Here is a 121,896-nt window from a genome sequence, read left to right as displayed (position 1 = left end):
TTTTTTCGCGTTAAAAAAATATTCATGATCAGATGGAGACATACCCCTCATACTATACTAATAAAATACATAAAATCACGTCTATATCCTTTGCGGGGTAGATAGAAACTCAAATAGTGACAGGTTGCTAGTCCATCGCCCAAAAGAACAATCCCAAGTTTAAAAGCCTAACCCTTAGTCGAATTTACGACTATGAGAAAAAATTCTCTATGAGAAGGAGATGGAGTTATCCTATTATTTATTATTAGTGCCGGGCCCTACACATTTTATTTTTATTACATTTTAAAAATCCATTTATAAATGTAGGCTTAAAATAAAATTTAGTACTTGTTACTTTGTTTACTCGAAAAACTTACCCATTTATTACATAAGTCATTTGCACAAAATCAGTAAACAGTCGCAACAAGAAACACAAAAAGTATGTTTATAAATAACCATGCAAAAACATATTGCATTTTACGCATACCAGCGAATGCACTCAGACATTAGGTACTCTTGCAACAAGATAAATATTCAAGGGAAGTAGTTCACACTGCAATAAAATGAACACTGTTTATTTTGAAATATTTGTAACCATCTCGTATTTTTGTAAAGTTACTCTTAAAATAAGGTGGAACTTCAGTGTTGCAATTTAGTTATAAAAATGTTTGTTACTTTCTTCTGAAAAGCTTTCGCGATCTCGTGTAGCGAATTAAAAAGCAACATCGTTATATAATTTAATTCTTCAATAAACTAACTATTCTATAGTGCCGTGTGGCTCCCAGCTAAAGTTGGAATGGATCATAAGTAACATAAACTTGGGATTCTTCTTACAGGCGATGGGCTAGCAACCTGTCACTATTTGAATCTCAATTCTATCACTAAGCCAAATAGCTGAACATGGCCATTCACTCTTTTCAACACTATTGGCTCTGTCTACCTCGCAAGGGATATAGACGAGGTAGCCTCTGAGTCACAGGTCCCGGGTATAATCCCCGTTCAGTTTATGCATACATACATACATAAACGCCTGTTTCCTGGAGGGATAGACAGGAACTCCTCACAATCTTTTCATACTTCCTTTGCTTCATCCACATTCATAACTGTCTTCATGCAAGCTCGGCGATTTTTCATCAAAGAGGCGTGATTTTATGTATGTACGTTTAACTTAAAAAAAAATCGATTAAAACCTCTAAGACTAACAGAATTCTTACATTACTCAGGGTTTACGACGCGATACATAAATAGGAATAGTGAAAACTTCGAACTCTCGGGATCCAGAAAAACTGCTCTGTCGAATAAAAACTAAGTATCGTAAATCCACAGAAGTGTTATAAACTGAAACTTGGGAATTCTAAAAGTTTTGCAACCGTTTTTTTTTTTACATTTCTTATGCTAAAAAGGTACCTATTGGTTAGTTCGATGTATATACTTTAAGAAATAAAGTCAATTAATTAACTATTAAAAATCCTAATATAATATTGTAAATGCGAAAGTTTGTGAGTATATCAAGATGTCAGTATGGATGTTTGTGAAGTGAAGACTCAGAATAACATATAACTTTTTATCCCGGAGTTCCCGCGAGATTGATAGGGTTTCCATGCGGATGAAGTCGCGGGCTAGTAATTTATAAAACGGTCAATTTCTAATATTCAATATTTTTATTTTTTATATTCAATATTTTTATTATAATTATCGCGAATATATGTATTTCTTTCAACTACCCAACTACCAACGTCACACACTTACCTTTAAACATGGATACCTTTTCATCAAAAAACCCAAACATGACTTAAGTAAAATTCGTTTCACCACTTACTACTTCTATACTTACTTATACTCACCGTTATTGTTAACGATATAGCTAAATTTGATGTAAATCAAGACTAATGAAGTAAAAAATCAAATTTCATACGTTTTTATTCCTCGTAACCTTTATTTCTCGTCTTAACGTATCCAATCCAATGTACGGGTATTCGCAAAATGCAATATCTAAATGTCGCTCCGTCTGTTAACTTGCAAGCCACTGAGCTGGTACAAATCGGCTTTGTTTTGTCTGTCTATAAATAAAGTTATTTATTTTCGTGGCTAAAAATAAATAAAGAGGTTATCGTTTATTAATCTTAACATGTTTTGCAAAAAGTTTATGTGTAAGGAATAAAATGAAAAATCTCTGGACCGATTTCGATGTTACATGCGCGTTTAATGCCTGTTTTATTTATAAATAGTATAAATACAACGCAACACTTGAAAATAAGCTATCATACTGACATATTCACTTTAAAATTATGCAATACTAATATTAAACCCATTTTTAAATCACAACTTGTTTTGTTACAGATTTGGACGCCGTTCAGTGCCGCATCGGAGTTTAGCCAAACAAATATATCGAAGTGTAAATGTCCAAGTGTAAATAATAAATATTAATCAATGATTAGCTAGATAATAAAAACATAATGTATGTCGGGTGTATTGACAAGACATTGGTAGCGTTCTTATTGCTCGCCGTTACCAATTCACCTTCTGCGATGCAGAACAATATTAGTCCAGGTGAGTTTTTTGTTTGATTTTTATAATTAAGGTAATTTTTTATAACAATAGTGCCTTGTGGTTTTCGGCACTAATATAAAAAAGAATAGAATCACTCCATTTCATTTCTGAAAGATGTCGTAAAAGGCGACTAAGGAATGGGCTTATAATGGGCTAGCAACCTGTCACTATTTGAATCTCAATTCTATCACAAAGCCCAACAGCTGAACGTAGCCTATCAGTCTCTTCAAGACTGTTGGTTCTGTCTTATGATTGAATTAATAAATTTATAGCAATATTTAACAAATAAAGGGTTAAGTCAAGAACACTTAGTCTACGTGCTTGTACCTAATTCTTCTTTATATTATTCTTATTTATATAATATTAGAGTTAATATAATACTTCGTCCGCATGGAAACCCTATCAATCCCGCGGTAACTCCGGGATAAAAAGTAGCCTATATGTTATCCTTTTTTTTTACGTGTGGAAAGAGCTTCCTCTACCCGGCCGGCTACGGGAAGCCGGACGGGTTATATGGGGCTTGAACCCACTAAAACCACACGGTGCCATCGCCTACCGCTTGTTGCCAGGAGTGTGAGCTGCCCTCGCTCATATTCCTGACGCGGCGGCCGCTTCCACGGCGGCCTCGGCTCGGCCGCTCTCCACGGAGCGGCCAGAGCCTATATGTTATCCTGGGTCTTCAGCTACCTATATACCTAACTACCCTCATTCTTTCTGTAAGAGAACAAACATACTGCATACAAACATACTTATAACCACGACTATATCCTTTGCGGGGTTGACAGAACATAGAGTCTAGTCTTTAAAAGAGCCTATGATCAGATTACTCAAAGGCCATGACATAATGATGGAATTGAACTTCAGATATGTTCACAAAAAGTAACCACAAGTCTATAAGCCAAAATTGAAATTGTTTCATAACGGTAATTAGGAAGAAATGGTTTATTAAAATTGAATGTTAATAGACATTTATCTTTCAGTTGAGCAAAATTGAAGATAAAAGATGCCACTTCTAGTTAATAAACTTTATGATTAATTATGATTTGTTAAACGTTACGACATTCCAGTTCCGTGCTTCATTTTTCATTCACTCATTCATCTGTTTGTTATTTCTGTTGAGGAAAACTGTCACTTTTTATAGTGTCTTATAGAAAAGATGGCGTATTTCATTTGGTTTTTACTATAAGATACTTCCAATTGGTATTTTTGGGCTTACAACCTGTCACTTACTGAACTTCAATAATCTGAATTAATCATTTACATAAGCGTTGTGTTTACCCCGTAAGCAAAACAGATGTGATATTTAAAAGTCATGCTGTTTATATTTTCAAAGGCTTTTATGACAAAAATATTTCGTCTAGACTAGTTATATCACCTTGAAATGGTAGTGGAACCGTTCTGAAATTGTTAGCAGAGAGCAGTTAATTAAACGGTAAATTTTTGAAGATTTCCATCAGAATATTGATTATTGAAACCCCGTTTAAATTGAGTAATTAATTAAAAAAAAAAAACAAAATTCGAATACGGAATTTCCATGTACAAAGTCGATTAAAAAAAATCTAAAAACTCCTCAGTATTTCATTTCACCCAGACGATATTCTTTTAAAAACTCTTCATTGAAATATACGATTTCAAAGCCGTTAACGTATGCAAATTAATATGAAAACAAACTCGGCGACATTGAAGTTGCGAATCGGGAAAAAACCGGTCAAAGAGATCCCGAGGGTTCAGATTAAATGCGGCTTAGTGGAATCTCCGAGGTCCGTCTTCAAACAAAACAGATAACAAAAAGAAGCTTAGACGATATTACGGTTCATAATATCGTGACGTTATTCATACATTAGCTAGCCTGCGACTTCGTCCGCTGCTAAATAAAATTTAATTTCAATTGGTGCCGTGTGGTTCCCGGGTGACATGTGGTTCCCGAAACCAATAGAAAAAGAATAGGACCACTCCATCTCTTTCCCATGGATGACGTAAAAGGCGACTAAGGGATATTCTTATAAAATTGGAATTCTTTTTTAGGCGATGAGCCAGCGACTTGTCACTATCAGTCATTTCAAGATTGTTGGCTCTGTCTACACCGCAAGGGATATAGACTATATGTATGTATGTATGTTATTCATTCATATATTACTATGCAGCAGAATTCTCCGGTCGTGTCGCGAATACGAAATGTAGTGAAAAATGTTTGACATCACAACGGCTTGGTTATATTAATACGCTGTCATAGAGGATGTATTTGTCCGTTTGTGTAAAGCCTCTGATGCCATTCACAAGCTTTTATTTAACAATGTATGTTATTTAATTTTTATCTGATAAAATAGATGAGAAAAATTTAAAATTGTTTATTGACTGCGATGTTTTATACTCGTAAAACCATCATTGTAATAATAATTTAATTATAATATCTCCATTATAACTGGCATTGTAATACCTTCATAAATGGCCATCTAGTGTACGTACATTGCAGATTATAAATAAATAAATAATTAAATTTTACATTAAAATATTAGCCGTATGGTTCCCGGTACCAATAAAAAAAAAGAATAGGACCACTCAATCTCGTTCCCATGGATGTCGCAAAAGGCGACTAAGGGGTAGGCTTTTAAACTTGGGATTCTTCTTTTAGGCGATTTGGTAGCAACCTGTCACTATCACTAAATTCTATCATCAAGCCAAAAAGCTGAACGTGACCTATCAGTCTTTTTGGGGCTCTGTCTACCCCGCAAGGGATATAGACGTGACTATATGTATGTATGTATGTATGTATATACGTATTAAAATATTATTAATTTACACGCTAACTACCGCCGTACAGCTGAACGCAGCAAGGAATATAGACGTGACTAAATGTATATATATGTATGTCTGTTTCTTAGTAAAAAAGTTAGCGAGTCAGACATTTTCTAAAAGTATAAAGAAGTCCCGGTCAAAAATAAAAAGTATCCTTAGGTATGTTTGCATAACAATTTGATTGACCTTAAACAAAAATTCCAAAACAATACAAAATTATTAATGGAAAATATTTGAGTTCGAAGTAATTGCGTCTGTGGAATTCCGATAAATCTTGGAAATCTAAATTCAGGCCGTCTAAAGTATTCAAGTTGTTATATCAACGACTTCACTAAAGTTTCTTATCCGCTTATACTTAATCGTCGAAATTGTATTATCTTATAGAAAACCTAACTGTATAATATATATAATCACGTCTATATCCCTTGCGGGATAGACAGGGCGAACAGAATTGAAAAGACTGTTAGGCCACGTTCAGCTGTATGGCCTAATGATAGAAATAAGATTCAAATGGTGACAATTTGTTAGCCCATCGTCTAAAAGAAGAATCCAAAGTCATAAGCCTATCCCTTAGATGCCTATCACGACATCTATGGGAATGAGACGGAGTGATCTTATTCTTTTTTTTTATTGGTCTAATAAATATTCTCAGTACGTTATAACGTAACTAGTGTGGCAATATATATTATAATATATATTGCCACACTAGGTATGCGTTTACTGCAGATGACGTAAAAGGCAACTAAAGGAAAGAAATACACTCATCTAGTAAAAACTTATATTCTGGTTTTAAATCGAAAAACATTGTATGTGCTGTTTTTCGTAACAGTCGACCAAGGAAAAGCCATTTAAACTTGATTCTTCTTTTAGACCATGAATTTTAAATCTATCATTTTCTCCGAAACGTAATTCCACCAGCTTCATATGACCAAGTCTTAGGCTTATATTCTACCCCGAAAGCTAGACGTGATGTTTGTGTTAGAAATTTGATATTATAACAATATTGTAGGTATCTGTGCTTTATTCTAGCAAATTCTATTACATTTACCATTACTCAAATTGATTTGAATTCATATAATGTGGTCGCGTATTACGATCTTGTGGTTAGTCCGGTCATGTAGTGGTCAAAATGTAAGCTTTTTTTTAGAAGTTATTTTAATACTAATTGTTGTATCTGTATTTTGATTTATTTGAATACATACATACATTGACGGCCTCTGTGGTGCAGCGGTAGTACGCTTGTCTATAACACCGGAGGTTCCGGGTTCGAATCCCGGTCAAAGCATGATGTGAAAAGAACTTTTTCTGATTGGCCCGGGTCTCGGATGTTTATCTATATAAGTATTTATTATCGTTAATATAGTAATATAGTATCGTTGAGTTAGTATCTCGAAACACAAGTCTCGAACTTACTTCGAGGCTAACTCAATCTGTGTAATTTGTTCCGTACCTATATACAAGGTGACTTTTAATACAACTGCATAAATTTAACTGTTAAGTGTACTCATCTAAAGGACATTTAAAAACGTTAAAAGAAAAATTGCAATCATTCTGGAGCGGTCTCCGAAACTTGTAATCCGTTATCTATCGCGTTATATAAAACGCGAAAATCTAGTGTATAAGATCATCGCTAAGCCGGACAAAAAGTCTCTCCTCAGAATTACAAAGGAAGGAAAATAATGACCATTCAGAGTATTTTTTTCTCTCTCCTAACGTTCTGTCTTGCCCGTTTTGTTTTGCACTAAGAGGGGCCCATTCGTCGGACCCTTATCTGTCGTTGGGAGATTTATTTAGAGACGCCTTCCAACTTTTACATTATAGGGTTTTTCTTAGTTCGACAGTCGGGATTTTAAAGTTAATGTCTGTAGTGAAAGGAATGTTTTAAGTTTAGGGATATTAAGTAATAATGCCGTGTGGTTCTTGGCATGAATAGAAAAATGAGGAGGACTATCACTGTATCATGGATATCTTAAAAGGCGACTAAGGGATAGGCTTATAAACTTGAGATTCTTTCACTATTTGAATCACATTTCTATTATCAAGCCAAAAAGCTGAATGTGGCCTATCATCCTTTTTTTCAAGACTATTGGCTCTATCTACCCCGCAAGGGATACAGACGTACCTATATGTATGTATGTAAAATTATAAATATTTGCTCGTCCGTTTTTGTTATAATAAAGCTGAATAAGGAGGAATAACGGAACTTCTTTGGCTACGACCCGCCAGAAAGAGTGAATCAATCACTCAATTGTTTGTATTTGATTTTGGTACGACATTTATTATTAGCTGCTGGTAATTAATTGGTGTTTTGTTAGTATAGATAGAATAGATTTCTTTTTTCAAAATTGGATACAAGGTATCACTTAGTAGGTTGCTAGCTGGTCGCCTAAAAGAAGAATCCCAAGTTTATAAGCATATCACTTAATCGCCTTTTACGACATCCATGGGAAAGAGAAGGAGTGATCCTATGCTTTTTTATTGGTGCCGAATACCACATGGCACATACTATCTAGGTACTTACTTAATATTAAAGCTATATTGACATTTTAATGAATAAGATCCGGTTTTTTGTAGAAAAATTTAATATATTTTAGTTCTTATATGTAAGAGAGATACATTTTACCTTGCGGGATAGACACATCATCAAAACGTAATTGTAAAAAAACGGCGGAACAAACTACAATGCAACATTTTATCAACGTTCATAAACTTTTAATACCATTCCATATTTGCAATATCACTTACCGAACCGCTTAGTCTAATAGATTTACCATAAAACTCATACTTTATAAGTAGTACCGTATTGTAATCATAATAAGTGTTTCCGGGTAAACATGGGATGGATAAACATACATTATACACTAACAACAAAATCCATAACCTTTTCCCCTTCATTTTTGACATAACGTAAACATAGTAACCCATACAAAACAAAAACTGTACATTCACATTTATCAAATGGCTTTCATAATAATCCATTCCAATAAAATAGTATGTATACGGTATTGATGTTATAAAAGGCGACTAAGGGCTTATGAACTTGGGATTCTTCTTTGAGGCAATGGGCTAGTCATTTATTTGAGTCGCAATTCTATTATAAAGCCAAACAGCTGAACGTGACCTATCAGCCTTTTTAACACTGTTGGCCCTGTCTATCCTGCAAGGGATATAGACGTGTGTGTATGTATGTATCTGTATAAATGTTTTCAAATTTGTCGTCTCAAAAATAACCCATAATGCCGTTTCTTTTCGAGTAGAAGTTTGCACCCGTCTCGAACGAATCACAACGAGACGTTTTTGGTTGAATCGAAGAAAAGCCAATATTGTCTCTATACCATCAAACGGAGATGGAAAAAGACAAGACACAAATTCACTGTATTTACTCAACTACACTATTTATTAACTACATATCATCATGTATATTTCCCTTGCGGAGTAAACAGAGCCAACAGACTTGAAAAGACTGAGAGGCCACATTGAGCTATTTGGCTAAATGATAGAAATGAGATTCAAATAGTGACAGGTTGCCAGCCCGTCGCCTAAAAGAAGAATCCCAAGTTTGTAAGCCTATCCCTTAGTCGTCTTTTACGACATCCATGGGAAAGACATGGAGTGGTCCTATTCTTGTTCACTACAAGGTGCCGGGAACCACACGGCATATCTCCTCGTAAAAGCATAACGTTGAGTTATCAACCGCATTAATAGCCCCAAATATTCTGACCTTCCCGCATGCACTCGACTCGACTCTGATTCTTATTAACGTCAGAACTAACAATTGTTTTATTACTTATAAGTGCATTCCAGTACTCATTGTGTGACTTTGTAACTGAGTATATTGGATTGAATGAATGAAATTCCCTTTAAAGAGAAGAATCATTATAATAATTACGGTAGTCATGGATAACTTGATACCTAAGTGATAATTTTAAATAATAAATTCAAATAAATAAAACAATTGTTAGTTCTAACGTTAATAACAATCAGAGTCGAGCGTTCAAACAAACAAACAAACTCTTCAGATTTATAGTATTAGTATAGATTAGTAAGCTATAGATTTTAAGTATGTCGCATTTCATTTGTTAAAAGAAAGGAAATTCACTTTTTAACCCAAAACCGGTAGAAAAAAAAAACAGATCTTATTCCTTAAGAAATATGAGAACCTGAACTCGTTACCATAACTTTTTATGCAATATCTTCTCAAACAATGTTTTAAGGGCAGTTATAAAACTTAATTGTGAGGGTGTTAATTGTTCACAATTGTAGCTTTCGACCAATCATCCTGACGGTAATAATTCCGAATGACACTGTAAAGGAAACTTCTATGGGTTTAATAGCCTTTTTAGCAACAAACTCCCCGTTAAATTAATTAGGAAATCTCTCAAGTCTTTCGGTTCGCCCTCAGGCTTTCTGATTATCAACTAAGAAAAAAAACGGGAATATTCAAGCCTTCTGTTTTAATTAAAACGACGGTTATTTTGCTTTTTTTTTTTGGAATGTAAACTCGTTCGAGCGTCACTTATATTTTTTATGATAATGATCTGAATTCGTTGAGTTAATGTATGTCAAGGTGAGGAAATTTGAAACTTACGAGTCATCGTTATTTTTTTGTTATAATTTATATGTTCAAGTACTAAATTGAGAAAGTAAAACAATCTGTAAATTACTTTCCTTTCCTTACAAAATAATTAACAAGTGGAATATCTATCAGTCGAAAAATTATTTACCTACACATGACGCATAAAATAAATTTAATTTTTACATAATTTTTTGGCAACACTAATTTGTGTTTATAAGGCTAATACTGACCACAGATGAGGATCATGACCTCTTCATATCAAATCTCTTTCACGGAGGGGAAGGCAGAGATCACATCTTTCCGCTTGCCACGATCCCTGCATATTTCTTTCGCTTCATCCACATTCATATTCCCTTCATGCATCGCTTACGGATACTCTCGACCTGACCTTTCACCAGAACGTTCCCGATATGATCACGATATTTCATTTCAAATTCAGCTTTCTCTTCTAAACTCTTTAAACGAAACTCTCATTAATATTACTATTTGCTCAACGAATATTAAAACTGAAACGTTTTTAATTAAGGTGGCAGATAATTAATATGAAAATTTTATACTCTAGTAATCTCAAGTGATTGAAATTGCACTCCAAAATTATCTGGAATGTGTCCCCAACGTAATCTAGTTAAATGCTGATGACACTATAAGACTTGGAATGTATATTAAGGTGAACAATAACATAACAAACTAACACAAATAAGACAACTTACTCATAGACAAAGCCGCTGGCGAAATTTAGTCACAAAACATGGTATGACAAAGAAACATACTTACAAACATACATACATATTGTCACGTCTATATCCCTTGAGGGGTAAATGGGTGAATATATTGACAGGTTGCTAGCCACTGGCCTAAAAAATAATCTCAAGTTTGTAAGCCTATCCCTTAGTCGCCTTTTACGACATCCATGGGAAACGAACCATGAGAAACGACACGGCAACAACACACACAGAGAAATTATAAATTTCACAAAATTCTGCTATCATACCTACAGTATGAAAATCGCCGTTTAGACACCACCACAGAATAGGACAAGGAAAATCTCAACAAATATATTTTTTGTTACCTTCTCACCGCCAAAACTCTAAGCGCATTGTCTACCAAAGAGTATAAATCGGACCGATCTTTCTGTGCTCAAGATATAAATCTGACCTTATGTCAAACACAGGGTCCAATGGTGTGCGATGGGCTTCCACGAGTAAAAAGGAACTATTTATTTGAAAACACAAAACTCTCGACTCGAGAGTAATCTTTTAACGACTGTCCACATAGACTGTTACGATATTAGTATAAATAAATCTTATGTTTTTTTTTTGTTTGTGCCGTGTGGTTCCCGGCATCAATACAAAAAAGAATAGGACCACTCCATCTCTTTCCCATGGATGTCGTAAAAGGCGACTAAGGGATAGGCTTACAAACTTGGGATTCTTTTTTAGGCGATGGGCCAGCAACCTGTCACTGGTTGAATCTCAATTCTATCAATGAGCCGAATGGCTGAACGTGGCCATTCAGTCTTTCAAGACTGTTGGCTCTGTCTACTCCGCAAGGGATATAGACGTGACCATATGTATGTATGTATGTTTTTTTTTAATCAAATTGAGTACAAAGTGAGTTTATAAGTTTTTCTAATGAAAAGATTAATTCTAGGATAGACATAACATCTTAACTAGAAATTAAATTGATTAAAATTAGTTAGAATTTTACCTTAGAAACAGTAAAAAAAGTTGTTGGCAAAGAAATAGCATATCTTGGTGGTTAACATAAATAAAGTAGTGAACGAATCGAGTGCTGCTTAGTAGAGATATTGACCATATTAAAGATGATATCTGTCCACGCCGTATATAAACCCTTAGTCATCTTTTACTACATCCATGGGAAAAAGATGGAGTGGTCCAATTGTTTTATTTATGGTACCAGCAACCACACGGCCAAAAAAAAAATAACATTCAAACAAAACTAGTCTATTTCCATTGCAAGTCAATGTAACTAGCCAGGGACCCTCACTGGAACCTATGAATAAAATAAATCCAGGAGCTTATCGGATACTCGCATGTTTCCTTTAACCCCTAAATAAACGTCCATGATCATTGCAGACTTACAGTTTAAATTATGTTTTAACCCATGTTAAACTACCGGCTTTCTGATAGTTTAAAAATTGAAAAAGCGTATAACGGTTAGGCTTATAAACTTGTGATTCCTTTTGTAGGCGATGGGCTAGCAACCACTATTTGAATCTCAATTGTATTCTTAAGCCAAACAGCTGAACGTGGCCTTTCAGAGTTTTGCAAGAATGTTGTCTTTGTCTACTCTGCAAGTGCCGTGACAAAAATATATACGGACTTAATGCTAGGAGCATTATCTACCGGCCAACCATATAACTATATGTATGTTCGTACGTATTAAATCATCAGAAAGAAAAAATCTGTAAAACTGAACGGGAGAATTTATACGCCTTTCTTTTTCACTAATAAACATCCTGCTGACTAAGTACCAGACGAAACTAACTTGAAAACATCAAAATTAATTAGTCACTTGTACCAATCTTAAAAATTAAATAACGAACATTTCTAGAAACGCTAAAAGCAGTTCCAAATTAAACGTTACGAACGAAACGGCTGCCGTACACGGAACTAACTTGACCTACAAAAAACCGCCTTTTTAATGTTCCGTCGTTGATCATAGGATTTAATTCGTGGTAATTTGTAGACGTAATTACACTTATTCTCCTTTAAAGGATTTAGGGCGGGAAGATAAAGTTGCAAGTCGTTTATAAGACTAACATTTTCAGTGTCTCTGTTACGGAATGGAATGGCAAAGGGTTTGTTCTTATTCCCTTTAAGGCCCGTTACACACAGTGTTAGCTACTTTGTCGCACTTTTTATGAGACCTGCCGGATAAATGGAGTAAGGAAAATACCAATGATTGAAATACTTTGGAAGCGGCAGTAAACTTAGTTTTAAGTAATTTATTTGACGCCAACCGATGTTGTGAAAAAACCAAAAGTATGACAATTATTAAGTGATGTTGAAATGTCCCAAAATAATTAATAAAAATTTAGATTTTTTTAAATTTTAATCTGACTCACGTACTTAGTGTACAAGTAGGTACGTTTCAATATAAACCAAAGTCATTGCGGTCATAGAAAACATCGTGAGAATATTTTGACAACTGAATGCATATTTTTTAAATCATCCTAAATTACGGTTCAAGCAAGCATAGTAGCGTTAACGTTCAGGAGTTAAATGGCGGTCGCTTTCCTGTAATAACCTGAACTTCGATTCCTGACTGATGACCACAGGCGAGCTCAATGATACACTGCACCATTTGAATCTCAATTCGATCATTAAGCCAAACAGCTGAACGTAGCCTACTGGTCTTTTTTCGAGACTCTATCTACCCCGCAAGGGATATAGACGTAACGATATGTATGTATGTATATATCAATATGATAGGATTGGATGGAATAATATATGAGCGATATTTCAATAAGAGACTATATGGATTTAAATCATTTTTTGTGTCTGATGTCGCCGCACCTTTAAACGCACCTTGACTCCCGATATCCCTTTAAATAATCAAGGCACCCGACTCCACGTGACCAGTACTTTATCTATCTCTGTAAGATTTATAACCAAGGCGTAACCGCATTTTATCTTAATCTCAGTCAGGCTTTATGTTTCTATCAGCGGAATTGAGATTTCAACGTGAATCCGCTTTTTGTACTGGGATTTTGTCCAGGTTTTAACTTCGGACTACAGTTTGATATTTCAACAGAAATGAAAAGTTGGATTGGAAAAAGTTTGCAGGTTTTGTACTATTTTCGCGTAGAATTCGAAACAGTTTTTTTTTTTTTGTAATATAAGTAAGTTTATATACATACATATTATACGTATGTATGTACGTATATATCACGTCTGTATCCCTTACGGAGCCAACAGTCTTATAAAGACTGAAGGTCCATGTTCAGCTGTGTGGCTTATAATGGAATTGATATTAAAATAGTAACAGATTTCTAGCAAATCGCCCAAAAGAATAATCCCAAGTTTACAAGCCTATCCCTTAGTAGCTTTTACCATGGGAAAGGGAAGAAGTGGTCTTTTTCTTATAACTTTAAGTATTACTTTCCCAAAGATACTTTTATCCGTAATCCCTTTCCAGGTCAGTCGTTAAAAAAGTTCAATTGAAACAATTGGATTGTTCTCGAAGATATTCCGGGTGTAAATTTAATTGGATTAACTATAAATAATTAGGGGTCCGAGCCACCGTAACAGGATTAGCGTTTCAGTGCGCAAACACGCGGCTAATTGGAATACCATTTAATTAATATACGTGTTATAATACTATGTGCTAGGTATTGTATTGTTAGTACTTTATGATACAATGTTGGTAGTCACTTGACTGATAGACGGGAACGACCGTCAGGCTTTTTGGTCTTTTTCCATAACAATATGAAATAAGTATATTTTCCAAAAAAAAAAAAAACTTAAAATATAATAAAAAATTAAATGTCAAATATTTCCAGCCAGTAAGACTATTTTGAACACAAATAATAGGTTGTTCTCACCGGCAAAGCTAGCATATAATTTTTTTTATCTGTGAAAAAAAAAACAAAAGAATATCAACATTTTTAAATTTATACCCCGCCCACAACGGACGAGGTAAAAATAAAAAGGCGAGTAAAATATATCGGCTGTCCTTTTCACGGACTGCTTGTCAATAATTTCTAGTTCAGTTGGCGGGATCAATCTGTTTGCCAGAGTGAAAACACCAGACCCGCAAGTTGAAACTTGATTCATTTTTTAACCAGATAAATAACTAGTTACATACATACATACATAAAATCACGCCTTTTCCCGGACGGGTAAGCAGGGACTACATCTTTCCACTTGCCACGATCTCTGCATACTTCCTTCGCTTCATCCACATTCATAGTTCAAAATAAGTAGTTATTCTTATTAAACCTGTTAAAGTTAAAAACGACTCATGTCACAACAGATGAAGACGCCATTAAACAATTTGTTAAACATGAATTCAAATTCAAAACTTTTATTCTTTATTATGGGACACTTCATATCACTTAACAATTTTTATGTCTTTTGATTTCTTAACATTCACTGACGTCAAATAGATTACTTAAAACTAAGTTAACTGCCGCTTCCATAGAGGTAACAAACTGCACTGCAGCATTTTCTTCAACAACGTCAACTTTAACTATACAAACTTTGAATAGAAATGTAGCAGAGAGAATACATTGTTGTAATTAGTTTAAGTAAGTACATGAAATTTTAATAATAAAGAAAATATATTTTTACATGGATTGGCAATATATGTACCGTTTATTTTACAAGCGCTTTTTACATGTAGAATGTAGAATGAAATATTTAGTATCCCCTATCTTTTCTGCCAGAAACCACATGGCGCTTATCTCACATAATCTCTTTTGAAATAAACAAATAGCGTTATGCCTAAAATAAATTTTCCGAAGCGGTAACTCGATTACAGAGTTGGCTGAAGTGTTTGTCGTTTTAATCAGCTTCAAAACTTTGGGAACAAGTGCCTACGTCAAGTTTTAAAGTAATGATAAGCGATGTACTGGATTCGATAAGTTGTCTTGTATTTTTTATGTTTGTTTATAAATTCTTTTTCGCGCATAAAAAGAAATATTCAAAATTACATAACAGTTGTTGTATTTAGAAGAATCCCAAGTTTAAAAGCCTATCCCTTACTCGCAGTTTACGACATCCATGGGAAAGAGAAGGATTTTAGTCTTATTCGTTTTTAATTGGTGCCTCCACGGCACAAACAACTATAAATTTGCTATTTAAATCAGTTTTACTCACGTAATATGTCGTACTAACCGATTACTTGTTCGGAACGAAAAATAGTTACAGTTCTCCTTTGAAAGTTGCGCACGACCACAATTTCAACATCAAACGGCCAACAAAAACAAGATTTCAGAAGAAACAAAACACATTCTCGAACTGCAATATAAAAAGTTACTCTGAAACATTTACGACTCTTCCTACGTGGTCACATTACAATGGGTAATGGAAGGTTGGAGTGGAGTTGGAGGAAGGATCATACATACATAATTATCACGTTTTCCCTTGCGGGGTAGACAGAGCCGACATTCTTGGAAAGTGTATCTACCTGTATTAGCTGTATGGTTCTAGGCACAATATAATAGGACTTCATTTCCTATAGATATCACAAAAAACGTCTAAGGGATGAGTTTATTAAAATTGTGGATGAGTCTATGACGTGATGGGCTGTCAACCTGTCAGTATTGGAATCTTAATTCCATCATTAAGCTGTACAGCTAAAAGTGGCCTTTCATTATTTGCGAGACCATTGGCTCTGTCAACCCTTGAAGAGATAAAGACGTGATTGTTTGTCTGTATGTACTTATCTTTTACCTGAAATAAAATATATACGGGACAAATTACACAGATTGAGTTAGCCTCGAAGTAAGTTCGAGACTTGTGTTATGAGATACTAACTCAACGATACTATATTTTATAATAAACATTTATATAGATATACATCTAAGACCCAGGCCAATTAGAAAAAGTTCTTTTCTCATCATGCCCTGGCCGGAACCCGGGACCTCCGGTGTCACAGACAAGCGTACTACCACTACGCCATAAAGGCCTAACCTTAACATAGTTATATAACCTTTTATATTCGTGTGAACATCCTCCTGGCGTCTTTATATCATTCTATTCATGATTTCGTGTTTCCTCATCCCATCTAATGTAATAAATGCGAAAGTATGTTTATTTGTTTGTTTGTTGACTCTTCTCGCGATATCTACTAAACCAATGTTCTTGAAATTTTGCGTAGGTATTCATAATTTTGAGTCTTGGGAAGAACGGAAGGAAAAATACCCTAAATATTTTTTATCCTGTTAAAAACTAAAGTTCCCGTGGAATTTGCGAGAAACCTGTAATTTTTAAAGGTAGCGCTAAATTCGCGCGTGTAGTTGGGTCCAAATTCGCGGAAGCCAATCTAAAAGTAAAAAAAGAAAATCGGCTATAATTTTTTTGCCTTGTGTAAAATCTCAGTTTAATTATGTTTTTGTATTTACAATATAGAGTAAAAGTGTATGTTAGGACTATGTCTCCCATACATACATACATTAATCACGCCTCTTTCTATGAGGGGTAGGCAGAGACCACATCTGTCCACTTGCCACGATCCCTGTATACATTTTTTGCTTCAGCCACATTTATAACTCTCTTCATGCAAGCTCGTCGGTTTCGGGTACTCTTGACCTGACCCTTTGCCAGGACGTCCTTAATTTGATCAAGATATGTTCGTCTAGGTCTTCCCACTCCGACCGAGAATTAATTTAGTTATATTAAATCTGATTTCATACTAATTTTGGTTGTCAAGTCGGTGATTTTAGTCATTTTTGCTAGAACGTTTCCGATTAGATCAAGGTACGTTCGTCTAGGCCTTCCCACTCCAACAGTCCCATTCACACTTCCTTTGTTTATTTGCTTAGTCAATCTGCTTTCATTCCTCTCGACATGACCATCTAAGCATTTCTTTTCTTTTCCTGTTGATATATCTTTTTTCACATCACAACATTCCCTTATCACGCTGTTCCTTATCCTGTCACTCAATTTTAAACCTATCATACTCCTAAACACTCTCATTTCAACCACCGAGAACCACACGACAATATACAATATTTTATGTTTTACTCACTACGTTAACCATCTTTACTTTTTTCTCAGAAAAAAAAACGTAAGAGGAATCAAAAGCCGTGAAAATATTTTTCTCATATAAAGCGTGGAAATGAATTGTGTGTGAAGACATTCTTATTATTCGTTCACGGAAAGGTTTAAGATAAAATTTGAACACACAATGCTTTAATGGTTTATTATAGGAATGTGGTGATTTATTTCTTTATCTTTCACTAGCGATCCAACGAATTATTTATAGAAAAAGCAATAACTTCATCATCATAAATCTGTTGCGAGGTTTAAAAAAAAGCTGTCAGAAACAGACAGAGACACATAGTGATTCACACAAAATTCATCATGAATTGATGTTAATCATTGACCAAGCAAGAGAAGCGAGTGATGTGGTGTGATTCTGATGAAGTTTATACTGTGTGTAGGATCTGTTCATGGAATTTTCATGTTCGTAGGGTATCAAAATCGGTTAAGTACTTTTTGAGTTAAAAATTAAAGTGATCGCGAGGTCTAAGTTTACGAAAGACTAGTTACTTTAATTACAAATACATATCGCTTCAAAGGCTTAAATGTAAAAGAAGCTGTGAAACAAACTACATAACAGCGTTTGAATGAGCGAAATCGAATAACAAAATCGAACATTTTTTTATTTGAAAAAGTATTTTTTTTTTAAATATACAAAATAATATTATAACAATATTGATAATAATTTTAAATAAAACATAAATACAAAAATTTTACCTTTTTAATTCATTTTGTTTTGTGATCTAGATTTCAATTAGACTAAGACTAACGGGCCAGTCTGAATTTTTGAGGATTCAATTACTTACATTGTATACATCTGGTGAGCTGTACGTCTATTTATTCCGCATTCGTTTCCTTATAAATAAATAATTCAGAGCTAAACGCGGAATAGCGCCATAGCAAAAAGTGTCGATCAGTATGCAAACGTAGGTACCTTGATCAAATCGGAGACGTTCTAGCAAAAGGTAAGGACAAGAGTACCTACCCGAAATCGACCGTAAGAGAGTGGGTGAATTACGAGAGAAGTCTCTGCCTACCCCTCCTCTAATATACTCTTACTAGTATAGTATCTATTGCCATACAGCTATACATGGACTCACAGTCTTTGTGAGACTGCTGGCTCTGTATACCCCGTAAGGCATAAAGATGTGATTATATATAAGTATGTTAACTATCTTTGGGCATTATAAGAAAAATAATAGAAAGATACAATATCGGTCTTAAACGCTTGTTAATATAAAGTTTGATATACATAATTATGTGACAACATATTTTTACCCCCCTGCTCTGCTTGTGTTGAGTTTAAATAACCGTTTTTCATAGTTTCCAGAATCTAAGTTTTCTAGTCTACCTCAAATTAATTCTAAATCGAAGATTTAATCAAAATCGGTCCAGCGGTTTGGCAATCAAAGTAAAAGACCGACAAAATTTTGTATTTATTATATAAATTAGTATCTTAGTATAATAATCATAGATAAACAATTATGTTGAGTCACCCTTTCATCATGTCTTCTATCTCGGGTCTGCTCTGCAGTGTACATAAATTCGTAAATAAATAAATAAAACGCAATTGAAATGCAATAAAGATAAAAGTATTGCAGGAAAATATTAAACTGTAGCGGGAGCGATGATTCGGCTCGACCACCACCAAAGGGAAGATCTTCAGCCAGGCTGGGTGTTATGCCTGGGGCATCGCTGCTCCAACGATGTTGTGTCGGAGGTTGTATATATGCTCCAATCCGTGAAATCTTTGCTTGCGCGATTGAGGTTATTTGCTTTTTTTGACTGATAGGGTCGCGTGATTTTATATTCTATTGTTGTGACTTGTGACAAAACAATATGTTATAAAAAAGGTCGCATTCTGTTTATTATTTACTACGTCTAAACATTGTCTTTTAAGTTACTTATTGTAACAGTAACTTTCATTTCGGAGAAATCTGTAATGGCGTAAGCCCTTTTGATTTTGTTAAGAATGTTGTCGGTATCAAGAATTTACAAGTTGAGTGAATTTATGAATAGATCCAACAGGATTATAAGACGTCAGGAATGTTTTTATGAATTAAAATTGTTTTGAATTTACTTCTTACTTGTAAAATCCTTACATACCTTTCGTACCATTGTACACTTTTATTATTGATATGGGGTATCTACAAAAAAAAATGTTACATATAAATTTTACTTTGTATTTATATAAATATAGGTATATCTTGAAAAAGTAAATAAGTTTGAGGTTCTACCTCGCATCGTCATGACTGATGGTCCTGATCACAATAAACTGACTTTCATGAAGGCGCTTCGGACAACATGGTCTTTTGCCTGTTTCAAATCCGTGATTGTTACATCTGATATTTCTGATCATGTCCGTCCATATTTTCAGGTCGTTTTTGACCTCTTTGTCTTGGGTCATGACCCAACAGAAAAAGTCTTTAAAGATATATATATATATCTTTAAAGACTATATCTATATCTGTATCACCTGCGAGGTAGACAGAGCCAACAGTCTTGAAAATACTGGTAGGCCACGTTTAGCTGTTAGGCTCAATGATAGAATCGAGATTCAAACAGAGCCGGGTTGCTAGTTCATTGCTTAAATTTTAAATAATCGTTTTTTGTAGATAGAACTAAATTCACGCGGGCGAATGTGTGGGTAAAACCTAGTACGTACATAAAATCATGCCTCTTTCCCTTTGAGAAAGGCAGAGACAACATATCCCTATTTACCACAATCTCTATATCTTCTTCTTCATCCACATACATTACTTTCTTCACGTTCAGTTTAAGGAATATTCTGCGCCAATACTATGAATCTAACGTATTTTGTGGTTATGAGTATTAAATACTCGGCAGTACGAGTATCCGCTAAGAAATATATTTGCGTGTTACTAGTGGTTTCTTGGTAACACCGAAAGTGATACTTCATTCATATTTACACCGATTTACTCACGCAAAATCGAGCAATATCGTATAATACAGCCGTTTTGATCGCGTGCGAAGACCGCGTAAAGCTATGAGCGCACTTACGACCCGACTAGACGGGACGCGACGCGATTTTGTAACTTTGTATGGAAAACATATGAAGCGACTCAAAGTGGCTACGACATGTCTTGACTTAAAAAAAGTTTACGCGCTAATAAATTTATAACAGAACATGTAATAATCTATACCAATATTATAAAGCTGAAGAGTTTGTTTGTTTGTTTGAACGCGCTAATCTCGGGAACTACTGGTTCGAATTGAAAAAATATTTTTGTATTTAATATACTATTTATGGAGGAAGGCTTAAGGCTATATAACATCATGCTGCAACTTTAGGAGTGAAAATAAAAACGGGGAAAATTATTCATCCTTGAGGGCTTCAATGATGCCCAAAATAACTATTCCACGCGGATGAAGTCACGGGCATAGCTAGTAAATCATATAAAATCAGTATCATCTGATTAGTTATCTTGGTGATAGCAATGACGTTTCCTGCCATATTAATCGGTGGTGGAACAGTTAAGGTGCTCAGAATAGGCAAGTAATGCGTGTGGGTACATAAGTACAAATCGTTGCTTGGTCATTTATTAATGACTCTTTTCTAAATTATGTATATTAATTTGATTGCTAACTGATGCTCTAACGCTGACGGAAATATCGTGAGAAAACCTGCACATTCAGACAACTGGATGTGTAACCATGATCCAATAACGGTTAGGTTCCCCTGCAAAGGTTGCGAAGTTTCGAACTTCGCAACTGGAGTCGTTTCATGTAAAACCTTGTCTCACACAATCCAGAATCATAGTCAAAAGACGCACCTCGGATTCCTCTGCAGAGAGGTGAGGATGTAACCGGAACTAATGCTAAGAAAAAAGAAGATAATTTTGGTAAGACCAAAATCGCAAATGCGCTCAAAATCTAAGCGTGCGTGTGATGCCTCGCTACGTAACTTGAGTACTTATGCTACGTAATCGATATGAACTTGATTGCGGTCACAGAGCACAGCACCACCCCACGACGGGACACGCTCGTTCTTTGCTTTGTGATTGCGGCAATAACAGTCACTTTAATTGTACGGTAGATATTATCTGTTCGCTAAAAAATAATTATGTTTCATACTTTTCTGCTAGTAATTTGTCGCATGGTTATTTATACTTCCTGGGGATTTTCTTTTTTTGTGAATATTATATATAGTTATAGTATAGTCACGTCTTTATCGCTTGCGTGGTAGACAGGGCCATCAGTCTTGAAAAGACTAATTGGCCACGTTCAGCTTTTTAGCTTAATGATACCTAGAATTGAGATTCAAATAGGTAATGACAGATTGCTAGTTCATTGCCTAAAAGAAGAATCTCTTATTCATAAGCCTATGCCTTAGTCGCCTTTTACGACATACATGGGAGTGGCCTTATTCTTTGTTTTTTATATGTGCTGGCAACCACACGGCACATTTTTTCAATACACTTCTTGTTAAACAAAAGAAAAATGTCTACCTTGCCTTAGTTAAAGGAAAATCCCTTAATAACATCTCGCGAAATTTAATCTCATATCACACCCGATAACACCCTTGCACTTGTTTTTACACCAAACAAGTATAAAGCTAAATTATTTATTAGATCGTCTGCGAAACGTCTCCCCACACAACCACTGACGAAATAAGCTCGGTATTGTAATTAGGGTTGTCAATTTTTCTCACAAGTAATAGATAACTTGTGAGATTTTTTGTATTGATGCCGTGTGGTTCCCGGCATCAATACAAAAAAGAATAGGATCACTCCATCTCTTTCCCATGGATGTCGTAAAAGGCGACTAAGGGATAGGCTTACAAACTTGAGATTCTTTTTTAGGCGATGGACTAGCAACCTGTCACTATTTGAATCTCAATTCTATCATTAAGCCAAATAGCTGAATGTGGCCATTCAATCTTTTCAAGACTGTTGGCTCTGTCTACCCCGCAAGGGATATAGACGTGACCATATGTATGTATGTATGTATGAGATTGACAACCCTAGTTACAATAACGAAAAATGCCATAGTAATTTGAAGGCTTAGCGGTGTGAATTCAGTGCTATCTACAAAAAGCGACGAGTTTAGAACCTACAAAAGAATACTCGCAAATTCACAGGAATTTAAATATTTTTTCCGGGATGAAACTTACCATATGTGCTTCTCCAGCCTCTTAATTATAGTACACAAGTATAAGTAACCCGTGTAGAAGTAACAAACAAATAAAAAACTTTCGAATTTAAAATATAAGTTGGGATAATTGGGAACCCTAACTATATAACGCCGAAAAACAATGCCATCTTACTGCTATTCATTTAAGGTTCGTTGTACCTGGCAATATGTTGTTATTAGACGTGACGAACATACATTCGTTCCAACATGACAATCAATTGTATGTGTGTGTAGAACGATGTGATTGGAAAACCTCAGTATACGAGAGATTACCCACACAAACAAACAGTTTATATTCTTATTCTAGTTTAGACGTAGCCACAGGTATAAATCTAGATAGACACCGCATGTTCACGCGTCTGTATGAAAACTGAGCAAGTCAAGTACTTCTTCTCAGTCGTATTGTTATAAGAGGAGTGATATAGACTAATGTTTGGTTTTAGATCATTGAGGTAGTAGAGGTTTTTTGCGAATTTTTTTCAATTGCCGTGTGGTTCCCAGCACCAATACAAAAAATAATAGGACCACTCCATCTCTTTCCCATTGATGTCGTAAAAGGCGACTAAGGGAAAGGCTTAAAACTTGGGTTTCTTCTTTTAGGCGATGGGCTTAGCAACCTGTCACTATTTGAATCTCAATTCTATCATTAAGCCAAATAGCTGAACGTGGCTATTCAGTCTTTTCAAAACTGTTGGCTCTGTCTGCCCCGCAAGGGATATAGACGTGACCATATGTATGTATCTTTTCAGTTCATGGCACCAATTGTGCCCTACATTTGGGAAAATTTCGTGATTACTCGATGAGATCTGTTCATCATAACAGGGATCGAACTCCAGAGAGTCGAACTTCTCGTGATGAAGACGTGATTATTATTATGTTTATACACACGCAGGGTCTATCTATAACTACATCTATGCATTAAATTTCAATGTGCTTGTCTTATATCTGGTGGAATCCCACAGGCTTTATACACGGTGTTGCCTGTGCTAAATTATATTTGTAATACTTATTAGACCAGATTGATGATACGTACGTGTTACGCGCCTTATTGGTTAAGATTAAGACGGTGTATTTTTGGTTCAGTCAACGCTATCTATTTTATTTGACCTTATGTGACTTAAGTCAATATCAGTGTTGAAGCAGCTAAATTTATTTTTAAATTATCTTTAACTGAATATTTGAAAATATTTGCTAGAAGAACTAATAAGTACATTAAATATGAATCTGAAGTCATAGTTAATATTACTCAAAGCGTCTTGCATTTGACCTTCGTGACCCAAATAGGTCCAACCCACAACTTAAAACTTTAGGTATTTTTTTTTATTCACAGCTGCCAAATGCCATGAGATGAAGATTAACTACAAATCTTTTTAAAACTGACACTATTTGAATCTCAATTCCATTATAAAGCTACACAGCTGAACGTGGCCTTTCAGTCTTTTCAACACAGGCTTTTTCTATCCCGCAAGGAATATAGAGTAAATAAAATGTACGTATGATAAAGTAACCAAAAATTTTAAAATTGAATATCTAAGAACAAAACAAGGCGGAAAATATTCGCTGAAATTTTCTAAGCTAAAAATAAAATCTCTTTGAAATTTAACTCGCGAAAATATCGCATGCCCTGACCTGACAGACATAAATACTCGTAAGCATGACTCGCTTTTACGGCAATACCTAGTTTCAGTATCTCCTAACTTCGCCTTGGATGGTACATCTAGATTATTACCTCGAAACACTGACGTTATTTATAATAGACACCAGAAAAAAAGTTTATTATTAACATAAAAAAGGAATGATTTTCAAAATTGGATACAAGGGATTACTTATTGATTCAACAAAGAGTGGCCAAGAATATGCTCGTAATAAGTACATTGACCAGTTGACTAGTTATTTTTATTTAATCAAGTTTTGGTGATTTGGAACGTATATTTTTATTGTACGTATGTCTTTATTTTAACGTAAACTACTTTTTTACTAAGACAATGTTTCCATAAGCAGTTGTGGTTTTTGCAGCTCAATCTCAAAGATAATTTGTGGAAATTAACATAAAAAGTAATGAATTTATATTTAAAAAATAAACAAAGCTTAGGATAACCCGTACTTGATTAAAAAAATATTGATAACATCGTCATGGTAGATAGGTACATACCCTATACAAGTCACAATATCTATGGAGTTTAACTGTCAATGTTTCTAAACGTGCTCTCTAATATCGTAAAACAAAGTGCGCTCATCTTTGCGCTTAAATACTTTTATATTCAGCCCTTAGGTACTATACAGACCAGGCTTTCAACGTTATACCTTAATAAACCCGGAAAATTCCCTGCGTTTACACTTTATGTATTGCAGTCTTACATTTTTATTTTTCACCTTTTAGCAGCCACTTTACTCTCACTTTACGAATGTAGGGCGTTTAAAATAAACTGTTTACTGCTGTTACGTAATCCATGTTAAGGTTAGTAGAACCTTTCTTAATTGAAATATTTCTTATAGGTACCGATATAGTACCTATAATAAACTTAAAATTAAAGGTTCATTGACACGTAAACAATATGAGGGTAATGTTACGCGTTTCCAGCTAAAATACGAAAAATATAACGAGGTTTTATTAAAAACTAGCTTTACCCGCGTAAATTTAGAATATTGAGTTACCTACAAAATAATACAGGGTTTTCGCAAATCTCACGAGAACTATAATTTTTACCGGTATGAAAGGTACACTATCTCTCTCACTAGGTCTCAAGACTTTTAATTATATATACGCAAAATTTCAAGAATATAGAAGAACGTATCTTGATCATTATTAATGACGTCCTGGTAAAGGGTCAGGTCAGAAGTACCCGAAACCGCCGAGCTTGCATGAAGAGAGTTATGAATGCGGATGAAGCGAAGAAAGTATGCAGAGATCGTGGCAAGTGGAAAGATGTAGTCTCTGCCTAACCCTCCGGGAAAGAGGCGTGATTTTATGTTTCAAGAATATTAGTTGAGTACATAACGCGTGAAGAGGTAACAAACAAACAAATAAACCTATATCAGTTGCGATTGGTATTATAATATAGGTTATTTATAAAGCATTGCCTCTAGACATAACAGTTCGGCACATCGGAACATGAACTGCGACTGCATTACGTCCACTAGCACTGATTTATGTGGTCAGCTTGGCAGGTGGCGTGCCTATCGTCCTCAGAGCACGATTAATGACCCCGGGGTACTAAACAAATGCTCGTTAGCCATTTCTCGGATTCTATGGAGTGCTGAGTCGGCGGGAGTCTTGGAATTTTTAGCATCGCACTTCGGCGCGAAGAGGAATCGGGAATTTTGTTTTTTTTTTTTTTTCGTTTTCGATCCAGCCAGCGAATTTTATCTGCTTAAATATTTTTTTAAGCCAAAACCTAGTCTTAGCACGTTTTCATAAAAATATCGTTATGATCTTTTAAAGATTAGTACAATCACCAGTTCAATCAATTTTTGAGTTCCGTAATAATGATAAGATCTTCATTAAAAAAAAAAATTCAATCATTTTTCTAAAATCTCAATTGCCGGTTACATTTATCGAAACACTTTCTTTAAAAGGGAATTAGTTTGAACCGCTCAAATATCATTTTACGATACTAATATTTATGATAGCTGCACGTTTTATCGCGTAGAAACATACGTGCAAGTTTTATTGGAGTACTCTTCAGCGAACGGCATTTACGAGTATAAAGTCACTTTGAAAATATTCGTTTACTGCAGGGCGTTTAGAGAAAATTTACATTTTACTGTGTGCTTTTTTTATATTGTAAGAGTTTTTTGTTTCTTTCGTAGTTATAAACATGTGTGATGTAAAAGGAGAATGATTGCAATTTAAAAAAATTATAAGAAAATAATGTCCTATTCCTGCTGGTAAGTTTGTCTTAGTTTTCTCCTTCCATCATTTCTATTTTTATTCATATAATCACGTCTAAATCCCATGCAGAGTAGACAAGGCCAATAGTTTTGAAACGCCTGAAAAGCCACGTTAAGCTGTATGGCGAGATTCAAATAGTGTAAGGTTGCTGGTCCATTGCCTATAAGAATAATGCCAATATTATCAGCCATTCCTTCAGTCGCCTTTACGACATACGCGTGAAAGATATGGAATAACCTATTCTAAAGTGCAGGAAACCACAAGACTCTAATTAAACTAAAATTATATCGATTGCTTTTAAAGAAACCGTACAAATTACCTTGAGTCTATTACTAAATTTCTCTATGTAATAAATACTAAAGCTGAAATCAGTACCAAGAAATATGATTCCCGCAACAAAAGCAATCAAAATTACGATTCGTTCACCAAACCGTAAACGTCAAAAGTGATAGCAGAAACCATCGTTAGTACATTGCTGTACCTCTGGAAATGTGACAAATTCACGTCAAAACAGAGCACGCGATGTATAACGTCGAGAGGGGGATACCTCGTAAATTGTATTTCGGCACGGATACTCCTGTAACAAGCTGTCAGACGGGCCTTTTGGATCATTAGCCGATTCAGGTGCCTATCTTTTTGTCAGGTTACGATTTTTGTTAGAAAAAGTATTTGATTCTTTATTTAACTTTAATTCATACAAAAGTCTTCAGAGAGATTCAAATAGTGACAGGTTGCTAGCCCATCGCCTAAAAGAAGAATCACAAGTTTATAAGCCAATCCCTTAGTCGTTTATTTTTATATCAAATCAAAGCCATATTACTTCCAAAGATAATACTAGAAACATCAAAACGACAGTTTCCAACAACTAAGTTTCAGACAAGAATATCTTTAGCACGTAGCCAAAACTTTACCTGAGCAAAGCCCTAGTTCCAGGAATACAGCCTATTGAGCCAAGTTAATAAGTCTAGTAAATGGTTTAGTTTGTCCACTCATACAAATATTATAGTGTTCTGGTTGATCTGATACTCCTTCTTCCTCCTGGCTTTAGTCCCGGCTGCATCCGTACCAATCTGGAGAGGAGTCCAGGGTATGTCTAAGACCATAGATCCTTTATTGGGTGAGTCAGGTTTTTACTGACCATCGCAACCTTTGCAGGAGAACCTAACCCATATGAGATCGGTCATGGTAACACATCCAGTTTCCCTCGCCGTAAGAGCATTGGTTTGTATTCAAACTTATATCTTCGAAAAAAGTCATTGGTACATCGCCGAGGTAGGATTCAAACCTGTGCCTTTCACCCATCTCTTGCATGTCCATACCCAATTGTGATACACCAATCTCTTCGTCTCGACGCGGCCATCTATCCTGCACATTCGTTGTCTCCATTCCCGTTTGTTTTTGGTACTTTTTCGGCGTTTTTCTTTTCTAACGGTTTTTTCGCTATTTCTATACCTACTTCCCTCCCAAAACTTCATTTTTCCCTCCGAACTCCCTCTTTTTACTTCCGAATATCATTCCTGCTGCCTATCCCTTCATTTTGCGCCATTCCCCGTTAAAATCCGTCCCAATTTCGCTTAGTTATTCTGTTTTTAGTCGTTTCAGCCTTCGAAATTCACACTTTTTTCCGTCTAATTTAATTTTTTTCTATCAAACCGTGTCTAAGTAGTTTCTGCCTATCATCCCGGTCGTTATTCCCCGTATTTTGACATATCAATCTTTAAAATCTGTTCAGTAGTTTTTCAGTTATTAATTATTTTCGCCGACGTAATTTCAAACGTGCCGTGTGGTTCCCGGCACCAATTAAAAAAAAAAAAGAATAGGACCACTCCATCTCGTTCCCATGGATGTCGTAAAAGGCGACTAAGGGATAGGCTTATAAACTTGGGATTCTTCTTCTAGGCGATGGGCTAGCAACCCGTCACTATTTGAATCTCAATTCTATCATTAAGCCAAACAGCTGAACGTGGCCTATCAGTCTTTTCAAGACTGTTGGCTCTGTCTACCCCGTAAGGGATAAAGACGTGATCATATGTATGTATGTATGTAATTTCAAACCGTAAATCGACTTTTTTCTTCTGATATTTTTCTTTCTTCCGACTATTGTATTTTGTTTGTCTGGTCCTAAAATTAGTTTCTGAATTGCTTTCATCCTTCCAGAAGCCATAGTTTTAATTTTACAGCTTGTCTTAGTTTCTCATATTTCGGCAAATCTTTAGTCCCTTACTGACGAGACCATGGTGCTCACCCGGTCTCCCACCCGGAAGGAGGCGACTAATCGCCCCCCTCCTCCACCCCCCATACCACCTCCACCTTCTTCTCCACCGGTACCTAGCCATCGCCCAAATTTTGACTTTCCATACAGCGAGCCATCGGCCAGTGACGTTGACGATCTTCTACGCCTTTTCCATGACGACGACTCTCAGGTGGTCTCCGATACATGTCCGACTCCGAGATAACCAATGATACTCCTAGCAGCCCCGTAAGGCAACCTGACTACCCCGCTATTGTGACAGTGGCTGATGTGCACAGTCAGCCCGATAAGGGCCATCCCCGTCCTTTGCCCACCACCTCAGCCTCAACCACCAACTCCATCAATATACCAGCTGATCCCACTGTGTCTCGCACTCTAGATCCTGTCGAGGGACACAAAGCGAGCATTCAGCGCGATTCTCGCGTTCAGGAGGCAATCGGCTTACTGTGCGCATCAAAAAGTGTCACAAAAAAGCAACGTTAGGAGGTCACCCAAATACTCACTGACATTGGCGTGCAAACCAGCGCCTTCGTGGGCACCATCAACAGGTGCTGCACATGCGTCCCCAATCTCAAGGTCACAAAAGAGACTCAAACCGACCGAGTTCGCTCTCTCCCGTCTGAGGCATCCAACACACCCACTGACCACTCCCTCTCCGAGGCAACTGTCAACCTCATCAGAGGAACTATTCAGGAAGAAATGGAAAAGCTTAGGGCGGCCCAACTATCAACACCGATTGGCTACGCCGGCGTTGCGTCAATGGGTGTTGCTAGAGGAACCGCCCCCGCAGTCTCCACTTCTACCACCACCACTTCCACTCGCGTCGCAGCTGGCAAAAGCCACCCCCCAATCACCAAACCGGCCATGATTGTCACTCCGATGACCGAAACTACATCCAGACAGCAAACTATAGAGGCTCTCAGAGAGGGGATCAACTTCAGACAGGCTAAATACGCCCCAACCAACATCAAGGCTGTCTCAAACAACAAATTCCGCGTCGAATTTGACTGCGATCGTGACAGGGACGACGCCATCCAGCGCCTGTCGACCTCAAACAAAATCGCAGCGGAGCCGGCGCGGAAACTGTCACCTATGCTCATTCTGAAGGGTGTCCCGAAGGAAATTCCTTCCGATCAATTAAGGGACATAATCGCCGAGCAAAACAGCGACCTCACTCCCCTCATTGAAAGCCCCCAGGATTTGCGTCTACGCTTCTTGCGAAATAACCGCAACCCGAAATTGTACAATGCAGTGTTCATAGCAAGCCCCAGGGTGTGGCGAGCGGCCACCGCAGCCGGAAGGGTCTGCATTGACTACCTTAGGGTTCACATTAGTGACTTCTCCCCGTTCCTGCAATGTTTCAAGTGCCTGCAATTTGGACACACCCAAGCGAAATGCACCGCAACCGAACCAGCCCCATGCGCCTATTGCGCCCTAATCGGTCACACGGTCAAGGACTGCCCCTCGGCGGCCAAAAAAGGAGAACCCAGATGCACCAATTGTGTCTCCCATAACAACAAGTTTAAAGCAAACGTGTCGGTAACGCACCAAGCGATTTCAGCGGAATGCCCGAGGCTGCGAGCCATGAGGGATAGAATCCTGGACCGTGTTGACTACGGATAGTGTGGATATCAATTATAGGGATATAATTTAATATAGTATAATATTATATAATATAATGTGTAATAAATAAACAGTATATATATACAAATAAATATAATAAACAAATTGTGACTTCTAAACAAAATAAGGAAAGCATTGGCCAACTGGTTTGATTTGTATCAAATGGCAAACAAACCAGGAGGCTGCCTAACATGTTTCATAAAATAAATTCAATTTCATTTATTACCATAATATAAATAATATAATATAAACATATCTGAATAAATAAAAAATTTATTTGTAACTTCTAACAAGCAAAGCACTGGCCAACTGGTTTGATTTGTATCAAATGGCAAACAAACCAGGAGGCTGTCTCAATAATTTAAAATAGATGTGTCATTGAAATCAAGTTAATTTATTATTGTAATATATATAATATTATATAAATATGTATAAATATTTCAAAAACCATTTGTGTCTGAATAAGTAAAACAAGGGCCAACTAGTTTGATTCGTATCAAATCGCGAACAAACTAGAAGGCCTTTTAAAGACTTAAAAACAAATGTGACACAACAGCCTAAAGTCTAAACAAATAAAATTAATAAAAAAAAAAAAAACCTGTGCCTTTCTGCGTCTCACGAATAACCTTACCCATTCAACCACCGACGTTTTGGTTGATCTGGTGACTTACTGACTTAAGGTCCTATGTCCCCTAGCTGGGGCAGAGGGCATCCACAGTGCGTCGCCATCCCGCTCGGTCTTGAGCTTCGCGTTTTATTTCGCTCCAAGTCTTCCCTAGATTCTTCACCTCTGCGATGATTGTCCGCCGCCAGGTCTGTTTAGGGCGGCCACGTTTACGCTTTCCTTGCGGATTCCAGTCTAGGGCTTGCCTCGGTATGTGTTCCGGGTCCCTTCGGAGCGTGTGGTTGACCTGGTACCTTAAATCAAATCGAAGTGTTTTATTTGCATTAAACATGGTAGGTAAATGGAAGTGATTACTGTGAGTGAAGAACCTCCTATAAATATTAGACTAAAAAACATACAAGAAGAGTGTGAATGAAAGCGTTGAAAGGGAGATGCAAGAAGAACATACCTTGTTTGAATAAGGTACGTCGGGGACGGTCAGGTCAAGATTGGGACGGTCAGGACGAGTATCTATACTGACTACTAGTCTACTGAAAGCATTCTTGGACTGTACTCGTTTATTACGAAACTTTAAGATAAGCAAATATACAATCCTACTTTATGATTAAAATATTTGTTTAAAAGTTAACATTCGAATTGTATTATCAGTGTAATCCTTCAAGGAATTCCAACTATTTAACCCCCGTTTGCTCTAGAAATTACAGTACAAAACGCCTTTGACTAACCAATTGACTAACTGAATACCGAACTGAAGAGTTCAAACTGTGACTAACTACGTCACTTAGAAAGATAAACTTGGACCATCCATTATGAAGGAGCACCTGTATCGAATAACCCATTTACAACTAGAATCCTTGTTCAAATTTAACAGGAGTATAATATCAGAAGGTATTATAAATTTTGGTGGTCGAGTCCAAACTAACTTATTCACATTATACTATCATATCCCATAAAATAAATGGGATTTATCGGTGTGTCCTCTTCTTCTTTAACAAAAAATCTCTGTGGCGTGTGGTTCCTGGAATTAAATACCTAATTGAACCACTACATCTACTTCCCATGGATGTCGTGAAAGGCGACTTAAAGATAGGCTTATTAACATGGGATCAATGTTTTAGGCGATAGGCTAGTTAGTATCCAGTCACTATTTGAATCTTTGTGTGTGTGTTGAGTGGCCTTTCGGTGTTTTAAAGATTCTTGGCTCATTCTACCTCTTCTAAAAAAACTCTGAATGCTAGAGCAGTTTTGATAAAATTCGGCATAAAATACAAGGTACATAAAGCATTTTGGTTTCTGAAAATACCCACGGGAGCAAAGATGTGGGTCAGACTCTAGTGATAAATATTTCGAGTCATAAATAAATTCATTTATTTTGGCGTGAGGAATCTCTCCTACTAATTTAACGGAATACTAATTTCTCACTCTAATTCATCTCGGATTCCCGTTGCGAAATCGTATAAATTCACAAACGTTTACATAGCTCAAATTTACAAACGTTTAGCTCAAAATAATATTACTTATCTGATATTCTCAGAAGTCTGTCTACGTAATGTTATTTCGAATATGTCTAACACAGAAACGAAGTCTAATAGCATTGCCTTTTCAAAACTTGTTTATTTTTACATAAATTGGAGTAAAAGTGTATTAGAAAATTCATAGTCAGGTATAGAGTGCTTGTCTATGATTAAGAACAAATATGCTGTGTGGTTTCCGATACATTAAAATAGGACCAATTCAAATCTTTCCCATGTCGTAAAAGGCGACTAAATAAGGTAAAGGCTAATAAACTTGGGATTCTCTTGTAGGCCCCTTGGTCTACAAGAGAATATAAAATTCAAATAGTAAGAACTTGTTACTTTTAGAATTTTATATTTCCAAAATATTGGGAATTAGTTTTGTTGAAGAGATAATGTATGTATGTGATTAAACAATGGAGTACATTTAAATGCTTGAGAATTTACAAAAAATATTTTTATGAATTTCATGCCTAATGTTCAGCCTTTATATAGTTGATCATAATAACATATAACATAATAACACATTAAATCTCTAATAAAATGTTTTAAACAATTAATAACTATAGCAACACCGAGATAAAATACATAAATCTAAACAAATAATATCACATAATAATTTTCCTCAAACGCCCAACATTTTTCCAATCTAAAAGCTATTATTCGCGCGAACTTTCTCATCCATTTTAAAATGCTTATAAATTTATTTGAGCGGAAGGAACTATCCATAATTGGATACACATTACGTTGGTGGTTTCATGAAAAGATTTCACTGTTCGTTGAATTTCTACAATACACGCGGTCATAACGCGAACGAAATTATGGGATTATTTGAACTTTGATATGAGGATGGGATTAAGATGTTCACGCATATATCCTCATTTACCTTAGTTTTCGTTATCTTATTAACCCTCCTGAGTAGGCAGAACAAGCAACATCCACATCTGCCTATAAGGTAACTAGACATCTACACATTCAGTTTTCTCAATGGATTCATCATACTATATCCTAATCGCCTGCATTGCAACGCCAAGACAAAAGGATTTTTGATATTTACACCTCGATTTAAGACAGCGTTTAAAAAAAGAATTGAAATATTGTTTTTTTTTTTTTAGTTTTATTACCTTTCTACGACATTCATATACGTATCTACATCAAAAGACAGTATTATATTTCTGTGCCGAGTGATTTCCTGTACTTAAGAATAGAACCACTGCACATCTTTTCCATGGATATCGTAAAAGGCGACTTTTAATATTGGGATTTCTCTTGTAGGCGAGCTGCAACCTATAACAATTTGAATCTCAATTCCATCATAAAGCCATACAGCTGAACTTGTCCTTTGAGTCTTTGTCTTGTTGGCTCTGTCTACCCCGCAAAGAATAAAGACGAGACTAAATATATGTACGTATATTTCTATCCGGTTACATCACTCCTACACTTTCCAGTGTTCAACATCTTCTGTTTAATTTTATTACATCGGCCAACGTCAACCAGCATTTTTTTTCGAAGAACTTGGTACAGTATAAAAATGTTTTGGTTAATATTAAACTACAGTTATACCTAACTTTATTCAAAAAGGGACGGTGCCCAGGTGTTGGTGGAGAATTTTCGCGTCGGCGATCAAGTCCTGTCCCTTTTGAACTTTTTTATATCTTCTTTGTTCTCGACAGTTACAGATAATAGAATGTCGTCGAGTTGTACTGTCGACAAAATAGTTTAATCGATAATAACATTATGTAAATTTGGTCCTTTTTTTTTTGTTCTAGGTATGTAAAACGTGATTTTATTTAATATTCGAAGTAACGCTGTGATCAGATGGGCGGAGGAGTTATTGTGAACTTTTCTTTATTAATCTGTTACATATTTGCTTAAGTATGAAACAAATATACTATTGAGATGTGTATTTAAAACATACTTCTGAGATTTCTACATACATACATACATTTAGTCACGTCTATATCCATAGCGGGGGAGACAGACCTAACAGCCTTGAGAATACTTATAGGCCACGTTTATCTATTTGGATTGATCATAGAATTGAGATTCAGATAGTCACAGATTGCTAGCCCGTCGCCTAAAAGAAGAATCCAAAGTTTATAAGACTATTATTTACTATGGATCCTTCTTTTATGCGATGGGCTAGCAACCTCTTTTAACAGGATAGTCCTATTAAAGAGATAGCTCTTAGTCGCCTTTTACGACATCCATGGGAAAGAGAAGGAGTGGTCCTATTCTAATTTTTTCTTGGTGCCAGGAACCACACGGAACTTTTTTTTAATATGTGTAATCATGTGATCAAAAAAGAAAATCTAAATAACATTTATTTAAACACACTTCCAAGATTAATTTTTTGCTCTTAGATAGATGAAATATTGGTACCTACTAGTGGTACTTTGCGATAATAATAAATATCCTATACGGTAAACGACCAACATTTGTACACCCACCCATCCAGTTATTTTAATTGGTTAAACAAACAATGACAGACAAAGTTTCTATACTATCAAGTCGTGACAGATATGATTTAATTAACTTTATAAATGTAACAATAAATTTGAATTGTGTTCTTGAACATATCCGATTTGATTAAGTTTATTTTAACTCCTTATTTTAAAAACGTGCTCTGAAAATGACTAGTCATAAAATACCCAATACCTATTCATTATTAATTATTCTTTAACCTTCTAATTCACTTGTAGACATAGACAAAAAAAAACAAAAAAAAATTGAATTAAAACTAATTGTATTAATGATACAAATAAACATGCTGACTGTACACACTTTATTTGTTTAGTCCTTGCCCCAAGCGAATCCCTTAGCTGTTCAGTTAATAAGAAACAGTACTAGGACGTGCTCGTCAAAGTAATGTTCAGCGCTTATTATGCCGGTCATTGTTAGGCATAACGTAAATTATGTTCTTCCTAATATTCGGAAATACTATTGAGAATTAGGTCGAACAATTGGTATGATAAAGAAAAAAATGCTGAACATGTTTTACATTGATACATAAATACATACACATGGTCACGTCCATATCCCTTGCGGGGTAGACAGAGCCAACAGTTTTGAAGACTGAATGGCCACGTTCAGCTATTTGGCTTAATAATAGAATTGAGATTCAAATAGTGACAGGTTGCTTCCCAAGTTTATACGTATAGTTGTATATTATGTACCTATCCCTTAGTCGCCTTTTACGACATCCATGGGAAAGAGATAGATTGGTCCTATTCTTTTTTTGTATTGGTGCCGGGAACCACACGGCATACCATACATTGATATTTATATAAATATGAGCCTTAAATTCAAATTCAAAACTTCTATTCATTATTATGGGACACTTTATATCACTTTAGAATTGTCATATCTATTGATTTCACAACATTGGTTGACGTCAAATAAATTACTTAAAACTAAGTTTGCTTAATGATTTGTATTAAACTGTGTTAATTCCTGTGCGGTTAAGTTATTACATACATACTGTTTTCGATTTTGCAAATGTAAATAACGTCTTTATTTATATAGGTACTAGCTTTTGCCCGCGGCTTCGCCCGCGCAAATGTATTTTAGATTATAAGGATACGACATAAAATTTCACCCATGTTTTAATCCCGTATCGTGCGGGACTGTTTTAAGTTTATATTTGATTTAAATTCATATGGCTTCTCCCGTCTCTTCTCGTTCTGTTCCGTCCCGTCACAACCTGTTGTGTCCCGTCCGGCTCCATCCAGTCCTCCTATCCTGTCCCATCCCATCCTATTTAGTGCCATCCCGCTTTCCGCAACTGACACGTATTTTTTACTAACCAATATATTTTAAATACAAATGAACAAAACACAACGAAACGTCTTCAAGCATGAATACGAAACGACCATCAACTTATTAACTGAGGGTAAAAATGCTTTCAAAATCATAGAAGTCTTATTGATTGTCGAACGACAAACGATAGCGACTTTTACATTACATGGTGACGCCATCTATTGCTACATTATCAAACAAATTATTCATTGAAGGAATAAATTTTCTAATCTTTTGCATATCAAAAATTAACACTTACCTATTAGGGTTCCGTCGTACCTTAAGGGTAAAAATGGGACCCTATTACTCGACTTCGGTGTCCGTCTGTCTGTTAGTTCGTCTGTCCGCTCACCCATCCTCCTGTCACCAGGCGTGTCTCATGATCCGTATTAGCTAGACAGGTGACATTTTCACAGATTATAAATTTCTGTTGACGTTAAAATAAAAATACTAAAACTGTATACATACCAAATTTCATCAAAATCGGCCTAGCGGTTAGGCCGTAAAATCGGAACGTTGATTCACCCCCCCCCCCCTTTAACTGTTTTGGGGGTTGTTTTTTGAAAAAAAAGTAGCCTATGTTTGAACTCGTATCTCAATCTATATGCATTTCAAATTTCATCAAAATCGGTTCAGCGGTTCAGGCGTGAAAGCGGAACGATGATTTTCATACAAACTTTCACCCCCCCATTTGACTATTTTGGGGGTCGATTTTTGAAAAAAATATTGCCTATGTTTGAACGCGTGTTTTTAACTATATACATACCAAATTTCATCAAAATCGGTTCAGCGGGTCAGGCGTGAAAGCGGAACGATGATTTTCATACAAACTTTCAACCCCCCATTTGACTATTTAGGGGGTCGATTTTTGAAAAAAAAATAGCATATGTTTGAACGCGGGTCCTAAACTATATACATACCAAATTTCATCAAAATCGGTTCAGTGGTTCGGCCGTGAAAGAGGAACAGACAGACAGACAGACAGACAGACAGACAGACTTTCGCATTTATAATATTAGTACGGAAGTACGGATAGTATAGTATTTTCATACGAACTTTCACCCCCCCATTTGAGTATTTAGGGGGTCGATTTTTGAAAAAAAACGTAGCCTATGTTTGAACGCGGGTTTTAAACTATATACATACCAAATTTCATTAAAATCGGTTCAGCGGGTCAGGCTTGAAAGCGGAACGATGATTTTCATTCAAACTTTCAACCCCTAATTTGACTATTTTGGGGGGTCGATTTTTGAAAAAAAAAGTAGCCTATTTTTGAACGCGGGTCTTAAATTATATACATATCAAATTTCATTAAAATCGGTTCAGCGGTTCAGGCGTGAAAGCGGAAAGATGATTTTCATACAAACTTTCACCCCCCCATTTGACTATTTTGCGGGTCAATTTTTGAAAAAAATATTGCCTATGTTTGAACGCGTGTTTTAAACTATATACATACCAAATTTCATCAAAATCGGATCAGCGGGTCAGGCGTGAAAGCGGAACGATGATTTTCATACAAACTTTCAACCCCCCATTTGACTATTTAGGGGGTCGATTTTTGAAAAAAAAAATAGCCTATGTTTGAACGCGGGTCTTAAACTATATACATACCAAATTTCATCAAAATCGGTTCAGTGGTTCGGCCGTGAAAGAGGAACAGACAGACAGACAGACAGACGGACAGACAGACTTTCGCATTTATAATATTAGTACGGAAGTACGGATTATAAGGATACGACTTAAAATTTCACCCATGTTTTAATCCCGTATCGTGCGGGACTGTTTTAAGTTTATATTTGATTTAAATTCATATGGCTTCTCCCGTCTCTTCTCGTTCTGTTCCGTCCCGTCACAACCTGTTGTGTCCCGTCCGGCTCCATCCAGTCCTCCTATCCTGTCCCATCCCATCCTATTTAGTGCCATCCCGCTTTCCGCAACTGACACGTATTTTTTACTAACCAATATATTTTAAATACAAATGAACAAAACACAACGAAACGTCTTCAAGCATGAATACGAAACGACCATCAACTTATTAACTGAGGGTAAAAATGCTTTCAAAATCATAGAAGTCTTATTGATTGTCGAACGACAAACGATAGCGACTTTTACATTACATGGTGACGCCATCTATTGCTACATTATCAAACAAATTATTCATTGAAGGAATAAATTTTCTAATCTTTTGCATATCAAAAATTAACACTTACCTATTAGGGTTCCGTCGTACCTTAAGGGTAAAAATGGGACCCTATTACTCGACTTCGGTGTCCGTCTGTCTGTTAGTTCGTCTGTCCGCTCACCCATCCTCCTGTCACCAGGCGTGTCTCATGATCCGTATTAGCTAGACAGGTGACATTTTCACAGATTATAAATTTCTGTTGACGTTAAAATAAAAATACTAAAACTGTATACATACCAAATTTCATCAAAATCGGCCTAGCGGTTAGGCCGTAAAATCGGAACGTTGATTCACCCCCCCCCCCCTTTAACTGTTTTGGGGGTTGTTTTTTGAAAAAAAAGTAGCCTATGTTTGAACTCGTATCTCAATCTATATGCATTTCAAATTTCATCAAAATCGGTTCAGCGGTTCAGGCGTGAAAGCGGAACGATGATTTTCATACAAACTTTCACCCCCCCATTTGACTATTTTGGGGGTCGATTTTTGAAAAAAATATTGCCTATGTTTGAACGCGTGTTTTTAACTATATACATACCAAATTTCATCAAAATCGGTTCAGCGGGTCAGGCGTGAAAGCGGAACGATGATTTTCATACAAACTTTCAACCCCCCATTTGACTATTTAGGGGGTGGATTTTTGAAAAAAAAATAGCATATGTTTGAACGCGGGTCCTAAACTATATACATACCAAATTTCATCAAAATCGGTTCAGTGGTTCGGCCGTGAAAGAGGAACAGACAGACAGACAGACAGACAGACAGACTTTCGCATTTATAATATTAGTACGGAAGTACGGAAGTACGGATAGTATAGTATTTTCATACGAACTTTCACCCCCCCATTTGAGTATTTAGGGGGTCGATTTTTGAAAAAAAACGTAGCCTATGTTTGAACGCGGGTTTTAAACTATATACATACCAAATTTCATTAAAATCGGTTCAGCGGGTCAGGCTTGAAAGCGGAACGATGATTTTCATTCAAACTTTCAACCCCTAATTTGACTATTTTGGGGGGTCGATTTTTGAAAAAAAAAGTAGCCTATTTTTGAACGCGGGTCTTAAATTATATACATATCAAATTTCATTAAAATCGGTTCAGCGGTTCAGGCGTGAAAGCGGAAAGATGATTTTCATACAAACTTTCACCCCCCCATTTGACTATTTTGCGGGTCAATTTTTGAAAAAAATATTGCCTATGTTTGAACGCGTGTTTTAAACTATATACATACCAAATTTCATCAAAATCGGATCAGCGGGTCAGGCGTGAAAGCGGAACGATGATTTTCATACAAACTTTCAACCCCCCATTTGACTATTTAGGGGGTCGATTTTTGAAAAAAAAAATAGCCTATGTTTGAACGCGGGTCTTAAACTATATACATACCAAATTTCATCAAAATCGGTTCAGTGGTTCGGCCGTGAAAGAGGAACAGACAGACAGACAGACAGACAGACTTTCGCATTTATAATATTAGTACGGAAGTACGGATACGGAAGTACGGATTAGTACGGAAGTACGGAAGTACGGATAGTATATAGTATAATAGTATATAGTATAAGTATATAGTAAGTATAATAGTATATAGTATATAGTATTTCATTAAAATCGGTTCAGCGGTTCGGGCGTGAAAGCGGAAAGATGATTTTCATACAAACTTTCACCCCCCCATTTGACTATTTTGCGGGTCGATTTTTGAAAAAAAAATTGCCTATGTTTGAACGCGTGTTTTAAACTATATACATACCAAATTTCATCAAAATCGGTTCAGCGGGTCAGGCGTGAAAGCGGAACGATGATTTTCATACAAACTTTCAACCCCCCATTTGACTATTTAGGGGGTCGATTTTTGAAAAAAATATTGCCTATGTTTGAACGCGGGTTTTAAACTATATACATACCAAATTTCATCAAAATCGGTTCAGCGGGTCAGGCGTGAAAGCGGAACGATGATTTTCATACAAACTTTCAACCCCCCATTTGACTATTTAGGGGGTCGATTTTTGAAAAAAAAATAGCCTATGTTTGAACGCGGGTCTTAAACTATATACATACCAAATTTCATCAAAATCGGTTCAGTGGTTCGGCCGTGAAAGAGGAACAGACAGACAGACAGACAGACAGACAGACAGACTTTCGCATTTATAATATTAGTACGGAAGTACGGAAGTACGGATAGTATAGTATTTTCATACGAACTTTCACCCCCCCATTTGAGTATTTAGGGGGTCGATTTTTGAAAAAAAACGTAGCCTATGTTTGAACGCGGGTTTTAAACTATATACATACCAAATTTCATTAAAATCGGTTCAGCGGGTCAGGCTTGAAAGCGGAACGATGATTTTCATTCAAACTTTCAACCCCTAATTTGACTATTTTGGGGGGTCGATTTTTGAAAAAAAAAGTAGCCTATTTTTGAACGCGGGTCTTAAATTATATACATATCAAATTTCATTAAAATCGGTTCAGCGGTTCAGGCGTGAAAGCGGAAAGATGATTTTCATACAAACTTTCACCCCCCCATTTGACTATTTTGCGGGTCAATTTTTGAAAAAAATATTGCCTATGTTTGAACGCGTGTTTTAAACTATATACATACCAAATTTCATCAAAATCGGATCAGCGGGTCAGGCGTGAAAGCGGAACGATGATTTTCATACAAACTTTCAACCCCCCATTTGACTATTTAGGGGGTCGATTTTTGAAAAAAAAAATAGCCTATGTTTGAACGCGGGTCTTAAACTATATACATACCAAATTTCATCAAAATCGGTTCAGTGGTTCGGCCGTGAAAGAGGAACAGACAGACAGACAGACAGACAGACTTTCGCATTTATAATATTAGTACGGAAGTACGGATACGGAAGTACGGATTAGTACGGAAGTACGGAAGTACGGATAGTATATAGTATAATAGTATATAGTATAAGTATATAGTAAGTATAATAGTATATAGTATATAGTATTTCATTAAAATCGGTTCAGCGGTTCGGGCGTGAAAGCGGAAAGATGATTTTCATACAAACTTTCACCCCCCCATTTGACTATTTTGCGGGTCGATTTTTGAAAAAAAAATTGCCTATGTTTGAACGCGTGTTTTAAACTATATACATACCAAATTTCATCAAAATCGGTTCAGCGGGTCAGGCGTGAAAGCGGAACGATGATTTTCATACAAACTTTCAACCCCCCATTTGACTATTTAGGGGGTCGATTTTTGAAAAAAATATTGCCTATGTTTGAACGCGGGTTTTAAACTATATACATACCAAATTTCATCAAAATCGGTTCAGCGGGTCAGGCGTGAAAGCGGAACGATGATTTTCATACAAACTTTCAACCCCCCATTTGACTATTTAGGGGGTCGATTTTTGAAAAAAAAATAGCCTATGTTTGAACGCGGGTCTTAAACTATATACATACCAAATTTCATCAAAATCGGTTCAGTGGTTCGGCCGTGAAAGAGGAACAGACAGACAGACAGACAGACAGACAGACAGACTTTCGCATTTATAATATTAGTACGGATAAGTTTTATGTTCAATTCAGTTTTTTTGTTTCAACTAACCTAACTGGTTTTAAACGTAGTTCTTATATTTTAGTTATTATTTTCATAAATAGAGTTGATCTAAGATGGTTTGAATCATATTATTACATTTAAACTATGTATCTTGAAAATTAGTACATACATTATTATTAAAAAAAGAACAGTCAATTAAAATATGTAGTTTGCCGTGTGGTTTCCTGCACTTTAAAATAAAACCACTTTTCCGATAGACTGTAGGCTCTGTCTACCATGTTTATACATATATATGTGTATACATACATACATACGTATACATATATGAATGTTAAATTATTAAAAAAAACAGTTAATGATATTTAACCTTCAGACGGGTCTTATACAACGCATTAAATGCATACGAATTATAAAATGTTTCATTTGTTATTTTTCTCAAAAAAAGCTCTCTTTCATCTTTCATTCATTACGTCTCATTGTTGTATTTAGCACCTCAAAGGTCAAGTCTTATGACATAATTTTTCAGTAAATTTTTAATGTCTTTTGTTAAGGAAAACGTGGAGGTTTCAATTTAGAAATTAAAAGCTCCCACGCTTTGGCAAATTGTGATGGTGATGGAATATTTTACCTGTTACATTATTAAGGAGCTTCGTCATATGCTATTATAATTAATGTGCTATTGTTATAATGGTGCCGTGTGGTTCACAGCACACATATAAAAAGAATATGACTCCATCTCTTTCCCATAAATTTCGTAAAACGCATCTAAGGGATATGGTTATAAACTTGGGATTTTTCTTATAGGCGATGGGCTAGCAATTTGTCACTATTAAAATAATCTATGATTTTCATTTCTGCTGAACGTGGCCAATCAGTCTTTTCAAAACTGTTGGCTCTGTCCACCCCGCAAGGGATATAGACGTTATAATATGTATGTATGTACATTATAAAGGAGCTAAGTCATATGCTATTTAAGAATTAATGTGCTATTGTTCCAATTTGTATGTAAATCTTCACTGATTATATAAGCTGAGTTCATTTGTTATTTGATGGGCTTAAGTTTGAAAGCAGACGGCTGAAACAACGTGAAGAAAAGCTGGTTATTTTATTACAGAATACATGTTACTACTGGCTTTGGTGGTATATGTCACTCACGTCTTATTCTGAAAGAATTAACAGAACCAGTTGTTACAAGACATTGGTTACGTTTAGTTTGTTCCGTTTTACATTTATATGTTGCAAGTAACAGGTTGCTAGCCCAACGTCTTAAAGCAGAATTTTAAGTTTATAAGTCTTTGACTTTTACATTTACCAGACTTTACGTACCTACTGCAACATACATACGTAAAATCATGCCTTTTTACCGGAGCGGCAGGCAGAGACTACATATTTTCACTTGCCACGATATCTGTATTCTTCTACGCTTCATCCACATCCATAACTGTCTTTATGCAAGCTTGGCAGGCTCGGGTAATTTATCATATTCAAATTGTTTCCATAACTAATTTTAAAAAGCTTAACAATACTTACAGAATATTAATTTTTATCAACTATCTACTTGAAAATGATGGGCGGTCGGGCCAGGAAAGCAACACATGTAGCAGATAAAAAATAAACTATATTTGGCACTGAATGTTAGTGATAACAAAAAAGGCGCGTAAGTTTGTCCGCGCACGGACTTGAGACGACTTCGATATTTGAAAGTGGCGCGAAGTGGGCGTCACCATAAAGAAACATTGTTTTTTTTTTTGACAATACTTGACATTTCTTTTCAAAATGACATTGACATTGGTGGCGGTGACGTACAAGCCTAAAACTACTATTCAGAAATATATTCGAATAATAGACCTACATCAGCGTATCGCTAACACTACTTTTAACCCTTTTTATACTCCTAAAAATCCTTTCAGTATATGCTTATTACCAGTAATCGCTGTTTTATTTAGGGCAAAATTGCCATGTTTCACACCATCAATAATACTTGTAATGAAGCTAGGGTGTGTTGCCACTGCGTATAAAATGTTTCGCATTAATTTAAAGCGTCATGCGATATGCGACTTTATTTGACATTAGCCATAAGCTGGTTTGCGTCAAACAAAGATTTTTTGTATGTGACACTTTTATTCAATCAAGCCTCTTTTCGGAGGGGCAGGCAGATTATATATCTTTTTATTCGCACGATCCCTACTGATCACACGACCCACGATCACAACATCAGACGGCCTCTGCGGCCGGCGCAGCGGTAGTGCGCTTGTCTGTGATACCGGAGGTCCCGGATTCGAATACCGGCCAGGGCATTATAAGAAACGGACTTTTTCTAATTAGCCTTTTTAATAGCAATAAAAATGGTTTTTGAACTACAAAAATATTTCTTATACAATGTTATATTGTTCAGTTAACATCTCGTAATACAAGTCTCGAAATTACTACCACCCTAAAATATTATTTATAAATAGTTACCTTGAAATTTGTATGTAAATATTACTATGTAAACTTAAATATTAATCAGAGAGTCTATATTAGTCAGAGATGTAACGTCTAAATATAAATACATCCATGTAAAATAACACATAAAACCTCACGTTTGTCGTTTCCCATCCATTTGCTTCTTTCAAACGCCTTTTATCAGTGATTTGGCTCATTAAGAGCGGAACATACCGCCTTTGTCATACACATTCTTCTTTCTATTCTTATCCCTCATTATGGGAAGTCGGTATTATTTAGGGGACCAAAATTGGAAAGGGAATTATACTTATATTTTTAAACAGAAAATATATTATATTTGATTGTATTAATTTTCGTTACTACGTACGAAGAAAATCTAAGAAAGTCTAGAAAAGTATTTTATGAAATAGGATTGACTGACTGACTAATGTATGTATTATGCAGTATGCATGTGCACTTTATCGCACCACCAACTTTAAGTTTTTCTGTTTGGTCAGCTTGTAGATTGTTTTTTTTCTTTTTGTGCAATTAAGTTTTAAATAAATACCCCGAAATAAACCAGATCTTTCTTTATGCTCTGTCGAAGCCGTCTCGTCTACTATACATTTCAATAAAAGAATTTCTTTTAAAATACTAAGTAATACCTATAACAACGTATCCCAATTTAATAACCTGAAATCGTATATACCACAATCTTGAATTGTCGGGGTTTTACACAAAGCGACACCCGCTTGACCACTATCAAACCAAAACCCACGTGGGTTTGATAAATTTCAGTTCATTATTTATTACTGAAGTTTTATGAGTAGCGCACGGCCATACGCTCATTAGTATGGTAAACTGGACGGCTTATTATAGGGACACAACTATGAACTCCGTAATGGTGAGTTATTAGCGGCCGTAGTTTGATAATGATGGCAAAAAACACGCAACAGTTGAGTAGGGCATCATTGTTTTAAAATATTACAGAATTGAATGTGGCTATTATTATAATATTTAGTCACATCTACATCCCTTGCACGGTAGACAGGGTCAACAGTCATGAAAAACTGAAAGGACACGTTCAGCTGTTTGGTTTTATGATAGAATTGTTCAAATAGTGATAGGTTGATAGCCTACCGCCTAAAAGAAGAATCCCAAGTTTATAAGCATATCCCTTAGTCACCATTTACGATATCCATGAGAAAAAGATGCAGTGTTCCTATTCTTTTTTTCATATTTGTGTCACACGGCCACACGGCACAATTAAGATTATTATTGAATGACTTAATAATGAATTCAAATAGTGAGAGGGTGCGACCTCGTCGTCTTAAAGCAGAATCTCAGTTTTCTTAGCCTTTCTTCGTGGTGAGAAACAGCTAGTATATACCATCTTTGCTCTCAGACTAGCACGTTACCTTCGTAGGTAACGTCATATAATTCGGAAAAATAGTTAGCGAAGCATCAATGAAACCAATTATTCGAAAACCGAATCGAATCGAATCTCTGACCGAATATCCGCGATTAATTATACTATTTATAAATAATACAGGCATGAAACGAGGCTGATTCGAAAATTAATTGAAATTAAAAAAAAAAACATCCGAAAGTTTTCAACAGGAACGATGGACTTAAACTAACTTCAGCGTGGAATCCGGTGATTACAAAAACGCAACCTCATTCTGCGAAGTCGGTTAATATTCAGCCGCGATGGGCCTTTTTGACCATGATTCTGGATAAGTTAAGACGGGCTTTACACGTAGAAACCAGTCTGACAGCCGCATCATTGCAAGGGAACATAACCATGGATTCTATTCACGACTACACATCTAACTACCTAAACTTACAGGTTTCCTTACGAGGCTAACATTCAAACGAATATAACTCAGAAAAGCTAACTTAAAGTTGACTAAGCAAATATACAAGGAGAGTGTGGAGGGAAAGGTCGGAGTGGGAAGACCTAGACGAACGAACAAAAGTACCCGAAACCGCCGAGCTTGCATGAAGAGAGTTATGAATGTGGATGAAGCGAAGGAAATATGCAGAGATCGTGGCAAGTGGAAAGAGGTAGTCTCTGCCTACCCCTCCGGGAAAGAGGCGTGATTTTATGTATGTATGTATGTATAACTCAGCAAATAGTCATGGGTACTGTACAGGATTTGAACCTGTACTCCCACGCGCATTCCATTCCACCGACCCACTTTGAAAAACAACATGGTCGAATTTCTGACCGAATAACCGAGATTAATTAAGCCATCACGTCGGGTCCTGCCGCAGAGGCGTTTGACACGCGAGAACGTTGTAAGGCTATCTCGGAGCTTTGTACACGAAAAAACCTTTCGTATGCTTGTCAGGCACAATAGGAAACCTGACTACAGATGTAAAGGTTAGTTTTTTTGGGAAAGGCTAATTTGAAAATTGAGCTAGTGTTGTGACATTTTTTCTAAATGAAATGTTTAGTGATGTTCCGACTAAAACTTTGACGTTATTTGTTTAATTTTTAACTGAATCCCTGTGGCTGGATTTGAAAAGAAAATAAAAAAGAAATGTGGATACAATTAATCGCCAAGTTAAGCTTTTTTGAAATAAATCTAAGAATTTAATAAACATTTTTTTGCTTGTCTATAGATATAACCATTACTTTACATGCACCATTTTTATGAACTAATGTAATAAAACAGCTTTTAAAATTAACAAGCACACACCTATTACTCCTAAAAGGTAGGTACCTATTAGCTGTCACAATTTTCCAGCATTTTCTTTGTAAATACGTCCTCACCATAACGACAACAATACTGGCAGCATATTTTTATTCCTTTTTCAAATATTCAAAGTCGTGGAATTAACATTTCATATCTGCCTTTGATGTCCCGAAGCAATCACTGACCCTCATCATTTACCAGGTGGCTAAAAACAACCAGCAAAAAAGTACAAAGTAATTCCTGTTTTGAGACTTGAAAGGTACAATGTAAGCCTTGTTTATACTTTAAGCTTCGTATAACATAATGCAGGGCATTACAAGAGAATAGGGGTGATGTTAAGTTGTTGAACGAATTAATTAAAATTGAAATATACCTAAGACTTTTTTTTAAATTTAATTATTATTGTTTTTTGGTATTGTATTTAGCTTGCGTATGATGTAATTTACTTGTAAGTAAACTGCATTTTTTATCGAAGAAAAGATATCGGTCATCTGTCGGTCGACTGAATAATAAAAAAATATAATATAGAAAAACGTGTTCTTGTATTCTAATAACAAATGGCTCAGTCTAGCTCGTAAGGGATAAAAACGTAACGTACATAATTTACTTCAATTTGTCATTCAGACGACTGTTGTAAGCGTCTACTAAAGGAGCAATTTTGGAAACTCCCTTGGAGTAAAGCCATGGGCTTAAACAAGCAAATATTGTAAGCCTTTAAGACATTGGTACACAATGGTCGGCTTGGTTTAGTAGAAACATGCTACCTCTTGCTAACACCGGAACCTTCAACATTCTGACGTGGGTAGTATTTGTATACTGAAGAATGTCAGAATGTTGAAGGTTCCACATGTAAACATACCTCTTGAAAAAATTCATCACTTCAATTTACCTAAAAAACAAAATGCATCAAGATTCGTTGCGTAGTTTGATAGTACTTATGTACATACATACATAGGAACAGACGCGGGTAGCGACATTGCTATATCTTTTGAAGTGATACAGCTTAATATAAAGTTCAAACATACAAACATAAAATTGCGCCTTTTTCCAGGAGGGGTAGGCAGAGACGACATCTTTCCACTTGCCACGCTCTCTGCATACTTCCTTCGTTGCATCCACATTCAAAACTCTCTTCATGCAAGCTCAGCTGTTTTCAGTACTTTTGACCTGACCCTTTGCCAGGACGTCTTTAATTTGGTAAAGATACGTTCGTCTAGGCCTTTCATGCCGACCTTTCCCTCCTTTAAGTTCAAATATCGTAAATATTGACTTTGTCATCTCGTTAAGGATAAAGTCGTGATAATTTTACACCTAAATTTATGAGTTTGGATCATAATATATGTATCAAGCTTCTATCCTCTAGAGAAGCGTGTGATTCAGGTAGAGATCAAAGGTAACTTAACAGTTTACTCGAAATAACGTAATATCTCATTCCTTTTTACAGCTCTCCTTTGGGACACTTAATATGAAAGTTGTCTGAGCACTTTGTGAAAGGTTTTTCCCCAAAACTAGCTGAGCTGAAATCTGCTTATATTTTCTTTAACTCTTTTTGCTTTTCCGTTGGGAGTGCGTACTAGTTTTAGGGTCCCGTGGGTCAAATTAGCAACTGACCCGGCATAATTATTATCGTCGTTTTACCACTACATATTTTTCCCATTGATGTCGTAAGGCGACTAAGGTAAAGGTTAATTAACTTGGGATTCTTCTTGTAGACGATGGGCTAGCAACCTGTCACTATTTCCATCTCAATCTCATCATTATGTATATAACAGTCTTAAAAAGACTGATAGGCCGAATTCAGCTGTTAGGCAAATGGTGACAGGTTGCTAGCCTATCGTTAAAAAAAAAGAATCCCAAATTTATAAACTTATCCCTTAGTCGCCTTTTACGACATCCATGGGAAAGAGATGGAGTGGCTTATTCTTTTCTGTATTGGTGCCGGGAACCACACTGCGATACATTAAACATACAAACCTCGTAAATAACATATTGTTTGCTGGTACCTAACATACGAAAAACCCTAAAAATTTAATATTGTGATAGAGGCTACGTATGCGATATAAACTACAGGTATCCCTCCGGGTATTATCGTGTCTTGAAATATTGGAAGCCAGGGGTAATATTTCTTCATTTAGGAATACGGCCCAGTAAAATGTGCTACCCGACTTGTTTTATCTCTTACCTATACTATTTTGTAGCTACGTTTATTCGTGATAATGGATAGAATACATACAAAACTGACGTGCCAATTCGATAATTCCACTTTATTACGACTATCATCAATCGTCTATAAAAACAAAAAAAAAAGTGGTCAAACTGCCACACCTTTATTTGAAAAGATTTTAATTTATAGATGTATTTTTTGGTATGAGAAGGCCTATACGAACGTACCTTGATCAAATTAAGGATGTCCTGGCAAAAGGTCAGGTCAAGAGGACCAGAAAAGCCGAGCTAGCATGAGGAAAGTTATGAATGTGGATGAAGCGAAAGAAGTTTGCAGAGATCGTAGCAAGTGGAAAGATGTAGTCTCTGCCTACCCCTCCGGGAAAAAGGCGTGTTTTTATGTATGTACCTATATATGTATGTAATCATCTGCTCTTTATACTTCTCTTAATTTTATAAAAATACAACGTTTACAGTGTCTTCTTTGTATATTTGAAACTTCTACGCTGAAATTACGACAAAACGACGAAACAATGTATTAAGAGAAAATTTGGTTTTATTGTATATGTACGTATATGTATATTTACTTAAAACACCTAATATACATGTGTATATTCGTAAAAAAATATAGTGTGAGCTAGTGCTTCTCTTTCCATGCATATTTAAAAAATTCATTAGTAAAGGCTAATATTAATATACTTAGGATTCTTAATTTAGGCTTTAAATCTAAATGTGGCGTTCAGTTTTCTAAAAAGTTTTTATTCTGTCTTCCTTTTTACAGTTAGGTTGTAATGAAACGTAATATGTATTTTAAAACATCGTATTATTTGATAATAGATGACACTTAATATCATATGTCAATCTATTTAGGTATTAAATCGATATAGACAGCCAAGACTTTTTTCATAAATGGAATATTCCGCGCGCAAGGCCGACTCGTGCTTAATTTCTTTTTTTTTTTTAAATACATTTTTTTTTGTCCACAGCCAGTCCTGTGTCAGTGACGGGCGCGATCACCCGAGTGTCAGCTGTCGTCAGTGGTGAAGCAGAGTTGCCTTGCGACTCCCGCCCCCCTCAGAGGAACGACAGCATGCTACTCGTAGTGTGGTACCGGGACGATAACCCTGTATACAGGTCAGTGTAATTTTTTGTATTCTTCGAGATTAAGATAAAAAAATAGGTCATTGAGATGTCGTAGCAAAGTGGTTTATATAATACTACACAAACATACGTATAATCACGTCTATTTCCCTTGAGGGGTAGACAGAGCCAACAGCCTTGAAAAGACTGATATACTGGTCACGTTCAGCTTTTTGTGAGCGTTTAGTTCTAGGAACCACACGGCATTATATAATTCTTAACCTGATAAAACAACACGACTACACGCCTATTAGCTGTATCGCCTAATACTACAATTGTTGCGCAGGTTGTGAGTATTAAAAAAAGTATTTATTTTTGCTGAGTCAATATGAACCTAAGTACATGTACAAAATTAATCAATTTTGCATTTACAAATGTCGCAACAAACCATCGCAATTTACACCATTTGCCGTTCACAAATATAACGGAGTTGTAAATATGGGCGCGGAGGTGACGCCATGAAAACGAATTTCTATGAAATGGAAATATGTGAAGTGGAAGCTTTGACAACGCCGTTTCTAAGTTGCGTGATATTTATCTATGGCACAGTAGGATCGTGCTTATTTGCGAGTCACGGTCCCGGGTAAGATTCGTACAGGTCATGATGAAAAATGAAATTTTTCTAAATGGCCATCGGTGATAAACTGCACAGTGTGGATTAGGTATACTTCATTACTATAATGATAACCAAACCTTTAACCTAAGCAATAAATTGATTAAAAAAATAAACTGCTATTTTGATAACAAAAAACAAAATAAATTTGATATATCGCTTATTTTCAGTACGGCCAGTTATTTTAGTTATTTCTACTTAGTTGTGAACTCTGCTTAAATATGGCCGACCCCTGACAAAAGGAAGGAATGTCCGTATTGTGCGCATTCAAATCTGCGTATATTAAAATAACGAATAAAAAACTACCTTAATACATCCGCGGAAAGATTAAAGTCGACATGACATAAACTGAAAACCAGAAATATATTCGTTTGATTATTATGATGAATTTCCGTCCTGAGGGACAAACCCTTTTTACGTCAGTCCCAAATAGCATAAAGTTCATCGACTTTCCTCAGTGGATCTTTACAGTAATGTCACATGTGTTGGATGTACAATGTATTTTTTTAATATTATCATAACTTTTAAATTCAGGTTTAACAAATGCCTTTTTTGCACACATCATTGATTAGAATAGAATCATTAAAGAAACATCCTTTTGATCGTAGCCATTTAGCCTTTTTGCGACGGTAGGCTCCGTTTACCCCGTGAAAGATAAAGATATACTCTTAATATTTATTTAAATAAAGGCTTCGAGGAATGTAGATGAATAAAGTCATAGAGTTAGGAACAGCACAATTATACACATATACATAAATATCATTACACCATTCTGTTGTTTATTTTATGTTTATTTTTCTACATATAATTGTTTCCTTTTTTGCCTGTTTGTTATGGTGTTTTATTTATAAATTCTTTTTACTTTTACTTTTTACATAATTTTGCGGGTAGCTAAAATGTAACACGTACTTACTGTACTGAGCTGAGCGTACAATACGTGCTACATTTTAGCTACCTACGCCTCCTATTTTCGCATCTGCGCGTTTTCTGTATGTCACTCAATCACTCAACATCTATCAGTATTGGAAGAAAATGTTGGATGATTATTGTGTAGTAGCTTTTCCCCGCAGCTTCGCACGCGTGAATTGACCGCCATTTACAAAAAGTAATGAATCTAACGCCATCTATCTTTAAAAAATGTAAGTAATTGACACCACCTTCATAAACTACGAATTAAACGCCTACCTACAAAAAGCAACGTATTTTGCGCCACATTTTTTGCAAATCGCTTACGGGGTAGACAGAGCCAACGTCTTTTAAAACGGCTGGGATAACGTGTAGCTGCATGGATGGCTTAATGATAGAACTGAAATTCAAATATAAAAAAAATATATTTATAAATGTAAAATGTCATAATTTCTATAAAGAGCATGTGTATACCAAAATTCATCCATTACGCGTGTAGAACGCAATATACAAGTTAACATAACAACCCTTTGCATAACTCGCCGGTCCCTTCCTTAACATATTTCATTTGTTATGTTTCAACGGGTCCTTCAAGCAAGAGATTTAATTCTTCATATTAACAATGTGATGTATTTGCTTGGATATTAAATGTCTCTGTTGGATACATTATGACTACAAATATATTTTGTCGTATGAAAAAAAGTTGTGGATAATATCCACAAGAATTTCGATAACACAATATCCATTGATAATATACCTACCTATTGAGATAAAGCATTTTACCCAGATGGGTAGGCAGAGACAACATCTTGCGTATCCAGTCATCTATATGTTTGTTTGTTTTTAACATGATGTGTAAACATATAACGATCCGTATTCTACCTGGCATCAAATTTGAGAATTTCAACTGCACTAATAATTGTTGTAACGCCTTTTTCATTCAGTCTCCTACAATTTATACATATAAAACTCTTCCGTTACTGAGTGACTGACTGACAGACAACGCACAGTCGAAACTACTGGTCGTAGACAGCTGAAATTTGGAATGTAGGTTTCTTGGGATATGTAGGGGAGCACTAAGAAAGGATTTTTGGAAATTCAACCCCCAAGGGGGGGAAAAGGGGTAAAATCGTTTCTATGAAAAATCTTATTCCTTGGGTTTATAAACTTGAAACTTGGCATGAACACGTACATAGGCAAGTAAATATGTTTGACATTATAAGTTTTTTCAAACTACCCTCCAATCGTGATTTAGGGGGTGCGATTGGGTGACTGATTTATTAACGCACAGCCGAAACCGCTCGGTATAGGAGTCTGAGATTTTGAACAGAGGTTCCTTTAGTAACATAAGTGAGCACTAAGAAGGGATTTTTGAAATGTCAACCCCCAAGGGGGGGAAACGGGATAAACTGAGCCGGGGCTGCGGGAAAGTTCTAACGAGATACCGTGGCCCCGGAACGCAAAGGGCAACTGAAGGAACGAGGTGGGTTTTAGTCAGTAAAAGTCTGACACTCCCTTCCGTTCCACCCAGAGCGGGATAGGTCATTTGATGATTTCCCATCCTTAAAAAAGAAGACTTTGTATGACAACTTTCAGTCGTCTCTTTAACATACATAATAACATACATAATTATGTACATACATGCATAACATTAATAACATCAAGCCTTTAAATCCCTATTTTGTGTTAACACTACCCATACAAACAGCTAAAAGGAAACAAGTGAAGAGACGAAATTTGTCCGCATCCATTTTCACCTAAATTCTTGACGTTAATGAGATTTACTTTTTATTATCAGGTCAACCTAATAGCCTCACATGTACGTATAACTTCGTAAGAATTTTCTTTCAACTCCTAACCGTTGAGGAGTTGTACCTTCCATCATCAGCTCATTCACATGGGATGATGACTATCAGACGCAAATACTTAAACAGAAGGAAATCCTGTAAGGCCTCTTCGTCCTATAAATCCTGTTTTTTTTTTCTTTTGAGACGATGATTTTGTCTCGCTTTACTTTTTCTATATAGATTTGTATGTATACTAATATTATAAAGAGGAACAATCTATTTTTTTATATGTTTGTTTGTTTACACATGTAATCGATAAACTCCGAAACTACTGAATCGATTTCAAACATTCACCATTAGAAAGCTACATCATCCCTGAGTAACACAGGCTATATTTAATTCCAGTTGTAACAAGATTTCAGCCTGTGGAAGAAAAAGCCCTGTCGAAATCATTAAAAAACGCTATATATAACCGAATTACACGTGGGCGAAGCCGCGGGCGGAAAGCTAGTATTTACTAAAATATTTGACCATTTTTCGCTGCTTCAAAGATACCTTAATTATTCTAAGCAGTCCATGTGAAGTTATTAATTTCATACACTTGGGATTCTTCTTGTTGACGATGGGCTAGCAACCTATCACTATTTGAATCTCAATTTCATTATTTAAGGCATACAGCTGAGCGTGGACTTTCAGTCTTTCGAGACTTTTGGCACTCCCCGCAGGGGATACAGACGTGAAATCATACATACATTCATAAAATTAATACCGCCATTTGAATATAGTCTGGAAATACGAAAATCCATTTCTCTTTAAAACATACTCGCAGAAAGTGATTAATCGACTCTCAGAATTTTAATTAAACTTGCAGGTCAAAGTTTCAGCACAGTTTTCAGTGCTTGAACCGTTAAACACTGGTATTTCAGGTGACCTAGAACATACCTTTTTAATTTTCACTCCGTTATTTCAACCAGCGGTTAAAACAACTGTAGTTAATACACAAAACTTGAAAAGTATAGTGTTACCCGCGACCTAGTTTACTTTACCCGACTTATGTGAAGCTTTAAATAAGTTACGGTTTTAGTCTAGTAATTTTTAGGATTCCGTAGGCAAAATAGAATAAACGACATCGTTTTAGAGTCAAGAATTGGTTATTTGCGAACCCCTGGCGTCTCTCTAGAGTGATGAGAACTAACGTTATTACTCTGACTACGTTAATGATTGATTCAAGATTCAAATAATGATAGGTTGCTAGCCAATCATATAATAGAAAAATCCCAAAGTTTATATGAAAAGAAAAGCAGGTGCTACTCACTTTTTTTTTTATTTGAAAGCATGGATACATGCACTAGGTGATTTTGCTAGTTTTTTTATCATGAAAGCGACAGAGTGATTTTATTCTAGTCTGGCGGAAACCACACGATACATACATAGCGCACAACAATCATCCACACAGAACGACATACATGTAAAACATATTTTTTCACACGACCAACGTTCCATTTTAATTCGCAGCACATTCGAACCCATCTGTTACAAAATAATGCCATATTTTTTCGCTGGACCAACCGCCCGCGGTGACAGCTTACCCACAGTTTTGACGGATGGACCTTGTCTTAAAGGATCAGAACATACATCACGTAAACACCCCATAAACCCAGCTTTGAATGGGATGCTTATGTATTTTTTTTTTTGACAAATATTTCGAACTAGATTATGGCCCAAGATCTTTCTGCCCGAAATGTATAAATCTATATTAAACGTGTTTAGAGTCATCAGAAGTACTGAGAAAGGCTTTGTACCCCCGGAAGATTAGCGCTGTGTAGTATATGATTTACAAGCAGCATTATGCCGAAAGAGTTTTTTAGGAACACCATCCTATGTACTCTTATACTTCACTTCGCTTCGCTTCACTTCACTGTGTTTAAATCTTAGAGTATAGACTTAATGTTAATGATCTAAATACGTAATTTATAATAAGAAAGAATATAGAACGTCAAAATTAATCATATTTTATGCCAGCGCAAATATTTTAATCATTTCAGCAAACTTCCTACAAGTAGGTATGATGATATAAAGTAATGATGGTAAAGTCTATGAAGATTTGAAATTTATCGACCATTTTAATAACGACTCACATGAATAATATTGTCTATAAATTGCGAACAAAGCCCGAATTTGTGAAATAGCTCTGCAAATGCAGTTTCAAATTACGCAGACACAATTTGTAGGGCTTAGGTCTCTAGTGACATCATTATGTAAAGCTACAGACAATGTGGAAACTTTCAAATTTTGACAATAATGAATAATATAAATTTTATGCAGTCATATGAAGGCACATATTCAAATCCTAACTTGTTTTTGTACCAGTGACTAATTATTGAGTTATGTCACACACCAACTCATATGTCAATCATAGCAAAGAAAATGACGCGCTCAGTCAATAGCAGCGAAGAGTCTAAATCGCGCAAACAAAGATTTCACGGTTTGGAGCATAAATACAAACTCCGACTCCATATCTTCGGAGCCGCGGTTCCCAAGGCATAACAACTAGCCTGGCGGAAGATCTTCCCTTTGGTGGCGGTCGAGACGAATACTTCTGCTACGATAAAATTACAATTTTGAGTGCGATGCTCTTACGGTGAAATAACACATCGTGTAGAAACTCGTACATTTAGGCAACTGGAACTGTAGGTGAAACTATAATCTCATATGGTAGGTATATAAAGTAAAGGAGATCAGGTCGCTCTCGAGTAAAAACTAGGATTATGTGATCCAAGATAATAGTCCAACATGTAAGGATGAAACCGAGACTAATCTATACTAATATTATAAAGCTGAAGAGTTTGTTTGTTTGTTTGAACGCGCTTATCTCAGGAACTACTGGGTCGAATTGAAAAATTCTTTTTGAGTTAAATAGAACATTTATCGCCGAAGGCTTTGGGCTATATCATATGACGCTGCAATTAGGAGCGAAGAAATAATGGGAAATGTGAAAAAAAACGGGGGAAATTATTCATCCTTTAGGGCCAGGCTTTTGAATGATGCCCAAAGTAACTATTTCACGCGGACGAAGTCGCGGGTATAACTAGTGCCATTATAATCATAGTGGCATTTTAAGGCTCCAGTCTAAGATAAAGGCCTCTTCACTCTTCTTCCACTTTAGGCGATCTGGTGTTCAGCTTATCCAGTCTCATCCTTCGTGCCGTCGGATGTAATCTACCCAGCGTTCCGGTGGTCTGCCACGACCTCTGGTGTCACTCCCGGCACATTGCAAACTTTTTATTTACATGTGGACAAAGTACTTTTACACTTTATTTTACCTAAACTAAAATTCTAAGCGTCAAAAAAAAATTGTATTAATCGTTAAAAGATATATTACTCAGTACCAAAATACTACGGACGGCCTCTGTGGCGCAGCGGTAGTACGCTTGTCTGTGACACCAGAGTTCCCGGGTTCGAATCCCGGCCAGGGCATGATAGAAAAGAACTTTTTCTGATTGGCCTGGGCTTTGGTTGTTTATCTATATAATTATTTATTATAAAATATTTTATCGTTGAGTAAGTATATCGTAACACAAGTCTCGAATTTACTTCGAGGCCAACTCAATATGTGTAATTTGTCCTGTATATATTTATAAAATAACAATACACAAAGCTGCAAATTCATTTGATTTCGTGAGAACACAATTCGTTTCAACAATAAAACAGTATTTTAATTTGTAACCCTTTACTTAAAGTGAAGGGTCATTTCCCTGGGAATTCCTAACTTTTCGGTATAATATACCTTTGTGAAAGGCAAGTTTTTAGTTATTGAACTTCTGTCATTCGAGTTGGTGTTACAGTTACGAGAAATTTCCAACTATGAAGTTGGAACGGAAATAGCAGAACTGTCTATTTTTAGTGATGAATTTTCTATGTGCCGTGCGGTTCCTGGCACCACCCGCGTAAGTCCATCTCAGTGATCAACACTATATGTGTTTTCAAAATTTCATAGGGCAGACGTTGTTTTGCATTTTGTGGGTATGAAAAATAGATGTTGGCCGATTCTCAGACCTATTCGATATGCTCACAAAATTTAATGAGAATCGATCAAGCTGTTTCGAAGGCGTACGGGAACGAACATTGTGACAGGAGAATTTTATATATAAGAAGTTTAGTGATTTTGACGTGAAAGACGGATGAACACACTTACACATGTTGTATTTAATAACTTCGCGCAATTTAGCGCCACCTACAAACAATATAGGTTATTTTGCAAATCCCACGAGAATTAGTTTTTTCGGGATGAAAAGTACCCTATGTGCTTCTCTAGAGTCTAAAGTATTTTTACGCAAAATTTAAAGTAGATTAGTTTAGTAGATAATGCGTGAAGAGACAACAAACAAATAAACTTACTTTCGCATTTATAATATTAGTTATAAATGCGATGGCCATTAAGCGTTAAGTGGAAATATAAATCGGATCCTATCGGACTAAAAATGTAGATGGACAGATAATGATGAGCCTTTGTTTAAAAAGAGCGACTCAAAAATTGCTGTTTTTAATTAATTTTTGCACTCGTAAACACCGAATAACTAAAACAAACCAACATTTTACTAGAATATGAGAAAGATCCAATATTTACCCAGACTTTAACCTCATAACGGAGTGTTGTAACTGCAGAAAAGTAAACAAGTTATTTTCACTGACCAGTCAAAAGTTATTCAGTTTTTGGTTTCGCAAACAATTAGTACGTAGTAGTAGTAATAGTAGTAAGGGACGCATTAATCATTTGTTGACTTTCTCTTAAAACTGCAGGTATAGTTTTACAAAATTGGTTACTTACACATACATACATATAATCACGTCTATATCCCTTACGGTGTACTAGAGCCAACAATCTTGAAAATACTGATAGGCCACTTTCAGGTGTATGGCTCAATGATAGAATTGAGATTCTTATTGTTATTATTAATGTTATCTAATTGGTTACCTGAATTTCATATGATTATGATGTTTGTTCTAGAATTAGAAAAAATATATAACTTCTTTAAAAACAGATAATGAATATTGATTAAATAGTGTATCCAGTGTTAACATATCATGAAAAAAGTCTGACAATGTTAGTCAAGTAATAGAAGTTTTTAAAATGTATGTAAAGTGTGTAATATTTATGAACAACGCTGTAGGTTGTTATCTATACTAATATTATAAAGCTGAAGAGTTTGTTTGTTTATTTGTTTGTGTGTTTATTTGTTTGAACGCGCTAATCTCAGGAACTTCTGGTTCGAATTGAATTTTTTTTATCACAATGAAAAACACATCACCAAGTCAATTATAACTTACAAAAAAAAATAGTATCATCTCCATTTGCAACTTTCATGATAGCAAAAATGAGTTTTACACATAATTATCATACTTGCAAACTGTGCTAATATTACACTACGAATAGCCGAATCTCAACGCCAGAAGGTACTAAAATTAAGCTTAATCGCTATTAATGCAGTAAGTTCCCACCTTATGCTAGTTAAGGAATCTAGCTAACAAAAAGCGGGAATTTGGCAACATGCCCAACTATCCGGGAATATTTCAGAAATTAACGGAATTAAAACTTTCCGTGGCAAGAAATGGTTTTGCAGAGTTATCGGCGTCGGATACTTCCATTTTTAATTAGTGCTTGGTCTCTCCACTTGACGATAGTTTGTGAAGAAATCTGTGCAGTCGTGACCATTTAGTATGTACACAGGTTTCCACAAAGTCTAGCAACTGGCGATTTAAGGATTATAAACTTAAGATAATTCTTTGGGGTGATGGGTAATTAATGTCTTACTCAATTAATTTATTTATCCAGTTCCCCGCACCAATACAAAAAAGAATAGGACCACTCAATCTCTTTCCCATGGATATCGTAAAAGGCGACTAAGGGATAGGCTTACAAACTTGGGATTCTTTTTAAGGCGATGGGCTAGCAACCTGTCACTATTTGAATAAATCTTACAATATTGAAAAAATAAAGTATTTTTAGATTTTCCTCAATCACGGAACACACTGATAAAAAACTATAAGCTTAAGACTTATTTTCAATCACATAACACTATAATACCGCTAACATTTTAATCACAGCCGCACAAAAGACGAACAATGTTGCTTAAATCTAAAAAATTCCAAACACCTCAACTCCGTAGAGTTAAGAACGTAAATTCCACGTGGATAACTTTCTCTAAATTGTCCAAGTTCACCCTCTCCACACGAGGAAACTTTGAAATATAATGTTCAATTTCGAATGCTCGTCGGGTCTTGTCACAATATTTGCGGATGCCGCATTGCGCCGAGTCGCGTCACACCGGAATTTTTCGTAGCTTTATGTAAAATTTAGATACGGCCCGCATGCGAGGCCGCTGTGGCAATAGTGCAAATATTTCTGAACTGTCGCTTCTATATTGAACCAGATCTTGTTCGATATATGCTTGCAAAAAAGTAGGTTTGGATTTATTATCCTTCTTCTTTCCTTTCTCCTTGTGACGCTTGAAATTGAATTTTTAACCGCTTTCAAATAAAAGTTATTTTTAGTTGTTTGTGTTGCGGTTCTCTTTTTATAAAAGTTATTGTCAGAAGTTACAGGTACAAGCCATGGCCAGTCAGGTATCTCTTTTCGTTTTTTTCATGAGCTTACACATATTTACAAATAGCATGGATGTTTTCTTGGTTTTCATCAATCATATTACTTCATATGTATTTTGAAAAAAAAACCTATTATTGGTATTTTTTTTTAATTACTCCCCCAAAAACTTACAACATGTATCAGTATACGCAGAAGTACACTAGCGAGCGAAATGAAAAACCAATAGCATTCAAATACTGATTACGGAGAAACACGTCTGTATTTACATCGATGGTGTAAAGATACGAGCAATTATTTTAAAACCAAACTCATCAAAAAGTAATCAAGCAGCAGTAACCGCTTCGTAGAATTACATTATTACGAACACTCAATTAATATCAGCGGGAAACGGGGCGCACTATCCAATTAATTTGTTTAAGTTTCTTTTCGCGGGAAATTCAATTTTTAGAGAGAAAATTTTTCTCCTTGTTAAATATTTCAAATGCGTCATTAATTAGAGAAAGAAATCCTTCAATTTCTTGTTATAATTTTTTTCATTAAATCTTTCTGAGCTCTTATAATTTTTGCATTCGTTTCATTATTTTATTTATACCGATACGCGAGAACTGATGTTGCAATTTTTATTTTTATTCTGTAATATAGTATTACAGTTTAAATGAGACTTATAGATGAAATAATTTCATTTTACCAATATTCCTTTGTTTATTTTTATTTCGAAGTACTCACGTTCCCAAGGCGAGCTTGTGTCGAACGTAAAAACTTTGCCAATTCCCTCAGCCTCTAAAGTATCACTTGCAATGCTATCTTCAGCAGAACTGATAATCTAGTGAAGTCCCATTGCTGGGCATGGGCAATGGCCACCTTTTTAATCATAAAAACAGTTTTTAATATGAATTATTTATTTAAAAACACTTTAACGCACAGTATACTATAATAATAGAAAAAATATCATTAATTATAACAACGTTACACGACACTGCGGCCATGGGCAGATCATGCATGCCGACTTCAGTTTTGTACTGTTTCTTCGCAACTTATTTATTTATTTCATTTCAAAATGCTTCGAATACAAATTTCGCATTAAATAATTTTTATATTAAACAATTTTTCCATCATATTTTATTGAGCACATTCCTTGTTCCTAGTTTCCCAAAATATCTGGCTTTAATATCAACGCAAAAGTTGCGGTTTACAGTATATATGAACCGAACATATTTCACTCACAAGCAAGAATTTATCGACGTTGCGAACAATAAAATAGCGAAATGTTTACTGCATACGATCGAACTGATATACGCAATGTGGTGCAGATATACAATCAGATCGACATTATTAGGGTTCGAATCCTCGGGAGATACACATGGAATATTCTAACAAACGAATGAACGCGCGGATCTGTGGCATAATTTTCTGTTCGGATATATTGCGACGCAATCATAAGTTACGTATGTAACAAGATAAATTAAATTAAGTGTGAAAGTGGCATCAAAATAATGAAAATTTATGTCAGAGTAGGTTGGGTTGGTACGGACATAGACTAGAAGAAAGTCATATTATAAACTTAAAAGATGGAGATGTCAGTTTATAACAATAGGGGAAAATCGAAGAACAATAGTATGAGTAATGCAAAGAAAAGGATGATGTAGTATATGTAAAGATAGATAAAACTCTTTATTGCACCATAAGAGTAAAACATAAAAAAACAGACGGCGGACTTAGCGCTAATTCAGTTTATTGCAGTCAACTTATGGGTGGAAGGAAACCAAACAGGAGGTTGGCGTTGGCGCAGAGCAAGATAAATAAATGCTTAAACATTATACAATGGTAACAGAATATATACCTAAAGTTGATACGTATAAATACAGATATTAATATAACAAGTTAGCAGTCCCTAGGCTCCGAAGCATTATGGTAGAGGGTGCAACGGGAATACCAAAAGATGAATAAGAGAGAATGAGGTAACAAGTGACAGAATAAATTGGAATAAACTAATAAATCGTGCATATATAAAGAAGGATACGGTAACAAAGAATAAGAATTGAAATAAACTCCACTTAACTCCAGCGATAAGAGTTAGCTTTTAAATTTAATGAGAAGACAGAATCAAGCAAATTCCACAGCGCCAATTAAACAGAAACACACAAACAAAGTGGAAATCGGTGAAATAGAACAAATGAAGATCTCAAAGGACGAGAAAGATCAGAAACTCGATTCTAAGCATGTGGATTTGCGGTGTACCCTCGCAAATATTACAACCGGCCTTTTGGTACCCAATATTTGAGTTAACGACAGACCCAATCGGAACTTTCTGGAAACTAAACATACCAACATCTGAAGCAATTAAATTTAACTTACGTAACTGGTTTAAATAAAGGCAGTCGCATAATGTCTTGATAAATTTAGTTACATTGTTTTCGTAACTTGTGTGAGTTGTACTCTGAAACATCGTCCGTGTGAAATTGGTAATTATCATAATGAGAGAGTAATTCACTATGGATATTCGATGAGAAGGCTTTGAGACACATATGAATGTACTCGTAAATTAATATAAAAAGCCGTGTGGTTCCCGGCACTATTACAAAAAAGAATAGGACCACTCCATCTCTTTCCCATGGATGTCGTAAAAGGCGACTAAGGGATAGGCTTATAAACTTAGGATTCCTCTTTTAGGCGATGGGCTAGCAACCTGTCACTATTTGAATCTCGGTTCTATCATTAAGCCAAATAGCTGAACGTGGCCATTCAGTCTTTTCAAGACTGTTGGCTCTGTCTACCCCGCAAGGGATATAGACGTGACCATATGTATGTATGTTTGTATGTAGTACTTACTATTTATGTTGATTATAAAACTCCATTTTAAGTTAATGAGAAATTGTATTATTATTCCATTTAATTATCTGACTTGGAAAAAATACAACTTGAGAATTACTAATGATGAAAACATAATTTCAGCAATACTTTTACAAAGAAGTCAGCGATGACACTTCTACTAAAACTTTTAAGCAACATTTTACGTTAATTAATTGCTTTTTACCGTATTTTCATGGAAGAAGCTGGTTCAAAAGCTAAAAAATTAACTATCGTACTTTATCCATTTTTAGTACTTCATTCAAGTTAGACAATTTATGTTAACGGGATAATTTTATTTTAATCACGTCGAGACGCGTCCACAAATTTGACAGACTCGTTGTAAAGTTTCAAGTTGAAAAGGAGGGCTTGTTTGCATAATTTGGCCTAGAGTTATACGCTTCTTGAATTTCCAGCGTAGCAATGAACACTCCTATAATTTTATTACAAAGTTTACACGGTAACATGGTTTTTGGGAGTCATGCTTCTAAGCTTAACATTGTTTCTAGGTCAAAATTGGCAATATGGCCATTTTCAAATTGTTGACGCTCGCCCTAGTTTAAATGTAGACCCTGATGTAATGTTATCTTATTTTATATTTAATTTTATATATTAAAGATATTCTCCCAATTAAAATACATGCCAAATTTCAACTTCCTGGAACCGGTAGTGTGTCGTTAATGTTGATTATATATATAAAAAAAAAAAAAAATTTTGGCTTAAATGAAAGAAAATTTCTGAAATATATAAAAAAAATTTGAAGTATAAGTAAGTGGAAACTTCCTGCGTTCTTAATCAAATTAATGCAGAATAATAAACTTAATGTCGGCTAATGAGTTTAAAAAGATAAAGTTTGGTGCGCACTCTAAAACCTTTTAGTGATTTTGGGAAAATTCAGTATATATAAAATGCTTTTGGGGCGAAAAAATGGCTAAGCAAGAAACAAAAATGCGGGGTAGAAAACCTTTGGTTAAAATTATTTTAATAACAGTTGATTCTAAGTTCCGTATATTTTGTCATTTGTAACTAGTAAATACTACCAAGAATAAAACTATTCCAATTTATATCCTCTTGGATAATATGGAAAATCCTCTTTAATCTTCAAGAATTTAGTATTGTTCTTAAATGTAATAAGAGCTATGAATAAAAAATATACTTAAAAGAATATTTTAATGACCTTAACTTTTTTTAACTTCAAATAAAATTTACTTTACTTTTTTTTATTTAAAAAAACTGAGGTTCAAGCAACATGTATTTTAGTTTTGCTAATAAATACAAACATACATAGAAGCACGAAAGCAGAATAAATGCAGTGGAAATGAGAGCGTTAAGGAGTATGATGGGTGTGAAATTGAGTGACCGGATAAGGAACAGCGTGATAAGGGAATGTTGTGATGTGAAAGAAGATGTAGTTACAGGAATAGAAAAGGGTATGTTAAGATGGTTTGGTCATGCAGAGAGGATGAATGAAAGCAGGTAGACTAAGCAGATAGACAAGGAGAGTGTGGAGGGAAAGGTCGGAGTGGGAAGACCTAGACGAACGTATCTTGATCAAATTAAGGACGTCCAGGTAAAGGGTTAGGTCAAGGGTACCCGAAACCGCCGAGCTTGCATGAAGAGAGTTATGATGTGGATAAAGCGAAGGAAGTGTGCAGAGATCATGGCAAGTGTAAAGAGGTAGTCTCTGCCTACCCCTCCGGGAAAGAGGCGTGATTTTATGAATGTATGTATACATATAATCACGCCAACATCCCTTGCGGGGTAGACAGAGCCAATCGTCTTGAAAAGACTGATTTCCCACTTTCAGCCACTTTCGGCTATTTGGCTTAAAGGTATGTAGAATTGAGATTCAAATAGTGACAGGCTGCTAGCCCATCCCCTAAAATAAGAAGTCCTAGTTTATAAGCCCATTCCTTAATCGCCTTTAACGACATCCATGGGAAAGAGATGGAGTGGTCCTATTCTTTTTTCTATTGGTGCCGGGACCCAGACGGCATTACTTAATTTTGCTAATCTTTGTATAGTAATCGTGACGTATGCAATCGATTTTGGTCGCTCTATCAACGAGCTATCGAGCTAACGAGCACATGATCTATGTATGTAACTAGCGCCCACTGCGTACTCACTCTCTAAATAAAATAATTAATTTCTTGACTAAAATATGCCACAAAATTCTTTATACTTTAACAAGAAACATAAACATTTCTGTCCGCGCAGTCTTTCTTATTTGTAATCCAATAAAACGTGGAGCCGATCCCCGGGGCACTGTGACAGTAAGAACGGTCATTTGTATGAATTCATTTAGCGCAGTGTCAACGACCTAATAAGGGACCTATTTTTAGTATGTCCACGAATTTATTATTTTATGACTATTTTCTTGAGAGCCCAGACTTTCTTTATACGTAAGCATTAGAAAGAATAAATTTTACGATTCCGTAGCAAAATGGCAACAACTCTTATAGTTTCGTTATGTCTATCTGAATGTCACAGCTATTTTATATAGATTCTATGTGTAGGTACTATAAGGTTGAAATTTGCAGTAAGTATATTGAAATGCTAAAAAAATAGAGCATGATCTTAAAAATATCTTTAAAATACTTCCTACTAGTTAGATAACTACTACTAGATAGCTTATCAACTTGGGATTCTTCTTTTAGGCGATGGGCTAGCGACCTGTAACTATTTAAATCTCAATTCTATCATTAAGTCAAACAGCTTTATGTGGCCTATTGGTATTTTTGAGACTTTTGGCTCTGTCTTCTCCACATGGGAAATAGATGTAATTATATGTACATATGTATGATGGGTCTTAAAAAAATTCTGGTATAAATTAAATAAAGATATGAATTTACTAAAAAAAAACAATTTCTGCATCATCATCCAAACATTAAATTTTATTCTGATTTATTAATTTCTACCGTTAGTGAAAGTTTTCGGTGAATTATGAAAATTTTCAATTAGAGAAATACCTTGTGGTTTAGTCATAATCCTCGCAGCAGGTCGTTGCGTTTTATCACCGTTACCCTTCGGACTGCGATAAGTCAAACAAATTAGACCCTCGACTCTCAAGCTTTACAGATGAGGATGCAACTGGGAATACGTAAATATGAGGGAGAGTATAAACAAAACAGAACCACCGACCTGGTCAAAAATAAGAAGGGTATAAACAAAATTTAATGATATGTGTGAGACAAATTTTACAGATTGAACCAAAATTAGTTCAGAACTAGAGTGGTGAAACACTAACCCAACGATGTATAATTTTTTTTATAAATACCAAATTTGATAAATATTCAAGATTATTCTAGGTCAATCAGGATAAGTTTGTTTTTCATCATGACCTGACCGAGGTTCGATACCCTTTATCGGTCTTAGTTCAGTGAAAGAAACATTATCATTACGTTTGATTAATCTGAGTTCAGTGATAGAAACATTATCATTGCACCAAAGAGGTCGTCAAATTAAAAAACAAAAATAAATCTTCATTTCTACATCTGTTACTAATGCAATTTTACCCGAAAAGTACACTATATACTCAAAAATACACCATGCGGAGCTTACTCAGATATATATAAAACATTAGTTTAGTTATAGATAAAACATTGTCCATCAAACCGATTCAGTGTATCAAATCTATTTACGTTGACATTCATTATACAAAGGGTCGAATCGAACAAAATTGACTGTTGTACGCCCTACAATCAATAGGGTTATTTACCCTGAACTTTGGGAACTGTACTCGTGTTCCATTGGCTATCGCTTCTGTTATGAACTTGTACAGACGCGGACAAAAGTTAGTCGGCATCAAAACTGCAGTTTGCGCTTGTATATTCATAACTTTCGCATTGATTCTGCAGGGGCTATTCGGTTGTATGAAATATTTTGCGCTGCAAACTTTTTTGCTAACCAATGTTGATATGTTGCGCGAGTGTTAGTAGATTTACTATTGGTGTCGCTGGTATTGACGTTCAATCTATATTAACGACCGACGCATTAATGGTACATAGTAGTTTTGATAATAAACTCTGCAGTTTTAACGGCACTCCTGAAATATTGCTATTGAAGCTGCTCTCACTTTGTCTAACATTTTTGTAGATGAAATATCAAGTAATTTTTAATCATTTTCTTATTTAGAAGTTCTTCTATTGTTCAAAAATTAGGGCTTGTGGTTCCTAGCAGACTGGATTGGAATCATATTACTTTTAATACTGAATGTTCCCGACTACATGTGGTAGATCAGGCAAGAGTTCTTTTGTACCAAAATCAGACTTAGGTACTCAACAAAATTTCTCTCTTGACAGAACAATCATAGTAAGTTATTAATTATCGTTACACTTTGAATCTTTAAATTGTCTCTGATATACCTTACCCGCGACATTTTATCAAAAACGACGCAATTGTTTGACTGCTCTAACAAAAAAAGAAACAATATATTCGCGGGCAGCATTGCCTCTTATACATTAATATACATACATAGATACCATCACGCTTGTCTTTCATGGGAGAGACTATGGATATCCAATTGCTGCGACTGTTTGGAACTTATAACTTGTAACTTATACCTCTAATAACGCTTGATAAAATAATTCTAAACCTAATCTGTGACTGACTGTACTCAGAATCAATAGTGCGATCTGTGCACCCAACTGCGATATAGGTTAGCTTTGCCCCGACCACAACACGGGGCAGTGTTGGCATCAATTTGCAACGGTTTCACTGTATTGTCTTACCCCATTTAGTATAACGATAGTGTCAGCGCTAGGAGCAAGAAAAAAGGCACAATTTTCTTTGGAAGAGTCAACAAATTTTGATTCTAATAACTGTGTAATCACAAAGATTTTTTTGAGCAATAAAATGTTTACAAACAAACTGACGTATTTAATAAATAACACATATTTATGTGAAATTCATTGAACAATTTTAACGAGCGCAGTATGAATGGTTAAAAAATGTGAATTAAAAGTCAAGATTGAACTATAATCCATAGTATTTACATGCTAAACTATTTAATAATGTTTCAAAAAATATTTAAATTTTATCTATGAGAGTATTTACACAATCTCATGTTCAACTACTTAATATATCATTAAGCTACTCGTAAACAGCTGAACGTGGCCTACCAGTCTTTTCAAGACTATTGGCTCTGTCTACCCCGCATGGGAAATAGACGTGATTATATCTATGTATGTACATGTTCAACTTTCAATTTTAAATCTAAACTGTACATTTCTTATTTTTTATTAACTTTTTTACTTAGTAATTTTTTATTTTTTATTTATTGTAACAAATTGACATTATATTTTCATCATTTTATTAAGAATTAATTAATTGACTTAAGTGACTTGTGTATAATTTATTTCATGGCTGACCAGGAGGAAATATGTTTTGTTTTTACACATTTTGTAAACCCTAGTCAAAAGCAAATAAATATTCTATTCTATTCCATTCTTTCGCAGTTACGACACAAGAGTGGAAGGCCCGTCCGCTCACTGGACGGACGAGCCATTTGCCGGGCGAGCACGTTGGCTCGGCTCGCCGAACTCCGCGCTTCAGTTGCGCGGCATACAAGCTCGCGACCGCGCGACGTACCGGTGTCGTGTAGATTTTCAAGTCTCGCCGACTAGAAATTCTAGGGTGGCACTTGATGTTATAGGTAAGAATAGTTTTTTTTATTCCTCTTGGTATCTGTACTCTGCGTTTTAATTTGAGCAATGGTATGAGTATCGATTTTCAATTCTCACACACTGGAAACTCTAGTACTTGACGTGGTGATAACAGGTGACCTTCAAATTTTGTGATAACTGATTCGAACGCGGTAATGTAACTATTGGTTGATGTGACTTATACCATTGTATTAATTACTGCCTTTTGAAATATTTGAGGACATTACAGAAATGTGTCATTAACATTTCCATGACATATAAATTTAAAACAATCCTCTTAGACTTATTTTGTTGACCGTCCCACTAAGATGCGTCGTCCTCTTTTCATACCATGATGTGTATATATATACCTTTATGTATGGATGTGTAAGTTGAAAGGGCAGTGTGGGCTCGTGTCTTCCTTCAGCATGAGAAGGTTTATGGGTCAAACAATAATACGCAAGACTTGATTTCTTATATTACGTTTAATATTTTTTGCCAGAGTTCTAATATAAATATTTAAAAATAAGTTTTTGATGGTAATATGTATCTAGTTAACGTCAAAAGAGAAACAAACATTCTGAGATTACAATCAGTTAATATTATATATCAATATCATTTATTGATTGATTTTAGAATGAAAGATGATTTTGATTACGCACTCCTCTCACTAGGCAATTTTTAAAAAGCTTATTCAAGTAAATGTCTTAGACATTGAAGTACATCTATTTTTATACAAAATTCCAGCCAAATTCTATAACGCAAATTGTTATCTTATTGATAGATGTAATAAGAAACCTTTAGCTTTTATAAATAGATGAAGATAATGGAAATATTTTCGTTTATCCTCATTTTGTGGACGATGTTTATAAAAGTTCACAAATATTCAATAACCGTAAATGTTACAAGTATACTCACAAAGCGATGATAAATGACCAAATGCTAATTGAATTCGTCACGAACAAAGCTAAAACGCCGGCAAGGAATAAAGTCATTAACAGTTTACCCTGAGAGTATTGGGGAAATTACCTTTTGAAAGCACTCCTTGAAACTTTCTCATTACAGTCAACAATGAGTGGCTATTATTACAAAAACTCCTTCGGTATTATCTCGTCTTATCTCAGCATATCGTGAAATCTCAAATGGAAGGTCAGAACTTTAAATTCTCACCCAATCTCGGGGCGTATCTCTCCCCTTTTTTGTGTTTTAATAAAATAACTCACCCCGAAACAGAGGGGTAACAAAGGCTATGAAAAGTCGTACCGGCGGGCAATCTCGATAAAAACCGGTGCGATCGTAAAACGACCCTCTGTTATCCTCAGAATCAACATGAAAACTAAGTCCAGGCGTGCCTTACAATGATTTACGTCCAAACGGTGACAGTAAAAATGTAGGTCGCTATGGGAATTAAAATTTTATTGTGACAGGGCATCTTAAGGCCGAATTGAGATAAGTTAATGCGACGGAGAGTTTTAATGACTTTACAGCATTTTCTTTGAAGTTTTCAATTGCGAATGCTAATTCTGGGTCGATTAAGATATGGCGAAATTTAGTTAACTGTTTTGGGTTTGCGTATTTAACGAGACAAAAAGTTAAAATTCAAATCCACATAGAATGAAACAAATAGGTACAATAGTCGCACGTTTGTCCAAGAGTTTTCCAAGAAGTAATTAAATAAATAAATATATACGGGACAAATTACACTGATTTAGTTAGCCTTGAAATAAGTTCGAGACTTGTGTTACGAGATACTAACTCAACGATACTATATTTTATAATAAATACTTATATAGATAAACATCAAAAATCCAAGCCAATCAGAAAAAGTTTTTTTCTCATCATGCCCTGGCCGAGATTCGAACCCGGGACTTCCGGTGTCACAGACAAGCGTACTACCGCTGCGCCACAGAGGCCGGCAAAGAGGGTTTTCATCTGCATAGTTTTTACTAAATCATTTAAGCTCATCATAAGATTAAGAGTTCTTTTCAAATATTCTGTTTTATTGAAATAAATATTAAATAAACTTTGGCGTGAATACCAAGTGATAATAAGAAAACACCAAAGAAATTTTTTAATCGTGACCTCGAATTCACCAGAAAGGGATCGGAAATCGACCAAATGAAGCGACAACAACAAAATATAAGGAAAATGCTGATCTCAATCAGTCAAGCCAGAAGATTCAGAAAAAGAAGCAGAGAGAATGGAAAACTATTAATTCTCAATCCACCATCACAATAAAGAGATTATCAAGCTAATCTTCATCAACAAAATGCCGAGGGTTTTTAATTAAACATATTAAATTTCCGGCCGTCTAATATGGCATCTCCCTTGATAAGACTACATTTCGGTTTACAAGGCCGGGTCAGGTGATTGGGTCGCGATAAAACGCCCAAGTTCCAATGTTATACCCAAATCAACACGTTAACCTTTCAAAGGAATCTGAAATTAGTTACTTCCGTGTACTATGTATAAATTTTTATTTACAAATTACCCGGTTCTTTGATTATTTAAATTTACTTCAGAGACTTACCCATATAAGAACGAATGAGTAAGACTGTTTTCTCTTTATGTTTTATCTATTTGACAAAAAACTATTTTTCAAAGAGATTTACATACACTTATTAACTAAGTAGACTAAGAAGGAAGTAGTTCCTAAAAACAGTTGATTTTCTGCTTATTAAGGATATATGACAATAAATAAAGTGTAGGACAGTATCCGAGGGAAAAATCTGTTTTTGAAATTCAAACATGCGCATATAAATTTCTTTTGGGTTATAGGCTATATAGGCCTGCAAGGCGACTAAAATCATACATACATATATATGGTCACGTCTATATCCCTTGCGGGGTAGACAGAGCCAACAGCCTTGAAAAGACTGAATGGCCACGTTCAGCTATTTGGCTTAATGATAGAATTGAGATTCAAATAGTGACAGGTTGCTAGCCCATCGCCTAAAAAAGATTCCCAAGTTTGTAAGCCTATCCCTTAGTCGCCTTTTATGACATTCATGGGAAAGAGATGGAGTGGCCCTATTCCTTTTTTCATTGGTGCCGTGAACCACACGGCACTGTAACCAACTTGATAACCAAAAATTAGTATGAAATCAGATTTAATATAACTAATTTTATTTAATAACTCAAAATTCCCCTTAAGCTGAAACCACGATAAACATTTTACGTGAAACTGGTTTAACTATAACTCCTATATACTTAAAGCTATACTATGTAGTATGTACAGGTTGATCATTTCATACCATAAATCACTAATTGACCTTGAGTGTAAGGAACAACTAATCTTACGTTGCTAATGCTAAATAGTTAATGTTTGGAAACATTACGTAATCATGATTAATTGGACAAACTTTGACGTTTATATCGAACTACTAACTCAAAAACTAATTCGTCCTGATTACGCTTTTATACTAATAATCGTCGGATTTATTTACATTATCAAATATTTTAGAGATTTGTTTATTATAATTTTAGAATTAAATTAGTTTTTGAGTAATTTAAAATAATAAACAAATCGTTTTTTGCATTTACAATATCTTTTATCTAGAACTTTAAAACTCACGTTTTTTACATATAGAAAAGATCCATATGACTAAATTTCCCTAAATTGACTCAGTTTAAGTAACATTCATTTGTATCAATAGAAACAATATCTCAAAATTATTAAAACTTTTAAACTCTAGAAATCATACAGCAAATTTTATTTTCCAAGAAAATTATTCTATTTTTGCTTAGCTTAGACACCTTTAAATTATCGGACAATCACAGTACCCAAAAATCGATGAGCTTGCATGAAGAGAGTTATGAATGTGGATGGAGCGAAAAAAGTATGCTAGGATCGTGGCAATTGAAAGGACGTAGTTTCTGCCTTCCCCTCCAGAAAAGACGCCTGGTTTTACATGTGTATTTATTTTACAATCTAGAAATCATAAAGCAAATTTTATGTTTTTTTAAAGTGTTTCATTTTTGCTTAGCCGTTTCCAAACCTCATCCTTGTTCGAAATATGAAAACAATGAGCGAGGAGCATCTGTTCATTGCGGTAAACGATAGCACTGATGGAATGGAAACGAGCTCTTCTCCTGATAGCCGGGATCCCGCCCTGAATACTCATATCGTACCTTTTGTTTCGAGTCAACGAAAACATTTTCATTTCCTCGACCATGCAGCCTTTGCAAACTATTGAAAGTACAGAAATATAGGCGCTTTGTTTTCTATATCCCGTGCTTAGATCGTGCTTGTCATTTGTAATATTTGTAGCCATGTAGGGCGACGTACATATTGATACAATTACATTTCTAAATTAGAAATGTTTATATCAAACTCACATGTTGTTGTATTAAAAAAATCAAAGACTCAAGTTTTTTTTATTTAGTTATTTTACTACGTTAACCTAAATGAGAATCATAAGCTCACTTCTAGTCAAAAATTAAACACTAAATAACAAAATTTTTCATTGTTTTTTTTTGTAATGTATTTATTGCACAGAAATCACACAGTTACAGAAATAATACTTTAGAAGAAATTTTTTTTTTCGTTTACGTATACGCTTCAGAATTGGAGTTACCTACACCAATTCTGAGGCGTTTTAATTTTCCGATGTAAAACAACTCCCATCTGCAAATATTGAACAAATTAATAAATTCAAGATATATTTTTTTACTTACACTAAGTGAAGAGTCATATCCGTTATTTCCTTAATTCATGCTTCTAGTTTGTTTATCCGCAATTTGAGAATATTTGGGGCGCGTTCGATGCCTTTTGTGATTCCCGTGCGCACTGATTTCATTTTGATTGTGAATAAATTTTGGAGGGAAACAGGAGTAAACAGTGTTATTTACATAAACACCGACGAACGTATCTATTTGAATACGGATTCACCGCCGTTTACATGTAATATTTGCCTATGATTTCAGGCACGTTTATGTACAGTATGCGTCTAAGGATATATTGTCTTTTGTATTGTAATCAATGAAGATTTCAATATTGTTGGATGGTTTTAAGCTGTTTGTTATAATAGTTTTAAATGACAATGTATTTGGTATACCTGTTTAGTTAAATATTTTGATCAAATAAAGCAAAAACGAAACATATAACAAATTAAAAAAAAATTAAACTATGAGATATTTTATCTATTTGCATATTCCAATCGATTTAGCCCACTGGGTTTGCTAATAAATCTCTCTATCTCTCTCCACAGAGCTACCCAGTAAACCTGTGATCTTTGACGAATATGGAAAAGAAATATCCGGGGTTGCTGGCCCCTACAACGAGGGAGGCGATTTCAAACTCACTTGCCTCGTCAAAGGAGGTGAGTCTATGTTTTTGTAACACTAAATTTAGTTTAAAAGTTTGTAAGTTGATATGATTATTCGCTTTCTTTAAAATGTAATTGTATTTTTTGTACTTTTAAAATAGGTTTTTATTGATTTCATTATGTTGTTGTAATGGTAGGAATTTTAATTTAACTTTTATACCTCGATCAGTGGCAAAATTTTAACACTACGTTTTATTTGTGATTGTTATTTACGTTTGATTTTATTTAAGAATTTTTTCGAATACACAATGTTATTTATACCTTTTTGCTGTAACGGAAGAAGTGTAATCTTGTAATTTTTTTATATATTGTTTAACACTAAAAAAAGAGGTAGTACGTCTATTACTACCTCTTCTTTTTTAGTGTTAAAAGCCGTTTGTAACCTCATTGTCTGGTACAATGAACACTAAACAGAATTGTCACTAAGTAAATAAACAAACATACAAATTATCCGCCGGGCGAGACATCTTATTGTATATTACATCTCCACTCAAGCCAATTTGTCTTCACAAGGAGAATAATTTGATTGAAGTACAGGAAGGGACATAGAATAAATGATGAGATCCAACTCCACGTTTTGCCAGATGCGTATAACAATCAACCTGATGAAAGTGGATCATTTACTCTGTTTTTCGTTTTACGAGCCGCCGTTTCTTTGATGTCAATGCAATTTTGTTGCAACACAATTCAAGGCATTCCAACGTTTCGCTGTCGAATATGGAACGTTTTGTTTTTTTTTTTTTTTTTTTCTAAATTGGAAAAAGTAATTTAGGGTCCAATTTACTTTCCAGTAATCGTTTCGTTGTTCTCATAATTTCTTTTGTGTTTGGGCCGAGCGTAAAACAGAGAAAACGGTTATGCCTTTTATGCTTTTTGTTTCATCATAAAAGCCCATTGCTTATGATGTCAAAGAGCCTTACAGTCACTCAAATAAAAAGTTTTACGGCATGTACATTTCCTCAATAAAAGAAGAAACGCGGCTTTTAATGCTATAAATAATCATCTTATTTTTTATTTAATACACTTTATAAGTTTTGTTTTTTTAAGTATTTTTAAGTAGTAGGTATGCATTTTTGATAGTCTCTAGTTTTATAAAATGGCATACATACATATAATCACGTCTATATCCCTTGCGGGGTAGACAGAGCCAACAGCCTTGAAAAGACTGATAGGCCAGTTCAGCTGTGTTTATGATAAAATTGAGATCCAAATAGTGACAGGTTGCTAGCCCATCGCCTAAAAGAAGAATCCCAAGTTCATTAGCCTATCCCATAGTTGCCTTCTACGACATCCACGGAAACGCCATGGACTGGTCCTATTCTTTTTTTTTATTAGTGCCGGGAACCACACGGCACTATAAAATTTGATAGTATATCGGAAAAAGTTAGAAGGAGAAGGCTAAGACAAACTTATCTTGTTCAATAGCTGCCCTTAACCGGCTATCAAAAGAAGAGTTCTCCAGGGAACAGTAGGTATTAATCATGTAATTTTTTGTACAGGTAACCCAACACCAAGAGTTCAATGGCTTCAGGGTGACCAGATCCTCGCCACGCTCAACCCTGGTGACCTACAGCCTTCAGGGCACACCAGGTCATTGACCCTGGTGGTCAGAAATGCCACTAGAGTTCACCAGTCATCAGTATACACCTGTGTAGCAGATAATACTCCAGCGGCAGCCCCGCAGAAGACTTCAGTGAAAGTGGAACTTTATTGTGCGTATAAACACAGGATTATTATTTATTTATGAATATTGTTTATTTATTGTTTTTTTATGTATATTTATTATAATTATTTTATTTTGTATTTTGTTTAGGCTTAAATATAACATAAAGATCTCAGTCAGACCTAATGGTTGACTGGTAGATAATGCATCTAGCATTAAGTCCGCCAATTGTGCTACATAATATTAGTAAAAAGTTTAAATACATACACATACATATATTCGCGTCTGTATCCCATGCGGCGTAGACAATATAAATAGTTAAAATAAATAAATTAATTCATAATGGTACTACATCCACGTGAAAGTTCCACTGTAGGGTTCTGGTAAATATTTTTGTTTATTGTTGAGAAGTAGTCCTGGAATCGAGAATAACACAAATTATAAACAAACGCGAACGCAGCCGAGGATGAAAGCTAGTATTTTATATTCTTACAATTATTTTTCATTCAAAATAATTTAATTTTTGATACTTACCTATATCAATTTCTTTTTCTAAGAAACATTTTTCTGTCAGACAAAACAAACAAAGCGAACCCACTTAAACCATTTGCACTTCTCCTTTCCCATGAAAATATTATATTCTGCGTCATAAAGTGACTAAGTAATGAAGATTTATCATTTTCCCGAATTAAAGGCAGACAGGTTCTTTTAAAAGTCGTCCAAAGAGTGCATACTTTTTTAATAATGGAAAAAAGAAACAATGGAGTTTGTTTCCCAACTCATTACTTATTTATAAAAACAATGTTATGACTGATGAACGGAAAATCAGAAGTAGCTACCTGATTTCTTTTTGATATACATATACTCACGTCTATATCCATTGCGAGGTAGACAGAGCACCAGACTTGAAAGACTGATATGCCTCTTTCAGTTGTGTGGCTTCATGATAGAATTTAGATTCAAATAGTGACAGGATGCTAGCCCATCGCCTAAAAGAAGAATTTCAAGTTATAAACTTAGTCGCCTTTTACGACATTTTTGTAAAAGAGAGAGAGTGGTCCTATCTTTTTTTGAATATTGATGCCGGGAACCAAACGAGACTACTTCATTTTCAATGATATAATTAACTTTTTATTGTTGGTGTATTATATATAAGAAAAAATATAGGTACTATCAATAATATTGTTTTTGTTTTAAGAATTATTTGCCATAAATGAATAACTCTTATCATTCTTAGAATCAACGAAGATCAAAATCATAATCACAGTTTTAGCTACTGTCACATAACAATAAACATTATATTCATAGAGAGACAAAAGAAAAACAAACAAAAGTGAGGTTACAATTGTTAATAGACTTATGACACGATACCGCCCAAAACAAAAATACAAAATAGTAGAAACATTAATATATTGACATACCTAATCAATAACGCCTAATGTAGCATTAGTGGATAAATTCAAGTAGTGTTCAATTCTAATATCTGTTACTAGCTGTGTTCGCGACTTCGTCCGCGTGGAATAGTTATTTTGAGCATCATTGAAGCCCTCAAGGATAAATAATTCTCCCCATATTTTTTTTCACATTTTCCATTATCTCTTCGCTACTAAAAGTTACAGTGTGATGTTATATAGCCTTCCTGATTAAATGGTCAATTTAACACAAAAATATTTTTTAATTCTAACTAGTACGACCCAATCTAGGGACCAAAGATCTTTTTCAAAGAGAATGAGACGCAATTGGAAGTAACACCTGGAGGGTGATTCTGATATACCCATAACACCAGATAACTTGCCAAACAACCAAAGATATAATAACAAAGCAAAGGACGCAAACTCAAGCGACAATGATCAATTTATGGACGTGAATCAATTATTTGAAAATGCTATACTTAGAAACAAAAACAAAAAAAATGGGATAGAATCACCTTAAACATTAGTGCCGTGAAAAAAAAAGAATAGGACCACTCCATCACTTTCCCATGGATGTCGTAAAAGGCCAGGGAAAGGCTTATAAACTTGGGATTCTTATTTTAGGCGAAAGGTAAGCAACCTGTCACAATTTGAATCACAATCTATATATATAAAACTCTTCCGTTACTGAGTGACTGACTGACAGACAACGCACAGTCGAAACTACTGGTCGTAGACAGCTGAAATTTGGAATGTAGGTTCCTTGGGATATGTAGGGGAGCACTAAGAAAGGATTTTTGGAAATTCAACCCCCAAGGGGGGGAAAAGGGGTAAAAACGTTTCTATGAAAAATCTTATTCCTTGGGTTTATAAACTTGAAACTTGGCATGAACACGTACATAGGCAAGTAAATATGTTTGACATTATAAGTTTTTTCAAACTACCCTCCAATCGTGATTTAGGGGGTGCGATTGGGTGACTGATTTATTAACGCACAGCCGAAACCGCTCGGTATAGGAGTCTGAGATTTTGAACAGAGGTTCCTTTAGTAACATAAGTGAGCACTAAGAAGGGATTTTTGAAATGTCAACCCCCAAGGGGGGGAAACGGGATAAACTGAGCCGGGGCTGCGGGAAAGTTCTAACGAGATACCGTGGCCCCGGAACGCAAAGGGCAACTGAAGGAACGAGGTGGGTTTTAGTCAGTAAAAGTCTGACACTCCCTTTCGTTCCACCCAGAGCGGGAGAGGTCATTTGATGACTTCCCATCCTTAAAAAAAAAGACTTAGTATGACAACTTTCAGTCGTCTCTTTAACATACATAATAACATACATAATTATGTACATACATGCATAACATTAATAACATCACGCCTTTAAATCCCTATTTTGTGTTAACACTACCCATACAAACAGCTACAAAATTTGTCCGCATCCATTTTCACCTAAATTCTTAACGTTAATGAGATTTACTTTTTATTATCAGGTCAACCTAATAGCCTCACATGTACGTATAACTTCGTAAGAATTTTCTTTCAACTCCTAACCGTTGAGGAGTTGTACCTTCCATCATCAGCTCATTCACATGGGATGATGACTATCAGACGCAAATACTTAAACAGATCTATGAAATTGTCAAAAACGTAATTGCCTGTTTTGCCCTTGATTTCCCTGGAATACCATCATCAGATCCTGACTCCCAGCTATTTGGCTTAATGATATAAATGTGTCAAATAGTGTCAGGTTGCTAGCCCATCGCCTAAAAAAGAATTCCAAGTTTGTAAGCCTATCCCTTAGTCGCCTTTTACGACATCCATGGGAAAGAGATGGAGTGGTCCTATTCTTTTTTGTATTGGTGCCGGGAACCACGGGAGAAGCCATATGAATTTAAATCAAATATAAACTTAAACAGTCCCGCACGATACGGGATTAAAAAATGGGTGAAATTTTATGGCGTATCCTTATAATCTAAAATACATTTGCGCGGGCGAAGCCGCGGGCAAAAGCTAGTTCTATCATAAAGCCAAACAGCTGTACGTGGCCTGTCAATCTTTCAAGACTGCTAGCGCTGTCTACCCCGCAAGGGATATAGACGTGACTATGTACATGTATGTGTGTAAACATTAAAAGAATACAACGCGGTATTCATCTAACTTTTAATTTATCATTTCTCTGAACGAACGTCATTATTTATGTTCTCATTCAGCCCACCCTTCCCACATTGATTTATTTTCGTCCGTCAAACGCGTGCATTTTGACATGCGTGACTTGTGTACCATCGCTTAGAATCCGCAAGCCTAGTCGAAAATAGGCAAATAAATAAATAGAAACGTACCTATAATTAAAAAAAAAAGACATTCAAGGAATGTTGTGAATTACTTATGTCGATGTTTCTTTAGTTGCTTCCCAGCCATAGAGGTAAAATAAACTCCAATGAGCTTTATCAAATTTTATATTTTGATAAGTAGAAAACACAATCGTTTAGGAGACAAATAAAAAAAAATATCGATTTTCTAATTCCTACACAATACGAAGGTCGAGGTTATTCATGGGTAGGGAATGTATTGTGTTAGTTAATGTTTCTATTGTACGTAAGATAATCCTACTACTATTATAAAGGCGAAAGTTTGTATGGATGTTTGTTACTCTTTCACGCAAAAACTACTGAACCGATTACCATGAAATTTGGTATGTAGGTAGCTGAAGACCCAGAATAACACATAGGCTACTTTTTATCCCAGAGTTCTCGCGGGATTGATAGGGTTTCCATGCGGACGAAGTCGCGGGCGGCCTCTAGTTATTAATAATAGTTATTGTGCCGTGTGGTCCCCGGCACCAATAAAACAAAGAATAGGAAGACTCCGTCTCATGCCCATGGATGTCGTAGGATGCGACTAAGGGATAGGTTTTTAAACTTGGAATTATTATTTTAGGCGATGGGCTAGCGAACTGTCACTATTTGAATCTCAATACTATTATTAAGCCAAGCAGCTAGAACGTGGGCTATCAATCTTTTCAAGACTGTTGGCTCTGTCTACCCCGCAAGGGATATAGGCGTGATTATATGTGTGTTTATACTTTTTATTCTGGAGCATAAAAAAGAAATCCCTTCATGGGATAAGTCCACCATTGCATGTGATATTGTTTTTTATAATTATATTGTATTTTTTGTAAACTGTGTTAATTTCTGTGCAATAAAGATATTACAAACAAACAAACAAACAAGAAAATAATTCAAAAATATTGAAAGATAGAAGAAAATATTAAAATTTCGTGCTGAATCTGAAGTTGATTTATAGTCCAACGAAGTAAAAGCCTGTCACTTTATAATATTAAAAAAAATTGTCAGTAAACTTGGCCAGATTTTGACACTGATAATTCTCCACCCACATATTTTGTGTCATCTAAAACGATGAGTTATCTGTGGTTCCCAAACATTGATTTATCACATCAGACGCATGCATTTCCCTTAGACAGCCACCCCATTTGGTGCCAACATCTGTTATCTGTGTAACGGCATTAGTGATGGTGTTTTGGGAACGTAGTTTTGGGTAGGATTTTGTAACGGTTAGAAGAGAGTAAAATAAAGTTTGTATGTAATGCTGTAGTACTTACATATTAAAGACGACGGGTGGTGAGGCAAGAACAATATGTGGCAGTTGAAATAAAATTATATTAATTATAGTGATAATAACTATATATTTATTTAACACTAATAAAACTTTATAGTATTTATTATTTTAAGACTAATAAATAAAATAAAACTTTATTGCACAAAAAATACAAAAGGCGGTCGTAATGCCGTTTGGTATTCTCTACCAGTCAACCAGCTGACCAAACAGAAAAACTTTAAGTTAGTGGTGCGATAAAGTGTACATGTATACCTACTGCAAAATACATACAATATATATAAAATACATTATAAATATATCGCGGAAAAAGAAAAAGGCGCGCTATAATTTCCCCGCGCGCATACTCAAGACGACGCCAAGAAATTTGAATGTGGCGCGAAGTGAGCGTCACCATAAACAAACATGATTTTCTTTTTCATAACAAAAGTAGAAGCGACCATAGAGCGCCACACGTTTTGAAAACAACACGTGACATTTATTGTTAAAATGACATTGACATAAAACTATAAAGCCTAAAACTGACAAAAAATTAACAAAATAAAAATTCACAAAATATAATTTTTTTTTTTAATTTTCATTTATTTTTTTTAATTTAATTTAAATTCTAAAATCCGGATGCAGTGTATTCATCCGATGTATATAATGTAGGTAATTTAGTTAATAATTAAAGGAATAACACTAAACTTAAAAATAAAATAAATAAAGTCTTTTTTATTAGTTTGTCAGTAACCTATAGTTTATACAAACACAAAAATGAATTACTCGAAAATTCTTAATTACAGTCCTTGACTACAATGCAAGCACTTATTATTAAAAACTTGTCAGAAAATCGATGGTTTGTAACTAAAATTATAGTTACAATTTTAGACGCAGTATTATTGGATCAGAGTGTAACATGACATGCTACTTTCAGTAATAGGTGTCTCAATGGAATTTAGCTTAAGAGCATCTATATAATGTTTACATGATTGGGAATTTCATATTATCATGCAGAGAGAATAGAAATTTTGTCTAAGTATTAGTTGTCACACTATGTTCATTAAAATAGAGAATTACTTATATAGAAAATATGTGTCAGGATAACTCATTCATTAATTGTTTCTTGTTTATTACATATGTACATAAGTAGACAGAGCCAACAGTCTTGAAAAGATTGAAAGGCCACGTTCAGCTGTATGGCGTTATGGCGAAATTTAAATTTAAATAGTGACAGGTTACTAGCCTAACACTTAATCGTTTTTTACGTCATCCATGGAAAAGATATAGAGTGGTTCCATTCTAAAGGGCCGGAAACTACACGGCTTGTTTATTACGTTATGTAAATATTTTTTTAAATTATATTTTTCTAAAACGAGCGTAAACTTCATCTTGTAAGTATATAACTTATTTACGACGTTCATTTATTTTCAAACTCCTTACTCTTTAATTACTCTTTAGAATGTCAAACAAAATATCCTTAAGTTCCTTTGTAAAGTACTCATACACTCTTAACCTGTAACAGGTGGTAGTTCTAAATATAAAGGTTACGATAACTTAACATTATTGTTTGTTGGTTGAAATAGTTATAACACATTTTTATCAGATAAGATTATATTATTATTAGATAAAGATTTTTATTAGTATCACGTAACACAATTCTCTAACTTACTTCGAGGCTAACTCAATCTGTGTAATTTGTCCTTTATATATTTATTTATTTAACTTGTAAAACTTGTTTAACCATCCGTCCCGTTCGTCAGAAAAGCCGGAAAATCACGAATACATTAATCTGATTCGAGGCTAAAAGCAACATATTTAAAGCTCAATGTGGCCTATCAGTCCTTTTAAGACTGTTGGCCCTGTCTACCCCGCAAGGGATATAGACGTGATTTTATGTATGTATGTATGTATTAAAAGCTTTCCTCAACAGAATAGATGCTAGTAGCATTGTTGATACATTCGTCACCATAGTACAATTGTAGGTAAGTCAAGTTGTGCGTGAGGGCGTGGTAACATCATCAATCACAAGTAATACTTTATTCAAAACCGTTTTGGGGATACTTTTCCTCTGAATATTTTAAACGAAAACCGTATTGATGAAAATGATGCACGAAACATTTGAAATGCTTTTAAGGGTTATGCTTAAATGTAAATTTAAGTGTTCTAATGAAAGATTTAGAATTTTTCCTTTAATTCTAGATTTATGATACTAATTATATAAAATAGGACACAGACTAACCGCTGAGGGATCACTAAGAGGGAGTTTACTAATATTCCCGCGAGAATGGGAATTTACTTGTATTTTTTTTTTGTTTTAATCTATATACGACATACGTCCAAAATCTAGATAAACACTGAAGGTTTTCGATTCTCGATATTTAGTAATACAAAGATTGAGAATGCAATCAAGAATATTTTAAATATACCATTTTCTTCATTTCTGACTCGTAAGAAAACCAAAAAAATTACACCTCGCTAAGCTAAGGATGCCTTTGTGACGAGCAAGTTCTTAGCTTAATTTTAACGTTTGGTTAAAAATATTAACAGATTTTTTTTTTCAACAGTGAGGCCGTTGCTCGTGGAAATACTATCTAGAGAGCAGCCGTTATCCCATGGGAGAAAAACGGAGTTATGGTGCAGATCCACCGGAGCCAGACCTCCAGCTACTGTCAGCTGGTGGCTGGGGGGAAAGAGACTAGAGTCTATTACTAATCATAGGGTAAGCAGTTGTTTTTCTACATAAAGAAAACTTAATTTAAGGGATATGCTTCCAACGACGGACGATGGGCTTCCAACATTCACCAGTCACTATTTGTTTGGAAAAAGAATCCACTCAGTAAACAACTAACAAATAGTTAGTTGTTTACTTCTTTTTCAATGATATTTAATAAGTAGTATATTGCTTTTATCTGTTCTTTTACTTAAAGTTCATTTATACATTTATCTATGTACATATGTCATGACGCAGTTTTTGTGTAAATCTTTACATGGTTGCAATTCTACTTGTGAAGTCTTGTAATTAGCAATCGCATTATATTATTATTACTTATATTATATCATATTAATTAGACTGTAATTAATAAATAAATAAATCTCAATTCCATCATTAAGCCTTACAGCTGAACGTTTAATTTCAGTGTTTTATACTGTTAGCTGTGTTTACCCTACAGTGGATATACTCGTAGACGTGATTTTGACTCTTATAGACTATTTATTTCTAAGACTCGCTTCTTGGATAACTAGTTTTAAGCAAAATAATAATTTAAATAGTTACATGGATTGAACAATTTTTGTTGATTTATTGGATTGTAGTTAGCCATTCCAACCTCCAAATTCATACCCTAAGTAGGTGGTAACAGGGCAAAGATGTTCAGATTGCAGGAGCTAATTCTGTGATGTAATTTTGCAAAATAAAGTCAAAAGAAGTTGATGTAAAAATCTTCGTCCGATGAAAATGCCGCAGTGTAGTTTGTTCGGCCGTTTCTTCTCTACATGCGCTTTGGAAGCGGTAGTAATTATAATTCGATTTAAGTGATGTGACGTCAATCAGTGATACCTTGTATTCAGTTTTGAAAATAAATCTATTCTATTCTTATTATTAAAGACTAATATATTATTTTCAGAGTCCTTCATATATTTTTAATTTACAATTCAAACTGAAAACTAAATTTGTTACTACAATACTAATGAACGATATACTTATATCATAAATTCTTACTGAAGAGAAAACGGCTCATGCTTACGAGTATTTTCTCAGAAAATCTTGTAGTAAAAGGGAAATGTCAGACATTTCCCTTTTACTACAAGAACAATTCTAAGTAATCTCAGAGGTGTTTGATGCTTTTACAATAATACTTCAAGAGATTTGTAAGAAACTTTTTGAGAAGCTTTCTCTTTGAAAGTATAAAGTTTGTAACTATTTTTGTAACCTAGGTACTGAAATAATCTTAGCTTAAGTAATTGTAAATGTTGAAGTCCGGAGTGTTCTAAATTTTGTCTTTTTATTCAGCTATAAACCAACCAAATGAGATACAACAAGAAGACAAGATAGTTCTTATTTCCTATATAGTCGGGTTTTTTAACGTGGTCACGTGGGTCAGATGGTAGTCAAGCGTTATTCTTTGGCATTCCAACTGTAGGTTTTTAAAAGTCAGATTGTTTAAAGGAAGGTGTCCCAAACAGGGTGAATAACCAAAGAGAATATTTTTATTTAATTTCGATTACAAAGGTCAAATCTGGAAATTATAAATTTGGTCATCAATCACTTTGTTCTCCAATACTGAGGTCAGGTTAAGAGTAATAGACACCAAAGAACTTTCACGAAGATTTAATAACCAAAAATAATAATCAGGGTCCGTTGCAACAGGAAAGATGTAGTCTCTGCCTATGCTTCCAGGAACGTTTTGATGATAATACATACATACAATCACGTCTATATCCCTTGCGAGATAGACGGAGCCAACAGTCTTGAAAAGACTGATGGCCACGTTCAGCTGTTTTGCATTACTATTTAAGTCTGAACGCCATAATTAAACCAAACAGCTGAACGTAGGCCACTTTGCAAAAAATTTTGGCTCTATCTAACCCGTGAGGAAAAAAGTCGTATATGTATGAATGTAAAAGTAGCACTATGATAAGATCTTAGCATATTTACAAGACACATTCACGAACAAATAAACATTACACAAGTATCTTGTCTGAACTCAAGTTTATCTCTCCTAAATTATGTTATCTTCAAAGTAACACTAAGTAAAATAGCTAAAGGCTTTTATCCAGATAAGATAGATTATTTTGTTCCTATTTGTGAAAATAGTTAATAGAGTTTAGTAATTACCTTTTAAGATCTTAGTGAATATAAACAAACATTTATGATAAATCTCCATCTATCTCTTTCCCATGGATGTCGTAAAAGGCGACTAAGGGATAGGCTTACAAACTTGGGATTCTTTTTTAGGCGATGAGCTAGCAACCTGTCACTATTTGAATTTCAATTCTATCATTAAGCCAAATAGCTGAACGTGGCCATTCAGTCTTTTTAAGACCGTCGGCTCTGTCTACCCCGCAGGGGATATAGACGTGACCATATGTATTTTAAGTACATTGCGGCATTTTATTGATGAGCGACTCGTTAATTGCACTATTAACGAAGCCATAAGCTATTTTGCTAATTGTTACTCTAAATATACATATGAGAAACTAAGGATACAAAGTTTATTTGTTGAGTGCAGCGCCGCATTGTATTAGTGAGCTATGACCTTTACATTGCGACGTCCTTAGCATGGCGTTAATAGTTCAACTACACGAAAGTGGTCTATAAAATGTCGAATGTAATTTGTTTCGTACGGTGCACGACATTTGATATGAAAAATTCTTAGTAAGGTATTTCATAGTAGGTACTGACTTTTTTTTTTTTATTACGGAATTGGTGATAATTTTTGGTGTAAAAAATTTAAATATTTAAAATTTTTGTAAAGGATGATATAACTGAAGTAGTTATATAGATAAAAAGTTTATTCGATAGTGCATAAGACTTAAAACAAATCAATTATACTAATACCAGGTGTACTGTAACTGTAAAACTTAAAACATAAACAATTATACTAATACCAGGTGTACTGTAGCAAGTCGCAAGGGTCAAAACTTGCCGATCTTTTTGGAAAAGTGAATACATACATACATATGGTCACGTCTATCTCCCTTGCGGGGTAGACAGAGCCAACAGTCTTGCAAAGACCGAATGGCCACGTTCAGCTATTTGGCTTAACGATAGAACTGGGATTCAACTAGTGACAGGTTGCTAACCCATCGCCTAAAAAAGAATCCCAAGCGTATCTCAATCGTGTAAGCGTTTAATTGGAAAAGTGAAAAACGCTGTTTTTCGGTTATCACCTTATAATATATATAAAGTAGGTGTAGGTACCTACTTAAATAAATAATATAATTATATTGGTGTTATCACAACGTGTGTTGTATATGGAGTGCCGTGTGGTTCCCCGCACAGTGCATGCGGTTCCCGGCACAAACATGAAAGAGAATAGGACCAATCCATCTTATTTCCCATGTAATTCATAAGAGGTGACCAAGGAATAGGCTTATAAACTTGGGCTGCTTATTTTCGGCGATGGGCTAGCAACCTATCACTATTGAATCTCAATTCTGTCATAAATTTAAACTGCTGAACGTGGCCTATCACTCTTTTCAAGACGTGACTCTCGTTTTTGGCTCTGTCTGCCCGCAAGGGATATAGACGTGACTATATGAATATGATGTTGTATATGAATAAAAACTGATGGGCTAACAACCTGTCAAGTCTAGTGTTATGACTAAAAGCTTTGTCTAGACCGTATGGTACAGAGACTTAATACATGTATGTAGGTATACGATATTATATTTGTTTTTAACAGGAGATGGAAGAAGGCAACGAAACGCAGTCGCTGCTGCAATGGACGCCGTTGAAGGAATACAACGGACAAGTCTTGACATGCAGAGCCGAACATTCCAAGTTCAATAAGTCGACAATTGAGAGTAAACTGCATTTGAATATTTATTGTGAGTATTTTTTTCTGTTTTGGCAAATTTAAATGATCCACTCTATATTGTTATCATGAATGTCGTGAAAGCCGCCTAAGGAGAAGCACGTGCCGTGCGGTTCCTGGCACCAATATAAAAGTGCCGTGTGGTTCTTGATACCAATATAAAAAAGAATAGGACCACTCCATCGTTTTCTCATGGATGTCGTAAAAGGCGACTTAGGGATAGGCTTGTAAACTTGGGATTCTTCTATTAGGCGATGGGTTAGCAACCTGTCACTATTTGAATCTCAATTAGGTGTGTCATTAAGTCTAACATCTGAACGTGGTCTAAGACTGGTGGCACTGTCTACCCCGCAAGGGATAAAGACGTGATTATATGAATGAATGGTAGGGATGAAGAAATACTTATATACTTACTACTATATACTATACTACTATATACTTCTTTTTTTTTCCACAGCAGATTGTAGTAGTCAATACCAACTAATATTATAAATGCGAAATTTATTTGTTTGTTGTCTCATCACACATTATCTTTTGTGGTTCTAAAGATATTCTAGAAATTTTTCGTATTAAGAGTCTGGAGAAGGTGGCGCTAAAAACGCGCGTGTAGTTGGCGCTAAATATTGGCTAGTTACAGTATAAATGATATTAAATTTGGAATAATCAATACAGTTTACAGTAATAGAACATCTTAAAGTAGATAATTAACGTAAATAAAATTTGATTCGTACTCAAAGGGTAAAGGAGAGGATTTAGTTTAACAGCAAAATAAAACTAATCTTGTATTCAGAGCTTACTTTGGGATAATTAAGCGAGCTCGGGGTATAGCAAAAACTCGAGGCTAAACAAAAAGATAAATTTACTTCAATACTTCTTATTGAAATAGGACGCGTGTTTGGAAGGATTTTTTTTTAATTTATTTTGTTTAAATCGTTGTTGCAAATACTTAAATCTGATATACTATTATTGTTATGTTAAGCCGGGAGAATGAAATTCTCCTTTATTCTTCATTCCTGTCTGAATTTTGGAATTTATCTTCGGGAAAAGAATTCTAAGGAAAGCAAAATGTACCGTCGTTCGACCTATGGGTAATTTTGCAGAAGACTCTTATCTGATTAAGAAGAAACACTTGTTAATAAACTAACCTTACCTAGCTTAGATCACAGTGGTTAATTTTTATGAAATTGTTTATTATCCTAATTACCTCTTACGGCATCAACAGGAAAGAAATAGAGTTAGCATTTATCAAAGAAGCCTTTCAATAAAATTTAATAGCAAAAAAAATCAAAATTGAAAAGGGGCGACGTTAATATCTATTCACTTTTTTGTGTTACTTAAGATAACAGTTTAACAAATATTTAGGTCAACCAAAAGTTAAAAGATCAATTCGAGGGTTTTGTATTTTACTTATAAGTGCTTTTAATTTAATTTTGCACGAAAACGTCGGAATATCAGACTTCAAACGGGAACACTTAAATATGTGTACTTTTAGCTTCGTCTGAGAGCCTTATATTAAATTTAGTACGAGATCTAAATATAAATAGCTTGTAACGTTGTTGAATTGTGTTTATTAAAAATCTTGCTTCTTCCTGTGACCTAGTACTATGCTTAAGTTTTGTTCTGTCAACTTGCCAACTCCCTTATTGTCTTGAATCCTTGAATTGAATCCTAACTTCTCTAGAGTTCGCATTTTATGACCATGTTTATGGAGCGGATAAGCCAGGTTTCCATACAAAATTACTTCCGCCTGATCTCTGTATGTATATGTATTGCTATGCTACGGCAAAAAAAGGAAATTTTAAACTGTTCAATTCACATCGATAATGCCCACTTTTTTACCTATATATCATAAAACTCTTTGGCGTTGGGCTACTGACTTGTCAGTTTTTGAATCCAATTCCATTTTGAGCCATATAACTGAACGTGGCTTTAAGTCTTTGCGAGACTGTTGGCTCTGTCAATTTCGTAAGGGATTAAAACGTGATTATATGTATGTGTACATACATACATACATATGGTCACGTCTATATCCCTTGCGGGGTAGACTGAACCCACAGTCTTGAAAGGACTGAATGGCCAAGTTCAGCTATTTGGCATAACAATAGAATTGAGATTCAAATTGTGACAGCCGATCTAGCTAGCCGATCGCCTAAAAAAATCCCAAGTTTGTAAGCCTATCCCTTACTCGCCTTTTACGACATCCATGGGAACGAGACGGAGTGGTCCTATTCTTTTTTGTATTAGTGCCGGGAACCACACGGCATGTTTTTTATAATATTGTTATTTTTCAAACAGATGTACCAGTTGCGACTATTCATCTGGGTGCTAAGATGAACCCAAACGACATCGAAGAAAGAGACGACGTGTACTTTGGTTGTGACGTAGACGCGAATCCACCAGCTTACAAAGTCGTATGGGAACATAACGTAAGTATTTACTAGCTTATGTCCAGGAATACGTTCCCGTGGGAATTTATAGAAGATAAAAGTTTCTATTAGCTTAAGTAATCGATCCAGTACAGGTTAGGTTCCCCCGAAAAGATCGTGGAGGTCTGATTGGAGTCGCTTCGTGTAAAAACCCGACTGATCCAATCTAAGAGCCATCGTCAAAGGCATAAACCCAGCTCCTCTCCAGAGCGGTGAGAATGTAATCGGGACTAAAGCCTGGAGGAAGAAGAAGAAAGTAGCCTAAGTTTGACCTACCTGTCTTTTTGAACAAAATTTCGTCAAAATCAACGGTTGTTTAATGGTTTATCCGTAAAAACGTAACAGATAGACAGATGACCCCCAGCTTTTCCCACGCAAATGTTTCGCCACCTACACGCACAAAATTAATGCCACCTGCAAAAGCAAAAATGATTTTCACTAAACCCAAGAGAACTATTATTTTTACCGGGATGAAAGTACCAAATATCCCAGTCTAGAATTAATTAGTCTTAAAGACGACTGTGTGGCTTACTCATCTAATATGGGATTAGATGGAAATAAAAATAAGTGGATAGGTAGCGTTGAACCTACTAAAAACCAACAAATACTTAAAAAGCAGAAAGAACTAACAGTATTTTGTGACAGCAACAAACCATGTCAGTCTTCAAACTGTGAGATGAACGATTTTCAATTCCGGGCACGGCGTTTGACGGGTTACAAAAAGTAAAGGGGAAAAACTAAACGGATATGAGAAATAGAAAATACTGTAGCACCAGCTGAACAAATATAAAAATATTGTGTATTTAAACAGTTGACTGAGAGTACGGTGAAAACGTTTTTAACTTTTTAAACATATGAACGCTTTAATCGTATGTGAATTCTTGATTTATCTCGGATTTATGACCTTTTCAAAACTTTCAAATATATTCTAAAGTATGATTTTTTTGTTTTTAAATTATTTATAATTCTGACTTGGAAATTATGGAAACGTGGAGAGAGATATGTTGGAAAACTTAATCAAATCGTAAATTATTTAATTCACAAAGTTTTAATTATCAATCGTTGAATTCGCGTTATATAAGTATCGTGAGAATGGCTTCGTTGTACAACGTGCGGGTAGAACCGAGTGTATTTCATTCGTTTTGTTCTAAAATTTTACAAAATAGAACTGAGAAGGTTGTGACTATCACGGTATATTTTTAAAAGTTTTTATTTAGTTTGATTTGTATGTTAACAAATCTTTCAAGTTTGATTTGACCCATTTCCGATTGAGCTGAAATTTTGCATCGCGACAAGTTTTTATTATAATTTCAATTTTGTAAAATCATAAATGAATGTGGTTAATGTGAATCAAAATTTTATTTTGATCCTTTTAAGGCTAAATAAAAGCTTGTTTTATAAGATTTTTATAATTATTTTATTTAGACTTCTGTTACTAAAAACCTTATCCAGGCTTTGGATCCCCCTGGTTTTTTTTTACAGATAGCTATGTTATCGTGTAAATGAAGAAACTTCACTTCACTTCATTCTACATAACAAATATTACTTGTATGTGGAAAAGAAATCAAAGGGTCCACAAATTGTGTTCTTCTTGGCTTTCATTCTATACTGTATAAAAGTTTTTGATCAAGAGTTCAATTAAGATACTTATTCATTACCCAGTTTATGCCTTAGCATCGAAAGAAGGAAATGCTGAATCTATTACTACTCTCTAGTGCTATTCTCATGTGAAGTGAATTTTGTAATTCTTAATGAGAATAAAGATCTTAAACCTCGAATCACATAATTTTTTACAGGACGTTCTACTCACACACAGTACAGCCAACGGGATTATTGTGACAGGCAACACCAACCTTGCACTACGAAACATATCGAGGCATCAGGCTGGTCTATACACATGCACAGCATCCAACGTTGAAGGAGATGGCAAATCAGCACCGCTGCATTTACAAGTATTCTGTAAGTACTAAAATTATTTTTTGTGGTACATATAATCTTTACATACATACATACATATAATCACGTCTATATCCTTTGCGGGGTAGACAGAGCTAACAGTCTTGTAAAGACTGATAGGCCACGTTCAGCTATTTGGCTTTAAGATAGAATTGAGATTATAATAGTGACGGGTTGCTAGCCCATCGCCTAAACGAAGAATTTCAAGTTTATAAGCCTACCCCTTAGTCGCCTTTTACGACATCCATGGGAGAGTGATGGAGTGGTCCTATTCTTTTTTCTATTTGGTGCCGGGAACCATACGGCACAATCTATACTAATATTATAAAGCTGAAGAGTTTCTTGGTTTGAACGCGCTAGCCTTAGAAATACTCGTTCGAATTGAAAACATCTTTTTGTGTTGTATGGACCATTTGTCGAGGAAGGCTTTAGGCTGTATAACATCACGCTGCAACTTTAAGGAGCGAAGAAATAATGGAAAATGTGAAAAAAATAACGGGGAAAATTATTCATTCTTGAGGACTTCACCGATGCCCAAAATAACTATTCCATGCGGACGAAGTCGCGGGCACAGCTAGTTATTTATATAGAACTTTTGCGAATTCATTGGTCGATCATATTTATAAATTGTATCTCTTCTATTCATGATATTGCATTCAACGTTCAGACGTCACTATACGATTAGAAACCACAATACTTCTTACTCGAACTTGGGAAGTGAAAGATATATAGATAGTTCCTGAAATTCTGACGGGAACGAATATGAAGACGATTTTACGTATGCGAAGAATATAAGAAAAACTTTATTCCTTTTTAAAATGTGAACTTTAAATTTTTTCAAGACTGTTGGCACTGGGATATAGATGTGACTATATGTATGTATGTAAGTTATTCCTTTTAAATACTTAAGTGAATTGTCGATTGTGCCATCTCTTGTAAGCTACATGTTGTAATAAAGATAAAATGTAATGAAGACAAAAACAGCGTTAACTATGTTTACTTCATTTACTTACTACGAATATTCGTTAATGAATTCATGAATTACTAATATTCATATATGAGTTCGTAAATTACGAAAATAATAATTTGACGGCCGCTGTGGCACAGCGGTAGTGCGCTTGTCTGTGTCACCGGAGGTCCCGGGTTCGAATCCCGGCCAGGGCATGACGAGAACCGAACTTTCTCTGATTGGCCTGGGTCTTGGATGTTTATTTATATAAGTATTTATTATAAAATATAGTATCGTTGAGTAAGTATCTCGTAACACAAGTTTCGAACTTACTTCGAGGCTAACTCAATCTGTGTAATTTGTCCCGTATGTATTTATTTATTTATACTACCAAATTAATTTACGAATATCAGAACAAGTTAATACTTCAGTAAATAGGCTTGCTTGATACATACATACATAAAATCACGCCTCTTTCCCGGAGGGGTAGGCAGAGACTACCTCTTTCCACTTGCCACGATCTCTGCATATTTCCTTCGCTTCATCCACATTCATAACTCTCTTCATGATAATAAGCTTGCTTGATATAATTTTAAAAGCGGCTTACCACTGTACCTTAAGTCTAACACGCCACCGATTTCCTCGAGATGGCTTCAATTGAAAGATAATGGCCGGTCAATTGGTTTCCAATACCACTAATGCGGTTGTAACGGGTGCCAATAGTGAGGGCTTAACTCCAATAAAGCCTAGATCAATTATAGTCATTTGATAGAAAATAGACTTAGTTACAGTAAAATTATGTGATGATGAGGATTATTAAATATGTTTTTTCTATTTTATTTGAAATTGAGAGTAAGGAGATTTGAGGAAGGGTTTTGGCAAATTTTTGGTGGAATCTGAGCGTAATATTTTTGGTCATGTCTTATTTAAACAAGAGTTTCCTTTTGTCGGTAGAGTTAAGTGGAGTAACCCTTATTCTCATATTACCTCACAATAAAATTTTTCATGCTATGGTCACCGTTATTATGACCGCTAAAGTAATATTTGACATAAATTATGCACAAAAGCAATTGATATTATATTAAATACCAGATAATAATTATTAGCAAGTTATCGTATATAATGTAGATAAAAATATAATTCCAAATTTACCGGGGAAAAAATTAAAACAACTGAACCATAAAACAAAAACATTAAAGTACATTTCCCGTTGAAATTCACGAGCTGAAATTTTTACAACGATTATTTAGCATCTCGGCTGACAGCGTCTAAGCCGGTAACATATACTGTGGGATTAAATACACTCACTATTCTCTACATAGTGAGCTACCTCTAAGCAAGGATTAAGGTTTAGTTGTATATTTGAGCAGTATCTTTAGACACGTACATGTACACACCCCTTTGGGTTAATCGCACTTCTTGGCATAAAATAGTATTATTATTAATTTAGACAAAAAGAGAACAACGTTTTCCTTTATTATATTATACATACATACATACATATGGTCACGTCTATATCCCTTGAGGGTTAGACGGAGCCAACAGTCTTGAAAAGATTAAATGGCCACGTTCAGCGATTTAGCTTAATGATAGAATTGAGATATTTGACTACAAATACAAATTGACTCTTAGATCTCGGATGAAAAGCTGTATTTTCATGAAATTTCATCAAAATCCATTCAGCGATATATTCGTGAAAGAGTAACAGACCGACTTTTGCACATATATGAATTTAATTTACTTAAACTTTAAATCATATCGTATTATATATTTAACTATGTTAATAAATCATTAAATACGGCTTTGATAGTCTAAACGTAACTTTACGGCAATGCTCACTTATGATTGATTATAAATCGATTCAAATAACGTGTCACAATTTTCAATGACAATTTTTATGCCTTCGAAAACAGACTACAAATTATAATTTATAAAAAAATACTTGATGATGGACGTGGAATAACACTATCATTAAATACATAATCACACGACGAGAAGTGTAGCAGGTAAATTGAATTTTAATTGCTATCGGCTGTACAAATGTCGGCATAATAGCAGTAAATTGATCAATTTCGATGTATTTTTGTACAATGACGATTCCAATTTCTAGTTTCAGTTCAGTAAACTTTCCTTGCGTGAGGTATGATCAGAATTATTTTATTCATATTATTTCATCAAATAATCGAGATAAAATGTACATTTTTGGAATAATATAGTTAATTATTTCTGTGTAATATAACAAATGTCCTTTGTGAAATGATATATTTTGAACTACTTTTAAATTAAATATACACAACCAAAATCAGTGTAAAACCATTCTGAATTAATACCTAAAATAATATTTGTACTTGTATGTTTAAACTATCGTTATTATAAAAAACCACTGTTTAAGTTTTTTGGAATGTTGCAATTTTAAAAGAAGGTTACTTTCTTTTAAAGGTAATTTTGTTCTTGAAAGAAATACCGATACAATCGGCTAAATATATAGCCTCAGTTCCAACTAGCTTTTACAAAGACACCTGAGTAAACTCCAAAGAGCTTTAAAACACGGTTCACCACAACTACGGCAGTATTGAATACGGAAACATCTATTACTGAAAGTACGAATTTAGTAGCAGAGGCGCTAAAATGAATTAATTTATTCGTGTGGGATTTCACAACTTCAATGTTAAAGAAAACAAGCTTTTTTAACTCAAACAAAAGAAAAGAAACACTAGTTAACAAGTGGAATCAAAAGCACTTAAGATATTTGACACTAGAAATAAGATATATTAATAGATAATTTTTTTAAAGTAGTATAGATAGCTTTTTTTAAGAGCATAAGAATGTAAAAATATTCAATAATATCTTCTTTAATAAATGTAAATCTAACTATGTAGAAAATAGTCTTACTCATGTATGACTATTAGACAATGTATGTATTTTGTTAATTTTTAACATAAAATCAATGAAAACATTATTTGGACACACTAACTTACAGACACATAAATAAAACAGAAAATATTGATTAATGATAATACCTACAATGTTCGTTGTAAATTTAGATGAAATTACCATTTTGTCTGAATAGACTTAATTTACGAAACTCAGGTTATTTAGTATTCAAGTCTTTGGCGTCGAAAATTACAGAAATCCGATTAACAGCGAAGTTTTCTTAATTCTCTCACCCTGTACTAATACCAGTAATTATACCGAGCGATCGCTCCAAAGCGTTTAACAGAACCCTTCACAATTAAAAGGACTCCATTTTCCAATACCACATTTATTATCAACTGAAGTTGTTAGAAATTAAAGTTGAAAGTTGTTTGCAGATAAACCGCTGTGTCGGAGTAGGGAAATAAGAATGATTGGAGCGGCGCTGCAGGAGCCCTCTAGCGTGGTTTGTGAAGTAGATGCCTTTCCTCCACCAGATACGTTCGAATGGACACTTAACAACTCGGCCGGTTCGATTAAAGTTGATCCCGTAAGTAATAGCATTCACTGTATTATTTCTTTTTCTTTTGATGAGTTCATTTAGTGTTTTCTTACTATGTTTCTTCAATTGAGTACTTGTATGTAAATGTGAAGTAACACATTTAATTGTCATAATATATCGTGATTTTGTGATGTTATATATAACATTTTATACTTTATCAAGAATTTTCGATAAATACGATTTGAATTCGAAATAAATGAGATTCTATGAAAGACACAGTCTTGATGTCTGATGATGCGCACTATAATAACTTACTTTTTCATCAAATTGACATAACAAAATTAATATAACACGTAAACTCAACCAATTAAAACTGCAATAATAAGATAACCTTAAGACTACCTACTTCACAATTCACCCAACAACTTAAAATTAATAACAAAACCAATTGCAGGTACGTTTCACCGTCAACGCCAAAGAGGGGAAATCTGTTCTGACGTACACACCCGTCTCAGACGTCGATTATGGGACGTTGTCTTGTCGGGCCACAAATCTGGCGGGACAGCAGACCGCACCATGCGTATACACATTACTGCCTGCTACCAGACCAGATCCGCCTTCAAATTGCACAGTGTACAATCTTACTGATGACTCGTTGGATCTGATTTGCTTAGCAGGTAAGTCTTATAAGGATACAAATTTTGCAATTTTGAAGTTACGATATTTTAATAATCATTCTTATTCAATTTTAAATTTATTTTGAATGCATACATTTTATTCATTGAATAATCCTCAGAACTAATAGCGGAACGTGGCCATTCGGTCTTTTCAAGATTGTTGGCTCTGTCTACCCCGCAAGGGACATAGACGTGACCATATGTATGCATGTATGTATGTATTCTCAGAACCAAATGCAAAAAACTAGTATTAGTACTAGTACTCAAAAGAAAATACAGTTAGATTTGCAATACTGCCACTGATACTATCGTTAACGTAACATTTTTCTATTTTTTTAGTTCTCTAAATCCCAAGATCATTATGACTTATTTTGCATAAAAAACAGTAACAATAGGAAATAATTCTGCGTAGTACTGTTGATTAATGATATAATTCATTGGTTATACTGTTGGACACAGGATTAGGCAATACAGTGAAGATAATACTAAAAGCAATTCTATAATACTACGTTCTAATGTTCATTATCACTATTGTCGACAGTTTTATACCCATCCTCAAAATAGGTATATAATATTCATCGAACATACAAATTTGTATCAGCCATTCAATATTAACCCCTAGTTTCATCAATTCTAGATAGTTGTATGAATCTATATTGATTGGTATTATCGTGTCAGAGCAGCAAACGGGATCCCCCAGGGAGCGCTATTGGGCCCGATCGCCGACGCAATTGTCACTTTGAATTATACTAAACGCCAAACTGTAATTCAAACTGGTTTTGATTTAAATGTCATTAATATTAAATGTTTACCCAAATAACAATAATATTCAATTAGAATGGGTAATGTTTTAGTAAATGCTCCTGTCTAATATAATTTTAACACAAAGAAAATTATTATACTGATCATGCATAGTTATGCATATGCTAATAAGTTTATAAGAGGGCTTATTCCAATGCCCTTGCTATTATTCAATTAAACTTATACTATATACCTATAATATTATTGACATGATATCACAATTTATTAGTTTAGTCTTGTTTCATTATATGAAATCTTCTTAAACCTTATTTTCTAGTAAATAATTTTCTAAATAACCTTAATAAAGCTTATTAAATAAGTACTAACCTAATTGATTCTTAAATTTAATGGTGTGAAACGTATACTTAAATTCTCAATTAACAATCCATTATAGGCATTAGAAGTGAATTGCAGATTAATTAATCAAATAAATTTCCCTGCAAGTTCAAGATTCTAAATTAACCGTAAAGTTCGCTCGCACGTAATGAGATTTTGACTAAGTATTCTAAGAATATTTAATTTAATTAGTGCAGGATGATATTGGATGGTAAACAAAATAAAACATAAAGAGCAAATACTGATATCTTTAGACTGAAGTTTAACAAATTTTGCAGAAAGAATTATTTGTACGTTTGTAAGATTTTTTTTAATCAGTTCCTTACTTTTGCAGTAATTACAATAAAATAAATCAGAAAAATCTATAATTAAAAAATCTCTTCTAAAATTCTATTTTTCATTTTACTTCGTACTAGAAAAACGTAAATTGGAACCGCGAGTGGAAAAACCTAGAACCTTGATCAAATTTTAACATAAAGCGTCTATCCTAGATCATGTCATAATTTTTCTATTTGTTTTAGGATACGAAGGAGGTCTACAAAGTGTATATATAGTGGAAGTTTGGGGGAGCGAAGGGCTCGTTGTGAATGCCAGTAATGGCGCCGCGTTTTGGAACCTTCGAAGATTGGGCGCTAAGCGGCATTTGAAACTGGTAGTCTACGCAGCCAACGCTAGAGGAAGATCTGAACACATATCTTTTACTGTGGAAACATCACCTAGATTGTCACCTAGGACTGGTTAGTAGCTCTTTTTATCTTGAAATAAGTTCATACATACATACATACATACATAAAATCACGCCTCTTTCCCGGAGGGGTAGGCAGAGACTACCTCTTTCCACTTGCCACGATCTCTGCATACTTCTTTCGCTTCGTCCACATTCATAACTCTCTTCATACAAGCTCGGCGGTTTCGGGTACTTTTGACCTGACCCTTTACCAGGACGTCCTTAATTTGATCAAGATACGTTCGTCTAGGTCTTCCCACTCCGACCTTTCCCTCCACACTCTCCTTGTATATCTGCTTAGTCAACCTGCTTTCATTCATCCTCTCCACATGACCGAACCATCTTAACATACCCTTTTCTATTCCTGTAACTACATCTTCTTTCACATCACAACATTCCCTTATCACGCTGTTCCTTATCCTGTCACTCAATTTCACACCCATCATACTCCTTAACGCTCTCATTTCCACTGCATTTATTCTGCTTTCATGCTTCTTTTGCCATACCCAACTTTCACTCCCATACATTAATGTCGGGACCAACACGCCCCTGTGCACAGCCAGTCGAGCCTTTAAAATAAGTTCCTAATATAAAAACCTTTATTATCAATTTTTTTGTAAAAATTGTTGAAAATAAAGGATGACCAAATAAATTAGAATTTCACACTGGAGAAAAGTCTTGCTCTTATTGGCAAGTTAAGCATTTTTTTCTGTTTCTTTATCTCTTTTCATACATGTAAAAAGGTCATGCAATGGGCTAGTGCCTGTCACAATTAGAATCTCAATTCGATTTTCAGTCTTGAGAGATTGTTGTTGTTCTACCCCGTGAGGGATAAACACGTGCGTGATGTGATCACTTTTTAATTAAAGGTTAAATATGCACGTGAATTATTTTTTTCAAACTTTTCCGTCTCATCTTTCTCTCGGGCGTCATCATCATCATCTATCAGTACATATTTGTTATCTCTAAACTCTTTATCCAGTGTTGACTTATTTCATCAATATATCAATCGTTTATCACATTTGTCTCTTTACAGAAGCACAAGAGGCATGGGAAGTGAACTGGGCGATCGGGGGCGTACTAGGAGCCGCTTTTACAGTAGCATTCATACTGTGTCTAGCCCTTATCGCTACAAGAATACGACACAGGGCCAGGGATTACGAAGGTAGATCAACATCTTTCAAATTAACTTATAGTGTAAATGTATTTTCATTCATATTATGTAGAAATACGTTTTTAAGGAGGGCGTGAACTGGTTTGCTCTGTATACCTTAAATTTTGATCAGTTAATGTCCTTTATAAACTTAGAAAGTAAGAAAGAAAAAGAAATTGCTAAATAAGAAATATTTAATAAATTTTTTAAGATTGATTGTAATGCTTATTTGTGACAAATTATAATGATTTTGATAGTGTTAATTGGTGATAAAATACTTAATTGATATATCTATCAGAATCATGTGAATAACTAAACTTTAATAAAGTAGATCTATTTACAAAAGGAGAAGAATGGTATGCATATTATTTTTTCCAAAAACAACATAACTTTGTTTTACATTGACCATTTGTGTAACATTAACATATAAATTAAAATTCTGTTTTAATAAAATGTTGTTTCGGGGTTGGAATTCGACGAAATTCCGCCAACCTAAATATTTATTTACAAGTAATTTTAGAAACGTAAATCCAAAGCTCGCTTTAACTCATTAACTGACTGGCCTGGGTCTTTTTCTTCTTTAATTACATGCAATTAAATTTCACAGTAACAATACCGTCGAGTAAGAATCAAAAAACAACTTTGCCGAAACGGATTTCACCCCACGGGCCCGATGAGAGGAATCCGGACTTAATACCCTTAAGTAAAGGTAAATATTTTAAATGATTTTAATTCTATTATTACAGGTATTCAAATGTTTTTTTTTTATTTACATTAACTTTGCTTATGCCTTCACCCAGTATAATTTATCATACTATTGACATTAGACATGATTCTGTATTCATCCCATTTCATTGTATGTAAACCATTTTTATATCTTTGTTTTAAAAAGAGAATCGTCATTATAACAAATGTGTTTTTCCACGAAATACCAGTGAGAAGCATAAAGAAATGGTGATTGAATTTTTCATCAACGCACAGTCAGAGGTAATCATCCGATTTCTCTGAAATTCAGCATACAAATATGAATAAAAATGTAGGCAATTCAAAGAATTCTCAGAAACTTCCACAGGAGCGGAGCTTCTTAGTAATAAATACTTACTCGTACCATGTTAACTGGCAGATTTGCTTACCCCAGTTGAAAAAATATTTATTTTAAGGAATACTGGCAACTTGAAAATTATGCTTTAAAACAAGGAAATAAGGCAAAATATCATTTACAGGTCACCGCTTATAATAAATAAATATCTTTAACAGAAAAATAAATATCTGCAATCTCTCAATCTTTATTTTGAATTAGTTTTCTTAAGTAAATTTTAAAAATATGTATTAAAATGCTGAAGTATTCTTGGATCTGTCTTTGCCATAAGAAAGATATCAAAAGAAAAGTATTTCTGCAAAATTGGACAATTGATACGTCTAAATTCTGTGAAATCTTAATGCGAAATGAATTAAAAATACTTTGTTTTCTTAGAACTGTATTCTTTTTAAAATCTTTTTACAAAAGATTTATTTTATCATCAACATGAGTAAAATAACTCTTTCTTTTAAATGAAAATTGACAGAATCCAGCTTTTAGCTACCGATTTCTCGAAAATGTCTACTGTTTATATTCTCTGCGAAGGCTGATGTATTCTGTCTAAAAATATGGCCACCTCGTCCCAATTTGTGAAGTAATTGAGTCATCAATAAACTTCCATTAATTTGATGGGAACTTCGCTGATAAAAATTGACAAAGTGAGTCGATGTGAGTATAGAATAACAAAGATATCACGTGTATATTTATATGACATGTATTTAATGATGTTTTTATGACACGTTTCCAATATGTAATTCTGAGAAACGATGACTGCGTGAGAAGTAAATAAAATTTCCATTTAAATTCTTACTATATCTTCAATGTAAGTGTCTTGTTTTGAAGAAAAAAAGCAATAGTTGCTATTTCGAATTGTTCCCGAAAAGTTAAAACTAGTTATTTCGAAATGATTGCTTATATTATAGATGCTTGTTTGTTAATATGCGTTCCATGCCTTGAGATATTTAATAAAATTAAAAACACTTATTTTAATAAAATTTTGTATTTTATTGAAATAATACATTTTTATATTTTAATAAAATACTTTATTGTAACAAAAATATAAAAAGTCCACACAATTGTTATCGGTGTGTAAAATGAGATAATACAAATCAATAAAATACATATAAATGTAATTAAACTTTATTACAACTTTAAAAGTCAATGTTTTCGATCTGATCCACACCTGCAAAATAGCAGTAGGATATATAAGAATCAAATTAAGATATTTTACAAAAAATCGTTGTCACCAAAATACATTACGCACGATAATAATACCAAGTCTTTTAAAGAAACGTTAATATTAAGATATTCTTAATAATAATACTATTAGTAATATAGAGATATACTTGAACGTTTAAATATATCTATATATACATACATACATATGATCACGTCTCTATCCCTTACGGGGTAGACAGATCCTGTTGGCTCTGTTTAGTCAAATAGTGACGGGTTGCTAGCCCATCGCCTAAAAGAAGAATCCCAAATTTATAAGCCTATCCCTTAGTCGCCTTTTACGACATCCGTGGGAACGAGATGGAGTGGTCCTATTCTTGTTTTTATTGGTGCCGGGAACCACACGGCACTATTACTATATATAGTACACGTTATATGTAGTTAACGTTGAGTATAACAGTTATAACAATAGTTGGATCTTCTTGCATACCTCGCACATGAGATTAGCAGCAGATGTTACGCTGGCTGGAGTAATGGCAACTTAAAACTTCCAATTCCCTGTTTTGCAACGCGATGAGACTTGCTTCGTCCTACTTGCAAACTTTTGTTATTAACTGGCAACTATGTTTTGCTCCATTTTTCGGTGATCTTAACCTGGTAGTGTAATTTGTTGAACTATTGAATAAGAATAAGAAAATAATTAAAAGTAATGCCCTTTTAATTATTCTCTTTTCTATTTAATGCCCAGGTACACAAATAGATAAAATATTGTACATTTAGGAAACAAATCATTTTTTACTAGCCTTTACTACACTAGAGTGGCATAAGCGTAAGCGGTTTATGATACTGAATCAAATTATCACTTGATAATAAACAATCAAGTTAATTTTCGAAAAAAAAATTGACTTGTGAGTTTCAATGCTAATGTAGAAGTGAAAGAAGAATCCAGGGACCATGGCTATAAGAAAGATTATTCAGCCTACCTCTCTGGGAACAGGCGTAATTTTATGTATTAACAAAGATTTTTAAATTTAAATTTGTCAATAGAAAAAGAACTTGGCGCAAAGTACTATATGAAGAAATGAAAATTCATAGTTATTTTACCTGCCTATAAAAACCTCAAAGGTAATTTACGCTTAAGATAAAATAAAATCAACATTCCGAAATCAGAAGCCTCCCTGTTAATTATTTCTTTAAAAATAACTTAATGCCTTTGACTTACCTTTGCCGGTATTTTATGATTTCGTGGGTAAAATTATACCTCTAATTATCTTTATAGCTTTAATGGCTTTAAACGGTCTCCGTGGCGCAGCGGTAGTGCGCTTGCGGTCCCGGGTTCGAATCCTGGCCTCCTCTAATTGGCCTAGATTTTGGACATGTGTGATTGGACATGAATAAATAAGTAATAATTTTAAAAATATACGAAACACAATATCGTCGATTTAGTATCTCATAACACAAGTCTCGAACTGACATCATGGCTAACTCAATTTGTGTAATTTGTGCCTATACGGGACATTATTATTTGAGCTTTGATTTTTTCATAACAAAAGCTTTATAATAAAAAAGCACTTATTTTTTCTCCTTTTATCATTGAATACTGACTTTTTTTAATGTGTAAAACTCGAATGTGCTAATGACAACAAAGTACATGACGGGCTTGAATGACTTTGTCCGAAAAGAGAGCGAATCACAAACGCAATTGTCACACAAACGTTTAAAACTAAATTTTTTTTGATCACAAACCTGTATTAAATATTCCAGCAGAAAATAATAAACAGTATTTCGCAGAACATAACAAAACAATTTTGAATCAGCGTTCATAATTTACATAGGAACGAAATAAGCAACAGACCAAGAACTGAATAAGCAATTGCATAAAAAGGTTTCGCGAAACTTCGTTAGGCAAACCGGTTAGTGTTAGTGCACTGAATTACAAATTAAAAATTAACAGATAGAAAACAATTGGATTGAATAGTCTAATTAGCTACTCTTGTTTTTAACTGAACACCACTAGATGTTTCCTAAAAGGAAGTTTAAGATATTTATGATGTGTTTTTTTTTCTGACATCAGCCAGAACTAAGCATTATGATAAAAAAATCTATAGTTTTAAATAAACTTGACACTCGTTGTATAAAAGGTGAAGAATAAATTAAAACAATATTGGCACGATAAAAATTGATGATGATATAAAAGGAGAAAGTAGTAGAAATAAATATTGTGGCAACTTCAGAAATAACAAGGTTTTAAAGTCAAAGATAGAATTGCACATACATACATACATACATATGATCACGTATATATCCCTTGCGGGGTAGACAGAGCCAACAGTCTTGAAAAGACTGAATGGCCACGTTCAGCTATTTGGCTTAATGATAGAACCGAGATTCAAATAGTGACAGGTTGCTAGCCCATCGCCTAAAAGAGGAATCCTAAGTTTATAAGCCTATCCCTTAGTCGCCTTTTACGACATCCATGGGAAAGAGATGGAGTGGTCCTATTCTTTTTTGTAATAGTGCCGGGAACCACACGGCGGATAGAAGAAATAAAAATATTGCCAACAATAATTTATACAAATTATGTTATATTTTAAAAGAAGGTTAAAAAAAATCTCCGAATAGCCCAAGCAACTAAAAATAAACGCAATATATTCATCTGTAACCTTCATAATTTTAGCATTGGACTAATTATTCAGGGTTGTCGATGCAAACAAATAAACGAGAAAATAAACAGTGGGCTCCGCTGACTTGGACCGCTAATCTTCTTAGCTCGAGCTAAAACATTTTGATTGCAAGCCAAAGTCTTCAACGGCTTTCGTAATGCTAATTCACTAGAACATCACGGTCTACCCTCCGGGAAACTTTTAAATCTTTAATTTTTTCCACTTTCTGAAGTAATCTTCTTTGCTCTTAGCTTGTGGTTTCAAATTGCCAGCGAGCTACTGCGTCTTGCATAGAAATTTATAGTTTAAATTAAATTATATTAAAAAAGTGGTTTCCGGCACCATTAGAAAAGAGAATAGGACCACTTCATCTTTTTCCCATGGATGTCGTAAAATGCGACTAAGGGATAGGCTTAGGCTACAGGCTAGCAACCGTACACTATTTGAATCTCAATTCTATCATTAAGCCTAACAGCTGAATGTGGCCAATCCAGTCTTTTAAGACTGTTGTCTCTGTCTACCCCGCAAGGAGTATAGACGTGTTTGTATGTGTAATAAAAAAATATCTTAACACAATAATGTTTTTATGCAAATGCTTTAAATAAATACTAATGAAAGATAATTTTTAGAGTGAAGTGAATAATCATTTGTTTAATGAGTACAAAATCTTGAATAAGCAGAATTAGAAGGTAAAAAAAAAATCTGTTAGCATACCGAAACACTAAATATTTTTTGCAGTAACGTTAGAAACTTGATTGATATGATTGTAAGGCAGTATTATATTTCTTTAGTTATAGTCAAAGCAAATATGAAAACAGTTCACAAACATTTGTTTCATTCTCTATTTTCTTACTGCGTTCGGGTCATTTTTATCACTTGTTGATTTTATCACAATTAAATGAAAGCATGTCTTGTGTAACGTCAAAGTAAATATAAACCTACGTATGTTTGACCAACCAGTTAATAGTTGCTCTTTCGTCTAGTTCAAATAGAAAATCACTTTATTTATAGAATGGTTGTCTACCGATAAATCTGACCTCACACGGCTTACCATGGAAAAGGGAATTAGTTTTCTGTAAGTATAGGTCTATTGGAATAGGAGAATTGAATTGTACCATGTGGTTCCCAGCACCAATCCAAAAAAGTAATTGGACCACTAATCTCTATCCCATGGATGTCGTAAAAGGCGACTAAGGGAATTATCAACTTAATATCCTTTTTTTTAGGCGATTAGCTAGCAACCTTTCGCTTTCTGAACCTCAATTTTATCATTAAGCCAAATAGCTAAACGTGGCCTATCAGTCTTTCCGGGACTTTTGGCTTTGTATACCCCGCAAGGGTTATAGACGTGACTGTGTGTATTTATGGAATAGGAGAAGTGGTCTTGTTAAAGTGAAATTAATTCATGATTCTAGAAGTCACCATCAGTAGTTGTAGCAACCGGAGGAATCCTCCTTAGAGACCATTAGTTTTTAATTAAGATATATCTGCAAATTAAAATACTTTTTAGGAGTTTAATTTCACAGTCAGATAATTTTAAACGTGAATAGTGAGCTCAACTCATTCCTATAGCAACGGCTAAGCACCACCAAACAAATGGTTTCAAACTCATTGATTAACTAAATTAAATTTTGAGAGGCAACTGCTTTTTCTGTAACGTAAAAGCAGCTGCCTCTCTAAATTTAATTTTGTCTCTTATAGTCAGTCTCTTATAATTTAAATAGGTACACTTTGGAATTATTACGTTGATTAAATTAATGAAATGCTTTTGCTCAGGCATCGTGGACTGCCAGCCCGAGCCGCCGAAATACTCAGCCATCTCAGCTAGCGAGCCCAAGAGCTCGAATAGCGTACATAGCTTGCCTCGCACTCAATCGCCGAGCACGCCCAACACGCCGAACACGCCGCACGCTCAGTACACTGATAACCAGGTTCGCATATATACTAATACTGCTTTAATTAATGCACCAATCAAAGTAATAGTAGGCAATAAAAATGCCGATTGCATCATCACCTCTGAAGAGAAGCCCAGGGTAAGCCGTTTGATCACAATCTCTCGTCTGAATTTTGCAAGCTTTGAGGGGAACTTGACCCATACATCTCGAAGCTCATATCGGATCATGGTCAAAACTGCATTAGATGAATGTGCTTATTTCATTAGTCGCTTTTTTCGACATACTATTCTAAAGTGTCTGAAACAACAAGGCACACAAAGCTAGCCTGAGAGCTCGAACAGCGTACATAGCTTGCCTCGCACTCAATTGCCGAGCATGCCCAACACGCCGTACATGCCACACGCTCAATACACTGATAACCAGGTTCACGAATGTACTAATATTGCTTTCATTAATGCGCCAATCATTGAAATGAGATTATTATAAGATTTCATCACACAGTTTTTATGTGCAGTTCTAAGCTGCCAAATATCATTAGATATCACATTCACCAGTAATAATCACATTTATAGTCTCATATTACTCCGGATTCTTTAAAGTCATTGCATGATTTTTTTATATTACACAAGCTTTCGTCTACGTTGATTCTTTTTGGTAATAAAAATTCTATTAAGTTATTTAGGCGTGAAAGCGTAACAGACAGAGTTACTTACGCATTTATAATATTAGGAGGGATTGACATTTAATTTTTTTATCGTTATTACAATGTTAAAATCGTACCTACAAACTTGATTGTATCAACTACACGGTGCGATTGTTTTTTGTTATCAGCCTTAGTTTTAACTCCAGTCTCTAATACGCTTTTAATTTTATTGAATAACTTTAATATATATCGGAATATATACGATTCCATTATTTTCATTTCTATGAGTAGCACTGATATATTTATTTTTTTCATGCCATTTTTCAGGGAACCACCCTGAATAAATTCTCGTATGTTTATACGGTTCTTGTTTACTCAGCCACGTACTTCACCATTATTTCATCCAATCGATCACGCGTATCTTTCCGCCTGGATTCCCTTAAAATATGTATTAATATTACGATAGACGAGCTTTTTTTTAACGGTAAAATATTGCGCAGTCATTTAATTTGTTTATGAGGATTATTAGTTTTTTTATGCCTATTTCTTTCATTAATTATTGCTACTTTGGGGTCACAGCTTTTAGTCGGAATACATAGTGTATTCTCAATAAGTTACTTATACCCATACTCATCAGGTAAAACTTTTTTTACCAATTCAAAAAAGCAATCACTTTTTATTTTTTATGAAAAGTTTCATATTAATCCGGTACCATATTCTACTTAGAAATCTAAAAGATTTTCAAGATCGAAAATCTTAAAACAAAAAATTTAAGTTTCGCATTCAAATACAGTTTTCGAACAAACATAGATAATAATTATGTAGATTTGGAAAACTTGAACCAATTATGGACTTTACAAAGTATCATTATAAGTACTCTACATTTCAGAAAAGGACCACTCTAAACTAACAATACAAAATGGCAACTAAGTATATAAATTATCTAGATTGAACAACCAAGTCCTAACTTAGTAATATACCTAGCTAACCTGCTCATGGCTCATGTACACGACGTCTCACAAGCGATTTATCATTTAAGCTAACTTGAATTAACTCGGTATTCACACGCGCCACTTGGCAAGAGTTATTCTCTCGCAAACCTAACACAGAGAGTAGAAATACGTGTAGACCAAGCGTTGTTGACTGTAAAGATTTTCTGATGTGTTGTTTCGCGTCTTTTTTAAGCAATTATTTAACTGTCATACTTATATTATTCTGACTACTCTAACATATAAAATCTACTTAACGGATTAGGTTGAACCTTTTCAGATTAGTTTTAACGAGTACTCAAAAATTGACAAATTGTAAAAGAAAGGCTGCAGTCATTTATTAATAATATTTACAAGAAGGAAAAACAAAGAAGAAGAAGAAAAAATGACAAAATAATAGCTTTGATTGACTGTGTCACTTTTTTCAGTCAATAACTATGGTATAGACTACATAATCACAAAAACTATTCTTATTAGATATTCTTATGATCTCTATCGACAGACTTTGACACACTATTTATTATGTACAGACTTGCCCACCTGCCGGAGGAGTCTCTGTTTGAATATCTACTCTAGACCGACACATAGCCCCTTATTAGTTGCTTCAGGCATACAACTAATCTTCTAGGTAATGAGATCAATTATACCTCAGCTGTGCTACTTGAATTCAAGTCATTAAATCTAAATTAATGAGGTTCTTAAGGTCATGAATTTTTTGAAACGAATACTTAGAACACATTGTAACACACACATTTAAATTATACATTAGTAAAAAACAAATTAAATATGTTTGTACTTTCATTGCAGAAATCATATTAAACGCAAGATAAAATTTCATTGCTTTTCACCTTATAATTAAATGAGTGAATAATTAATTGTCATTTTAAAATTAAGTAAAATGTAAAGAACATAATTAAAATATTTTTCTTTTCGTATGCTTGATTTTTAACGTGTTATGGTGTTATGTAGTCCGATGTAAAGTTTTCTATAAATATAGTTCCTCCATAGAAGCGTATGTGTAACTTTACTATGCCGTGCCGACACTATGCATTTTTGAGTATGATGACCCTCGTTTAATTCCAAAAGCAGCCTCTTGGAGGACTTAAGAGGCTATTTAATAATAAGGTTTGCATTTTACAGCTTGAGTTACAAAAATGATAATTATATTTGGACAGAGTCAACGAATTTTTTTTTTTGTACATTTATTGTCGGCTGATAAACTTGGGATTCTTCTTGTGGTGGTGATGGGCTAGCAGCCTGTTACTATTTGAATCTCAATTCCATTATAAAGTCATACAGCTACGTGGCCTTTCGGTTGGCTTTGTCTAACCCGCAAAGGATATCGACGTGATAATTTTGTAGTTATGTATATTGTAGCTTGGTCAGAACTTTCACATGAACATTTTTAGTTTTATCAATAAGTTGAAATTGTTTTGTTTTGTTTTGGTAAATATCGTGCACTTAAATAATTAATGGGAATGATTTTAACTCATTTTAAGAAATTTTGGTTAGAAAAGAACTAATAATAATACAAGAACTTAGTATATTCGATAATAAGTTAGAATGACATCATTATGTGATATCTTGCATCTGATTTTGAAAGTGAATCAATTTTTTTATTGATAATTATTTCATCTGTCTGTTTTTGTTCGCTTACAGGTTCTCTCAAAAGGCATTATATGTATGTGAAATAATGTTTAAAATATGCATACTCATTAATTTTGTTCGCTATGAATACTTGCCCTTTACATCATCCTCGTTAAAACTGCCGCCCACCGAAAGTGTGAAAACAATTTTCAAATTTAATAATATGGTATTAAGATACTAACGTTCCTATACAGATAGCAATTTAATTAATTGACTTTATAATAAGTAGTGTAACACAAAGCTTTAGGCGATTTGAATTGAAATAGAACTCTTCAGAATATTAATTTTGAAGTCTTATAATTTTCCTAATTTTATATGCCCCTACACAAATAACGGTTAGAATCTGACGCCACAGTTTAGTATATCTCGATACCTATTACTTGTACAATAGACATTTAAAATTCTATATAACAACATCTTTATTGACTTAATAAATCGATATCAATAATATACATTCATATAATCACGTCTACATCCCCTTCAGGGCAGATAGAGCCAACAGCATGAAAAGACTGAATGGCTACGTTCAGCTGTATGGCCTAAGATGGTATTGAGATTCAAATAGTATAAGGTTGCTAGCCTAACGCCTACAAAAAATCCCAAGTTTATTAGCCTTCACCTTAATCGCCTTTTATGACTTTAATAGGATCTATTAGTCCTTTCTTCTCAAGTGCCGGAACCCACACGGCCGAAATGAAAAAACCAATTTATTTCATTCGAATATTTATTTACAGAGTGATTCTGGTCGCAGTGGTGTCAACGGTGTCGTGAGATCGCACAGGGAGGTAGTAACCACGAGAACTCCACTACTAGCAGCGCATCAAGAGAGCTGTGTTTAATGTAAATAATATTTAAATTAGGCCGTTCTTATTTCAAACTTATAGTAATATTATCTGTTACCAATTTAGTTTTTTTTTATCCAGCCAATATTATCTTAAATTTTGACTTTAGATAACTTACACTACTTTATATTTTTTAAGGTTACATACAGTTTATAAGTGAAGCCAAAAGTATTGATGCGTAGTTTAGTTATGTTTTATTTAAATAAGAATAGTGCATTTATTTTTGTTTAGAATTTATATCCTTCCCACATAAATATGTGAAATATGTTAGTTATTCTAATCAATTTCGTCATTCATATTTTCAGACGATTGGTCGAAAAATGGTGTTTCAATTTTAAAATAAACAAATTTTATAATAACGTAAGTCCACTAGACATTTATTAAGGGATGTTAGGAAAATTTGAGACAATGACTGATAATGATCAAATTGTAAATACTTATGGATATTCTCTAGTAAATATACTTAGCAAAATAACATTTGACATAAGTTTAGGTAGGAGCTCTAAGAGTGGATAAGCAGACAAAAAAAATAAAATAAGAGGCTCTAAGCTAGAGTAAGTTCTGATAGATCTAATAATCTGTATAAATCGTGTTTAAAAAAAACTATGTCATAAAATTATTTGAATTTTTATTTATATCGCACAACGTGTTTGTAAAAATGTTTCTCTGTAAAAATGTGTATGTAATTGTAAAAATAATTCCCAAATTAAATAATAACTGTTATTTATGAATTGATTTGTTATTGTCCTATTAAAGAAGGCGTTGTTTTTAATAAAATATGTTACTGATATGCGATCATGTGACTTTTTGATTAAATACACTTTGTACAATTTCTATACTATAGAGTACCCCAAGGCAGTATGTTGGGCCCAACTTTAATTAACATCAACAATTAGTGTGAACTGGCAATGACAAAAATACATGTTTTTTTGATGAAATGCTTGGTTATAACTACTTAATAGATTCAAATGTATTCGTGACTTCAAAAGATCGTTCTAGGCGTTCTTTACTTATGAGTATATATACACACGAAAGTATAGTTTTTATGCGAACGTGTTTGATTCAAAAAATTTTTCAGTTTTCTTCCGAGTAGTTGTGGTTCTTAAAAATAGTTTTATCAAAAAGTAAGCCAGGCTTATTATTTGCTGTGTAACGTTATAAACTTATGCACTCAAATGAGCATGAATATTGATTGATTGATTTACATTCACATATTATAATTTTCTACCAAATTTAAGAAAAATGTGAAAAACAAATGACATATTCTGCGTTCATATTTTCGCAGTCAATGATTGTTAAGAATGTCCTACATCAGTTTATTTTTACCAAATTTAATGTTTTAAATATCAAGTTTTATTCGTAACTTCGTAATTATTATTTCAATTTAAAAAAATGTATAAAGGCACGAAATATTGTTAAGAAATTTTAACAATTGCTCATGAATTTACTATCTATGATTGCACGGAATTACATGATTATTCTATTGAAATGATAAAAAAAATGAAATCATTTTTATTACATGTGATTCAATAAAATATCAAAATTGACTATTGTCTTATTTAGCAGGAAATTATGTACCTACCTACCCTTTTATTCCTACAGTATTATAATTGAATGATGCGGTGCGTGGCCTTTCAGTCTTTGCGGGATTGTTGGTTGTGTCTACCCCGTATGGAATAAAGTTGTTAATATACGTAGGCATGTTTGACACGGGAGGCGCTTCTTGTATAATGCTAACTTTGCTAAGTCAGCATATAGCGGAATCGGTCTTCTTTCTAGAGACGTCTGTTAACTTAAAAAACTACGTAGTCAAGAATTTTATTACGCCTTTTCAGTCCCCAACTTCAAAGAGAGTACTTCAAGGAGAGTGAGAGTACTGTAGCGGCCGTTCAGCCTCAATGGACAAACAGACTCTTTGACTTGACAATTTAGAAGACCAAAACCGACTGACTGACTTATGAAAAAAAGGACAATCAAGACTAAGACGAGACGACGATAAGACGCACATTGAACAGGCGAAATTCTGTTTTTATTCAGACACGACCCAATAGACCCTCGGCCCGTTCAAGTACATTTATGGCGATGATAAAAAATATAATCTCAAATGAAGTCAAGACAGTGGCAACAGCTAGTATATCTATAAACCTAATCAGCTTGGTAGGTCTACGGGCCCTCTGAAGAACGTTCAATATCTGGCAGGTCCACACAAAGCGGCGTCAGGGGCATCATTTGTTACGCATTCAATACTGCGGCTGGCCATTTATCTCGCCATTGACTGGCGGGGCGATCACTGGGCTACGTGTCGATACTAGCTTTAGCTCGCGACTTCACTTGCTTATTGACTAATGTTTTTTGTTAAGGTCAAGGGAACTTTCTGCCGTGATAAAAATTGCCGATATTTAACATTTTCTTAGAACGAGAGGCCGCCAGCGACTTCGTCCGCACGGAAACCCTATCAATCCCGCGGACTCAAAGGCACAAGTTCAAATCCCAACTTGGTTATGTAACTGACTATTTTCAAAGTTATGTACATTAGTTTAAATAATAACCGATGCTCTTACGGTAAGGAAAAAACATCGTGAGGAAACTTGCACATTCAGCCAACTGGATGTGTAACCATGGATCCAATTTGGATTAGGTTTACCTGCAAAGGTTTCGGAGGCCATATGGATTTCGTGTAAAAAAATTGACTCACCCAATCTAGGATACATGGTCAAAGGTTTACCCCGGGCTCCTCTCCAGATCGGTGAGGATACAACCGGGACTAAAGCCAGGAGGAAGATTATATTTTAATAAGAGCAAAATCACGGAGAATACTACAGTATTGTAGCAGTATTTTATACGATAAAATATTCGCGTCCTATTTGGTTGTCCGCCATTTTCTGGTCCTTCTGGATAAATGCAGATTTGGCTGTACCTCAAGCACTTCACTCGCCGCGTTCGATATATTTTATACAAAAAGGTTTAGTTTAGAACAAGACAGATTAGACTGTCCATAAGAAAGCTTATTATTGTTACTCATAAAAAATCTGATTCGATCAAATTTTATCAAAATCTAATGCAGGTCTAAAGTAGTTATATTACAAACCATTCATGACAAACAAAAAAAAATTCCTCTTCATGCAGTACGGATAGATTCTTAGCTCTATATGCCTCAGCCTTAAGCTTCCTCACATAGCATACTCGTACTAGGAAACTAATAATAACACACGGTCCAAATAGCGAAGCCTGATATTGTGCAAGAATGCACTTTATAATGCATCGGTGTGAATGCCTCCATGCATGAATGTATTGATTTAAAATAGCCCGAATTCCATTAGGCACTGGCTGGTAGTGATATTGATTAAAAAGTATTTTTTGCTTGCCGTTTGATTCTAGGTACCAATTCGAAAAAGAATAGGACTTCTATATTTCTTTCCGCAAAAGGCGACAAAGGGATGGGCTTATAAACTAGGTATTCTTCTTTAAGCCGATGGGCTAGCAACCTGTCATTCTTTGAATCTCAATTAAAGAATCTTAAAGAAAAATAATTGAATCGGTCTTTTTAGACTTTTGGCTCTGTCTACTCTGTAAAGGATAGAGACGTGATAACATGTATGTATTTATGTATGTACAACATATTCATGAAGAAACACAGATGTTCAACATAACTTTCCAGGCTTAATGATGGAATTGATATCCGCAAAGTGACAGGTTGTTAGCGAAAATTTCAAATACAAATCTGAGCGGCCACAGGATATAGAAGGAATAAAAAACTGGGTCACGACATGAGACAAAAAAAACCTCATTCATTTAAACAATTCTTAAGCAACAGTTTAAATTTAAATAGCGAACAATTACAACTGAGAACCTGCGCTCACGTTGCAGTCACGTAAGAATTTTAAAACCAATAAAAATATTAAAGGCAATAACAAAGTATTCGAGCACCCCACGTGCTCGTAAAAGTTGACGATGAATACATGACTTAATAAAAGTGTAATGCAATGAAGGCACGAATATACTAAACGGTGAAATGTTCAGAATTATATTTCTGAGGAACATCTTTTTTGTGGAATTCCTAGAATCGATAAAAACAACTATTTCTTGAAAAAATCTAAGGTAGAGTAAATGTCACCATAGTAATTGGAGATTGTTTTGGTTCCCGTGCAAAGGTGGCGGAGGTCATTAGGGAGTCGCTTCGTGTCAAAACCTGACTCACCCAATCCAGGATCCGTGGTCAAAGACGTACACCGTGCTCTTCTCCAGAGTGGTGAGGATGTAACCGGGAGTCAGGATGAGGAATAAGAGGATGTCTATCAAGAGCGTGTGATAATTTTTCCTACTTATTCCTGGCATTTTAAAAGGATAACTACTAACAACTAACACTTATATTTCCCAACAAAACAGTGGTTAGCAACAGCTGTTAACATTTACTATAGTGTCAATTCCAGTTTGGATACAACTGAACTTTCCCTATTGCCCGCCAACCGCTATAATGTCACCCTTCGGCCTCCTCTAATAACAATAATGAACTGATAGTTAGTGTAGATACATACACAAATCACGCATCTTTCCCGGAGGGATAGGTAGAGAGCACATCTTTCCACTTGCCACGATCCCTGCATACTTCTTTCGCTTCATCCACATTCTACTATCTTCATGCAAGCTCGTCGATTTCGGGTACTCTTGACCAGACCTTTTGCTAGAACGTCTCAGATTGATCAATGTAGGGTCGGTGAAGGCCTTCCCACCCACACAGTCCCATTCACTTAGTTAGTGTGACAAGGAATATTAGTAAAAAAGTGTAATTAAACCAACAAAAAGACTTGAATCTATGGAACTTATTCCCAAAGTAGAAAAAAAAACTCATTTGTACGTATTCAGCATTTTCTTATTGGTATTAATTTAAAAAACCATGTACCTATATGACTCGGCATTCCATTTTGCAATATTTAAAAATGTTTAATTGTTTTTTCGTACTTTATCTTTCCATTTTCAAATGTGTTCCATCTTAAAACCAACCAATTCTATATCGTTGTCCAAGATTACTCATAAAAAGATTTCTTCTTACACAGATATTGTATATTTCATATTTTCTTGAATGCCAATACAAGACGTAATTCCATTTGGGGCCCAATCGATTCATGTCAAATTCTTCATTCTTGTTTTATTGCTACTGATCATACAAAGAGGTTTGTGGTATTTTTTTGTCCTCCATAATGTTATTAAACCCAAATACTTACACGTACCACGACTTTATCTCTTACGGGGTAGAGAGAGTCACAAGACTCAAAAACATAATTGTAACATACGAGTAGATGAGATTCAGAAATAAAAATTTGTTGCTAACCCATCGCCTAGAAAAAGTAACTAAAATTAAATTTTTCTTTAATAATACGTAAAGTAATTTATTGGCGTTATTAAGAATTTATTATGTGCTATATATAATACTACTTAATAAAACAAAAATTGCAACATCCAAGCACTGTTCACTCTTCCTGTGTATTAAACTGTTCACTGTTACTGTTCACCGGTAAAACTCACTTGCACGCTTTAACATGTTCGATAACATAATTTTTCATCTATCCGACAGGACTTTTTCCCTTCGAACGATGGGAAGGACTTAAACTTTTCTGCCGACGAATCGTTCAATGATGAAAAGTCACCTGATGACGAAACATTATGTCGTCGAATCGTCGGAGAACAGAATCAGTCTGCATAACGATTGAGATTCATAATGTACCACATTGAAGTTGAAGCACTAGTAAATATTGTATCGAGAAATAGTTACGAGGAATACTGTCGGTTTACTAAAGTATTTTTCAAGATACGTTCGACGGAAACCTTTAGATTCCGAGAAAAAGCGAATAATTGCGGCCGCGGCTGGAGCAAACTGGTTCTATGCAGATATTACCGGCATCAGACAACTTGAATATTAGGAACTCCTATTCAGTTCATTGCAAAAAAAAAATTTTGTTTGACTGACCATTAAGTTAAATAAAAGTTAATCATTCGATAATGTATTTTTGCCTATTTTTGTGTAAAATCATACTTCAATTTTATATTATACTATGTATTTTTTTCCTTATTTACTTACCACTCATATATCTATTAGAATTTTTTGTACCTTGATCAAATCGGGAAAGTTCTGACATATGGTCAGGTCAAATGTACCCGTAATCGACGAGATATTACTAAAGTTGATAAAACGAAAAAAGTATGAGGGGATCGTGGAAAGATGTAGTCTTTGCCTACCCTACTGGGAAACAGTCGTAAGTATAACTATGTATTATGTATGTATTTTTGTATTTTACAGTTGATATATTTAAACTAACTTTTAACATTTGTAATACACTTTTGCAAGTTGGCGAAATGAATAATTATTATATGTTTCTCTCTCGGATAATTATGTCTGAAATACTAGCAAATCCACGCTCATAACATTCAACCTTATAACTGCGGATTTCCCCTTTATTACCGACCATAATTATACCAAAATATAATGTATCCCACTGATAAATATAACAAGCAGGCCCTCTTAGTGGAGTAATAGGCTATCACTTTACCTTCATTTGCGTTTATTATCATTAAACGTAAATACTTTTACGGCGTAAATCAGGCTTTTTGGGGAACGTTTCGCGCGTTAAAGTCCGAATAATATCTACTTATATAATTTTTATCTTTTATTTTCCAAGTATACAAAAGAATTAGATAGATGTGTGTTGATACGAGTAAGCAGAGCCGCAACCACCGGATCTAGAAATGTTGACTTTAGAATATAAGTTCTTTATATGAGGTCTATTCACGAAGAGAGACCTAATTATAATTACATTTATATCCCTTACGGAATAAACAGAGCCAACAGTTTCGAAAAATGTAAAAGGCTAAGTTCAGCTGTTTGGCTAAATAATAGAATTGAGTTCCAAGTAGTGACAGGTTGTTAGCCTATATTAACTATAGCATGTCTAGGCTTATAAACTTGGGATTCCTCTTATAGGCGATGGGCTAGCAACATGTCACTATTTGAATCTCAATTCCATCCTAAAGTCATACAGCTAAACCTTTCAGTCTTTACACGGCCACGTTCATCTGTACGAGAGACTATGAGACTCTCCGCTCTGTCTACACCGTAAGAAATAGAGGCGTGATTTAATGTGTTCAAATGCCCTTCCCCTTCCATTAGCCTTATAGTATTCAGATATCTACGGTTCGCGCCATCAAAACTTTAACCTCAAAAACAAAAGAGTTGAACGCCTCACGAAAACGCTGATATGAATCAGCTATTAACACTCCAAGCCCTGTGTGGCTTAGTCCTTTGACGAGCAGCCATCAGGAATTCTGATGAAAGGAATAGTTATTTTGGAAACAGCCCTTGGGATCCATTCAGCGTTTTCACTCGATATTGAAACGAAATAGTCGCGTTTGAGAGAATTTTTGATGGTGCCGTATCAGATTGGTTGCAGGTGTGGAGTCTTTATACAGAAAAGGTATTGTTTAGAGATGTTCGCTGTTTTTGGGCACTACAGAGTCATTAAGCCAAATAGCTGAATGTTGCCATTCAGTCTTTTCAAGACTGTTGGCTCTGTCTACCCCGCAAGGGATATTGACGTGACCATATGTGTATGTACGGTCGCGTTCATAATTGCAGTCATAGTTCGCAAAACTTTATAGCTTGCACCGCTGCTATCACTCACACATTCACACAAATAACACAATAAACAACAAGTTGGGTAACCCGCCATCAAGAAGAGGGTAGTGAAAAAAAAAGTCGTCCGCTTATCAACACAGCGACACGCCACACAGCGGAGATCCATGGTGGAACAGTACAAAAATAATGGCTTCATGCCGACCAGAATATTTGCGGAACAGTTCGACACATCAGTTTACTACGGTTACTGTTTTATGTTTGCACCGTGAGGGACTACACCACAGACATCCAGCAAGAAAGCCGTATTTATCAGAAATAAATAAGCAAAAACGTTTAGAATTTGCTCGGCAGTATTTGGATTTTGACTGGAAAAAAGCGATATTTACCTACGGACGAAAAGTTCGTTTATTTTATGTCATCACAACACGGTAGACTTCATTTATTTATGGCGAAGAAACTCAACTCGGTATGAAGAAAAAAATATTGTGCCAAATATGGAGTCTGGACACATCTCTGTAAATATGTGGGGCTGGATGAGTGCTGCTGGACCTGGGGAACAGGTGTGGATAGCAGGACGCGCTACAGCTGCTCATTATGTGCAAGTGCTGGAAGAAACCATGTTACCAACTGTGCGGTGTATTTATCCGATTGATGATATGCCAACAATATCATTTGTGCAAGACAACTGCCCTGTGCATCGAGTCCATATAGTGCGTGAAAGGTTCTGCCAATTTATATTAAAAGTACTAATTACTTAGATAGTATTTTAAGGACAGCTTCAATATCTTTTCTTTATGAAAACGAATAATTAAGCTGTAACCTTAATAACAGGAGATAAGTGGATGATACAATTAGTATAATAAACTATATATGTATAGCTTTATATAATCATCAATATGTAAATAAAACTATAGGTAAACTGTTTCAATAAAATTTACTAATTTTAATTATTGAATGTTTTATTTTGCTCCCTCTTGTTTAATATATCTTGCTGATTTCCGTGTTTGAAAACACGGGTATTGTAATTCTTAGATATCAGTTAGTTGGTTAGTCAGTCAGTTACTTAGTTCAAATGGCACCTTGAAACATTAAAAATTGTCAATAACACTAAAATAGACAAAAAAATCCTTGAATAACTTCGGAATCCAAGTAACGCTAGTAACTAGAACAAGCGAGTGTGAGCAAGCGAGATTATCTAATATATCTTAGATCTCACTTGCTCACACAAGTAATAAAATTGGTACCCAATAACTTTCAAAGGAACCACTACCTATGTTAGGGTCGAGTGCAGACAAACTTTCAACCTTATTAAAATGACATAAGTCTGGCAGGCTTCCCTCTATAGGCAAATCTTATGCAAATAATGAGAGACGACGATATTTCGATCGACAATTATCGGGCCCAGTTCGGCCATCGTTGATTACCGTCTCTTTCTGTTTTGTTATGTTATATGTCATAGAATAATAAACTCTTTTACTTAGTAATCATTGGTATTAAAGACCGTATTCATTTGAAGGAATATTTATTCTTTTAAATATGCATGTGTGTGTGTATCTAGTGGAACCACAGTGCACGCTATTTTAACCCGTAAGAATTTTAAAACTATGACTGCAGATATGAACGCGATCGTACATCCATTACATTATGGCGGGAATATATCAATATCAATTTAATATATTTGACGGTCTCTGTGGCGTAGCAGGTGTTCGCTTGTCTTTGATATCAGAGGACCCGGGTTCGAATCCTGGCCAGGGCATGATGATAAACGAACTTTCTCTGATTGCCCTGGGTCTTGGATGTTTATCTATATGAGTATTTATTATGAAATATAGTATCGTTGAATTAGTATCTCGTAACACAGTGAACTAACATCGAGGCTAACTCAATCTGTGTAATTTGTCCCGTATAATATTTATTTATTTATCTATGTTTATTATTTAAACCGCCAGCCGTGTAGTCCTAGTTCAGGTGTCAATCCGCCATAATTTTATAGAAGGTAGGTACTGTTTTATTAGCCTAACACCTAAATAAGAATAAAAATTGTTAATGTACCAATTGTCTTAGAATTAAGTTTTTTATATTGTTCTATTTAACTTTACTGTAATTGATTATGGTGAGCAATAAACAAACTGGCCACTTTATTGTAAATATTTACACTTATTAAAAAAAAAGTAATTCAAAACATGCTTTTTCAATACATTTAGAGCACAGATTACAGAGTATTGAGAGAAGCTTCACAGCTTTGATGGGCTCAGTGGAACAGCGGTAGTTACGCTTGTTTGTGGCCCAGTAAGCGTGTTCGAATCCCGGCCAGGACATGATGCAAAACGAACCGTTTCTTGGATGTTTATCTTTATTTCCTAGAAATTCAAGAAATACAATAAACACGTGCCGTGTGGTTCCCGGCACCAATACAAAAAAAATAGAACCACTCCATTTCCTTCCCATGGATGTCGTAAAAGGCGACTAAGGGATAGGCTTAAAAACTTCGGCGATTCTTTTTAGGCGATGGACAGGTTGCTACCTGTTACTATTTGAATCTCAATCAATTCTATCATTAAGCCAAATAGCTGTACGTGGCCATTCAGCCTTTTCAAGACTGTTGACTCTGTCTAACCCGTAAGGGATATAGACGTGGCCATATGTATGTATGTATGTTCAAGAAATAGTTTGTTTATCCATATACTATTGAAAACATTATCTAAATATGAAGCTTTTGGCGCGTGAAATACCCGAAGTAGGCCAGATGGTCCCCATATAATTTCGATTTCGTATTGAAACCATATCTTCACAGTTCAACGCATTTAAAACGCAGCTTACAGCCGATGCATGAACTGATTTTTGGATGTCGGCCAATGAATATCTCCTTTTTGCAGAAACGATGTTTAGGATTCCCGAAGAAAATCGATTTTTCGTTCCAATTTCCAAATACCAACTTTAATTTTGTGAAGTAAATAACATTTCTTTTTTATTATTAAGTACTGTTCCTGTGGTATTTGCGATAAACATTTACTTATACTTCATATATCGATCGATAAGCAATAATTTATATACATAAATATACAAACGTATGTAGACAGAGCCAACAGTCTTGAAAATACTGATAGGCCACGTTCAGCTATTTGGCTTTAAGATAGAATTGAGATTCAAATAGTGACAAATTGCTAGCCCATCGCCTTAAAGAAAATCCCAAGTTTATAAGCCTATCCTTTAGTCGCCTTTTACGACGTCGATGATCGTCGATGAGACGGATTGGTCCTATTCTTTTTTTAATTGATGCTGGGATTAACACGGCACTACACACAATAATGAACATAATTAATTATATTCAA

At 34.8% G+C, this 121,896-nt stretch overlaps 1 protein-coding gene across 1 annotated transcript; it reads left to right on the top strand.

Annotated features, from left to right (window-relative positions):
* Window positions 1-2,435: 2,435 nt before the first annotated feature.
* Window positions 2,436-111,042, top strand: LOC106138255 (nephrin). The gene is made up of 17 exons (XM_060944769.1): window positions 2,436-2,523; window positions 21,025-21,039; window positions 50,464-50,611; window positions 68,831-69,027; window positions 74,227-74,337; window positions 75,843-76,055; window positions 83,593-83,747; window positions 87,433-87,577; window positions 89,860-89,990; window positions 91,787-91,949; window positions 96,207-96,358; window positions 96,765-96,987; window positions 98,646-98,861; window positions 99,888-100,016; window positions 100,612-100,713; window positions 106,698-106,852; window positions 110,830-111,042. The coding sequence occupies exons 1-17, from the start codon at window positions 2,436-2,438 to the stop codon at window positions 110,932-110,934; spliced, it is 2,448 nt and encodes an 815-aa protein (XP_060800752.1). The 3' UTR covers window positions 110,935-111,042.
* Window positions 111,043-121,896: the final 10,854 nt, after the last annotated feature.

This window comes from Amyelois transitella, chromosome 6 (assembly GCF_032362555.1).
Source record: "Amyelois transitella isolate CPQ chromosome 6, ilAmyTran1.1, whole genome shotgun sequence".
NCBI classification, from domain to species: domain Eukaryota; kingdom Metazoa; phylum Arthropoda; class Insecta; order Lepidoptera; family Pyralidae; genus Amyelois; species Amyelois transitella.
The sequence above is the reverse complement of the archived record's forward strand: the minus strand, read 5'-3'. Positions and strand labels throughout refer to the sequence as shown.

What these genes read in the sequence shown, in the direction of transcription:
- LOC106138255 (XM_060944769.1), top strand. Translation starts at nt 2,436, where the DNA reads ATGTATGTCGGGTGTATTGACAAGACATTGGTAGCGTTCTTATTGCTC. An exon ending in GGTGGCACTTGATGTTATAG is followed by an intron (nt 69,028 to 74,226) that starts GTAAGAATAGTT and finishes CTCTCTCCACAG; the next exon opens with AGCTACCCAGTAAACCTGTG. An exon ending in CTCAGTACACTGATAACCAG is followed by an intron (nt 106,853 to 110,829) that starts GTTCGCATATAT and finishes ATTTATTTACAG; the next exon opens with AGTGATTCTGGTCGCAGTGG.